This window comes from Amphiprion ocellaris, chromosome 17 (assembly GCF_022539595.1).
Source record: "Amphiprion ocellaris isolate individual 3 ecotype Okinawa chromosome 17, ASM2253959v1, whole genome shotgun sequence".
Taxonomy (NCBI): Eukaryota; Metazoa; Chordata; class Actinopteri; family Pomacentridae; genus Amphiprion; species Amphiprion ocellaris.
Genome location: NC_072782.1, coordinates 18,731,779 through 18,875,957, shown reverse-complemented (window position 1 = coordinate 18,875,957; position 144,179 = coordinate 18,731,779). Strand labels below are relative to the sequence as shown.

Here is a 144,179-nt window from a genome sequence, read left to right as displayed (position 1 = left end):
TTTCTGAACTTAGCCGAGCAAGTTAACTGAACCGAATGTTTGACGGCATGAACAAGGTTGCACTGCAAAACAAAATAAACCCACGATTCTGTTCCTGTGAATAGATACACACAGGATCCAGTAGTAGACCTAAGAAGCTGAGTGAAAAAAACAGTGAAAAGCTGTTCACTCACAGTGATGAAGTCTCCGCCTCTGCAGTCGATGTCAACGCTGTCATAATCCACACTGATCACTTCACTGGGCTCCGCCATGAAGAAGGCAGCACAGCTGAGCTGAGGACGATCTGCTGTGAAGGTGAACTGACCCTCCACCGCAACCATGTCCAGGCAGCCTGACAGGCAGCAGAGGGCATTTCTACAGTTACATGTTATACTGTATATGTGCACATCACAAATAAAACCAACTGGAAGTAAATGCACAAGATCAATTTCAATTTAGTTTTATCAATATTTAAAAAATAATAATATTATTGTACACTGTAAAAAAAAACAATCTGTAACAATTTTATTCAAGATTATTTTTAGATACTCAAATATATCAATAATAAACAGATTTTTTTATGCCTGATACAAAATAACCTCAAGAGAAAACTGATAAATGGTGTAATTTTGTTGATTTTTAAATTGCAATATGCCTTTAAAACCTGGTACACAACTGTGTCATTCTATTTCTGTTACAAGTGCATATAATCTGTACTTATCGTATAGCTTTTGCAATTATCCAAAGACACAGACGAAGAGAGACTTTCAAAAATGTAACTAAACATTTTTCATACATTGAGCATACATGTTGCAATTGGAAATTAAAAAATGAATGATTAAAAAAATATATTTTAAAAACTGAATTCTGTCTGTTGTGACAGTTTTTGAGTCTGATCAGACTACGATCGATGCTCCGGCGGCATTTCTACACTTACACATTATACTGTATAGCTACATCACAAATAAAATCACTTGGAAGTAAATGCACAAAATCAATTTCAACTTATTTCATCAGTACTTTAAAAATTAAATATTATTGTACACTGTAAAAAACTATCAGGAATTTTACAGATTTTTTAAAAACTTTTTTAAATACTCAAAAATATCAATAATATACTGTGCAATTTTATGTCTAACACAAAATAACATCAACAGATGAAAAGGTTAATTTCAAGTTTAATATCATAAATGTATTTTTTTTTAAATTACATACAATTACTGACAATTAATGTGAAAGAAGTATTGGTTCTGTAACTTCACATAGATTTGTTTATTAAATGAGCAATTATTTTACAATTGCAGACATTTTCACAATTAAAATGTTGAATAAGTATTTTTTCATCAGCGTATAATATATATAAGCACTTGATAATCAGTCAAAACATTTTTAAGAAAATCATCCTATTCATTGTAGGCAATTCAGTTGTTTTTACACATGAAAATATTTTTGTTCAAATAATAAAAAGCCAAGAAAGCACATAGTGTCGTGTAAAATTATGGCTGGAAAATATGTTTATTTGTAGAAATTATTGTGTACTTTAAAAAGATGGTTATTTTAGATGATTTCGCAGCATTTTTTTAGTTTTTATTTTATTTTTTTAAACAATGTAGTGTAATTTTTTCCTTCTATTTTCCATATTTTCTCTCCATTAGTCTTTAGAATTATTGAAGTTTTATACCAATAAACTAATATTAAACCTAAACAACAGTCTAATAAATGGCTTACAAAACAAAAATAAATGCAAATTAGTCTCTGTATTATATTATATTTGACATGACTCACGTAAAGGTCGACGGTACATCAGCTCCTCAGGTGTTTCTCTCTTGAGCTCCGAGTTGAAAAATGAGTATAATTCATCTTTTGAGATTTCGTTGTTCTGCAGGAGAGAATAGAAGAAGTGCGCAAACTTCAGCAAGCATGTGTGAATCTGTAACGAAGCGAACGTGACTAAAGTTTCCATTTACTCACCTCAATATATCTGGAGTCTCCTTTGAGGACAGACAGACACAACACCAGGAAGAAGAGCTGCTCTCGGAAAGTGCGCTCCATTACGCGCATCTCTGTCTGCAAGGCGCACCTGAGCGGAGAAAGTGTGAGCTGCTCTGCGGCCGGAGCTGCTTTTTATAGGAGCCCAGTCTGAGAGTGACATGGTCGCTGTCACCCACCGTGGACACCCTCCCTCCCTCCTACACAATTGCGTGGTTGTGACGAGAGCAAGGATGGGTGAGAAAGAGAGGGAAAGAGAGGGAGAGAGGGAGGAGATGGGCAGCTGATACTGATAGAGGAGCTCAAACCATTATGAGTCTCAGTGTGTCAGGTAGCTGCTGCAGGAATTCTGTCCAACAGTGACGCTGAAGCTGCAGTGGAGCCTCCAGAAATCTTTCAAAAACGAGGTTAGATGAAAAAATCTTGAGGTGGCACAAGAAAACCAGGAGTCAAAACTGAATGGAAAACTGTCGAAATATGAGGTTAGTTAATATTATGTGTGAGCATAAAACAATACAGGAACAGTTTATTTATTTTATTGTATACTATTACAATATAGAATAATTGGTCCCATCTGGGCTGCACAGTGGTGTAGTGGTTAGCACTTTCGCCTTGCAGCGAGAAGATCCCTGGTTCGCGTCCCGGCTTTCCCGGGATCTTTCTGCATGGAGTTTGCATGTTCTCCCTGTGCATGCGTGGGTTTTCTCCGGGTACTCCGGCTTCCTCCCACAGTCCAAAAATATGCTGAGGTTAATTGATTACTCTAAATTGCCCGTAGGTGTGAATGTGAGAGTGATTGTTTGTCTATATATGTAGCCCTGTGACAGACTGGTGACCTGTCTAGGGTGTCCCCTGCCTTCACCTGAGTCAGCTGGGATAGACTCCAGCCCCCCCCATGATCCTAGTGAGGATTAAGCGGTGTATAGATAATGGATGGATGGATGGTCCCATCTGTGTGTGTGTGTGTGCGTGTGCGCGCGTGTGTGTGCGTGCGTGTGTTGTGCGTGTGTGCGCGCGTGTGTGTGTGTGCGTGTGTGTGTGTGTGTGTGTGTGTGTGTGTGTGTGTGTGTGTGCGTGCGTGTGTGTGTGCGTGTGTTGTGTGTGCGTGTGTGTGTGAGTGTGTGAGTGTGTGTGCATGTGTTGTGTGTGTGTGTGTGTGTGCGTGTGTGTGTGTGCGTCTGTGAACAGTCTCTGGTGCCAGTGCTAAGGTCTAACATAACATTGATACTTTACAGGTGAGCTAGGAATGGCCTCTCCATCAATCAGTGCAAAAACAGCTCCACTAGAGGTCAGAGGTCACTTTTTCAAAAATGCTGTATATCTTCAAAAGGGTGGCAGGTAGATTTAGAATATTTGGTGCATATAAGCAACCATATTGGGGCTTTCCATTGGAGATGTTACATTTTACCTTTGGTGATATATCAAGGTCAAAGTCAAGGTCAAAAATTTGGATGATGCCATTGTATTTTAAATAACATGTATTGTATACATGGACAATATATATTTCACCTTGTACAACCAGCCAACCATGAGTAGTGAAAGAAAACACCTATTTTGTGGATGGAATGGATGGAGTTGGATGGAAAAATGATTTACTGGGGCTCAGCGCAATCGTGGCCGGCAGGGGGCAACTATATCTCTCTACTGGGGGCCCTCTATCCTTTCATCATCTCTACACCGTTTAATCCTCATTAGGGTCATGGGGGTGGATCCCAGCTGACTTAGGGTGAAGGCAGGGGACACCCTGGACAGATCAGTTTGTCACAGAGCTACATAGAGAAACAAACAATCACACTCACATTCACACTTACAGGCAGTTTAGAATTACCAGTTAACCTCAGCATATTTTTGAACTGTGGGAGGAAGCTGGAGTACCTGGAGGAAACCCACACATGCACAGGGAGAACATGCAAACTCCATGCAGAAAGATCCCGGGAAGACTGGACATCTGAACTGGGCATCTTCTAGCTGCAAGGCAAAAGTGCTAACCACCAAGCCACTGTGCAGCCCGGTGGCCCTCTAGTTTTGTCATGTTTTTTAGAGCAACTACTGATCAAGATATGGAGGGAAGGAGGCGGAGCCTCACAGAGTTACGTGACGATCAACATACATTTGTTTGTTTGATTGATTGTTAGCAACATTGCTCAAAACTGGATCAATGGATTTTGATGAAATTTTCAGGGAAGGTCAGAAATGACACAAGGACCAAGTGATTAGATTTTCGCAGTGATGCGGCTTATTGTCTGGATCCACGGATTTGTTAAAGATTTCTGTATCATTGCGAGATAGCAACACAGCGTCACAGTAACTATGACAACAAATGAACTCTACGTCAGCTGCCAGCTGACGATCACATGATTGTGATCCCACTACAAATCTAACGCTGCCGACTTATCGGGACTTATCTGTTGGAAATGATACAAGGAACAGTTGATTAAATTGTGGGGGTGTTTCTGAGTCCCATCAATTCCCACTGCTACATATTTACGTCACGCAATTCGGTATCCGTACATAATGTACACATGTGTAACACACGCCTGTGCTCAGCGCAAGGTCATTTTGTTTGTGGGTACATCATGGCCACATTCTAAAGTGCCGTGATTTCTTTTGATGATTTTCTTTACAACATTTCATCCATCGGAAATCATACAACGACTCAGCAGCCTTGCCGGAGTACTCTCTGAGTGCTTTTCTTGTTCTATTTCTGTTACAAGTGCATATAATCTGTACTTATCATGTAGTTTGTGTAATTATCAAAAGACAGAGGCAAAGGGAGACCTACAGTTTAAAAACATCTAATGCAGAATTTGCTGACACTGGAGTATCAGGGGACTGTACATACAAAACAGGGGAGAAAAGGTGTAGATAGATGGAGGATGGAGGTGGAGAGGGATTGCTTGATATGGGTTTAAGTCTAGTAGATAGTAAAACAGCATGATGGAAAGTTGACATTCACACAACAGTCTAATTCATGTAACAGCCTGCTAGGATTGGTACAGCCTTTACTTCACACCCAGAGTACATTCACTGAGCTGCTTTCACGCCTGCCTTGTGTGATGCAGTCATAACAAACCCTGAGGCCCTCAGCACTCAAGTCTGGCTCGTTTTCAGAAGGTGACAAAACTCCTGTCACTCCTAAATGAACACCAGACAAACACTACTGAACTATCATAGCTTTATTATAACTATTATTACCATGCTGTTGTATCCAGCAGGAGGTAATGCAGTGTACACAAAAGTGAGGACATTCTCTGTGCAATATCACGCAAATGTCAAGAGATTCTAAATTGCGTTACTTATCAATAATTTAATTTATTCTGAGCTGAACAGCAGAAAATTTGCTTTTCTGTAAAATTTTCACTAACTATTTACATATCCATCCAACCAAAGGCTGAGGTCTGGACTCAGTGGAGGTCAATCCATGTGTGGAAATGATGTCTCACGTTCCCTGAACCACTCATTCACAATGTGAGCCCCATGAATCCTGGCATCATCATCTTGGAATCAGGGAAGAAAAACCCCATTGGTGGAAGGATCTGGTATTTTTTAGTATACTTAGGTTGTCAGCTGACCTCATTCTGTGGGAACATAATGTTGCTGAACCTGACCAACTGCAGCAACCCCAGATCATAACACTGCCTCCACAGGCTTGTAGGCACTAGCCATGATGAGTGCATCACTTCATCTTCCCCTCTTCTTATTGTGATACCCCCATCACTTCGGAACAGGGTAAATCTGGACTCATCAGACCACATGACCAACCACATTTGTTCCTTGAAGACGATGGCTCACCACTATCCTTCCAGGTTTTAATAATGCGTTGGATGTTTCTTAACCTGATTTTAGTAGTTTCATCTCCTAAGTTGTTTTCTTTGATGCAGGCCAATAATTTCACCCTTGTGTAACAGATTAACATCCTTTGTACGACCACAGGATATGTCTTCCAACATGGTTGTTTAAGAAATGAGAAGCTCCTCACTGCATCAGCCAGGGTTAAATAAGTTGTTGCAGCTGAAACATATTCATCACTGCAGTAATTATCCAACGGAAGGCTCTTACCTATTTGCTTACATAAATCCAGATGGCGACTTTTTTTTGAACACGTGGTGTAGCTATATGTATTTCTTATGTCACATTCAATTTTCCAAAGTTTTGCACCAACTTCTTTAAAGATGTTCTGTTGTTATGCAGAGATGATTTGTCTCCAGCTGCTCTTTACTGAAGGAGTTGTGTTGCTTTACCTTTCTCTTGTCAACATACTTGTTCATGTCATAATTTTCTCTTTTCATTCTGTAGAAACTCTTTTGTGATTTTGTGCTTTGGATCATTATTGTGCTGGAATATTCCTCATCTGCCAAACTTTTGCAGACTGGGAGTCATCTTGTCATCCAGTATTTTGGTGTATCCACAAACATTCATAGTGTCATCCCACCTATCTGCTTCACTGTCAGGACTATGCATTCACTGTGGTATACCTGACCAGGTTCATCTCCAACATGCCAAACCTCATCTGAGCTGAAAAAAAATGTATTTTGATCTCATTACCAAAAACTGTGCTCCAAGACTCATCAGGCTTCTTTTTGTGTCCTTTATCAAAATTTTATCTTGCAGTTTTGTGCCACACAGCAAGCAAGCGTGTTTTTCTTGGATGTCGCGTGTAAAGGTTGACATTATGCACCATCCGACACACTGTTTGAGCTGTTACCAAAAATCTGATTTCCACTTATGACCCTGTGCCAAGTCTGACTCAGCTTTCTGTATATTTTTCAGAGCTAGATTGTGCACGTAGCACACTGTCTGTGGCATCATTTTAGGAGGACGACCACTGCAGCTTTGATTAGTGGTACTATGACTTACTGTATACCTCCTGATTACTCCTGCATCTGTGTTTCAGTTCATTTTTAGTTGATTACTTATCTTTCTCTAGCGTTTTATGTTTTTGTGCAGTCTCACAATCAGATTTGTCAGTGGAGCTATAATGAACACATGCAGATAGACACAGCGCATAGGTCCCAAGCTAGGGATGATCTGCTGTTCACAGATCATTTTATAACCATGTTCATGCTCAATTTAGTTTCAGCGATCCCACATTTTCTAATTTGTGTGTCAGTGATCAGAGGTGTATTGACTTTTGGTCCATTGCATTTCTACTTTGTGACCTGTATTTTCAATATAGTCTCAGTAAAGAATTTCTAAAATTTGTTCATGAGAGAAAATACACTACTACTCAATGTAGAAATAATGCATTTACAGAAAGATGATGTCATTCTGAATCATTTGACATAAGTGATATTACACTATTGTATGTTGTGTAAAACATGCATTATGAGCTGTGAACAAAATCCAAACAAAACCACAATACTGAACATGTTGCATGCCAAATTGTGCACATAATTTGTTGCTAAATACGAAGTAGACAGCATGAGGAATATTTTTTGCCATCATGCTGAGAAGATTTTATGAAAGTGTTCCTGTCACACATCTGGTTCTTCTTCCAAAACTGCACTACAACATCTGATAATTTGCTTGTTTTCCGGGCAGAGGAAACTTATCAACAAACTAAATGAGTAAAATGCATGACTGTTGAAAAGTTTCAAGTTGCATTCACAGACTTTATTGAAAGTCAAGGTCACTGAGTGCTTGTCTTCCACCTGTCTGAGCTCAGTCCCCGAGGTTTCCTGGAGCCTCAGGCTGTCGAAAATGTCACTTCATTCAAATGCTTTAAAAATCGTGCCTAGGTGTAATCCACACTCTAAACAACATGTTTCCCCAAGATAAGCAATGTTGTCGGAGAGTATATTTAAACTTGACATATCAGAAATAGGAAAGTCCATTCAAATAATTTAATATGCTTAGACGGCAAATAGAATTTTATGTTTTATATTTTTTAGACTTATGAAAGTAATACAATAAGTTTTCTCTCAAAAAGCAGATCCAAAATTATATTGATATAAACATATCTTTCATGTCAATGAGAGAGTGCACAGAAAACTAATAGATTGGCGCTAAATATTTCAAATTAAAGTCGTACAGGTTGTGCTCCACTGATATGCACTGGCTTTGGTTCTTGTATTGTCACATATCATCGTGTTTCATCAGTCTTTCTAAAAACCTGACACATATTACTGGGGTTTTCTGTCCAATAACATAGGTATCTACTTCTGTACTGGACAGAATGGCAGCAAATAAGCAAGTATGTACATACAACTGCATGTGTCTTCAGGGAAACATAATTCTGTGTTCATCATTTATAGCATACAGACTGTTTTAGCCACAAGCACACAATTAAGAACTAATCCAACCAAGCCTACATCCACACTAATATGTATTAATTTCAGTAACTTTGGCTCATTTATGCCTAGCATCTACACTAGTCCAGTGTTCTTGGATGCCTAAATGAAAACATTTGAGCTACAGATAGGTTCTCTGTCAGAAGGGTCTTGCAATTATTGCCACCACATGAAGCAACACAACCAGTTTGTCTGAACACAGACCTACGTCATGTAACAAGAGCAAAGCCAGATCTGAATGACTGTGCTACACCATATGACAAGATTCCAACCTCTTTATTTTCAGCTTTTATTTAAAATATTTTTTTTATTTTTGATGTCGATCCACTCCTTTACAAAATCATTACAATCACTGTAGAATTATTAATACTTTCTAAATAGAATTATTTAAGTCATTTTGATGAAAGCTGCGGTATTTCTTCATATGGCAATGTATTTCATTGAATAACAAAATATTGCAATTTTCCAGTATCATGCAGCCTCAGCAAACATCTGTGTTCACCCTCTGATTGTCACTACTGTCGCTACGTGTCCTTCCCTGATTTGTCACACTTCTGTCACCTGCCTATTTAAGGGAAGAAAACAAAGACGTCAGCCTTAGTGGTTAATTTAACATGGATGATGCTTTACATGCATTGCTGACCTTCTTGCTGAGCTTGTGTAAGCCCACTGCTGAAAAAACCTGAGCTGAATCCCTCTCTCCCTCAGAAAGTGCAGCCTTTGACATAGTGGATCACAGCATCCTGCTGGGCAGATTGAGACATTGGATAGATATCTGGGACAGCTTTAGATTAATTTTTATCTTATCTGATAAATAGGAGGTTCTGTGTATACACCAGCAAACATGTATCATTATGTTGGTCTGTCAAGTATGGTATGCCACAGGGGTCGGGTTTGAGACCTATTTTATTTTCATTACACATGCTTCCACTTAAGCACTTCAGTCTGGCAGCTAGAAGGTTGTGTTCGCGTCCCAACCTTCCCAGGATCTTTCTGCATGGAGTCTGCATGTTCTCCCTGTGCATGTGTGGGTTTTCTCCAGGTACTCCGGCTTCCTCCCACAGTCCAAAGACATGCTGAGGTTAATAAGTGCTTCTAAATTGTCCCTAGGTGTGAATGTGAGTGTGATTGTTTGTCTCTATGTGTAGCCCTGTGATAGACTAATGACCTCTCCAAGGTGTTCCCTGCCTTCACCCTAAGTCAGCTGTGATAGACTCAAGCCCCCGTGACCCAAATGAGAATTAAGTGGTGTATAGATAATGGATGAATGGATGGATGGATGCGTCAACTTAGGCATATTAATAAGTAATATATTTTCATTTTTATGCTGACAATGCATAGTTGTACCTACCTGTTAGATCCTTTGCGTCTGGTATGCTGAGTTCTCTCTCACTGCATTACTAGTGTCACAAACCAGATGGTAAATAACTTAATAGCTCTTTTGCATCATGTTCCATGAGTGGTAAAAAAAAATAAATCAAATTTAAAAAATCTTGTCTGGTTTGACAGCAACCTCGAGTTTGAGCTGCACACCACCAAGTTTGTGTAATTATACTTTTACCATCTCAGAAATATTTCAAAAACACCCATCCATCCATTATCTATATACTGCTTAATCCTCATTAGGGTCACCAGTCTATCACAGGGCTACATATAGAAACAAACAATCACGCTCACATTCCCACCTATGGACAACTTAGAATTACTAATTAACCTGAAAATGTTTTTGGACTGTGGGAGGAAGCCGGAGAACCTGAAGAAAGCCCACACATGCACAGGGAGAACATGCAAACTCCATGCAGAAAGATCCTGGGAAAGCCAGGACATGAACCAGGGATCTTCTAGCTGCAAGGTGAAAGTGCTAACCACAAAGCCACTGTGCAGCCCATTTCAAAAACATGGAATTTTTTACATTTTAAAGATGCTTAGACATTTAGACAATTTAGTTTCTTATTCTCGAATGAATTATCATCTGTAGATAGATTTTTTTCATATGGAGTTTGTAAAATTAGGTCAAGTTTTACTGTCATTCTGGCATATATCGCGTATACATTGGAACAAAACACAACAGTATAACAGACTACTTAAAGTGCAAACACACAACCATGTAAAGTACAGAGATAATTAAACATATACTACATACTATGCAGGCTGTAATCTGTAAACTCTTTAGTAGACTCGCAGTATGTGAGTATTCTGCTGCAGCAAATACGGTACAGTGTTTCATAAGATACAAACACACAAAGTAGAGTTCAAGGTGGATGGGAGCAGATGAGATTCAGGAGCTGGACTGTTTGAGATCAGACCGTCTGAATTGAACGGTTAAATAGCTGAATAATGGTGTAATCTCAGATTCTGTTTAGCAATTCAGATTTCCTCAATTAAGTACAATTAGGATTCTGTTATTAGCATGTAGGTTAAGGTGAAGATAAGATAAGATAAGATAGATAAAGTTCTTTATTTCTCCCCACTCCAGGGGAAATTTACATTGTTACAGCAGCTTTATTTACAATATATACAACTATCAAAAGTTTAATTTTCTAATGCTAAAAAAAACTACTGACCAATACTGCCATTACCATTTAAGACTTACTTTATTTGAAATTTTGCAGCACGTCATTTGTACTTAAAGGTTATTTCTTTGCGTAATTTACTGCAGCGCTCTCAGAGAAGCAGAGTTACAGTCAAAGTGTTTGTTGTCTATAGTAATGTATTCTTCATTGCAGCTAAATTACAAGCATTCTTCCAGCCTGTGGTGCATATTGAATGTCCATCCGCTGCATTTATTTTCATCAGTACATGATGCAGAGACCACTCGCTGGGTTTGGAGTATAATTGACCCTGTGAAGGGAAAATAAGCCCAACAATTGCTCTGTGGAGGCTTTTATATTTTGTTTGTTTCTAATAATAGTGTGTCACCTGCTGACTTTGGCAGGGACCTGATTGCTCACAAGGACAAAGTGTTTTTCATCACAGGAAATAAACCGTAACTGTTGCATGCTATAGCAATTCGAACACATGCTTTAAATTATGAGCCCACTTTTCATTAGGCACACAAATTTGAGCTGATGTGACACTTGCATACAGACATTTCCATTTGCACAGTCATTAGCCCTATTTTCTGCCTCTTTGAAGCAGGGAGTTTTATTTGTTTTCTGAAAGAATCTGTAAGGATGCCAGCCACTTGGAGGATTCTGTAGCTTGTCATTTGGTCCTGAGAGCTCTGGATGAATAGTAGAAGGCATTAAGTGCTGATGATGAAGCTTTATTGGGCTCCATCAAATCAAACGCTCCCCATTGTGTCCTTTTTTGAAAGTTATGTATATTACTTTAGTGGGGCACACTCTGATGTAATTAATGTCCACTTTGATGAATAAGATTCCTCAAATATGCTAGAGGGAATGATTCACATCTGTTTGTGTATGAGTTGCAGCTCTTTGGGCAAAGATGTCTCTGTTTGACGTAAGTGCCACCACATGCTTGAATATATTCTGACTTAGACAGCATTTCTTTTTTATCTGAACAACTTTTGTTGTAACTCGCCTTGATAATAGTCCTTTGCACACACCAACAGCTGTGGACACCACAGATGCATAGTTACTGTTAATATATTATTTTCCAGTCCGCTCAGAGGTCTCTGTTCTTTTAAACACAGTAGACTGATACGTATGTAGTCCGACATGCATACGACTGTATGGAAAGCAGAAAGTGCCACAATTCACCTCTCCATGCCATAAATTGTGGCGTTTTCTTGTGGTTTGATGGAGTAAAATGTGGTGTTGCAGAAAGCGGTGCAAACAGGACAGCTTTTTTGGCTTTTGACTTCATAAAAAACAGCACTTTGCCAGCTTTTAACAGACAAAAAGCAGTTTCATTAGGCCTACACTAAATAAAGATGTTACACATTGATAGAGGTCTAAAGGTGAATGCCCATCCATCCATCCATCCATCCATCCATCCATCCATCCATCCATCCATCCATTCATTATCTAGACACCACTGAATCCTCATTTGGGTCGTTGGGGGCTGGAGTCTATCCCAGCTGACCTTAGGGTGAAGGCAGAGGGTATCCAGGACAGATCACCAGTCTATCTCAGGACTACACATGGAGAAAAAGAAGCACACTCACATTCACACCTACAGGCAATTTAGAATTATCAATTAACCTCAGCATGTTTATGGACTGTGGGAGAAAGATGGAGTACCCAGAGAAAACCTACACATGCACAGGGTGAACATGCAAACTCCATGCAGAAAGATCCTGGGAAGGTTGGGACGCGAACCCAACCTTCTAGCTGCCAGACTGAAGTGCTTAAATGGAAGCATGTGTAATGAAAATAAAAGGAGGATGCTGGAGTACCCAGAGAAAACCCACACATGCACAGAGGGAACATGCAAACTCCTTGTAGAAAGATCACCAGGCCCACGCCTGGACGTAAACTGGGGATCTTCTAGCTGCAAAGTGACGATACTAACCACCACACCACTGTGCAGCCCTAAAGGTGAATGTTTCTCTAAAAAAATTCTACCACTTCCAATCAAAGTCTTTGTTTTGAAATATATGTCTTGACCAGCTGCAGTACAGAAATCATTTTTACTTCCCTATATAAAGCTTGTTCAAAGGACCTACGTTTTTCTTATTTCGACCTTAGAACATGTTGGCCAGTTTGAAAGATATGTTATCCTTAGAACTTTAACCATTATTTAGAACCTGACACTGTAAAAACAAATAGAATCTCTGGATATATGTAGTAAGATAAGGTAAATGCAGTGGTTCAGCTTTTGACGATGTAAACAGCAGCATTGTGATTGGAGCGCCATAAAAAGCCTTTTAATTTGAATTGTGTGCAAAAATAACACTCCTGATGATGATTTAAAATTCCAGATTCCATGCAGACACACAAGAAGGGGGCCACACAGACTCTGTAGATGATAAAATTTACATCACATCTTTGTGAAAATATAAAATCTTGAATATACTCTTTAGCGAATGTGCACAGCTGCAGACATTGTAGATGTAATTCTTTCTAGTCCACATGGAGGACACATTCTAGAAATGCACCATCAGTGTCTACGTATTTTGTGCAAGCAAACTACTGCTAAGCATGTGCAGTACTGCAGTGGTGGAGTGGTTTGCTGCACGGACACAAACTGTGGGCTTCTACTGCAGATGACAGAACTGGTGTCACATGGATTCTTGCATACTCATGAACACAAAAAGTCTTGACACTCGTTTAACACTGGCATTGTATGCTACCAGGGAAAGGCTCTGCAGAAAAAAGGAGAGATGTTGTTCACTTTATATGATACTCTTATTGCTGAGTGTTTCTTTCAAAAGGTACAGCTCTATCAGTATACAGCCGTTGTCTATGAACTCAGCTGCACTGCCTGGGATGTGGTTATTTCTCAGATCAGTAGTGAAGGATTACAGTAGCTTTAGTAAAACATTCAGCATGCACAACCATATCAATTCACTGCACATACAAAATACTGCATATTAGTGTTACCCAATTATAAACTAATGTGTCACAGCCACAATCATAACAGCATCGTCCCATCACCTTAATTACAGTACAGTGTGTCTCAGTCAGCCTGGGCAGCAGCTGGTGGGAGAGCTAAATGAACCATCTCCCTAACTGTCTAGCTGTAATTATTGCTGCAGAACAGCCCCAGCTAACATCATAGATTACTGCAAAATGTAGGATGCAGTACTAACCCTAACCCTACTACAGTAGTAATGTAATACAGCTCAGTCTTTCTCTATCAATCAATAGAAATCTAAAAGACAATATAAAATAAAGCATAAGTTAACTTAGTTAACTAGCTCTACTAGTGGCTTTGTAAAGGCTTTACTGAGCTAAAATGTTAATGTCGTACCGACATACTAATATATGTTCACTTCAGCTTAGCCCTAGTCTCCACACTCATGGACTTTGAGATGAGTTCCTGCTACATCCATGAGGGCTCAGGGCGGTCCTGCTGTCAAATCATCAAGTGCTTGATTACTCTAATGGGGCTGGTTAATGCTAATTTACACCCTGTCTGTGAGTCTGCATATCTGCAGACCTTCCTGAGGAACTTGCCCATAGTTACCGTAATAGAGAAACTGGTGACATATAAATGTATGCAGAATGTACACAAACCAAGCATGGATGGTGCAAGGAAACATTTGCAAGAAAGTTTATCTGGCAGCGACAGCATGTGGCTATGTTATTGCTTGAGTTCTTTGCATTTTTAGTCAAACATAAGATTTATAGACATTTATAGCTTTCCTGTTTTTCAGTAGTTTGCTTAAATCCTCAGGGTTCTGTCTTAGGACCAATACTGTTCACATTATACATGCTTCCCTTAGGCAACATTATTAGGAAGCACTGTATTAATTTCCATTGTTATGCTGACGACACTCAATTGTATTTATCTGTGAAGCCAAATGAAACTAATCAGCTAGCTAGACTGCAAGATTGTCTTAAGGACATAAAGACCTGGATGACCTATAATTTCTTACTACTAAATTCAGACAAGACTGAAGTCATTGTATTTGGCCCCAAACATCTTAGAGAATTGCTTTCAAAGCATATAGTTACTCTGGATGGCATTACATTGGCCTCCAGTACTACTGTGAGGAACCTCGGTGTTATCTTTGACCAGGACATGTCCTTTAACTCGCACATAAAACAAATCTGTAGGACTTCCTTTTTCCACCTGAGAAATATTGTGAAAATCAGGAACATCCTGTCTCAGAGAGATGCAGAAAAACTAGTCCATGCATTTGTTACTTCTAGGCTTGACTACTGTAATTCCTTATTATCAGGTTGTCCCAATAGCTCTCTGAAACATCTACAGCTGATCCAAAATGCTGCAGCCAGAGTACTGACGGGAGTTAGCAAGAGAGATCATATTTCTCCTATATTGGTTTCTCTTCATTGGCTCCCTGTTAAATCTAGAATAGAATTCAAAATCCTTCTTCTGACATATAAAGCTCTTAACAACCAATCTCCATCATATCTTAAAGACCTGATAGTACCATATTACCCTAGCAGAACTCTTCACTCTCAGACTGCAGGCTTACTTGTTGTTCCTAGAATCTCTAAAAGTAGAATGGGAGGCAGAGCCTTCAGTTATCAGGCACCTCTCCTGTGGAACCAGCTCCCAGTTTGGGTTCGGGAGGCGGACACCCTCTCTATCTTTAAGACCAGGCTTAAAACCTTCCTTTTCGACAAAGCTTATAGTTAGGGCTGACTGGGTGACCCTGACGGGGTGAGCTGGTGTTTTCATTTGCACAACTGACTTCCCCTCTTGACGTCCCTTTAGTTTGCCCCTAGTTATGCTGCTATAGGCCTAGGCTGCTGGGGAACCTCTCTGGATGCACTGAGCCCTTCTCTAACTACCTATGTATTTACTATATATACCATTATTGCATTACATTCACTCTGTTTCTTTCTGTGTCCTTTCTCCGAGTGTCCCTGGTCCCAGAGCTGGATGCTGGATGCTTCAGATGTGTGGCTGTGTTTTATGGTCCTTGTGTCCCACCCCCCCACCTCTCTATCTCTACCCCTCTATCTGTATCCCTCTATCTCTACCTCTACCCCTCTATCTCTACCTTTCTACCTCTTCTGTCCCTCTCAACCCGCCCGGCCAGCAGGCAGATGGGTCCCCCCACATTAGAGCCGGGTTCTGCTCGAGGTTTTTTTCCCTGTTAAAAGGGTGTTTTCCTTGCCACTGTCGCCTTTTGGCTTGCTCTGGGGGTCAGGCATATGGGTTCTGTAAAGCGTCTCGAGACAATTTGACTGTAATTGGCGCTATATAAATAAAATTGAATTGAATTGAATTAAATGTATACATTTGTAGAGATCAACCAAGCAGCTGATCAAACTGCAAATGAAGTATGAATACAAATTTAGTATTTTTAGTGGCAGTGCATTGCTTCTAAGCAACATGTGTTGTCACGATCATGACATTCCTCATTTTTATGCCATGGCATGCACTCACACGCTCAGCACTACAGCTGTGACATCAGTTACAGATTTAGTGCTTAGACCTCAGTGTGGTGGCCAATGATAATGCTGGCTACTGGTGCACTGACATGCTAACATTTGTCAATTATTATTAAACTTAAAGTACAGCTCAGCCTACTGGAGATGTCATTTGTGCTGCACCAACCACAGTTTTAATGAGGACAAGTTAAGGGTTTGCAGCTCAATAGTTGTTGATACATTTTATTAAAAACCACAAACTAAACTTCATGGTGGTGAAAAGGGACATCATGGATCATGAATTACTAAATTTTGTGCCACAATATAGATATTCGTATGGCTAAAGTTGCTCTCAAATCATTAATTAAACTCAAAAAACTCATCTATGTGTATCAGAGTTGATGTAGATTTTTTCCATGAAAATAATCCCTTCCTGTCTTCAAATGATTTAGATGTAACACTGAACAGTGGCCTCCTTTAGTATCTGCAGATCCGTGAAGTGCCTCTGATGCAGAAACCCCAACTCTGCAAGAGTTGCCTGTATATTTTGCGAATAATGTGTGTTCCAGCACATATAAACACCACATGGACATGTTAAGAAGGTACAAAATTTATTGGAGGGGTTTGATCTTTCAGCAAAAACTGTGACCTGCTGGTGACCCCAGAGGAAACGTCACAACAATCCATCAAACAGTTGGTGAAATCTTTCAAAGTCAGCCATTAGTGACCAATCAATGGATCAACATTTACCCCCAAATCCTTGCTGGTAATGTGCCTTGAAGAAGAAGCCATTCAGGTAAATGTTGATTTGTCAGAATCTTGTATTTCTACTCTTCTACACTTCACCAGTCAACATCTAACATTTGCCTAATTTACCAAACAGAAAGCCTGAAGCTTTATTCCGCTGACATTTTGCTAGTGATTTCTGTGTGATGTCATGTGGCATTTTGAGACTAAAACGTAACAAATGCATCTCAAAAACAAAACTCTTCACATGAAAATTTGCTACTGTCAAAAGTTTATTCAAAAAATTGAAGTGGATGAGCTGAACAGATGACAGCAACATACATGCAGATACAAACTGTGAACATGTTGCCTCACAGGGTCCAGAGCCAAACGCTGTGACTGAGATGCTGTGACTTGACCGAGAGATTGGCTTCTATCTGATCCCCCCTGACACTGATAAACAGCCCTCACATTCAGTAGAAATTAGATGCTAATGAAACTTTAAACCAAGTATAAAATTTCAATTCTCCAGTGGTGCTAACATATTTTCATTAATAAGAATATTGCATTTCTTATCACATCATGAACTGTCACACATTGTGGACAGTCTCCTGTTGATGCATTTTCATGCTCAGACTAATATAAAGGGTGGAAGAGGTGAGAGCCGACGTCAAACAGGTGGAGGTCTGGTCATATCATTCTGAGCTTAGTGTTAAGCAACAGTGTCATCTCCTTCCATCAGGCACGTCTACCAATCTGTCTTGACATCCTAGTTATTAGTTCTTTGTTCAGAATGGGGCAAAAAACTTTTTCATGCATCACATATCATATAGGTGCTGCAAAACAAGAAAAATACCAATATTAAATGCCAAAGAGCATTTGAAAGCAAAACTGAACCTGGAATTACATCTCCTCACAGAGTCTAAAATATGTGATCTGTCTGACTGCAAGTTGCTACAAACAGACAAATCCAATCAATCTAATCAGTGGCAAATATTATTGAATTTCACTGACATTATTCAAATGCCAAACCATCACAGTCATCTTTTAAATGAAGCATGAGAAACATTCTGTTTGGAAAAGAAATGCATCTTCCTCTTAGTAGTACATTTTCTAGGTAGAAATTTGTCAATGCAGAAAACAATCATCTAAAAAAAAGGAATATAAGCATTAAAAGTAATTGACTAGAAAATAAGTGTGACCACAAAATGAAAGAATGTTAGTCTTTTTGTATTCACGTTTATGGTTTCATAGCTTATATCTTCTTAACAAAGAGATAAATGGAATATGGTTCAGTGGCAGTAATAGTAGGATACCCCCCTTAAGAATAATGTCTACTTTTTTTAAAGGATGTACTGTATATTACAAATATCAGTATTATTGTCGCAATCTGCTTTTGGTCCATTATTATTGTACATGTTAACATCAATAATAAATCTTTACTAAATTGTGCACACATCAGCCACAACTTCAAAACTCCTGACAAGTAAAGTGACTAGTATTATCTCAGAACAATGTCACCTGACAAGTGGTGGGGAACATTAGGCAGCAAGTAAACAATCCGTTTGGGAACCTGATGACTTGGAAGCAGAAAAAGGGGCAGCGTGCAGATCTAAGAGTCTCCGACAAACTGTGATGGCTATATGACTGGGTCAGATCATCTCCAAAACAAGCATGCAGTGGTTACCAACACTGATCCAAGGAGGGACAACCAGCGAACCAGTTAGAAAGGGCTGGGGATGCCCAAGACTCACTGATTTGTGTAAAGGGATTGAACACTGGCCTGTGTGGTCCAATCCTACAGAAGAGCTAATGGAAGATAATTTGCTCAAAACTTTAATGCTGCTATGATAGAAAGGTGTCAGAACACACTCAGCATAACTGCTTGCCAAGTGCCCATGGTGACCCCTGTCCACTAGTGAAAACTACTACAATTACCACATAAGCATCAGAACTGGACCATGGAGAAAAAGAAGAAGGTTGTCGTGTCTGATGTTCACAGGAATAAATAAAGTAATCAGGAGTCCAGTTGCTGAACAGAAATATTCATTTTCAGCTGTGAACTCACATGAGACTGGCTTTGTTTGCTGATGGACAGGAAGTGTAAAAACTTCCTGTCTTGTCAAAAGAGGCACTGAGGTGCCGAAGGAGAAACAAAAGCATCGAGCTGAGAGAGTAAAATACCTGGGATGTTACTCAGATGAACTGACAGCTGTAGTGATCTCTCTGCATCCCCAGTGCATTCACAAACCATAATGCCTAAATGGTTCTGTGGACAGTTATGCAAATGTTAAGTTATGTTTAAACATTGGTGGTAGTAAAGGACTGCCTTTGCAGAAACATGAGTACAGTTTCTGTATTTTTGGTGGCAGTGCATTGCTTCCAAGCAACATGTGTTGTCATGGGTCTTTTATAGCCACAGGTTAAAAGAGTATCTGCATCATTGTCACACTATCTGATCATTGTCCTTTAAAGCCACACCTTACTGGAGTTTGGAATTACTCAGTGGTCATGAATTTGTTTTCAGATGGAATTTTTTTTTGCACAATTGTCTAAATTTAACCCTCTGGGGCCAGATATTTTCACATTTTCCATCATCGATATAAAGAATATGATCAACATGCTGCTTTTATGTTTTTGTTTTGTATAATCATAAAAGATTTTTCTTTGGCCGGCATGTGTTGTTTTTTCATTTTCATTACTTAATTGGGAAAAAAATGCTTCTGAATCAGTTTTACAAAGCAGTAAATAAGGAAGACATGCATATTTGCTCAGCACAGTCCTTTTCGGCAGCTCACTGCATGGCATTCAGATGTTTTCTTTTCATCGTGTGGACGAACAGGTGTGTCTGTACATGTCATTTTCCTGGGAAGAGATGGCAGCAGGGTACACCGTGGCACCCAGGCAAGCTGGTGGAGGCAGTGTGATGCTCTCGACCTCCAAAGTCCTCAGATCTCATTCTGATGGAGCATCTTCAGAGGCCCCCAACTTGCAACTCGCTGGACTTAAAGGATCTGCTATTAACGTCTTGGTGTCTGATACCACAGGAGTCCATGCATCTACTGTCATACAGGAATCTACACAGTATTATCACAGGTAAAGTGTAAGTATTACCTTCACTACCATACTACTGTTCTTTTTTTTCTTTTATCCATACCTTCCCTGAGAGAACTGATAACGGATAGAATCATGACCTCATGTATGTCTGCACAGACAAACACACAAGTGTGAAAGCCTCCTTCATGCATCAAAGTGTAACATAAGCCTGTACCGTGTGTGTGTGTGTGTGTGTGTGTGTGTGTGTGTGTGTGTGTGTGTGTGTGTGTGTGTGTGTGTGTGTGTGTGTGTGTGTGTGTGTGTGTGTGTGTGTGTAGTACGGATTCAGTTCAGCCATGCCTAAGTCAGATTTAGACAAACAAAGGCCTGCTTATGTCATAATAGTGTAAGCTACACATTCTTGCAAGTTAAGCAGAAGAGACTGAAATCCAGCTTCCTGCTGAACAGAATGAGAGAACATTCAGCATCTTTAGCTTTTATGTTTCTTTTCCTCCAAGAAATGCTTGTTTTCTTTCTTTTACACATTTATATATTTGATATTTAAACAAAAGCAATCAATCAAAAGCATTCATTTTATTGCTTTATAGAAAAAATATTGTGCCATAACTGATTTTTGTTGATCTAATTTATTAGTTTCCTTTGAGAAACTGAGATGTGTCTACCACCCTGTGTTGATTACTGATTAGTATCACTTTTTAAAAGCTTTTTTTGACATCTTGTGTTTCTACTTAAGCTCTTCTATTAATGTAGCTTCAAGACAGTCTTAACTAGTCTTGTCATTACTTTCTCATGTTTTCTTCTTTTATTCGCTTGGGAGAGCACCATTTCATATGATTAACAACACTTTGTCACAATATTACAAAAGAGGGAAAAAATACTGTCAAGTTGCAAAAAAGGTGCCCAGTGCTCAGGCTGAACTGAAGCAATGAAATCTCACCTGCTGTGCTTCTAACGCCCTCTACTGGCCTGCTGGTGAACCTACATAGAAATCACGTCCTGTATTTAAACTGAGCACCAAGGTTTTTACATAACTTGCTGATTCTTTAGACCTATTGCATACCTAGAGAGTGGTAAAACTTCTGATTAGACAAATCAAACAAATAAAATTCAGGCATGAAAAATATCTACCCTTTGGTTAAAAGAAAAAAGAAAGGTTTCCTAGTCAATTTGTCAACTCAAATCTAAAGTATAATAATCAGTCAATCAATCAATGTGAATATAAAGCCGGTCTTTTACAACTCTTGCATGTTTTTATTTATTTATTTGAAATAAAAATATTTGTAAAATAAGTAATCAAAGAAATTCATTAGCTTTCTTCTTTTCTTGAGGATTTATGACACTCTAACTATGCTACACTGCACAGAAGACATTTCTGAGTTCTCTCTACATATAGCCATGCTTGCCCTGTTTCTATAGAAGTGCAGGACTTTATGCTGAGGTGAAAAATGACCTCACAGTGAATAAAAATGTAACAAGAACAAAACATACAAAACTCTCAGACACCCTCAGACGCTTGTAGTTCAGAGAGTTAAAAACCAGTTTGATTAGACAGGCAGACGACCATTTGTCCTGCTTTGTTGACAGTGATGATAAAGCATGTTTTCAGACTTGCTCCTCATCTCTTAAGGGATGAATGACTGAGCCAGCATCCACATTTCTTTGAAACCTTCTTCCAAAGAATTCATAGACGGAGTCAGACCCGCACGTATTGTAGTCAAAGCTTTTTATTTTAAATGAGAAACACCATACAAATGTTGTGCTCCTGAATCAAAGGTAACACTTGATGCTGAAAAGCTCTTTGTTAAGACCTTGTTCTCATCTTTGTCATGAAAAGCTTCAAAAGCAGTTTCTCAGTGGAACCAGCCTTTGACTCTCTCATCCCTACATTCTCAGAACAGGTTCTCTTGTTGGTTACCCTTAAGAATGACCTTCTATGGAGCTCAGAGTCAAATCGATGCACTCAGTGACCCATCAGGTCCCTGAACTGGTTGTTCTCTGCTGGAACAAATGGATCAGGAACCTTGACTATTAACTGTAAAACCATACATTGTGTATGCCTCTGCAGACTTGGTTTGAGGCATTTTGTGTACAGACTGTCTGTCTATCCATCTGATTCTCGTTAATGCAATATCTCATGAGGAACTTTATGATATATTGCACTACTTTTTACATCTGTAGCTGTTTGTTATCTGTAAATGTCTATCTACTAGCCAGGCAGTATTTTACAACAACATTGCACTATCCATTTCATTGCATTGCTTGTTTCTTAGTGTCATTTTTGTTTTTCTGCTGCGCCTTGCATGTTTGCACCGGTGTCTGAGAGAATTTCAATTCCATCTATGTCCTGTACATATGGCAGAATGGACAATAAAGTTGACGTTGACTTTGACTTGACTTCTTCAAATTCGGCTCAAACTTCCACCTGAACTTAAGGATGAACTGATTAAACACTGGTGGTCAAAGTGAGCTCACAAAACACATCTCTGTCTATAACTCAAGAATTTGTATGCTTATATGTTTGCGACAACATTTCACACAAATATTTAGGAGGATAAAATGAAGACATTTTATGCAAAGGGTCAAAGGCCAACTTCACTGTAACATCATAATGTTCTGCGGAAATGTTACTTAACACTATACCTCAAAAACAGAAGGACAGATTGTGGCTTTATTTCACATTTGGTCAGACACTGAATTGATAGCATTAATCTTGAGTGTTGGCCATATGTAGAGATGGATGAACTGTCTCAGGTTTCCTGAAGAGCTGTTTTGATGCTCACTGTAGTGGTCACAAACAGTGCAGTCCCTGCAGTACCTGTCTCCACAAAATTGCTTTCCTTAATAACTAAACTACGCTACCAGTCAAAAGTTTGGACACACTTTCTCATTTAATGGTTTTTCTTTATTTTCGTGACTTTTTATATTGTAGATTCTCACTGAAGGCATCAAAATTATGAATGAACACAAATGGAATCATGTAGTAAACAAAAAAGTGTGAAATAAGTCACAACATGTTTTATATTTTAGATTCTTCAAAATAGCCACCCTTCGCTTTGATTCCTGCTTTGCACACTCTTGGCATTCTCTCCATGAGCTTCATGAGGAAGTCACCTGAAATGGTTTTCATTTCACAGGTGTGCCTGTCAAGGTTAATCTGTAGAATTTCTGGCCTTCTTAATGGTGCTGGAACCATCAGTTGTGTTGTGCAGAAGTCAGACTGGTACACAGTTGACAGCCCTATTTGACAACTGTTAAATCCATGTTATGGCAAGAACCAATCAGTTAAGTAAAGAGAAACAACAGTCCATCATTACTTTAAGAACTGAAGGTCAGTCAGTCCGGAAAATTGCAAAAACTTTGAATGTATTATCAAGTGCAGTCGCAAAAACTATCAAGCACTTTGATGAAACTGACTCCCATGAGGACCGCCCCAGGAAAGGAAGACCAAGAGTCACCTCTGAGTTAAGAGTTATCCGAGTCACCAGCCTCAGAAATGGCAAGTTAACAGCACCTCAGATTAGAGCCCAGATATATGCCATATAGAGTTCCAGTAGCAGACACATCTGTACATCAACTGTTCAGAGGAGACTTCACCAATCAGGCCTTTATGGTCAAATAGCTGCTAAGAAAACACTACTAAGGAAAAGCAACAAACAGAAGAGAATTGTTTAGGCCAAGAAATACAAGGAATGGACATTAGACCAGTGGAAATCTGTGCTTTGGTCTGATGAGTCCAAATTTAAGATCTTTGGTTCCACCCGCTGTGTCTTTGTGCAATGCAGAAAAGGTGAACAGATGGTCTCTACATGCATGGTTCCCACCGTGAAGCATGGAGGAGGAGGTGTGATGGTGTGGGAGTGCTTTGCTGGTGACACTGTTGGGGATTTGTTCAAAACTGAAGACACACTGAACCAGCATTGACTACCACAGCATCCTGCAGCAACATGCCATCCCATCTGGTTTATGTTTAATTGGACCATCGTTTATTTTTCAACAGGACAATGACCCCAAACACACCTCCAGGCTGTGTAAGGGCTATCTGACCAAGAAGGAGAGTGATGGAGTGCTGCATCAGATGACTTGGTCTCCACAGTCTCCTGACCTAAACCCAATCCAGGTGGTTTGGGATGAAATGGACCACAGAGTGAAGGCAAAAGGACCAACAAGTGCTCAGCATCTCTGTGAACTTCAAGACTGTTGGAAAACCATTTCAGGTAACTACCTCATGAAGCTCATGGAGAAAATGCCAAGAGTGTTCAAAGCAGTAATCAAAGCAAAAGGCTGCTATTTTGAAGAATCTAAAATATAAAACATGTTGTGACTTATTTCACATTGTACTGTTTCCTACATAATTCCATATGTGTTCATTCAGAGCTATGATGCCTTCAGTGAGAATCTACAATATAAATATTCATGAAAATAAAAAAAAAAAAAACATTAAATGAGAAAGTGTGTCCAAATTTTGACTGGTAGTGTACATTCACAGCTACATTTAAGTAGGATTGGTGTCTAAACTTAAGCAAACTTCTAACATGTAGTAGTCACTCTGAAAGAGTCAACAACAGGGTGATTTTTTCCTAAAGTGAACCAGGTAGTTTCAATGTATAAACCAAACCAAACAATGAGTGCAAACTGCAATAAAAAACAACCAAAAATTAAATTTAAGTCTGAAGGTACGTGTCCACAGGGAAATTTTTAGAAATGAGGGATTGCCTTGCTTTCCAGCAGTGGACTGATGGGTGTACCATTCAGCTGTGTCTTGACAGATGATGGAAACGTTCTCTTCAATATCCCTACATTCCTTGGCCTGCTCCTGGATTTCACATCGGACCAACATGGTGGCTCGTATTTAAAAACCGCTTGACCAAAATGTATTTCTGAAAACATTTGAGGCAACACATATGCCATACAGTTGCTGAGTCGGTCTTTATTTTAGATAAATAATTGTTAGTTTAAAAGTATTTTGTACATTTTCAGAAGCAGTGGATCATACTATATCATTCTTATATGCATAAAGTAGCGTAGACAGTGGGCAAAGTGATGCCCCGTTTCCTTGTCCTTGTCCTTAAAACAATTTATATGGATGAGTTCTATAATTAAAAAAAAAATAATCCACCCCTGTACAATTACCATAAATGGGAAAATTACCTATAGAGACCAAAGCTGTTTTGGGTGAACATGTTTATTCCTGCTGTTAAGCTGAACACTTTAACATGGAAGTCTCAAGCAGACTTTGAAGGAACTGCATCTTTTAGTATTTGCATGTTGGCTTAATTGTTGGCCCTTGGAGCTTCTTTGCAGCAACATCGATGTTTGAAGCCCTGTCTGCTACCCTGGCTACAACTTTGTGTTCAATCAGAACCACTTTTACAGACCAAACATGTGAACACATACAAAGAATTAGACTCCGTTTCTAAATTCTCTGAATATACTTAGACATCTCAGAGTCTTCATGACATATTAGAATGCACATTTATCTGGTGGCTGTTTTGTGTTTTCCTTTTTCCAGCATAAAATGATGCAGTAAAGAAAGCAAAACTGATGCAGAAAAATTCACCAAAACGCAGAAAAAGAAGAGACTGCTGTTTCCAATTTAGCTAGCAAGATAACATAGTAAGACTCTACAATATTATATTCAACACTAATTACATACTAATGTTAAGACCCTTCAGTATTACAAAAAATGCTAATATATATTAAATTTAAGAGCCCACCAATAGTAAAAAAAAAAAAACACACACACACAGAAATTAAATGTTTCATTTAAAACTCTATAAAATTACATAAAACACAAATAAACTGTTAAATTTAAGATCATCCAATATTATGTAAAATATATATTTCCTTGACTAATTAAAATATTCAATTTAAGTCCTAACAAAATTGTATTAAATACAAATTAAATGGCATTTTTATGGCCCTACAATAATTTTAATTTAAATCTACCTGAGTAACTGAAATACTAAGATTAAGACCCTACAAAATAAAACAGAAATTAAATGTTAAGTTTAAAATCCTAAAATATTATATTAACTATGAATTAGATATTGTGTTTAAGACCCAACAACAATATATACAACACAAATTATATATTAAGTTTATGACCCCACTCAGTTATATTAATTACAAATTAAATATTATTTTCAAGACTGTACAATAATATATAAAACAAATAAATATTAAGTTTTAGAACTGCAATATTATATATAATAAAAATTCAATATTAAGTTTCTACAATATCATATAAAACACAAAAATCAATAATATGTGTAAGAATGTACAATATTATATTATATTATATTATATTATATTATATTATATTATATTATATTATATTATATTATATTATATTATATTATATTATATTATATTATATTATATCACCACAGACAAAGTACTATTTTAATACCATACAATTTTATTTAATCAAATTAACCTAACTGAATTAAATACTTAAGTTAAGACTTTACAATATTGTATAAAATACAAATTAAATTTAAGAACAACAATATTATATATGGCAAACATTCAATATTAAGTTTAAGACCTACAATATCATATGAAACACAAAATTAATAAAATGCTTAAGAATGTACAATATTCTAATAATATTGTTATATTACATCATATTATATTACATTACATTATGTCAACACAAATGAAGTACTATTTTAATAACCTACAGTTGTATTTATAATTAAATTAACCTGACTTAATTAAATGCTAAGGTTAAGACCGTACAATATTATATAAAATATGAATTAAATATTAAATTTAAGACCCCACTTAGTTAAATTAAATACAAATTAAATATGAAAGTTAATGTTACCTAACCCACCTAATGTGTCCCCGAAGCACAACGTACTCCTCTGCATTTAAATGTGTATTTTAGTCATTTTCTGTCCAGTAGTGTGAAAAACTAAATCATATTATGGAAACAAAATAGCGCAAAAGTCCAAAAATGACGATTCTATGAAAAACGACGTTGCAGTGCGTCGCCTTTTCCACCGATTCTAAAAGCCGATGTTTTCCTCGGTGCCACAGTGATTTAGCTCCTAGAGGACACTAGGGCCGCCCGGACACCAGCCACCATCTGAAGCCGGGTTATGAAGTTCACAGGCCGACAGCGAACCTCTGAGGAACCTCCTAAAAGTCGCTACCTGAGCAGCTCATCACACACACGCACACACACACGCACACGCACACGCACACGCACACTTCTGCATGTGTTCATCCGCTGCCAACCTCCACTGCGTTCTCCATTACTCTGCTTCCACACTGAAGGGCAGAAACTCCGTGGATTAGAGTCATGAGTGGACTGTCAACAGAGGCGTCTTCCCCCAATGGACCTCGGAAGGTAGGAGCTGAAACTGCAGAAAGTAAAGTCATGATTAGTGCTGGGAGTTAGGAACTTCAAACAGATATTAATTGCACTTTGATGCCTATAAAAGTCTATATAACTCTTGTTTGGAATCATTAGGTGAAAATATTAATATAAATTGCCAATGAACTCACAATATCCTGATAATTATTACAAATAAAATTAAAGCACGTCTGTTGCTGTCTGGACTTCAGAGTGTGCAGTGAAGACATGAAATATTGCTGTGAACTTAACAGATTATGTTAGAGTCAAACTGAAATCAAAGTTATTTTGTTAGGCTATATTCTCCAAAAATGTGACTTATTTGACCTTTTCAGCTCTTTAGACTGACTTTGATTTGAAGAAAACTAACTGCAGAAAACATTTCTAGTTGGTATAAATAACTAAAGAAGCAGATCTACTTGCTCTTAAATGTGTGCACAAAATGAATGAATATACCTTGTAGATGTCTGCAGTTGTGGTCGATAAGCTAAAAAGCTAAAGTCGATAAGTGAGCAGCTGTGATTATGAACATTACCATGTATGCTGAACAGTTTACACCCACTTGGCTTTGTGTGAAGCAGCAGCTGAACATGTGTGAGGCCCACCACCAGAGGGCTGCCTCAACAGCACATCACTCAGTCATACTGCTGGGAAAGTAAAATAAGTTCCCTCACATACTAATAACTAGACTATTTGTACTTCAGGCGGATGCTGGAGTAAACATTTAGATTCAGTATTTAGGTTAATAATGCAGATTTGCACTTACAATGTCATTGGTTATATTTATTTTTAATGTTTAATGTTTAATTAACCAGGAAGTCTCGTTGAGATTAGCAATCTATTTTACAAGGGAGACATGGCCAAGGGAACAACCATACAATATTTAAAAAGTTATAGAAAGCAGATACATGATAAACGAATAAACAATAAAGAGTAAAACAATTAAACAGATGGACAGCTATTCAAGGACAGTGACCTTTTAAGGAAAAAACTTTGACCACTCCTCCTTCACTTTATTCTTTCTGATATTCTTAAACTCATTAATGGATATGAATGTTTCTCGATAAAGAGTTTTGAACGTGTGTAAATCTGTGAATGCTTCAGCTGATGGATCTCATTTAAACAGCTCAGGAAATGAACAATGATTTACACTAGCATTCAAAAGTTTATAATCACTTAGAAGTGTCCTTATTTTTTAAAGAAAGGCAGATTTTTTTCAATGAAGACAACATTAAATCAATCAGAAAGACAGTGTAGACATTGTCAATGTGGTAAATAACTATTCTAGCTGATTTTTAATGGAATATCTCCATAGAGGTACAGAGAAGCATTTCCAGCAACCATCACTCCTGTGTTCTAATGCTACATTGTGTTAGCTGATGGTGTTGAAAGGATAATTGATGATTAGAAAACCCTTGTGCAATTATGTCAGCACATGAATAAAAGTGTGAGTTCTCATGGAAAACATGAAACTGTCTGGGTGACCCCAAACTTTTGAACGGTAAATTTACAATTTATTTAATATATATTCTGTATATTTCTACAAAAATACACAGAATATATCCCCTTCGCGCCCCACAAGTTGTGTCCTTTTCCACATCAGCTAATTTGTCAATATTGCAGTTTTCTAAGAGGGGCTGAACAATTCATCATTATATTATTGAAACTGCACCATCCAAATCACAAGAGCTGTGTTATTTATTTTTGAACAAGGTGAATGTGTCTCAATGTGTCATAGTAAATGAAGATTGGCAGAAATGCAAGTCAGTATTTCTTGATGTAAGAAATGGTGCTACTTTGGTTCATGCTGCAGCAAAAATGGCATCATCCTTTTTATAATTTTTTATTGGGAAGAAAATGAATCTAGGAATCTCACTGAAGTCATTATGCATAATGAATTGTCTGTCAAAATAATCACACATCTGACACTTTTTTTTTTTTTTAACATATCATCCATCCATTGTTCCTAACTGTACAATTTATACTGACATGCGATCAAGGGGATTACTGACACTGAGAGAAACAGATTAGATCATGATAATGTAGGAGTAATCCAGGTAAGGAATAATTCTTCCCTGCTTATTTTTTACATTTTTAATCACTGTGGGTTAATTTTTCACTTCAATATAAAATCCTGCCCTTCTATGGAAACAGCATAGTCAAGACTAGAAGTAGACAGAACTTAGAAATGTGTTTAGTGCAGGATAACAAAGTTACAATGCTATAAATTAGAAAAAGGAAAAAAATGTTTATTATTTCAATTATTTTCCAAAAAACAAAACAAAACCAAAAAATGTGGAATCAACATGTACAACATTTTTCCAAGTGGCCACAAGTTTTTTTTCCAGTTCTAGAAAAAACAATGGTGGCTCCGCAAACTGTATATGTTTTACTACTTACATTTTAAATTGTTTCCATACTTGTCTCCTCTCCCCTCTATGTAAACACAGCCTGCAGTTCATCCAAATATTATGATTTTTCTTGAGTGACTGTTTGCTACAGCGAAGTCACTAATGACTTTCCAGTTATTCTGAGGAGCATTAGTTTTTTCTTTTAGTTTTTTTTTTTTACAGAATTTGGTTGTGCACGGTTTATTTTTTGTGAATTTTTCAATGAGACCTGTAGAATAAAGCGATTTATGAAATAACATGAATAAGGTTAGATTTGAATAATTTTGCCAATGGGCAGGTCGGTCAGGCAGGGGTACTTCAAGTACAGTCAAAAAGTTGAAAATCTGATGATTTTTCTGTTTTTACAGTTTCTGGCTGTGATTAAGGGTGTCATTTTTATCAGTTGTTTTAAAGTCAGCATGCCTTTCAAAACTTCTGGCAGGTTTTGGGGTTTAGAGGGCCTAAATATTTTTGATTGACTGATTAATGCTTTAATTAATGAAATGTGAAATACTTTGATCTTTAGTTAAAAATGTTCTGAAATAATACGTCAATTATGTGCTATTCTGTCGATCAATTAATCAGTCAATTAGCTAATTGTTTCAGCTTATCATTAATTTGTGCCAATTATAATATACACCTGACCAAACGTGTTAAAATAATTAGGGCTAGTAATATTTCAGTATTGAATATTGACTAGAACAAGTTTTTTCCCTCTTATTTTTACATTTGCGTATTTACTCACTTAGCATTTTTTTCGTCAATATGTTGCATTTGCCCACAACTGAGGGGTCATATTTATAGTTTGGAATTATGTCAATGTACCACTATCAAGTGTCTTCATGGTGAGAGAAAAGTCAAAACATAAATACAGTTAAACCCCCAATTTTTCATAGCCATGCAGATTTTGATTTATAATGAACATATTTTGACCAATAGGTTTCTTAAGCATGAATTATATGGGACCAGGACCATTTGAAATATATTATTTCAAATTGTGCAGCAGTTTTGTAGTCAATTACTAGTCAATGGCAAATCACAGCTGAAACCAAAGAGCTCAGTGAACTTTTAGAGTCCATCACTTGGAGAGAGCTGCTCATTTTGGCTGCTCACATGACAGTAAAAGGTTCTAAAACTACATGGCCATTCAAAAGTTTGGGGTTTAGAAATGTCCTTATTTTTGAAAGAAAAATATTTTTTTCAATGAAGACAGCATTTAATTGATCAAAAAGTACACTTCAGACATTTTTAATGTGGTAAATGAATATTCTAGCTGGAAACGGCTGATTTTTAATGGAATAGCTACATAGAGGTACAGAGGAACATTTCCATCAAAACTCACTCCTGTGCTCTAATGGCACATTGTGTTAGCTAATGGTGTTGAAATCTAATTGATAATTAGAAAACCCTTGTGCAATTATGTTAGCATGTGAATTTTCATGGAAAACATGAAATTTTGTGGGTGACCCCAAACTTTTGAACAGTAGTGTATATCAAAGTGTTTTCAAATGCCAGTGGCCACAAAGTAAACGGACGTTTATACTGTGAAGAATCTCAAAAGACGTGGTAGGAAGACAATAGTGACTCCTGCACTGTAAAGAATGGTAGAGTCCAAGAAGAATTCAAAGATTACCATCAAGATCATCCTGATGAATCTAAGCAACATTTGAATCAGACACTGAACAAGGCTGATCTCCATGGATGAAGACCAAGCCAGGCGTCACTTCTTTGAGACAGACAGAAAAACTGGACAAAAGTTGAAGCCTTTGGTCATCAGTTCTGTGGCCAGATGAGATGCAGAAAATGCAGTTGTTTGGACATAGAGAGAAAAGAAAGGTGACGCATTAAACCCCAAGAACACCATCCTCTGATGCTTTGGGATTGTTTTCAAGTCAGTAGACCAGTCAACCTTGTCAAAGTAAACATCACCATGAAAGAAGAGGACAACATTAAGATTCTGAAGGAAAACATCAGACAGATGCAGAATAACTTGTCCTGCGGCAGCACTGGAACAAGACAATGATGTGAAGCACACAAAGTGGTGAACAAATAGTAAACAGAAAACAATATGAAGATGTCGGCGCGACTCAGTCACCATCCATCCAGAATCTGTGGAGGAACTGAAGACCAGAGTCAGGAGGAAACCTTTAACTTCAAGAACCTGGAGATCATAAGAAACAAGAGTGGAACAAAAAGACAGTTGAAATAATTTTATGATTGAAGTGGAGGCAAATAATATGGAGGCTTTGCTATTGCTAACTGAGAATGAAAAAGAAAAAAGTTCAAATTTATCATTAACATTTCCAACTCTATGTCTTACCATCTTTTGTTTATGTTGTTTCCAAGCAGATGAAACCTTTTAGTCAAATAAAAATTCATTATAAAACAAGATTTGTCACAGGTATGAACAATTTTGGGCTTACCTGTAAATAATTCATTAAAAAGTAACATTGATGCATTTTATAAATGCTGCATTATAAGTACCTGGTACCACAATGCACTAATAATTGATAGATTATCGCTATTACAGTTACTAATTACCAATTAATCATGTGCCTCATTTTTCAAGCAAAATTTTCTGTAGTTTCAGCTTCTCGTGTGTAAGAATTTCTGCTTTTTCTTCATCTTTTAGGCTGGTATTGATATTTGTAGGCCAAGGAATGTGTTGATTAACCATCCATCCATCCATCTATCCATCCATCATCTATACACCGCTCATTAGGGTCGCAGGGGGGCTGGAGTCTATCCCAGCTGACTTAGGGTGAAGGCAGGAGACACCCTGGACAGATCACCAGTCTATCACAGGGCTACGTATAGAGACACACAGTCACACTTGCATCTTCTGAAGTGCTAACCACCACGCCACTGTGCAGCCCCTGAGCAAACCAAATCATAATAAAAAATAATTATCAGCTGTGATCTTTATCAGCTCAAATCATCAGTTTGAATCACCTGTTTTTAACCTACCAGGACTGTAGAAGACCAAACGTCAAAACTCGCCCTAAACCCTTCTGTGACCCACAATAACACACACACACACACGCACACACACGCACACACACGCACACACACGCACACACACGCACACACACATACTCTTGTCATGAAACCATGAAGTTGGAGGGTAAGAACAGGCTGAGGCTGTAAGTGACTTTTTCATTAAGCCTCAGTCCCTTTTATAGTGTAGTTTTCTGTCTAATTCAGCAGAGCCAATCTTTAACTGAGCCCTGGAGTCAGAGCAGGGCCTCAGGTGAGATCAGAGGGTCACACTGGAGAGCTGGAGCAGATATAATGTTGGTATGATGGAGAGAGAGAGAGAGAGAGAGAGAGAGAGAGGGAGGAGAGACACTGACATGGACACTGGCCAATGATCTGCGAGCTGAATAACTGAAGTAGAGACAGAGCAGATTTCATAGAGCCAGTTACTCTCCACAGGCCGAAAAATGCGAGCGAGCAGGAGGTGATGAGGAGTAGCCAGGTGGTTCAGTCCGGTTACTCATCAGTCACTTCATAGATGCTGGTGGTGCAGGCCAGCAGCGGGGTGTAGATCCGAGCCTGGAAACACGTTCCGTCCTCAGCATGAAATCCAAGATCCGACAATAGCGGAGGCTGAGGAGGAGAAGCGGACTGACGGGACGCATGAATTAAATAATCATCCGCACCTCCCGTTTCCCTCCCTTAATGTTCTCAACCGGAGGTGTGCGGAGGAGAGCGCGATTCGCCCGGAGAGCCCAGAGCGGCTGGCAGCTGTGGACGGCTGGAAGGTGGTACCCAAGTGTCGCTGTTTATTATCTGGGATCTGACTCCGGAGGCGCGTCGCTGAGGTTATGGGCTGCGCTCCCAGTATCCACGTCTCTCAGAGCGGCGTGATCTACTGCCGAGACTCAGACGAATCCAACTCCCCCCACCAGACCACCACCATCTCTCAGGGCACCGCGGCCACGCTGCACGGGCTCTTCATCAAGACCGATGCGGCCGAGACCATCCCCTCCGTCATCACCTACCAGAGCCGACACTCGCGCAACAACTCGTACCGGGATCGCAAGGAGAACAGCGGGGGACACATCCGCATCGAGGCCGAGACGCAGACCAGCCACACCAGCGTCAAGGTACGGTGCAGTGAGCCGGACGCGCTGTTCCTGGCGCACGTCCACCGTCCTCACCGGGTCCTGGGTTGAAATGGGGTTTTACCCACCGGCCGGCCTCCTCAAGTGCACGTGAAGGGGCCTTTGTTTTTGTTTGTTTGTTTGTTTGTGACCAGAGGAGGCCAAAGCCTGCAGGTCTGCTCAGTGGGCAGCCATCAGTGGTGATCATTTAATGCATCACACATGATGAGACGGTGGTTGTGTTACTGACAACATGCAGGCTGGAAGATGCATGGAGTTATATAGCAAGAGGCTGATCAGAATCCGTGCTGCACACTAGAAAAATAGAATTGTTGGACCTAATTAAATGCTTCAACTGGTAACACACATATGGAACAGGTTCATCCAAATGAAGTTAACAAGTCATATTAATGTCACAGGTTTAGGTTAGATGTGCTCGATTCATTTGATTGCTTTCAAAGGAGCTAGTGCAACTTGAAGTTTATAGTTTTCCAACTTCAATGCTGCTTTATCCAAAATGAAAAACCTGATTTACTTCTTCCTTTTCTTTACACTTTAATCATAGTGGGGGTAAAAAAAAAAAAGCTGGACATGGACATCAAATCCAGAATGCTAAAAGAGTAGTAAACCTAATTTTTGCACTTTGGCTGAAATTCAAATATTAGTTTTAAAGGAAAGAATGTAATTTCAAATTGAAAGCATCCACAAAAGGAAAAACGAGCAGGTCAGATACATCTTTTATGGTGTATTAATAAAGATGTCCAAAGCATAGAGCATATGTATTGGACTGTACATAGTGTACATACCTACTTTTTAAGAGGCTTTTGTAACAGTTAATAAAACACTATTATGTATTTATATGCAGATAAAGAGAATTTAAAGTGATAAAGACATATTGCATATAATTCATTTAATTCATTATTTGTTTATACCATCTGTTTACACAGCCCCCTCCTTCAGTGTGTCCACAGGAGGAGTTATAATTGTCAACAAATACATTAATAAACGCATTAGCCTGCTTGTGAGTGTGCTTTATAGCGTGTTGTAAACCATAGATGCATGTATTTAAAAGACAGGGCATTCATCAGTCAGTGCCTCATTAATAACATGGAGCTGACATAAGATCTAAAATAAGACTTACGGTGGTTTATAACACACTATTCTGTGTTTGAAAGCAATTAAAGGACATTCTCAGTGTTTATTCTTTTTGGTTGCTGAGATTTTATCTATTTGCAGCGCCCTGTACTTCAGTTTGTCCACAGGAAGAGTTGTAATTGTGGACAAATACAGTAATAAACTCTTATATTTGCTTGCAAATGTACATTGCAGTGGTTCATAAACCATTATGAATGTTAAATAACTCTTCAGGCTAACTTCCTGTACTCCTCCCAGAGCTCCTGACTTCCGTGACTATCAGCTCTCTGCTGTGGGAGTATGTATAGTTTGAACATGTGCTACAAGTAAAACTTATTTACAAACTGTTGTTTATTTTTTAAAGAATGAGCAAAAATGTAGATCCATCTGGTTATTTCTTAAGCAGCAAGTGCCAAGAGTCAAAGAATCGTCAGTCAACTTGGGTTCAAACATTAAACTAAGTTAAATCCTGGATAGTTTCAGCCAACAACTGCTCTGCCCTGGAATTTAAAGAAGAAATATTCTCCTGCTGGCTTCCTGAAGTTTACTTCAAAGCAAAAAGCAAATTGCTGTGTTATGGACTATTCATCTAATAAATAAATCATTAGGTCATAAAGTAAAACACAAGTTAGTCATTGAAGTTAATCGCTCATTTTGATCTTAGTGGGAGATGTTGCAAGTCCAGTATTTGACCTTTGACTTAAATGTATAATCCACTGTGCAAAAATCAGATTGTCTAATGAAAAGTGTCACCATCTCATCCTCAAAAACTATTTTTAAAAATCGTTTTCAGGAACACGTTCTCCTCCTTCCTTGACAGATAAAGTCTGTGCACCTTAGGCAGATTTTTTTTTGTCTAACTTCTGCTTCCAAAGAACGTCATGAAAGAACTTTAGTAGGAGCTCCTCATGCCAAATAAATAGATGTTAATAACTGAAGTTAATGCATCAGATCCATGAGAACATCTCGTCTTTGCTTCGCAGCTTTCACATCCTGTCATGTAGTTCGTGTGCTCTTTACTCGCTGATGGATCCCTCTCATGAGGAAGCATGTGAACAGATACTTCTTCATATTTATGATCGAACCCTAGAGGATATAGCTGTGTTTTCTTAACAAGTGGTGTAGCAGATGATCCTGTCATCAGACTCTCAGAGTACATTAACCCATTCAGGCCCAGATCAAACTAAGTGAGATAAAATTCTGCCTCTTTTTAGCCAAACCTGTTGTGAAACGCAAACTGGCATTCTCTCACATTTGTGGATCTGTTTTCTTAAAGTAATTCCTAATTCTTTGTTGAACTTTTAGTTTTCTGTGTGCTCTTCTCACTTTTTGTTATTTTTTACCATGAACTTGTGCTGTCTGGTCCAAACAGGGAAGAAAGCAGGCACGCTATGACTCATTTTACTGAATAAGATTTAATTTAATATCATCATGAGCTGAATTTGTCGAAACATACACTACCATTCAAAGGTTTGGGGTCACCCAGACAATTTCATGTTTTCCATGAAAAATCTCACTTTTATTCATGTGCTAACATAACTGCACAAGGGATTTCTAATCATCAATTAGCCTTTCAACACCATTATCTAACACAATGTAGCATTAGAATACAGAAGTGATGGTTGCTGGAAATGTTCCTCTGTACCCCTGTGTAAATAATCCATTAAAAATCAGTCGTTTCCATCTAGAATAATCATTTACCACATTAACAGTGTTTGGACACTATTTCTGATTCATTTAATTTTATCTTCATTGAAAAAAAATGCTTTTCTTTCAAAAATAAAAACATTCTAAGTGACCCCAAACTTTTGAGCAGTAGTGTATTACAGTATATGTTGAATTATCACCAGGTACCAGAACTCATAAACAAAGGTATTTACATTATAAACTGAAGCAGAAAAGGAACAAATTGGTGCACTGGAACTCACCAGAAGGACCCCCACACCCCACACTTAGTGTCCACCCCAACCTTCAATTGAAGCCTACGCCCATATACGCATATACACCTAAATCTGTGCATGTTAGGAGATTTAAAGTAGAACAATGACTCAATGACTCATATTTCTGGAAAATGACAGTTACTCTGACTTTACATACAGTATTTTTACTGTATGTAAAGTCTTAATTTGTAAATGGCTAGCAACTGTAGCAGTGATGTAAATGAAGTAGAATAAAAAGAAAACTTTGCCACCCTGAACTGAAGTTAAAATAGAAAGTAGCATGAAATTGAACTACTTAAGCAAAGTACAAATAGCTGAAAATCTGCCGTTTCCAGCTAGAATAGTCATTTACCACATTAAAAATGTCTCGACTGTATTTCTGATTAATGTTATCTTCATTGACAAAAACGGACTTTTCTGTCAAAAATAAATACATTTCCAAGTGACCCCAAACTTTTGAAAGGTAGTATATTTAGGACCAGCAGTTTAACATGTTTTATGGACTTGTGTGGGTTTGGTATTGATAGCATGTGTGTGGAGTGTGTCAGTTTGTCAGCTGTTCCTCTGCCTCCCTCAGTTCCCCTCCATCACCAAAGACTGAGGGAGGATCAATGATACCATTTATTATTAAAACCATCTGCCTTACCCTGCAGGATCTTGATAATTTGCCATGATGTTGATCATGCTCCCATGTGGTTTTGTGTGTGTATGTGTGTGCATGTTTATATACACAAGTCATTTGTTTACCCCTCTGGTCAGTCACATGTAAGGGAGCTGATTCTGGTGTCCTGTACAGACTTCCCCACAGGGCTCCCTGACTAGTAAGAACATACGTACAAGAGCATGAATTAGCTGTTTCTCACCATCATCGCAGCCACCTTTCATTTAGACACACAAAAGTTCAACAATGCAGGTTCTGTGTTCAGAAAAAGAAATGATCACACAAGCAAACCAAAGCCAGTTAACAGAGAACCTGACAGTAGCTTCATAGAAAGTGTCTGTAACCCTCTGAACTACAAACAGTTTCTGGGCATTGCTCAGTTATAAAGCTATAAATACCCTACCCCCCTCCCAAAAAAGAGAAAAAGTAAAAGCAAAATTTCATATTTGTTGTTATTTATTTTAGAAACAGTAAAAAAAATCAGCATTTTTTTAAAAGTTTCCACAGGTGTTAACTAGAAAAGCACTGACAGAGTACATTACTCCCCCATATGGCATTTCCAGAAAGGCAGCATTATTTTTTAGAAATGCAGCATTTGTTTATTAGTCATTGATGATCAGAAATCACAGCAACATAGGATGTAGCCATTTAATATAGATGTAGATATAGATTATATAGACTCACAAACAAAATGACCTTACGCTGAACACAGGCGTGTGTTATGCATGTGTACATTGTGTATGGAATTGCGTGACCTAAATATGTAGCGGCTGGTGGGAATTCTTGGGACTCGGAAACACCCCCACAATTTACTCAATTGTTCCTTGTATCATTTCCAACAGATCAGTCCCCATAAGTCCACAGCGGTGGATTTGTAGTAGAATCACAATCATGTGATCATCAGCAGGCAGCTGATGTAGTGTTCATTTGTTGTCATAGTTACAGTGATACTGTGACACTATCTCACAATGAGACAGAAATCTTGAACAAATCCGTGGATCCAGACTATAAGCCGCATAATGGTAAAATCCAATCACTTGGTCCTTGTGTCATTTCTGACCTTCCCTGAAAATTTCATCCAAATCCATTAGTCTGTTTTTGAGTAATGCTGCCAACAGATAGACAGACAGACACACACACACGCAGACAGACAGAGACAGACAAACAGATCATCACATAACTCCTGCCACTTCCTTGGCAGTGTAATAATACTAGGAAAAAGGTGGTGATGACTACATAATATAAATGTTTTGCTTCTTACATTTTTACTTTGTTATCATGCTTGTCTTCTACCTGCTCCAGTTAAACACATCCTGCAGTTCATCTGAACACTCACCTAATTTCTGTTGCGCCACTTTTGGTCACAGCTGAGCCACTAATGGCTTCAAGGTGGTGCCGAGGAGTGCAGAATTTTTTAATTTCAACAAAATCTGGTCGGTGTCAATGATTATTTTTTTTTTGGCAGTTTTTTAAATGAATAAATGATTTGGATGAAATATCATGATTTTAAGCTTAGATTTGGTTGCACAGCACCATCAGAGATTAGCAGTTCAAGAAAAGCTTTCTGTCTTTCCAGTGTCTGGCTCTGATAACTGATGTAATTTTGACATTTTTTTGAAGGAAACATGCCTTTCACACTGGCAGATTTTGGAAATCGGGGGGTTAAAATCTTTTCCTCTTTTGTTTTTTCGTGCAAACAGAATTACAAAAATCTTTTGAGATTAGAAAAAGGATGATAACATTAACAGTGTGCAGGAAAAGTGATAAAATATGAGGCTTCCTGTAGAGATGAAAACAAACTTGCAGGTTAGCAACAAGAAGCAACAAAAGGACAGCATTATGGTGAGAAGACATGAAAATGTGGTTGGAGATGCAGAGCAGATGAATAGATTTGCAGATCTAATAGACACTAAGAAGTAACAGTGGGGGTCAGGCTTCCTGAAAAGAAGGTTGTGTGTTTTTGGGCACGTCTCTGTTCCGGGGCTGCTTTATTATGAATAACCGTACACTCCCTAAAAAAAACTGTGTCATACAAAGACTAAAGAATTTCACTGTGCTGCAAAAAAATCCAAAAGAAAATGTGTAGCCACAATAAGTTCTGTGGCACTCTGACCTTAGATCCATTAACCTTTGTTGCATATGCTCTCAGGTTGTAATTTTGGTTTACACATCACAATTATGTAACCGTATATGCTAAAGCTCAGTGTACGTAAAGCCCCTATTCTTTATGATGTCTCAAAAACAAGGCTAGAGTGCTACAGGCTACAGTCCCTCATATGTTTACATAATCCTTCTCTCCACATACACTAACTCACATTATTGATCTTATTCACAGGCATCAGTGATGCACAACAACAGGCAGTACTATTCAGAGTAAACTGGTTAAATCTGGAAAATATAGTTAATGTTTTTCATGGTAAAGAAGCAATCTTTACAGATTGAGCACATTTGAATTGTTTTTTTTTGTATGGACAGTGGAAAAACGCCTGTAGAACACTTTGCTTATGTCTTCTTATGTTTATGTTTGAAGCATTGATTTTCAGTGTTACCAGGGTGACGAGTCCTGCTTCATCTATTATATAACTGGTTGGCTGAAAAGGAGCGACAGTGAAACAACATAATAAATGGCAAGGGTATGCTGATTGGGGCTGCATAGTGATTTGGTGGTTAGCACTTTTGCCTTGCAGCTAGAAGATCCCCGGTTTGTGTCCCGGGTTTCCTGGGATCTTTCTGCATGGAGTTTGCATGTTCTCCCTGTACATGCGTGGGTTTTCTCTGGGTACTCCGGCTTCCTCCAACAGTCCAAAAACAGGCGTTTAATTGGTGTTTCTAAATTGTCTGTAGGTGTGAATCCAAGTGTGATTGTCTCTATGTGTAGCCCTGTGACAGACTGGTGACCTGTCCAGGGTGTCCCCTGTCTTCACCCTAAGTCAGCTGGGATAGACTCCAGCCCCCCGCAACCCTAATGAAGATTAAGCAGTGTATAGATAATGGATGGATGGTATGCTGATTTGAAATGTTTCTGCGATACAAACAAACATAAACAAGCAGAAAATAAGTTCCCATGAAAATGTAATTGAGAATAAAATTACTCTACTAAAGTTAAAGTAACTTTAATAACATAGCTTTTTGGGATGTACAGCCGACAGCTGTGTATAAGCTCAGTGCACACAAAGCCCATATCTTTTATGATTTCCATAACCCTTTGATGTGCAGTGTGGGTCAGGAGATTCCCATTTTCCATTGGATCTGGGACAGTTGACCAATGTTGCACATCAAAGGGTTAAAAACAAGGCCAGAGTGCTACTATATAGAGCCCGACCAATATATCAGTTCTCTGATATTATCAACCAATATTCGTCTGGCACACATATCAGACATCAGATTCAGCGTGTATATTTTTTGTTTGTTTGTTTATATGTTTGGGTTTTGTTAGTTTGTTTGTATATCACAATGTAGAAAAAGATCCATCCATCCATCCATCATCTATAGACCGCTTAATCCTCATTAGGGTCGCGGGGGGCTGGAACCTATCCCAGCTGACTCAGGTGAAGGCAGGGGACACCCTGGACAGGTTGCCAGTTTGTCGCAGGGCCACATATATATATATATATATATATATATATATATATATATATATATATATAGTATCTCACAAAAGTGAGTCCACCCCTTGCATTTCTCCAAATATTTAATGATATCTATTCATGGGACAACACTGACGAAATGAAACTTTCATACAATGTAAAGTAGTCACCGTACAGCTTGGATAACAGTGTACATTTTATCTTCCCATCAAAATAACTAAAACACAGCCATTAATGTCTAAACTGCTGGCAACAAAAGTGAGTACACCCTGAACTGAAAATGTCCAAATTGGGCCCAAGTGCACATTTTCCATCCCCAGTTTCATGTGACTTGTTAGCGTTAAAAGGTCTCAGGTGTGAAAGGTGAGCAGGTGTGTTTAATTTGGTAATATCACTCTCACACATCTCACATTGGTCACTGGAAGTTCAACATGGCACCTCATGGCAAAGAACTCTCTGAGGATCTGAGAAAAAGGATTGTTGCTCTACATAACGATGGCTTAGGCTATAAGAAGATTGCCATCACCCTGAAATTGAGCTGCAGCACGGTGGCCAAGAGCATCCAGCGGTTTAAGAGGACCGGTTCCACTCAGAACAGGCCTCGCCATGGTCGACCAAAGAAGTTGAGTGCACGTGCTCGGCGTCGAATCCACAGGCTGTCTTTGGGAAATAGGCGTAGGAGTGCTGCCAGCATTGCTGCAGAGGTTGGAGGGGTGGGGGGTCAGCCTGTCAGTGCTCAGACCATACGCCACACACTGCATCAAATTGGCCTCTATGGCTGTCGTCCCAGAAGAAAGCCTCTTCTAAAGATGATGCACAAGGAAGCCCGCAAACAGTTTGCTGAAGACAAGCAGACTAAGGATATGGATTACTGGAACCATGTCCTGTGGTCTGATGAGACCAAGATAAACTTATTTGGTTCAGATGGTGTCAAGCGTGTGTGGCGGCAGCCAGGTGAGGAGTACAAAGACAAGTGTGTCTTGCCTACAGTCAAGCATGGTGGTGGGAGTGTCATGGTCTGGGGCTGTATGAGTGCTGCCGGCACTGGAAAATTACAGTTTATTGAGGGAAGCATGAATGCCAAAATGTACTGTGACATACTGAAGCAGAGCATGATCCCCTCCCTTAAGAAGCTGGGCCGCAGGGCATTATTCCAACATGATAATGACCCCAAACACACCTCCAAGATGACCACTGCCTTGCTAGAGAAGCTGAGAGTAAAGGTGATGGACTGGCCAAGCATGTCTCCAGACCTAAACCCAATTGAGCATCTGTGGGGCATCCTTAAATGGAAGGTGGAGGAGCGTAAGGTCTCTAACATCCACCAGCTCCGTGATGTCATCATGGAGGAGTGGGAGATGATTCCAGTGGCAACCTGTGAAGCTCTGGTGAACTCCATGCCCAGAAGGGTGAAGGCAGTGCTGGAAAATAATGGTGGCCACACAAAATATTGACACTTGGGCCCAATTTGGACATTTTCAGTTAGGGGTGTACTCACTTTTGTTGCCAGCAGTTTAGACATTAATGGCTGTCTTTTAGTTATTTTGATGGGAAGATAAAATGTACACTGTTATCCAAGCTGTGCGGTGACTACTTTACATTGTATGAAAGTTTCATTTCGTCAGTGTTGTCCCATGAATAGATATCATTAAATATTTGGAGAAATGCAAGGGGTGGACTCACTTTTGTGAGATACTGTACATATATATATATATATATATATATATATATATATATATATATATATATATATATATATATATATATATATATATATATATATATATATATATATAAAATATAGGAGCAAACAATTGTAGAAAAAGATGTTTGGGGTAATTTAGAAATTGTGTCATCTCATAGTTTGTCCAGCAGAGCAGCTCTAACTCTGTTCTTTAAGATACGCTCCACACTGCAGCACATGTAGCAGGGAATGTATCACAGCTGAACAGATGGTGGTGCAGGGTCATGTGGTGTCTTCACAGAAAGCTGCTTCCTACTGTGTGAAATACGATGCCGGAAAGTTAATAAACAATGATCCCACCATTACCCAAACATACGTACCATTAGAACACAGGAGTGATGGTTGCTAGAAATGTTCCTCTGTACACCTATGTAGATATTCCATTAAAAATCAGCTATTTCCAGCTAGAATAATCATTTACCACATAAACAATGTCTACATTGGATTTCTAATTAATTTAATGTTATCCTCATTTTAAAAAAATGCCTTTCTTTCAAAAATACATTTCTAAGTGATCCCAGACTTTTCAGTGGTAGTGTATACACGCATATATTTAAACAATATCAGCTGATTTGTCAGTTTGGAATCTTTATAGAGTGTAAAAATCAGGATCAACATCGGCCTGAAGAATCCAATATCAGTCAGGCCTTCTTATGTTGATGTAACCTCCTTCACCATATAATGTGACTCAGATTGCTGAAATTTCTCGCACACATCAGTAGTGCAGTGCATAACATTGGATGGTATGTGATGTAAGTATTCTTTGTGAAATCATGAACTGGGGCTACATCCATAGTAAGCTGAGTATATCTGGAAAATTTTCTTTTTCTACTTTTTCTACTATACTTTTCATCATTAACAAAACACAGCACACCTGGTTGAGGTCATTACGACGCTTTGTCTGCTGTACCATGCATAGACTGTCCTCCTGTGGACTATAAATAGCAGCATTTTGTGTGGAAGTTATCATCATTAGTCATTATCGATGTTATGTCTTATTGCCATTTCATGTTTCTGTACTGACAATGTCACTGTCAACAGTAAACATTTACAGCAACACAGAGTTTTTGCTGCTTTTCCTAACATTTAACCACAGTGTGTGGATTGTGGTCTTTAAGTGACAACCTCAAAGTATGATTGTAAATACGTGTTCTTTTATAGCTTATTCTCTGATTTACCCTCTGTGTGGTCATACTCTGAGTGTGGATGTAAGGGGCGGAATGGCATCATGGAAAATAGTTTCAGTGTTGGACTGGGATAACTGTTTACACACAACGAAGTTCCTGTAGGTGTGTGTTTACATGTTATCTCATTGAAGCATAGTCGGAATTTTTATTAAGCATAGTCATGTTTCCATGTTCCTTTTTGGTCTAGTACAGAAGAATGAGTTGTAACAGGGTTTTGACAAGTGACTCACATCTTAGACTGTAGATTTGAATTTATAAATGTAATAGAGTTTGGATCTCAGCCTGCTTCACTTTTGCTTTTTTTGTACAAATTGCAAATAAAGCATACACTGGGATAAACACATTCTTTTTCCTTTCAGTGCATATTGCAGCTGATCTTTAAAGTACATTCTATTACATGAAGTATGTCTACAGTTGGGACAAACTACTTTTTCATAAGTTTTGACTGTCTTGCTCATACACTGCCTGTCCAAAAAAAAAAAAAAGTCGCCACCTGGATTTAACCCTTTTGATGCCCAACATGGGTCAAAAGTGACCAAATTGAATGGAAAATGGGTATCTCTTGACCCACGTTGTGCATCAAAGGGTTTACTAAGCAAATAGGTAAGAGCCTTCCACTGGATAATTACTGCACTGATGAATATGTTTCAGCTGCAACAACTTATTTAACCCTACTGATGCAGTGAGGAGCTTCTCATTTCTGAAACAACCGTGTCGGAAGACATATCCTGTGGTCATGGAAAGGTTGTTAATCTGTTTCAGAATCAGTGGCGGATCTAGAGAAAAATTAATAGGGTGGCAAAGGGGTGGCAGATACATTTTAGGGGGTGGCATATATATATATATATATATATATATATATATATATATATATATACACATATATATATATATATATATATATGTATATATATATATATATATACATATATATATATATATATATATATATATATATATATATATATATATATATATATATATATATATATATATATATATATATATATACATACACTCTGCCAAGGAGGCAGAGCCTTGGCAGAGTTATGTGATGATTGGCATTGGTTTGTCTGTCTGTCTGTTAGCAACATCACTCAAAAATGGAATGATGGATTTGGATGAAACCAACCAGCAGGCGTTATCAAATTGACACAAATACTGCTGAAATAAGTATGTTAAATAAGTAAATATCATTTGTATTTGTCAGCCAATCCTAAACATGAATTGTTCTTATTAGCTGTCAATCACATTATGTGATTTGATATGTCTAGCAGAAAGGGGGAAAGATTTAAACTGAAATAAAGTCAACCTTATACACTTTGAAGAAACCAAATGCTAGATATGTTAAAAATGTTTCTTAAATTTAGCAGCAAATTACATTAAGACTAGACAATGTCTCTCTTATGCACTGTTTTGGGAAATCTACATTTGTGTGACCTATGCTTATGTTCAGCCTGCCACAATGATTACATTATTATTTCATCTAGAACAGAGTCAGAGTCCAGATAATTTTATTTGTTGTCTTAGATTTGTGGTTTTATTTTTTGATGCTCTTTATTTGAGACATTTCTTACAATAATTCTATAATTCCAATATTTGGATATTCTTAAGAATTAAGGATCTACTTATCATCTTAAAATTAAAAGACTAACTACATCAGATAATAATTTGTCCAAAAAGGTAATTATTGCGACAGGTGTACCTCTTACTCAGATATATTATACTAAAGCAATATTCATAACATGTGGACCAGCTGGACCAGAGATAGTCTGATTTACCTTTCGCTGTCTGAGCTCTGCATGCCTTCATTTCTTTCTCTTAACTCTTCCTCCTCCATCTCCTCTCCGGGATGCTCTTCCTCCTCTCTTCTTTTAGGCTGGGAAAAGCTGCTGGTGGTTCCCTTCCTCTTCATTCTTTACTGTCTCCTACAAGAATCACACTGACTGAACTATGTTTTTTCCTTTGATAAATTTCATTATTAACTATGATACAATCTGATGTGTACAATTTAAACCTTTAAAGAGATACTTAACATGTAAAGGTTTTTTCAGCTGTAAACTAAATGATATGACTGTACTGTGATGAAACACATCAATGTTGGTGTTATTATGACCTTGACACCAAAATTATAAAAAAAACGAAAAAAACCAGCATTAAACAAGCAGGATGTAGTTTTCAAACAGTGCATGAAAACCTGGTGTGACTGGGGGTTTGGTTACACTTTAATGTCATGTAAAGTCTTAGTGAATGTGTGATCTCTATTGACTTACAGCCTGTTGATAGAACCACAGGTTGTAATTATCAAAAAAAAGAAGAGAAAAACTTCCACAGACGATCCCCCACCACCCTTCTGTGGCTGTTCTCTAACATTAGCTAGCTACAGAAGTAAAAATTAGCAAGGCCCAGGCTCACTGGAAACTGTGGCTCATCTCGCAAGCAAACACTTTATGTGAATTTAGACACTATTAGCATTTAATACATAGTGAACAGTTATATTAGCATGTAGTCTAACCCAGTCTAACTAGTGTCTTACTGTCACACCGAAGTCCAGCTGTCATCCATGAGTGAGGTCTAAGAGCAGCCCCCTCAGGAGGGTCGTGTCGCCTCGTATCTGTAGCAGCATAGACTGTACAGGACGTGACGTCACATGGTGCATTCGAAAGACATCTTTTACGATGTTGATGTTTCTCCCTGCTGACGTCTGACGTTACGGTGAGCGTATTGCGTCACTTCCTGTTGTAGCGCTGTGTTGTGTTCTGTGACTGTTGTAGCTTATCCACTCCATCTAATTTGATATTCATTAAATCTGTGTGTAGCGGTAATATTTGAATCGTAACATACACTCGTTTTCTTCACGCACCCTCTCAGTACTTAATTCTAAGTTAATCTGTTATCTCTGTCCGCTAGCCTAGCACTTAGCAGTTAGCATGGCTTCTCCCTCTTCCTCTCCTTCTCTTTCCTGCTCAGTGTGTCACATGTTTAGTTACTCCTCTGCCTCCTTTAGTGATAATGATACCTGTAATAAATGCAGTCTGTTTGTAGCTTTGGAGGCGAGGCTCTCTGAATTGGAAGCGCGGCTCCACACCATGGAAAACACCCCGCTAGCTGTTAGCCAGGCTCCCTTAGCCGGTGCGGACCGCAATAATATAGCTGCTAGTGTAGCTTCTGCTAGCCGTACCCTAGCAGCTCCCGAGCAGCCAGGAAGTCAGGGTAGCTGGGTGACAGTTCGTAGGAAACGTAGTCCTAAGCTCAAGCCCGCTGTCCCGGCACACCACAAACCGCTTCACGTTTCTAATCGTTTTTCCCCACTCAATGACACACCCGCTGAGAAACCAACTCTGATCATTGGCAGCTCCGTAGTCAGAAACGTGAAGCTAGCGACACCAGCGACCATAGTAAAATGCCTCCCAGGAGCCAGAGCGGGCGACATAGAAGCAAATTTGAAACTGCTGGCTAAAGATAATCGTAAATACAGTAAGATTGTTATTCATGTCGGCGGTAATGACACCCGGTTACGCCAATCGGAGGTCACCAAAGTTAGTGTGGCATCGGTGTGTAACTTTGCCAAAACCATGTCGGACGCCGTAGTTTTCTCTGGACCCCTGCCTGATCTGACAAGCGATGATATGTTTAGCCGTATGGCATCGTTTCGCCGCTGGTCGTCTACGTGGTGTACTGCAAACGACGTTGGCTTTATAGACAATTGGAGCTCTTTCTGGGGAAAACCTGGTCTGATTAGGAGAGACGGCATCCATCCCACTTTGGCTGGTGCAGCTCTCATTTCTAGAAATATGGCTGATTTTATTAGAACTCCTAAAGCATGACAACCCAGAGTTCAGACCAGGATGCAGAGTTGTAGTCTTCCACACCTCTCTGCAGTTTCCTCTCAGCTGTCACCCTCCAGTAAATCACTTAGCTTTATTGAGACTGTGTCTGTCCCCCGACCACCAAAATTCAATAAATTAAGCAAATCAAAACTAAACAAAAGACATAGTAACCATAAAAATCTAATTAAAATTAATACCACTATTTCAACTGAGCGAAGAAACAGGACAATTAAATGTGGTCTGTTAAATATTAGATCTCTCTCGTCTAAATCTCTGTTAGTAAATGATTTGATAACTGATAACCAGATTGATTTGTTCTGCTTGACTGAAACCTGGTTGCAGCAGGAAGAATATGTTAGTCTAAATGAATCAACTCCTACTAGTCATACTAACTGTCATGTTCCTCGAATCACGGGCCGAGGAGGAGGAGTGGCAGCAATTTACCTCTCTAGCTTAAAAATGAACCAGAGACCTAAACCTAGTTACAGTTCATTTGAAAATCTTACTCTCAGTCTCTCTCATCCAGATTTAAAAGCTCAGAAACCAGTTTTATTTGTTGTTGTATATCGTCCTCCTGCTCCTTACTCTGAGTTTTTATCTCAATTCTCAGACTTTTTATCTGATTTAGTGCTCAGCTCAGATAAAGTCATTATTGTGGGTGACTTCAACATTCATGTTGACGTGGACAGTGACAGCCTTACGACTGCTTTTAATTCAATATTAGACTCAATTGGGTTTTCTCAACATGTAAATAAACCAACTCATAGTTTTAATCATACCCTTGACCTCGTTCTGACTTATGGCATAGAAATCAAACAGTTAACAGTATTTCCCCGGAACCCTCTTCTTTCTGACCATTTTATGATAACATTTCAATTTACAACAATAGATTGTATAGGAGTTAAGAATAAATATCATTACAGTAGATGTCTGTCTCACAATTCGGTGACTAAATTTAAGGAAATAATACCCTCTCTATTTAGTCCAGCACCACTTACTGATATAATGGAAGGGAAATATTATAATTTTACCCCCACAGAAGTGGATTATATTGTTAATAATGCTGCAGCCTCACTGCGTACAACACTTGATAGTGTTGCACCTGTAAAAAAGAAAGTTCTATCTCAGAGAGGACCTGCTCCTTGGTATAATTCCCAGCTGCGGACTTTAAAGCAGGCGTCCCGAAAGCTGGAAAGGAAGTGGTACTCCACTAATTTAGAGGAAGTTTATGTAGCTTGGAAAAAAAGTCTAGTAATTTATAAAAAAGCTCTTCGTAATGCCAGGACAACATATTATTCATCTTTAATAGAGGAAAACAAGAACAACCCCAGGTTTCTCTTCAGCACTGTAGCCAGGCTGACAAAGAGTCAGAGCTCTGTTGAAACTTGTATTCCTTTAGCTTTGAGCAGTAACAACTTCATGAGCTTCTTTACAAATAAAATTATTACGATTAGAGAAAAAATTAATCTGGCCCTTCCTGCAAATGTCACAGATGTATCATCGAGTACAGATACTTTAGAATTGGCTGTAAGACCAGATGGATATTTAGAATTTTTCACCCCCATACATCTCTCTGAACTCATTTCAATAGTTTCTACATCCAAACCATCAACATGTCTTTTAGATCCTATCCCAACTAGACTGTTCAAGGAGGCTTTACCTTTAATTAATTCCTCAATGTTAGATCTGATTAATCTCTCTCTAGTAACAGGTTATGTACCACAGGCTTTTAAGGTTGCTGTAATCAAACCTTTACTTAAAAAGCCCACTCTAGATCCAGATGTTTTAGCCAACTATAGACCAATTTCCAACCTCCCATTTCTCTGTAAAATTCTGGAAAGAACAGTTGCAAATCAATTATATGAACATTTACAAAGGAATAGCCTGTTTGAAGAGTTTCAGTCAGGCTTCAGAGTGCATCATAGCACAGAAACAGCTCTGGTGAAAGTTACTAATGACCTTCTCATAGCGTCAGATAATGGACTGGTCTCTATACTTATTTTATTGGACCTTAGTGCAGCATTCGATACAATCGACCACAAACTTTTATTACAGCGACTAGAACATTCTATTGGCATTAAAGGGACAGCACTGGACTGGTTTAAATCCTACTTATCAGACAGGTTCCAGTTTGTGCATGTCAACAATGACTCTTCTGAGCATACTAGGGTTAATCATGGAGTTCCTCAGGGTTCTGTCTTAGGACCAATACTGTTCACATTATACATGCTTCCCTTAGGCAACATTATTAGGAAGCACTGTATTAATTTCCATTGTTATGCTGACGACACTCAATTGTATTTATCTATGAAGCCAAATGAAACTAATCAGCTAGCTAGACTGCAAGATTGTCTTAAGGACATAAAGACCTGGATGACCTATAATTTCTTACTACTAAATTCAGACAAGACTGAAGTCATTGTATTTGGCCCCAAACATCTTAGAGAATTGCTTTCAAAGCATATAGTTACTCTGGATGGCATTACATTGGCCTCCAGTACTACTGTGAGGAACCTCGGTGTTATCTTTGACCAGGACATGTCCTTTAACTCGCACATAAAACAAATCTGTAGGACTTCCTTTTTCCACCTGAGAAATATTGTGAAAATCAGGAACATCCTGTCTCAGAGTGATGCAGAAAAATTAGTCCATGCATTTGTTACTTCTAGGCTTGACTACTGTAATTCCTTATTATCAGGTTGTCCCAATAGCTCTCTGAAACATCTACAGCTGATCCAAAATGCTGCAGCCAGAGTACTGACGGAAGTTAGCAAGAGAGATCATATTTCTCCTATATTGGTTTCTCTTCATTGGCTCCCTGTTAAATCTAGAATAGAATTCAAAATCCTTCTTCTGACATATAAAGCTCTTAACAACCAATCTCCATCATATCTTAAAGACCTGATAGTACCATATTACCCTAGCAGAACTCTTCACTCTCAGACTGCAGACTTACTTGTTGTTCCTAGAATCTCTAAAAGTAGAATGGGAGGCAGAGCCTTCAGTTATCAGGCACCTCTCCTGTGGAACCAGCTCCCAGTTTGGGTTCGGGAGGCGGACACCCTCTCTATTTTTAAGACCAGGCTTAAAACCTTCCTTTTCGACAAAGCTTATAGTTAGGGCTGACTGGGTGACCCTGACGGGGTGAGCTGGTGTTTTCATTTGCACAACTGACTTCCCCTCTTGACGTCCCTTTAGTTTGCCCCTAGTTATGCTGCTATAGGCCTAGGCTGCTGGGGAACCTCTCTGGATGCACTGAGCCCTTCTCTAACTACCTATGTATTTACTATATATACCATTATTGCATTACATTCACTCTGTTTCTTTCTGTGTCCTTTCTCCGAGTGTCCCTGGTCCCAGAGCTGGATGCTGGATGCTTCAGATGTGTGGCTGTGTTATGGTCCTTGTGTCCCACCCCCCCACCTCTCTATCTCTACCCCTCTATCTGTATCCCTCTATCTCTACCTCTACCCCTCTATCTCTACCTCTCTACTTCTTCTGTCCCTCTCAACCCGCCCGGCCAGCAGGCAGATGGGTCCCCCCACATTAGAGCCGGGTTCTGCTCAAGGTTTTTTTCCCTGTTAAAAGGGTGTTTTCCTTGCCACTGTCGCCTTTTGGCTTGCTCTGGGGGTCAGGCATATGGGTTCTGTAAAGCGTCTCGAGACAATTTGACTGTAATTGGCGCTATATAAATAAAATTGAATTGAATTGAATTGAAAGCACTCGGACATCGGCGTTTCACTCGTTATTCGTCTTTCCTGGACTTTCGCTCTTTATGGCCGGCCACAACCTTTCATATACATATTTTTGAATTAGATCATTCAGAACTGGGGTGGCAGCCGGGGTGGCAAGGCATCTTCTAGGGGTGGCAGTTGCCACCCAATGCCACCCCAGTAGATCCACCCCTGTTCAGAATGGTAAAATTATTGGCCTGCTTCAAGCAAAGAAAACACCTAAGGAGATTGGTGAAACTACTAAAATCATGTTATGAACCATCCAATGCATCATTAAAACCTGGAAGGATAGTGGTGAGCCATTGTCTTCAAGGAAGAAATGTGGTCGGTCATGTGGTCTGATAAGTCCAGAATTGCGATTTTCCAAAGTGATGGATGCATCAGGGTAAGAAGACAGGCAGATGAAGTGATGCACTCATCATGCCTAATGCCTACAAGCCTGTGGAGGTTAGCGTTATGATCTGGGGTTGCTGCATTTAGTCCGGATCCCACTAACGTTCAGATTCATTGGACTCACATTGTGAATGAGTGGATCAGGGAGCATGAGACATCATTTTCACACATGGATTGGCCTTCACAGAGTCCAGACCTCAGCCCCACAGTGAATCTTTGGGATGTGCTGGAGAACACTTTGCGCAGCCGTCCGACTCTTCCATCATCAATGCAAGATCTTGGCAGAAAATCAATGCAACTCTGGACAGAAATAAATGCTGTGGCAGTGTGCCTTTCTCAAACCTAGAGGTGGTCCAACAAAATATTAGTGTGTGACTTTTTTTTTTTTTGGACGGGTAGTGTATATCCGTCCAAGTTTGCAGTGTGAAATCACCTGTCTGTGAGCTGTCAGTGGCTCCAGTTTGTTACTCAAACGAGGAATTATTACGAATGTGCTCAAAGAATTGTGGGTCAGAATGAAAAGAAAAAGCATTATGGCTTGCATACTGCAAAATGAGACCGGATGTATTTTTGACATATGTATTGGGGCATTGTAAGCCTTTTTCTGGTGCGCAATGTAGTATAGTAGTATTAGTACACTCTCCTTTACAGGTCACCACTCTTCAGTCAACGTGGTTTGTTTGTCTTTTCACCAATACTGGATATTTGACTCAAATGCTTACATCATTATTTGAGAGTTTACACAACGAAACACTTCTAATAGGTACACTGTAAATCAAATTTGTTTTGCAGCTTTTTGCAGCTGTTTGCAGCACAGTGGTGCATCGAGCTAAATACCAACATATAATGACATGCTAGGGTTTAGGACACATAATGCTTTCCCTGTTAAACTCTCTAGTTCATCATTTTAAATACTGTGCAAATTTTTGAATTTTTCAAAGTAAATGTTAAAACCAATTATAAATGACATGGGGTTTTATCTGTATAAACTTTTTTGTGGTTATAAAAAAAACTGGAAAGTGCTTTTATTTCTGTCAAAAACAGAGACTCATTGCCTTTACTGTACGTGGACCAAGTATGCTTACTGTTCTGCGTAGTCGTCACCCCAAAGACTCATTCTGAGTCAGCAACAGCCTTGCCTTGTCTCGCATCATAGTTAAATGAATGTTCTGAGGTTTTTAACAGTTGGTCTGATGAAATAAGACACTTCTTTCATCATTTTGTGCTTAAGGAAATTGTGGTGTGCGGTTTTTGGTAAATGGTGGAAATAATTGGCCAATTAGTTATTGATGAAAATTATTATTAGCTGCAAGCCCATTTGATATTGCAGAAAATGTGTAAATTAAAACTTACTGACATGGAAGAAAATAGAACCAAGCTTTGTTTTTACCTTTTTCACGTAACTATGTGGTGTTTTATATATGCTAAAAGACACATCATGAGCGTTAATAAGCATTCAGCGTCATGACTGTGCATTTCCACCTTGAAACTGCATTGTACTGATGACAGTCTCCAAAACACAGATTCAGATTTCTGGGTTTTCATACGTAACAAACCTAAAGGACCAATCCTGTCAACTTGCAGGGTCGCACCTTCTGTAACATTCTTCTTCTTCTTCATCATAACTGGTTTCCAGCTCATACATTTATGGCAGAATCACTCCAAGGTTACAATTGGCCATTGGGTGGTGTGGAATAATTTTACAGTGTTTGAACGGAGTTGTAGGTGAGCTGGTGTGCTTGAGCTGCAGTCAATAGAGAGGTATGGGTGGACAGAGAGGCAATGACTTTGTATATTTGTACATTTTAGAAGAAGCATCTAGGCCTTTTCAGGACATGAAGGGATTATTTCTTCAGAGAAATCTTATATGTAACATTAGTACAAATATAAGTTATTATGGGTTGAATCAACAAAAAGAGACAGACTATAATCAACTACTTTCCTCTATAGTTTAGTATTGCTGGTAATGTGAGCATAAAATTTGAAGGTTTGCTCACATGACAGCTGAGCTATATCAAAATATCATTTGATCAGTGTGAGTATCATTGACTTCATGCTGTGGACAGAAGTCTAACAGATAAGACAGATAACTGCAGCAGTGTGCAGACTGAGGCCAACCTCAAACCCATCTAGGCACTCCAGAAGGCCATCTGCACCGCAGATAAGATGAGGCCTTGTCGCAAGGACCGTCATTCATATGAACTCCAGGGCCTGCTGTTAACAATGATGAGGAACATAATGCGATGAAAGCCGACCGCTGGGTATTTATCTGGCAACATTCATAATAAATAAAACCACATTTTATTTGGTTCAGATAAAAGTGACATAATGCACGGGATCAGAAGAGATTTAGCCTCGTTTTGAAGGACACAATAACGTCATTCGGTACTGCTTCTGATTTCTAAACTGTCAGACTGAGGTAAGAGCCACTCACAAGGTCAAGTCTGGATGAGATATACTTTGTCACTTGCTGAAAACTATTAGACATTGCCATGTGAGTGAAAACACATCTTTCTGTTCTGTAGCCATAATGTAAACTGACTGGTCATCTTTATGATCTAACATCATTTTAAATAGTGAAGACACCTTCAAAGGGTTACATTACAGTTTTTCTCAATTGATAAGACACTAAATTCCATTCACTGCACACAGCCACCAACTGACTGCACACATTTCTCAAAAACAGGACTCTGCTGTCAAAATTTTGGACACTATTCATGGTTTGCACACAGTTTCCAAAACTCTTGCACTCTTTTTGCAAAAGACTGAATATGTTTTTTGCTCATTTGAACACACTTTTTCACTCATAGCACACATTTTTCAAAAAGTGAACACTAGGAAGCAGAATTGGGACACTGTTCCAACACTGCTGTCACAATTAATACACAACAGGTCAAAACTGAAAACACTTTTGCCAATGAAGTGCACACTATAAAACCTGCTGGGAAATAGCATTAGCTGTTCAGAATGGATGTCAGAGGAGCAAGAGGTCATGTTGGAAGAAGAGGACGTGGACGACCCAGATCATGGCCAGAACCAGAACCTGGACCTGGACCTGCCCATGCACCTGGTCCTGGACCACTTTACATGGTATGTAAATGTTGTTTGTCACTTCAGTGACATGTCTATACTGGAACAATACAAGCAGTCAGAAATGTTCTGAGAATACTGTAAAAAATCTAATGCATAATTCTGGTTCACAAGTGCTGGTAAAATTACAGAAAGTGTACATGACTGACTTTTTCTCTGTTTCATGTACATTTGTTACAGAGAGTTTTTCAGTTGGATTCTGATGATACACATGAAGACATCTATGTGGATGAGGCTGGTTTCAACCTGGCCAAGAGGTGGAGAAGAGGGAGAAACATCATTGAACAACGGGCTAAAATCAACGTCCCAGGACAGCGTCAGGGCAACGTAACCCTCTGTGCTGCAATAAGCAATCTTGGAGTAACTGACCGTCATGCAGTTCTGGGCCCATAGAACCCCAGCATTTGTTGACTTTCCTAGATGGACTTGGTGAGGGTCTACTGACACGGTGCAGCAGGGTGTTTGGCAAGAAGACACAATTTTTGTTACTCCACCAAGGAACGGGCGGAGTTATGTGACGATCAGTGTATGTTTGTCTGTGAATCTGTGAATCTGTGAATCTGTCTGTCTGTCTGTTTGTGTGAAACATTACTGAAAAACGGAGCAACAGATTTGGATGAAATTTTCAGAGAAGATCAGAAATGACACAAGGACCAAGTGATTAGATTTTGGCAGTGATGCAGCTTATAGTCTGGATCTACAGCTTTGTTAAAGATTTCCCATTGGGAGATATAGCAGCCGGCACAGCGTCCTTGTAACCACGATGTGAACACTGTGCCGGTTACCCACTGATGATCACATGATTGCGATCGTACTACAAATTGACTGTGATTTATCAGTTGGAAATCATACAAGGAACAAATGATTAAACTGTGGGCTGTTTCTGAGTCCCATCAGTTCCTGCCGCCCGCTACATATTTAGGTCACGCAATGTAGCAAACCCCAGCCAGACACGTTGAGTTGAGCCGCCAGCCTCATTTTGAACACAAATTCACCTTTCTGTCCTTCACTCATTTCTTCACAGTAAGAGCTTGTCCCCACTAGGTGCTTCTAAGTTTAGACACATCCTTTGTCAGACAGCAGCAGCGTGTAATCGTTGTCTTTCATCTTTATGTGAATTTTCTGACTTTTCGGCAGCGTCTTCGTCATGTCAAGAAACCGCTTCTTAGAGAATCACTTCCTGTGCTGCTGGAATGGTGACAAAATAAAAGCCCGCAACATTAAAACTACGTCTTCAAAATAAAAGCATGGAAGGAACGGTTATTTTAACAGCAAACAAAAGCAAAACAAAGGTTTGCCAAAAGTGATGAACTGATCAACAGCCTTTTATAAGAGTAATTTACATGCAATTTGGTATTCATACATAACATGCACATGCATAACACATGCTTGTGCTCAGCGCAAGGCCATTTTTTATTAGAGATTTCATCCGTCGGAAATGATACGTCAACTGAGCAGCCTTGGCGGAGTACTGCGCTCTCTGAGTGCTTTTCTAGTTGTCTGGGACAATGTTAGTTTTATAGAGGACTATTGATTCGGTAATGGTTCAATGGTTTTTCTGCCGCCATATTCTCCCTTCATCAATCCTATTGAAGAATTCCTCTCTACATGGAGGTGGAAGGTATATGAGCAGCAGCCATACTTTGGGAAAATCTCTTGCAATCAGTGGTCTTGGCATGTGGTGATGTTTCTGTTGATGCATGTCAGGGCTGGATCAGACACACTAGGTCTTTCTTTCAGAGAAAACATAGCTAGTGATGTTGATGAGGTCCTGTGGTCTGACCAGGCTGAAAGAATTGATGCAGACGTGGTGTAAATATTTGCATACTGTACTGTGTACAATACAGTGCTCTATTTTTTGTCTAGCATTATTTTTATTTTATAATGTACAGTCAGGCACTGCAACGGCCTCCTCTGATTCATTTATAGGATGCATTTGTGTTTAAGTTGTCATTTTTTTAAGGACTATCATTTTTTTATACTTCTTGTGAAAACACAGTGAGAGAGGAGTGTTTTGTATTTAGCAGTGCAGTGTCTTACTTTTGCTTCGTGTGTCTTAATTTTGAAAACAAAGTTAAAATTTTGACAATAAAGTGCGCTTTTGACACAAGCGTGCAGTGCTTTGTGAATTGTGTTCAAATACAAAAAAATAGTGTGCAGTGTGTTGGGAAATGTGTGCTATTTCTCAGGAACAGTATCTTATCAATTGAGAAAAACTGTAAACACACTGTAACTTTGTTAGGTTTATTGTATTTTGAAGAATAAACTGTTCTGCTAAATGTGCATTTAAACTGAGGAGGAGGCTTTCACAATGAGCGCAGAGTTTTATCTGTATCATTACAGCGTGTATACACTACATGCAATGACATGATATACCTGAACCTCAGTAAGCAAATAAGAGTTTATTTGTACAGCACCTTTCAAAGCTAACATTGTAATGTGCTTTACAAAAACAAATGCAATAGGATTAGCTGAAATGACTCCAAGATGTGAGCAGCTGCAAAGCAAGAAAAGCAGTTAGCAAGTAGTTGAAGATGTAAATGAGGTATACAGACTGAAAGGCAGGTTTTTGTAGAGATAAAGGGCATGGAGGGAGAGATGTGGAGCAAATAAACTGTGAGGTAAAAGAACATATTAAGAAGTGTTTGTTGTTTTGTGCACTGAAAAGCATAAATATAAACACAAACATGATTATTCGGCTTGAAATCAAAAATTTTAAATAATACAATTATCAAGTTCTAAAGGCTGCAATTTACTTTTAACAGTTGTAAACAAAGTTTACATGCACTTGTAAATACCATTTTTATCAAGCAGACTTGAGTTTCCAATGACTCCTATAACTCTTTTGTCAGTTTTATTACAAATCCTCTGGAAATATGATAAAATCTGCTGGGTAAAAAATATAGGTAGAGCAATTCTAAGATTTTTTTAACTGCCCTTTGGCCATTTTCACCTCAATTAGAGAGAACCGGTGCAGTCCAAATAAATTTGTTTACTTCCTGACTTGTTTCTTCAGCGCAGTTCATAGGATCTCGATGGGGATTAACTCCAAACTCTTGGAAGGTTGATCTAAAACTTTCAATGTAGCCTGATTTAGCTATTTCTCTACCACTTTTGATGTGTGTTTGTAGTCCTCTGGCTGATGATTTTAGGCTATCCTGAAGAATGTGGAAGTAATCCTCCTTCTTCATTATACAGTTTACTTTGTGTAAAGTACCAGTTCCTCTGGCACCAAAACAGCCCACAGCATATTACTACCACCACCATGCTTAATGGTAGGTTTGATGTTCTTGGGGTTAAAGGTTAAAGGCTAAAGGCCTTACCTTCTATTCTCCAAACATATCTCTGGTCATTGTGGCCCAATAGCTCAATTCTTGTTTCATCTGATCACAGAACTTTCCTCCAGAAGGTATTTTCTTTGTCCATGACCTCCTTCTTTCATCACAGCCTGTCAGCCCTGGTGATGGAAAACACTGTGGACACTGACACCTCTGTCCCGGCAGTTTCTAATTCATTGCAGAACTGCCGGAACAGAGGTGTTGGTGATTCTTGGCTGACCTTTGACCATCCGGACCAGTTGTCTCTCAGCAGCAGGTGATAGTTTGTGTTTTCTTCTTGATCTTGGCAGTGACACAACTGTACCATGCACTTTATATTTACAGTACAAACAATTGTTGGTACGCATGATTTCATGATCTGTAGCTGCTTTGAAATGGCTCCAAGCAACTTTCCTGGCTTGTTTAAATCAGTGATTTACTTTTTCAGAGTTACTCAGAGCTTCCCACTGTAATGTTTGTGGTTGAGTTTAATGAGTGTAGCATAATGGCCCAATTTAAATTGCCTCAGAGAAGTCAGTAGCTGTAGTTATTTGTAATGAATCTTGAGAAGTGAAGAGGCCATCCCACTAAGCAAATTTGATTAACACGACTTTCTACATCACCAAAGTTGTTTTATGTGTATTTCTGACCTAGCAGATTTTGTCTTATTTCCAGAAGTCCTTTAATAAATTTCTGAAAGAACCCAAAATGCATTAGTGTTTTTGGTGATCAAATTTCAGTGATTCCATCATAGAAAATTAGGATGGATAGGAGTCATTGGAACCTCAAGACTACCATGATATACACGGCGTCTACACTAGTGTATGTAAACTTTTGTTTACACATGTACATATTTTTTTATTATTATTACTTTATTTAGCCTGATTGCAGAATATGCGATACTTACACGCAGCTACTGAGAGATGAATGACCTACTTGTTTCAGTCTTTTTCTTATTGGAGTTATTTTAACCTTCATCATTATTACTTACTTATTTGGTGTTTCATGTGGTCATTAAGCGTTAGGTATTTATCAACCTAAATCGATAAATCAGTGTCCGTGAATGCTCTTACAAATTATACAAAGTTATACAATCTTCAGGCAGCTCGCTACAGTGCCAGACTTTGAAAACCCTGGTTTACCAGGTAGAAGAGAATAGAATGATATTTGCTGCATTATGGTAAATATGGACTACAGTGTTTATGAGTCTGATCTTTACTACAGATTGAACAGTAGGATTTTTAGATGTGCTGGGGAATGTAGAATTTTTTTTTTTTGTACAGAATCTGGTGCAACCAGATTTTTAAATCAGACATGTAGAATTAAGTGATTTTGATGACATATTTTGATTTTAAACTTAGATTTGGCTCATCTTCCTGATGGTACCACACACTACAGATTTTTAGTTGAAGGACTGCCAGAAATCTATAATCTGCTTTTTTTTCTTCTGTTTTAAAAATATAAGTGGCATCATTTTTACTTATTTTTTATAAGGAAAACATGATTGTAAAACTTGCTTTTGGGTTTCAGAAGGTCAATGCAATAATCATTGTCGTTACAGTTTCTACAGTTTATTTTTGTCATCAGTAGGTCATGCTATAAAGATAAACCTCATGCCACCAATGCACTGCATGTTACCTGGCACTAGTATTATGTACACTACCGTTCAGAAGTTTTGGGTCACTTAGAAATGTCCTTATTTTTGAAACAAAAGCATTTTTTTCAATGGAGATAATTTTAAATGAATCAGAAATACAGTCTACACATTGTTAATGTGGTAAATGACTCTTTTTTTTTCAATGGAATATCTCCATAGGGGTACAGAGGAACATTTCCAGCAACCATCACTCCTGTGTTCTAATGCTACATTGTGTTAGCTAATGGTGCTGAAAAGCTACCTGATGATTAGAAAACTCTTGTGCAGTTATGTTAGCACATGGATGAAAGTGTGAGTTTTCATGGAAAACATGAAACTGTCTGGGTGACTCCAATACCTCTACCTTTATTGTCTTCATAATATACTTTGAAACTGAAGTGACTTGTTCCCAGCTGCATGAATAAAGTACAATTTCATAAATTTGATATTCTCACCAAATAAAAATTACCAGTGTCTGTCACTGTGGCTTGATATCCTTTGTCCAACTTTCTACAGGCTCGAGCGTTTAACATCTATCCACCCTTTCTATCTTACTTCTCTCTTTCTGTTTTTCATCACGTCTCTTGGCTGTCTGCATCTCCATCTCCATCTCCATTGATCTTGTTTCTACCACTCCATTAACCTCTCAGAGGCTTTTGCTGTGTAATCCACTCAAAAATCCTCCTTCAGTCACTGCCCCTCCTGTCATTCCATGAGGATTTTGTCACCCACTTTAAGAAGAGAAGGTGTCCAATGTCAGCTTTTCGCAGCACTCCCTCCATATCTCCTAAGCTCACTGACTGATCTCCCTCCAAACTGTTCTCTTCGCAGTGATTACTGTACTGTCCCCTTTTCTGCTGCTTTCCTTCCTGCTCTGTTTTGCATCTGGTTGTGTCATCTTCAAGTAAAACAAAATTACTCATTTTCAAACCAACCCTCAATCCCACCGATATATTTGGAGTCTGTGCTTCATGTTGCCACCAACACACTCAACTGTGATTCAGTCTACTCAGTCCTTTGCCTTTGGCACTAAACCACCAGATGCTCTTGGTCTTTGTTACAAACTATCACGAGTCATCTTTGACTTGGTTGATATCATTTCTTTGTCATGTTGGACCACACCATGATTGCTCACAGTGATTCCTGCTCAGCTTTCCAACAATGGTTTGTTGCTCAGACACAAATAATGGTGATGTGAGGACCACATGTTGGTGAAAACACAATCTTGCAAATTTGCAGTCATCAACAAACTGTTTTCGGTAAACTTATTATACTGTTTGGCTTCTTGAGCACTTTTCAGAGTCATACAGCCTCTCCTGTTTAAATATATCCTCCACATGTATGTCACAGAAGCACAGGGTTGCTGGCTTGATGAGTCCAGCTTGTCTTGAACAGGAGCTCTGGCTGGAAGTCATCAAGCATCACAAAAGTCTTTGTCATGGTGGCCCGGTGCTAACCCAAGTCCCCTGGCTGAAAGTCTGCTGATTTTAGGCCAATTCATGGTTTCTGCATTTTGACAGCAGAAATACATGCAGTTTTAGTCATACTACAGTAGGTACACATGCATGCAGACAATTTCATTGCCCTTAATATTAAAAACAGAAAAGCGCATCTGGCTCTGTGATGCTAGTTTTATTGTAGTGGTCACAACTGACAACTAATGGCTTTTCAGTTGCACCAAGAGTGCAGAATTTTAGTTTTTGTCAGAATCTAGTTTGTGCAAATTCTTTATTTTTGGCAAATTTTGAAGTGAGACATGTAGAGCAAAGTGATTTTGACAGAATGTCATGTTTTGGTTAAGTTCTTCAAACACATGATAAGTGCAAAGACAATGAGGAAGTTGAAAATGTGACCATTGTTTCATTATTTCTCACGGTTTCTAGCTCCTACAAATAGTTTAGTTTTGGCGATTATTTTATTACTTTTTTTTTCTTTAAAGATACCATGCATTTAAGGTGGGCAGCAGGTTTGGGGTTTCAGAGGATTAAGTCACGTTGTCACTTATGGTTTGGTTCAGTTTAGGCCCCAAAACTACTTGGTTAAGTTTAGGAAAAGATCATGGTTGGGTTAGAAATGCACTCTTACATGTCATTTAGCACATGTTACAAGATATAGAAAAAAGGAGCAACTGTAGCTGAGTAGATTTGACTACAGACTTATGGCATCTATTTCTGACATTCATAGATTTTTATAGGTCTGTCAGACCACCATGCACGTTGCAAAGTGACACTAAATTGTGTTCAACTATGACACTAAGGGGTCCTGACTGTGTATTGTGACATATTGTGGCTACTTGAGACCAGATGTGGGCAGAAACATGTCCACCTTTAAGCCTAATTACCGCTGACAAATGAAACTGTAATGATGGGGAGTTAGGTCATCACTCCTGCCTGTCTCACTGCTTTAGTCATGCAGTTTGTATGACTGTGAGTATATTTTCTGTGCAGTGTGCATTATTCTGGAGCTTCTGGTGGAATTTACTGAAATCCTTCCCTCCCCCTCTAACTTTATCTTGTCTCTGTTTTTCCACAGAGAGTAGATGTTTCTCTTCAGCAGGAGAAAGACCTTATAGTGGAGCGTTTCCTCTGTAGGTTGTGAATCTGAGTTTATGAACATGTTAACGCAACAAATACTTGCATACTGCAAGAAAGACGTTTTCCATGAGAAAACTGACGCAGCAGTGCAGAGTTTGCTCAAAAATAGCAGGATAAGTCAGGGGTAATACCCAGACATGGCACACAGAGCTGTGATACAGTGTGTTATCGCACACTGCTGATTCACTGTGTGTTTTGAAGAGTGGTGTAAGCATGTGTGTGCACGCATATGCTGAAGTGGACGCACATGTAGCTGAGTTGCTTATTCACCCCAGGATGACGCATGTGATTAAGACGACTGCTGAAGCCGCCCAGACAGGCTGCAAAAACACACACACATATATATACGTGATGCTTCGCAGTAGGATTATGCAGTTAAACCTGTGAGTTCAATCTGCGGCTGGTGGCTAATACCTTCTAAGGAGGTTTGCAGTGGACGGCGGCGTTCTGGACTGCTAATACTGTGTGGACATGTCCCTGTCTGCAGTGTAGGAGAGGTCACCAGACAATCTGTAGTCAGTCTGTGCACAGATTTGTTTTAGAAAGTATTTCTGTGCTGTTTTACTCCACACATCTGCCTTGTACTGCACAAAGGAATACAGTTTTTGGTTGCTACTGGATTTGAAACTTAAAGTAGGTTGTAAGAAAGAAGATTAAAGGGGTTGAAGTGCAGCAGGGTCAGACAGGTCTAAGGAAACCAATATGCCAATATGCTTCTGGACATTAACGGAAAAATGGTAAGAAGTGTCTCCACCTTTTCTTTGCTTTGTATGTCTTTTCTGTGTCCAGTTTTGACTGATTCTGTTGTCACTGTGTCTTGTGCAGGTTTCAGCTACAGAAGAATGTGTAGGACCAATGAGACTGACCCAAGAGCCAATTCAGGTAAGAGTAAACACAGACTCACTTCAACGCTTGGAATCATGTTACAAAGTTAACGTGATTTGGAGCTTGTTTGAGGGACTCGAATTTTCTTGATCAATTAATTAGCTGTTTGGTGAAAATGGTAAAAGATTTCCATATGACTGTCACAGAGAAGGAAAGAAAACAGATGATATTCACATATAGGAAGCTGCAATCAGCATATCTGGACTTTTTGTCATACGGATGACCCAAACTAATTAATAGATTATCAGAATAGTTGCAGATTTATTTAATGGTTGACAGCTAATTGGTTATTGGATAAATTGTTGCAGCTGTAACAAAAATGCAAGAAGCTGATTAGACAAATGGGAGAATGTTGGTCTACAATTCTACAATTCTACAATTTCATTTCGTAGACGCTTTTATCCAAAGCGACGTACATCTGACAGTAGATAAAGTAAGGTCCATTTTTGTCACCATACAGTAACCAATCAGTGCAGTTTATGAGCTCAACACCATATAGCAAATAATAAATTCAATTATTTCAATTCAGTTCATTTTTACCAAATAATGTATTTTTCTTTTGAAAAATTATTGTATGTCTGTACACTGCCATTCAAAAATTTGGGATCACTTAAAAATGTCCTTATTTGTGAAAGAAACACAGTTTTTTCAATGAAGATAACATTAAATGAATCAGAAACACAGTCTAGACATATTTAATGTGGTAAGTGACTATTCTGGAAACGACTGATTTTTGATGGAATATCTACATAGAGGTACAGAGGAACATTTCCATCACTCCTGTGTTCTAATGCTACATTGTTAGCTAATGGTGTTTAAAGGCTAATTGATGATTAGAAGACCCTTGTGCAATTATGTTAACACGAATAAAAGTATGAGTTTTCATAGAAAATCCACACTTTTGGAATCACTTGGAAAATTGCCTGGGTGACCCCAAACTTTTGAATGGTACTGTATGTTACATATAATGTGTGGTCCTCAGTTCATGTGCTCAATACTCATTTACAGGAGGCAAGATGGACACATAAAAAGTTACGAATCCTGTTGATAAAAAAGATTTGCAAAGTTCTCAATTAAAGCTCCACTTTCATCTCTAGATGTTTATACAGTGGTTATTTATATTCCATTTTGGTTGAAGTGGGATCACTGACACACTGCTTGAACTCTTGTGCACATTGGGATTTTCTGCAAGTATAATCTTTCCACTGGGAAAATCAATTACATCAACTTTCCAACAGAAAGGTGCAAAAGGCTTCAGGCGCAAAAAGCTGTGCTTCTACCAACATTTTTTTTCTCGATTACTTCAGTTGTTTTGTGTATAAAATGTCGAATAAAATAATGAAAAATGTCAACCAGTGCTTCCCATCGCCCTACAAGACACATGTCTAGTTTTGCCAACAATCCAAAGATATTTAGTTTACTGTCATAATGGAGGAAATAAAACTAAAATATTCATATTTAAGATTCAGAGAATAATTCAGAGAATTTTGACTTTTTTTCTGTAAAAGAAAAAAACACTCAAACTGATTAATTGATTATCATAATAGTTGGCTATTAATTGAAATATTTAAGCCATTAATAGTTGCAGCTCTACTAAAAGAAAGTGAGAACACATTGAAAAACAATGTTGTGAATAGTTTTCATTTATAAAGCAATTTCATGGAAAGTGCAGGAAAAAAAACAGAGTCATATTAAGTGTCCTCATGTCATTTCAGCGCAGTTTGGGATAAAATCCAGTCTTTGTTTTTTGCAAGAATACTTTATAAAGTTTATCTAAAGCCACATTTAGTCAAGTCAAGAGAATATTCTCTAAATTTAGTATTTATAGTGTAACATGTTCTATTAAATTAGTGAACTTGGATGTTAAAGAGTCTAATAATATAATATCTGATAATATTGGTCCTCTACGGCCTTTTACTGAAATGTTTTCTTAGCCAAGTGTAATTTCATTAATGTGCGTTTAGAGGCTGTTGTATTTGTTTGAGGGACACATTTTGATCTGAAACTGCATGCAACTGCCTTGTCTTCTGTGGTGTCAGTCCAGCTTGGATTTCATTCTGTCTGTTCAGAACTTGGGAATATTGCAAGGTTAGGTGGGATTGAGTAAGGGATTGTCTGTGCTCATAGTCGGGTTAGGGATTAGGACATGTGCTAGTAAGATTTATCCTTATGTAATGAAGAAAGTAAGCACTCCAAGAGGTTACCAGCTGGTTGGGATGCAGGTAACACAAGGCATTGCTCCGCTTTGCCAGTTCCTACCTTGAGAATCGGCTACTTTATTAGGTGCCCGTTTATTGCTTTGATTTGATTTGCTTTGGTTCGAGCTGTGTCGGTTTGATGGATCTCCAGGGGTTTCTGAGTTCAGCACAGCTCCCTCTCCAGCGTAGTGATGTGAGAGGCCTGGCATGCTCCTCGTGTTCATGCTGAGCTACAGTATCCTGCTGTATCCCTTCACCCTCCTCCTCCTCCTCCTTGTTCACCAAGCCAAAAAGCATTGTACCAGGAATCTCTGGCAGCAGGCAGGCAGGTGGAGGGACCAGGGCTTTTCATTAAAAGCCTTGTAAGACCTCGTCTCATGCCCCATAAAACCCCCAAAAGTGCTCTCACAAAACCCCAGCACGCTTTTAGTCATACCGCCAACCCTCTGCTGGATCCATGACCGGACCCGCCCCTCTTCTGCTTCACTCCTTGCAAAGATGAAAAGAAAGATAAAATGCTCTGCAGGAGAGCGTTATATATTGTGAGTTTTCCCTGACATTTACTGTTGCTGCCTCACAGCCCTGGAGAGTTTCTCCAGATGCCTCCTCCTCCAGCTTATCTAATGATTCATGTGCTTCACTTGTTGCACAGATAAGTGAATGTAAAGCAACTCATATGTTATTATATTGCCCCTGCGTGTGCCTGCAATGTATTTATATCTTGTTGAAAAAGAAGCAGAAGTTATGTCATTCTGCTACTTTAAGCTTTTAATACCTGCTGTTTTTCCCTGCAGGATGTTAGTACCATGTACATCTTCTACTGACTGGAACAGGAATATGAACATGCATTTACAGCCGAAGCTCCTTGTTATGAGCAAAATGTTGGGGTCGTAGGTCATAGAATCTTATTGTGTCACCAATGAAGTCATTTTTAAAGCAAAACTCACTGGCACCAGTTTCTCAAATGCAGATACACTACTGTTCAAAAGTTTGGGGTCACCCAGACAATTTCATGTTTTCCATGAAAACTCACACTTTTTTCATGTGCTAACATAATTGCACAAGGGTTTTCTAATCATCAATTATGCATAATTATGTTTCATAGTCTAACAGCTGTAAAGTCCTCAGCCTCACAGATTTACATCTAGGTGTTAACCCTTCAATATGACTTTTAGGAGTTGACCTGAAAGAAAACAAGTGCACTTTTTTAGATTCTCACAATGAGCTTGGATATAAAGTTGTCGAGGATTTGTTACACTGTTGGACAGACATATTGCTTTGAAGTATCTATATATGTAGAACCACATCTTTACTGAATAATCATTTAGGCCATAAGAAAGTATGCATCAGAATTCCAGCTTGAGATTTTCAGCTTCAGTAGTCCAAAACAAAGGGCATCCTCTTTAACATAGAAGACAAGAAAAACCAACATATACACTTCCTTTCAAAAGGCTAGGGTCACTTAGAAATGTCCTTATTTTTGAAACAAAAGCATTTTTTTCAATGAAGCCAACATTAAATGTATCAGAAATACAGTCTAGACATTGTTAATGTGGTAAATGACTATTCTAGCTGGAAACGGCTGATTTTTAATGGAATATCTACATAGGGGTACAGAGGAACATTTCCAGCAACCATCACTCCTGTGTTCTAATGCTACATTGTGTTAGCTAATGGTGTTGAAAGACTAATTGATGATTAGAAAACCCTTGTGCAATTATGTTAACACATGAATAAAAGTGTGAGTTTTCATGGAAACTTTTGAACGGTAGTGTATGTCACCTCAAAGATGAACAATATATTTAACTGTTCAATAATGTCAATAATCTTTAATATAATATTTTAATGATTTTTAATGGAATATCTACATAGGGGTACAGAGAAACATTTCCAGCAACCATCACTCTGTATTCTAATGCTACATGATTATGATTATGTATTTGCAAAACACAGCTTTTTCCTCAGCTTTTAATGAGCACTGCAGCTACCGTATATTTTCATTATCAATTTATCCCAAAGTAGCTTTGCAGAAAGTATCTTTACTCCTTTGATCCTCAAGCAGTTTTTAGACATTACTTTGCTCCTGTCACATTTTTACTCACGTGAGCTCATTTTTCATTGCAATATAAAGTTCTGGACCTTTATGGAAACAGCACAGTTTCCATTTTTAATTCTGTTTACATCTCTAGAAGTAGGGCTGCACAGTGTCTCAGTGGTTAGCACTTTCGCCTTGCAGTTAGAAGATCCCCAGTTTGTGTCCCGGCCTTCTTGGGATCTTTCTGCATGGAGTTTGCATGTTCTCCCTGTGCATGTATGGGTTTTCTCCAAGTGATCCAGCTTCCTCCCACAGTCCAAAAATATGCTGAGGTTAATTGGTGATTCTAAATTGTCCGTAGGTGTGAATGTGAGTGTGCTTGTCTATGTGTAAGTGTAGTTCTGAGACAGAATGGTGACCTTTTACAGGGTGTCCCCTGCCTTCATCCCAAGTCAGCTGGGATAGACTCCAGCCCCCTGTGACCCTAATGAGGATTAAGCGGTGTAAAGATAAAGGATGAATGGATAGATGTCTAGAAGTAGAGACAACAAAAAAAATGCACTTTGTGCAGCTGAACAAAGTTATAATGTCATAAATCATAAAAATGTTAAATGTTTTTGATTATTTCCCCCCCAAAAAATGGAATCAAGATGGAATCAACATGTGAGATGTTTTCAAAGTGCCCACGGTGCTTATAAAAGTAACATAAAGGCCTCCGGACACAAAGCTACGCAAGACACAAATGAAAAAAAAAGATACATAACATGTGACAAAAATGAGACACAAAACAACAGAGACAAAACACTTACAAAGAGACATGGACAAATTGTCATAAATGAAACAAGACACAATATGAGGCAAATAGGAAACAAAGTGAGACACAAAACTACACAAACAGAACTAAAAGAACATGTAACAAAACAACAAAAACAAGAGACAGACTAGACATTAGTGAAAAATACCATGACAGAAATGAGACACAGAACTACAGTTACAGTTAATGCTGATTACAGTGGCAACACAATATAAATACAGTATATTATTGTGAAGTCTAGTTACAGTATTAAACAGTGAACTTCAGTTTCCACTGCAGAGCTGCATGCGTCTTACTGTAATTTTACAAAAACTAACTAACTATAAAGAAAGCGATAGAAAAGCAGAAAAACATGCTCTTTTAACGGCCACCATTTCACTGTCTACACAGAGTCGTCTCTCATGTGCTGGGTCTCCTCTTCGGATAAAGTGCTCAGAGCTAGTTAGCCCAGTGACACCTCTTTGTGTCTGGGAGTCTCCCAACGTTAGATGGTATCTGGCTTGCGTGTGCAAACACAGCAGATTAACCTCTGAACTCTGAAAATGTGAGTGAACTCGCAGCAGCCGTCCAGAATAAGCCTTGTATCAACTGGAAAAGCGCTTTATAAATAAAATTTATTATTATTATTATTATTATTATTATTATTATTATTATTATTATTAACTGACGACTAACTGCACAGTGCTTTCATACAATCCATGAAGTGACCATGTAGTCTGATTGGTTCAGAATGAAAAATGTGCTGTAACCTGGTAATTATGTAAACTTCCATTCATTTGTGTGCCATTAACAGCGAGGTACATATTTAGAAGTGTGACAGATGTGATGTGTGTGTGATGGAGTGCGGCCATGTGTTTAAATATATTCGGCTGTGTGTACATTAGATGGGATATTAAGACCGACGGCGCCTCCTACCAGGCTCGTCATTGGTGACATATTTGGGTGGCAGGTCAGAGATGTGTGCGGTCTGTGTCGTCCCAGGGTCCACTGGGTGCTCTGTGTGTGGAATTTCACATGCTAGCACCATGGTTACACAAAGCAGTGCCATGGTTACACAAGCCAGCACGGGATCAAAGACTGTGGACCTTTCACAGGCACTCACCAATACAAGCCCATCTTCTCCCTCCGTCCTCTTTTACATCTCCTGCTGCCGTTCTCACCTGCTCTCGCACATTTTCGGATTTTCTCAGAGGCGTTGTTGGGACCTTGATACATTGGGGTCTTAGCCCAGCCCACAAATCTGTAGATTTTAGCCTAATAACTGCATGACTTTCAAGTTATTTCAGAGTGAAATGAAAATCAAATGTGAGGCACTGTGCTCTCAGCACTGTAAAGTCATTCCACATTCTTTCTAAGGTCAGTGTACGATCCACATTAATATCAGACGGTGCAAAGTGAAATTAACATCGCTTTATATGTAAAGATGTGCTTTGGAAATGCTCTGTTTGCATCAATTTTATTTAATCCTCTAAATTTCAAGCAGTTTCTGGGTGGGGTTTTTTTTGTATTTTTTTTGCTTTTGTTGTTGTTGCCTTTTCTTTCTTTCTTTTTTTTCACATTTCACATTTTGGTCTAATTTTTTACTAGTCCTGTCCTTCTAAGGCTAAAAGTTGAAAGAACTTAAAATATCTTCTGTGCAGTAGAACACAGTTGTACTGACATAAATCAAAAAGAAAGAGAAAAATGAAGTATAATTTTATAAGCTATTTTACAAAAACTAAAAACAAACATACAATCCAATTCGAATTCTGCAAAAAAATATTTATATGCAGTCAGTATTTTACTACTTCCATTATTAGTTTCCATACTTGTGTGCAACCTACAGTTCAACAGAGTTTAGTCCCAAAGTTGTCATCCTGTGACAAACACTGAGAGACTTTTCGACTGAATTGCCGGCTGTGTTTAGAGAGGACACAAGTATGGGGAAAAAAACTGTAAGTAGTAATATATATATATATATATATATATATATATATATATATATATATACATATATATATATATGTATGTATATTTGTTGTTTATTTTAAATTTGCAAAATAAATGTTGACCAAAATTCTACTCTTTTCTTTTTTTAATATCATTTATGGTGTTTTAACTGTGTCATACTGCACAGAAGACATTTCTGACTTCTTCAGCTATTGTTGTGCTGTTTCCACAGAGGTGCAGGACTTCTTATTGCAGTGGAGAAATGATCCCACAGTGAGTAAAAATGTGACAGGACCAGAAAATGTCCTTACACTGCTCGCAGTTCAGAGGGTTAACGCATGATCACAATGCCAGATGAATAGATCTTGAACTTTTTATTTTATGCTTACTTTTACAAAAAAAAACAAACCAACAAAATAATTTATACTCGAAGATATTCATACAACATTTGGGGCTGTAGCCTCAGACGTTCAAGCCTGTCGACAACATTTATCTTCCTATGTGCTGGTGTGAAGGACAGCTTAGACAGATACATCCCACCATGAGCACCTCCCATTCTGGTTTTAAAACAGGGCAGTAAGTTTAGCTGTTCATGACGTTAATTCTCCTCTACTTATTTCACCCACTCATTATGTGCTCCCTCTCCCTCTCTGCTGTACCTCCATGCACTCGCTCTGTCACTCTATCCTTTGTTGTCCTTAGAGCGAGTCAGGAGGTGATGCTGCTGCGAGGAGAGCTGAGGACTGTTGGTTCTGGCTGCACACCAGCTGCCTGTGTTCGTGTGTGTGTGTGTGTGTGTGTGTGTGTGTGTGCGTGCGTGCGTGTGTGCGTGTGTGTGTCTTACAGTGTTGTATTTCCTCACCTCTGTACCAAAGGTGGCTGGTGTGTTCGTGGTCAAAACACAGTGTGGGATCAAAAACATGAGTCCGCGCTCTGCAGGCTGTACGTCTGTTGGTGTGAAATACAGAATTCATTTGTGATTCAGTGCTGCTCAGTTTCAGCTGAAAGAAAATTTCAGCAGGAAAAAGCATTACTTTGACATTTACATGGTGGTGGTTGTTTACACTGTAAAAGAAAAAAAGAAATCTTTTTTTTTTTAACCACTAACCACATTTAGTCGAAGAATGTAAAAGTCAGTTCCTTCATTTTGATGCAGGAGGTGGTATCTTAAACATTTTTTTTCATTGAATGTCCTTTTATTTTGCTAGATGAAGTTCACGCTAGGTCGCAGTGCCATACCTTTCCCTATTAAGCATTTGATTTGAATGGTACAGTGATACAAAATAGTGCAAAAAAATTAATTTGGGGAAGAAAAAAAAATAAATTAATCTCTGTGAGGGAAAATATATCCATATACATAAGTCAGAAAATCTATATATGTTTTTAGAGATTTTAATTTGTGTTGTGGTACAGACCCTACTGTTTGTTTTTTTTGTTTTGCTTTTTAAAATACGGTTAATAACTACTAAAATTAACAATAAAAAGCATTCATATACATGTTTCTATTAGGGAAATAAACCAAACAAAATTATCAATATTGTCCAAATCAAAAATCTGTATTTTTATAAATGGTGATTTTTTTTTTTACAATGTTTGACCATAAAATGTCACATTTTTCTTTTACAGTTTTTAAATCAGCAACAATATAATTCATTCACAGATATTTGCTGTTTTTAGAAACAAATATTATGTATGTCAAGGATCGATGGCAAATGTTTTTTAAACTATTATTTTACACATTTTTCTTGGTTTCATAAATTATACATAATAACTAGCAAAATCACTGAAAAAAGGAAAAAAAGGGAAAAAACAGACCACAACTGTTCATAATCTACATCAAAAATCTGCATTTTTACAAATATTAATTAATTCGTTCAAGAATGTACAAAAGCTTTATTGGAGATATTTGCTGTTATTTCCACAGTTTTTACAGTTTTAAAATGTTACTCTTTTGCACCGCTTTTTTTTTTGTTTGTTTGTTTGTTTGTTCGTTTGTTTTTTCTGGCACCCTAGCTGCCAAATGTTTTTACAGATTTTTTTTCTTATAGTGTAGCTGCTCCCTCCATCAATTCTGACTTTCCCTACTCAGAATAAATGAAGGGATCTGGACTCTTTCCCAGCATGCTCTGAGGAAAAGCCAGAGAGGCAACCAGCACAGGTTGCCAGCTTGTCAAAGAGGAAAACAAGCAGACAGATGAACTCACTCACAATTATGGGCAGCTCATAGTTTTCAATTCTCCTGAGCTGTGTGTGTCTTGGGACTGTGGGAGGAAATCCACATATAGCCTGAGGGAACATTAAAACTTGACACAGATGAAGCTGCAGGGCCCAGATTGAAAACTTGGGACAACAAAGCTGACTGTTTCGCCACCTTCTGTTTTTGATTTTTCCTCGCATGAGCAGTCTTCCTAACTAAAATAAATGAGGTGGTAATCATAGCTTTTACTTTACTCAGACAACTTTTACAAATGAATTTGTGAATTTTTATCCCTCAATCCATCTTGTCCAGTTAAACTTCTCCCAGTTGCTGTTTACCCATCATACAGGAACAGTAATGGAATTTACAATCTGCTAGAGCTCAGAAATATGTAGGACACTGTATTTATTGACAACTGTTTGTCTTGTTGTGGTTTAGTGTTATAAAAATTAGTGTCTTAAAGGTATAAAATTAAGTGATTCCATTCACTATAGTGGATATAAGGCACGTTTTAAAATGGTAAAAATAGAGTTGAACATGTCTCTCTGCAGTCATAGAGAGCTCAGCAGGTCAACAGTAAATCATTAAAATATTATATTAAAGACTATTGACATTATTGAACAGTTAAATATATTGTTCATCTTTGAGGTGACGTACACTACCGTTCAAAAGTTTGGGGTCACCCAGGCAATTTCATGTTTTCCATGAAAACTCACACTTTTATTCATGTGCTAACATAATTGTACAAGGGTTTTCTAATCATCAATTAGCCTTTCAACACCATTAGTTAACACAATGTAGCATTAGAATGCAGGAGTTTTGACATTTTTTTTCTCCATTTTTCTTGTCTCTCCATCTATCTAATGAAGACCAAGGAGGGCTTAGCACTTTCACAATAAGCTCAATTTAATTGAGTTGAAGTTAAACTGCACTGTTTTATCCACTAGAGCATTAATCCTCTTAACCGCCAGAATATTGTAATGGCAGGTTATTGCCAGAATTACACCATTTAGTAAGAATGTAGAACGTATGATGTAGAAACTGTAAAAACAGAAAGAGTCGTCAGATTTTCAACTTTCGGACAGGTTGTCTGCTCAGTCTAAGCTTAAATCAAAGCCTAAAATCATTCTATTTTACCAAAAAAATATGTCTCAATAATAATGCATTGCCCCGCCTAGAATCTGTAAAAAGCAACAAATTCTGCACTGCTTGGCACAACAGCAAGGCAGCTAGTGACTGAGCAGTGATCAACAGTCACATGACAATAATTCAGGGACTTTTCGGATGATCTGCAGGCTGTGTTTACACAAAGCAGAAAAGAGACGAGTACACTACCAGTCACAAGTTTGGACACACCTGCTCATTCAGTGGTTTTTATTTAATTATTTTATACATCGTAGATTGATACTGAAGACATCAAAACTATAAATGATTTATGATTTGTGCCATTATAATGTTGCTGAGCTGCACAAAAGCCAGTTTTGAATTCTCTATACTTCTAGCTATGGTTGTGCTGTTTCCATAGAGGTGCAGGACTTTATATTGTAGCGAACATGGTAGTAAAAATGTGAGCGGAGGGGAGCAAATAAACACCCAGAAGCTACTTGGGGTTGAAACGGTTAATTGTTACCTGTTATTTGCATCAATTGTCTTTTTTGGTCTTGAGAAAGAAAATCTGAAACCATAATTGAGAAATTCATATCTCATGTTCTTTGGTTCTATGCCTAGTTGCTGCCTCGTTTTGCATAAATTTGGCTATCATTTAATTAGTGGTGGTAGACAGAGAATTTGTTGTGGTATCCGTGTTTAAAATGCACTACCACTAGTTTAGACTTTAAAAAGGGACCACTACATATATAGATAGTTACAGATAGAGCAATGTATATGTAGTCTCCTTCTTGGTACCAAACCTGATGTCTGCTGTTGTTTAGAATGTTCTGTTTGAGTAGTAAATGTACTGTAGACCAGTAATAGAAGCACTGTGTCACCCAGGCCTCCATTTCTTCATGTCTCCTCAGGTCCTGCTGGTGTTTGCCAAGGAGGACAGCCAAAGCGATGCCTTCTGGTGGGCATGTGACCGCGCTGGCTTCAGGTGTAACATCGCACGGACACCCGAGTCGGCCGTTGAGTGTTTCCTGGACAAACACCATGAGATAATCGTTATCGATGGACGTCACTCGCGCTACTTTGAGCCTGAAGCAGTCTGCCGGTGAGCCTCGACGTCTGACTGCAGTTGCTACTTCTGTATGTTTGCCGCCCATTGTCACTTTGATAGAGTGGCAATACCCCTTCATGAGATCCATTTAGGAAGAGCAGCTGCGTCACAGTCCACCAGGCTTGTTTACTTTCTAGAGCTGCTTCTGCTGACTCTAAAATGTCTCAGCGACCAGCAAAGCTCACCAAGTGTTGAGCTGGTGGCTGCAAGAGTGAACACCAGTCTTCATGCACTCCCAGCATTTGAGGAGCTGAACACCCAGTGAACTACTTTTATTTTTGATGGCAACATTCCCACAACAATAGGCAAAGTGTTGTACCACTATTGTTACCATTAGCTTTGATCATATAGCCTCAGGTCAGAAAACTCTGAACCTGACGGACATTCAGAAACTGTGCATTCATGTCACCTGCTGTGCTTCTGCCAGTGTTTACTCTGTTTGCTTCTCTCCTGCTCTCTGTGCTCACATATAGTGCATTTTAATACAATGGAATTCCCAGAAACACTGTTCTGAATTGCATATATTTCTGTTTCTGTTGCCAAACAATGGAACAGAGTGGAACACAGCCCACTAATTCTACATGTTAACTAGAAGTTACTTCAGAGCCATTTCCAAGCTGCGGCTCTGCACTGTCAAACTACTGATTTTGGATTTCTGTCAAACTTGACAAACACATACATTTAAAACAATGGCTGTGCAAGAGCAATATTTGGATGTGAAGTGATCATTCAGAAAGACAGAAGTGATAGACAGCCCTGGTCATACACACTTCTTCCACAGTCACAGATGCAGAGAGAGTCTTCTTCCTGAAGGGGGCAAGGACAGCAGTCGCTTGACTGTATTTAAAGCTACTAAAACATTTAGAAAATATTTAGTTCTCCATATAGAACAGCTGTACAGTTGTGGTAAAAAAAAAAATTGTGTTATTTTAAACTGGCACTTTTTTTACTTTGCTGAAAAGGGACAACAAAATGGGTCCTTTAAATAGAGTTTGATCAGGTTTGATCAGCCTAAAACAAGACAAAGATCATCTAATTGTTCATTTAAAATCTAACGGTCTGAGGCCTGTGTGTCTAAAAGGAGGTGTTCTGTAAATGATTGTGGGACCTTCTAGTTGGAGTGCTTGATGGTGCCATCTGGTGTTCACCGGAAGCACCACAGACAACAACGTGAAGCTCCACATTAGCTGGACGTTCACAGGTTGCTCAATTCGGCATTACTCCAAAAGGCAACAGTGCCTACTGGATGTCCCAAGTCAAAGGTTAAAGGAGAGTGGTGCTTCAGTGAGCCTTAACTATACACTGTGAGTTTGTTTGAAAGCTGGACAGTAGCTCAGGGAAACCAAGCACACAGACAAGGGCTTGAAAAAGGTTGTTTTGTTTTTGTCGATTTTTCCACAGCAAATGCCCCTGGCCACTTTTCAAAAGCTTGCTTGATTGTAGAATAACCTCATTCATTCCCTGTATTTTGCCAGCTGGTAAGTTCATACTGGTTATACTGGTCTGTCCCCCGTTACTTTATGGCCTGCAGGAGCATCTCAAGATTTATTTGGGAAGTATTTTTAGTCATGCACAAATTTGCACATCCTAAGCTGTTTCCTCCGGTTCCTGCCAAGTTTCTCAACATTATTTTGAACATGTCGGTTTCCTCATTTGATTTAATGCTGTCAAGTTAAATGTGGATGTAGAAGGCAGCCATTAATGTAAATAACTAATTTCTCTGGCTTTTTTGACATCTATTTAAAAGACAGCTTATTTTTAGCTAAGACAAATGAGGGCTGGTTCTGGGTTTGATTTTCTGCAGACCTTTGGGGCTACACTTATTGTTAGATACAGTGCTGACCAAAAGCCACCAGCATATATTTTGTAGAGTGATTTACTGTAAGTGCTTTATTATTTCCTCAAGTATAGGAACAGATCCATTCGTCTCTCCTGTCTCCTGATCACCACAGTCTGGCAGCTCCTCCATGTTTGTCCGTTGCTCCTTTGCTCCTTTCCCCAACACCGTTTTTTCTTTTCTTTTCCCTCCTCCCGTTCTGATCCTCCGTGAGGATCTCTGCCATCATCTGCTCCCTCCGTTCATCCGTTCATCCGTCCATCCTCCGTCACCCTCTGCTCACTTCTCCTCCACCTCCCGGCCACTTTCCCGTACGTCCTGCCAGCGGTGTGGCTTTGTGGCCGAACCTCTGAAGCACATGCTGTGTTTGGTGTTTCTGTGTAAAGAACAGAAATGTTCTGCCCTCCTTCTGCGGCAGTGACATCACCTCCAATCTGCCCACATGTTTATCCTGTACCTGAGTCCAAGCCGCTTCGCCTGAGCTCAAAGTGTGGATGAAATGAACTCCTGTTGACTTTTAATCTGCATTTGTTTTATTTCCAGGATGGTCCGTGCCACAAAGCCCTCTGAAAACACAGTTATTCTCGCTGTTGTGCCACAAAAGTAAGTTTGATTTTGTGAATTGTAATGCACTATGTTCTGTGGGTGATTTGTGAGAGAAGGACTTAAAGACCCTGAATGCTTGGCTTTAAATCAGCCTTTGAAAAGGTATTTGTCTGAAGTGTTATCATCATTCAAAGCTTAGAAAATATTGCTTAGGAGGTCAAAATCGAAGGGGGGATTATTTTTCCAAATCAAAGGATTTTACAACCCTGTCTCCTAAAAATGATGTATCCATGCAAATAAACAGCATTCACATTTATGTTTCAAAAGAAACATTATTCTCCTCTAAAGGTAAGACTGTGATGTCGTAGGAAAGACTTCCACTTCGAAGGAGTCACAAAGTCTGTTTCAGGAGGTACGATGGAGGCATAATTCAGCAGCAGTAGACTGAGGTTTATTTTTAGACTCAAGTTTAATTTTCACTCTCGGTTTGGTTCAGTTTAGGCCCCTAAACGACATTGTTAGGTTCTGGAAAATACCATGCTTTGGTTGACATTTTTACATTAGAAGCTTGGTTCAGTTTTGTCACCAAAACTACTTGGTTGGGTTTTGGAAAATATCACGGATTGAAATACAACCCTTTAACAACATATCTGAAGTTTCTCCACCATTTTCTGAGTTACACGGGTGATGAGCCCCGTCCCATCTAATATATGATGGGCTGGCTGAAAAACAGAGACAGTAAAGTGATAAATTAAATGATGAAGACGTGTTGAAATTAAATGTATTCATGCTACACCACAAACAACCATAATCCAGCAGAATACATGTTTCCTTCAAAATGTAACTGACAATGCAGTTTAGTTGTGTAGGAATATAATTTATGGCTGACAGAGCAGCCTTTCAAAGACATTTTTTTTAAAGACAGGCCTTTATATCAAGTTTCCCATGTTAGGTTCATGTCATGCAATTTTAAGCCACCATGAATGAAAGCATCTCCTGCAAAATGTTCACATTGCAAGTCTTGCAGCGTTCCTTTTCACAATAAAAAAAGGGTTTGGGCTCAACAAAACAAATCATTTTTTTTGGAGTTGTAACAAAGGAAGCAGTAGATTTTTGTGTCCTGTGACTTGACATCAGTCAGTACATTAAGTTAACAAGGAAAGTAGGCTACATATAATTTAGATCAATTTTCTTCAGTGTTTTTTCCTTAATTAGCAACTGACCTTTATTTGTTCATGCTTTTATTTTGATACTGACTTTTAGGGGCAGATTTACAACTATGTGCTTCATCAAGACTGTCCCATCACTTTCCTATACAACTGAACTGTTAAGTTTTCAATGAAATGTATTTTTTATTGGATTATATTTGTTTGTGAAGTATCATGGATACATTTTAAATCAACATATCGACATACTTAATTTATTGCTTTACTGTTTTCAGCCAACCAGTCAAATATTAGAAGGGGCTGGACTCATCCCCCTGGAAACTCACAAAATGAAGGAGAAGCTTCAAAATGTTGTAAAAGGGGCAAAATTATTCCTAACCCGTAGTATTTTCCTAAAGCTAGCCATTTAGTTTGGGTACCTAAATTGAACCAAGCTTCTAAAAAGCTTGTTGTTCAAGTGTCAACCAAAAGGCGATATTTTCTGCAGCCAACTTGACAAAGCAAATGAATACCAAAAAATAAACAAGTGAAAACTAAGTCTAAGAATAATGGTCCCACACAGGACATGAATCCCAGTGAGTATAAGTCCTATTGCCTCCATCCTGCCCTCCTACCTCCTTATGCGGTTGTTGTGGCTCCTTCAAAATGGAAGCCAGTCTCACCGTTTGGGAAGAAAATCCATTTAATTAAAACATGAATGGGAATGCAGTTTAATCGCATAAGAATATATATAGTTTTTAGGAGACAGAGTTGAATAATATCAGCAATAAAAGCTTAAATTGGATATGTTTAGCCCAGCGGCACTAACAGCAAGGCCATTTGAAGTATTATTCCAAATAAAGGTGTTTATACTGCAATATATGTGCCACCATGAATAAAGCACTTCCTAACAACCTTCTTTTTCATAGATATGAAGCATAATAAAGAATTGAGGTATATTCTTGTCAAAAAACAGAAGGAGAAAGTCAGACCTCTGTTGTTATACTGATGAAATCCGACTGTGTAAATAGGCATGTTTTGCTTTGATAGTGAGGTACATAGAGTCTACTTCCACCTCCTTTCGTGTTTCTTTTTCTGTGTTAGTAACAGACCTTTATTTGCTTGTGCTACTATTTGATACCCTGACAGTATTTGAAAAGTGGCTTTTATGTGACAGATTGACAGTAATGTGCTTCATCAGGACTGTATGAGGGTGAAAATGAAAAACAGAAATCTCTCATGTGAAATAAGTTTGGCAGAAAATACCGTGTTAACGTTGGATCCTATCACTCACACTGACAAGCTGACTGAGAAAAACAGGGCATTTAGGCAGCATAGTTTTCCATACACTGTAGGTATGGACCACATGTTTATGAAAAATGATTGTGGTTGCAGATGGTAATCATTCTTTTCTGTCATTGTACAGACCGCCTGACCAGGAGGAGCCATCTGTTCTTCCTCTGCTCTGCGCTGGATTTAGCAGAGTACGTCCAACAACTTGCCTGCACTTGTGACTGTGTTTATAGCAGATGTAGGCCTCAGCATGATCTGCTTGGTTCTCCTTTATGCTTTTTTTATTGGGTATCTAAAGAGATTTCAAACACTAAAATAGCAGCATGGTGCTAGTTTTGAAAGGGGCTCTTATTGTCAGCGGGATTTAATGGTGTGAAAATGACGTAGGAGGTTTCAAAACAAGTCGCTACTGACTGAATCCTGACTCATTCAGTTTTCCACTACTCTCTCTCTCTGTCTCCCTTTTCTTCAAACACTACTTAACCTTGTTTGGCCTCCAGAGGTTTGTGGAGAACAGCAGTGTATCAGCCTGCTATAATGAGCTCATACAGATCGAACATGGAGAGGTGCGCTGCCAGTTCAAACTCAGGTACAGCAGAGCAAAATCACACTAACCATATTATGCAGTCCTACATACATGCACAGACATACTGTAATATGACATGCTGCTGGATTACAGTGGTGTTATTCATCCACAGGGCTTGTAACTCTATCTTCACTGCTTTGGAGCACTGTCAGGAGGCTGTGGAGATCACCAGTGAGGACCACATTATACAGGTAGGGATATTACACACATACATACAGTTCAGCTCCAAATTATTCCTATCCTTGCTAAATTTTGATTTGTCGTGAATTTTCATTTGAGCAAAAGGTATCTGCTGGCTGGAAACAACATAAACAAGTGACAAAAGGCAGTAAGACTTTGTGTTAGAGATGTTAAAGTTAAATGAACTCTTTCTATGTTGTTGTTTTTAATGTTTTATTAAAAATGCCATGTCCAAAATGTTTCATTCTCAGTTTTTGGTGAAAAAGCTTTTATTTGCCATTAACAGTCTATCTTCATGTTCCTCTTTGTGATGATGTCCAGCTCTTTAAGGTTGAAGGTTTCATCACCGTCACCTCTGGTCTTCAGTTCCTCCTCAGATTCTCGATGAATTCGGTTCTGGATTTTTTCTGTGCTGCTCCCACATCTTCATTCATGTTTCTTCACCACTTTGTTTTAGATCAGTTCTCATCAGAAGGTTCCAATGCTTTCCAAGGACGAGTTTTTTTTTCTATTGACTCACTCTTCCACAATCTTAACATCGTTCTCCTAACTCTTGATGCTGTAAGGCTGACTGGACCATAAAAACACAGCATCACATTCTTACCACCGTGTTTCACGGTGGGGATGGTGTTCTTGGGTTTGAATGATTCACCTTTCTTTTATCTCTGTGTCCAAACAACTCTATTTTCATCTCATCTGACCATAACTTATGACCAGAAACTTTGTCCTTTGTCAGTTGAGGTTTTATGTGTATAAGTTGGGTCCTGCTTTGTCTTCGTTCATGGAGATCAGCATTGTTCAGTGTCGGATGTTTCTACCAGAACTGCTCCAATTCCTTAAGATGATCTTGGTGCTGATCCTTGGATTCTTCGTACTGGTGCAGGAGTCACTTTTGTCTCCCTACCACATCCTTTTAGATTCTTCTCCATAGTGTGGAACTCCTCTTCCTTGGTGACTCTGCTTTGCACTATGGCCAGTAGCACCTGGCAGCACTTTGATATGGTTTTATAGCCTTTCACTGTCTTGTGATCAACCAAAATGAGCAGCTCTCTCTTAATAATTACAAGCTCTTTAGTTATAGCTATGACGTGCAGTTGACTAGTTGCTCTCTAGGCAGCTAATTTGTCAGGTGCTCTCAGTTTATAGTGTATTAGAAGGCTCTACAGCATTGTAGAAGTTATGAAGACTATCAGGAGAGACACAGAAGCATTTTCTCAAAAACTGACAACAGAGCCAAGGGGTATGAATAGTTTTGGACAGGACTTTCTTTGTGTAAAGAAACAACATAGAAACACTTGTTAATGTCATTTTCAGCCGGAAGAAACCATTTATTCATACAAAAATTCACAAAAAAAAAAAATTTACCAATGCTTTGAATTATTAAAGACTTAACAACATATGTACGCGTACACATATATATACTGTACAGACTCAGCAAAACGTCAAACTTTTCTTTTTTGAAGCTTGAACAAATCTCACTGAAAAATCCAAAACCAACATCATGCCCATCTGCTAATACTGCCAGACTTCCCCACAATGCTGTTGCACTCCGAATCAGCCTCACTGGCTCAGTTGATCACAAATATATATTTTTACAGTACTTTTTAAGAAATGTTACAACTGTACATCACACGTGATACAGTCAAGGACCATTGGGAAGTTGAAAACTTTTCATGGTAATTATGGACATTAAGACTAACCCGATGTCCCAGACCTATCAGTTAACACCTTCCTGGTTTGTCGCAGTATGTGAATCCAGCATTTGAACGGATGATGGGCTACCACAAGGGGGAGTTGATCGGGAAGGAACTGACTGAACTTCCCAAGAGCGACAAGAACAGAGCTGACTTGCTGGACACCATCAACACCTGCATCAAAAAAGGAAAGGTCAGTCACACATCCACTCATCCATCTGCATCTCAGTAAAATAAGACGCTACTGTTTCATAGTCTGACTGCTGTGTTGTCTCTCAAGGAATGGCAGGGCATTTACTTTGCCAGAAAGAAGTCCGGCGACAGCATACAGCAGCATGTGAAGATAACACCAGTTATCGGTCAAGGAGGGTGAGCTACATTTCAAACTACCTAAAGTGTTAACTGTACATTTCAAAGAATTTCCTAACAGATTCTTCTCTTGCTCCTTATAGGAAAATTCGACATTTTGTAGCCATCAAGAAACCTCATATTGACAACAATAATCAGGTGAGTCACATGATTAATAATCTTTCACACAGATAAGTTTGTTTTCAGACATTTTTTTTGTTTGTTTTCTTTTGAAATACTGTATTGCATTTCAGTTGGGGCTATCTGTTTAGCTACAAACCTCAGAGGTTCTTGAATAAGTTTAATAAAAAATCTTTATTCTGATCAAGCATGAACTCGTTTAGGTAAATTCATACGTAGAGCAGTATAGTCCTGTGCATTAGCAGCATTTTTTCATCTGAACTCTCTGAACCCCAAGCAGTTTTTTTTTTATTCGCTTCTGTAACTTTTTTACTCACTGTGGGCTCATTTTCAGCCCTGAATATTTGTCATACGACTGTTGGTAACCACTGAATCACTTGTGGCTTCTCAGTTGTGCCTTGGCGTGCAGCAGTTTTTGTTTTTGCCAGAAACTGTTGCAAATGGTTTCTTTTTGGCAACACTTAAATGAGACATGTAAAATTAAATGATTTTACTTAGGTGTGATGAAGTTTTTGACAGAACAGCACATCATAGATGAGCAGTTCTAGAACTATTGGAAAGTTGATGATTCTTTCTATTTTGACAGTTTCTGGCTCAGTTAAACGATGAAATTCAGGTGATTTTCTTAAAATAACATGCCCGTCAAACCAGAGGGTAAAACTACTGAATGTACTTTTAGTTTTACTACTATCAGAGGGTAAAACTAAATGTGCCCAAACTGCTAATTTTTCAGGCTCAGATCAAAAATCCTTAGCTTACATGCCTCCTAGCAGCTGTTTGAAGTTAAAAAAAAATGCTTCAAATGTCATTTGCAAAAGACTTTAACAGTGAGTTGGTTTTTCTGTTGTGGACCTTAAACAAACGTCAGTCTCTCAGCGGTCCTAATGCTACAGCACAGCTTGGCTCAATCAGGGCCGCTGAACAAATGAGCAGCTGGGTCCAAGCAGGACTTAAGCGTGGATTGCAAACGCTGCTGGCAGTCAGTTTTACAAAATACTTCAAATGAACTGTAGGCTTAAGTGTCAGCTTTAAGTACTTCAGCGGGGCTTGCAGCCGTGCAGGCCTCCAACATTGTTGAGCACCATGCACAGTTACTCTGAAGCAGGTGTGTCGCTGCTCTCAGCTGGGTTCCAGGCCAATAACGTCATACTATGCTAAGCTACGGCTAAGCACCAGGATCCCCCACTAAGGCCTGGGAAGGCTAGCAGCCAGGTGCCAGGGCTATTTATACCCAGGGCAAAGCTGCATAGGGACTAGCTTTAGCGCACTGCTCCCTTTCATCGTGTGCACACGAGGTGAGTCAGCCGCTGGCATCTGCCTGCCAAAGCCAAATGGCATTCATTCCTGGTTGGGATCGGGAATCCTTAGACATGGCAGGGACTGATCCCATTCTCCAAACCATGGAAGTGATCCCCCACAACCTGAATAGTGCAGTGTCAAACTGAGCAGTGTTATCAATGTGTCCCTTTTGCTTCCTGTTCGCCACAAATTAGAGAAGAGAACAGCAAATGCAATGTAGGAACACAAGTTTAGTATTAGATGATATTTTAAACTAAATCATGTCATTAGGGATGTGCTGCATCTTCACTGAGATGCTGTTATCTATCTGATAACCAAAGAAGGCCACAGAGGTCCTTTCAGGATACCACTGCTCCGATACTGTATCCTTGCTGAGGACATTTTCCTCTGAGCATTTAAAACCACACATTGCTCCCCGTCTTTTCCCACCCAGACGTTTGGCTGCAGACAACGGTTTCCATTACATTGTGTTGTTTAGTATAGCAGTATTTGTCTAAGCACTCCAGACTTACAGCAGGTTTAGGGTCAGTTTTGTTTGTCTTTTCATCTCAATTAAGGGCCATCATCATCTCAACTATTTCCCAGCTTTAGTCTAGTTAATTTGAAAGATGTTTTTTTAGATGTCTGTTTGTGCTCTGCAGCCCAACAAGCCCATTACGATGCAGCCAGCTAAATCTGGTGACCGTGTATGTCATTAGACGTGTTTATACTGTCTTAATCCTATTTACTCAGTATGGGACCCACCGGAGACCTGAGAGTAAGAGACTTATTTCGAGAGGAGGGCTTTAGAAAAAAAAACAACAAAATGAGCAATTGTGTTGGAGTGGCATGGATTTTTAAAACAACATGAAATTGATATTTAAGCAACCCCTTTCACTGGTCCCTATCAAAATTATATTTTCCTAATTTTGTGCATAAAAAAGTGAATAAATACGACGAATTATGCTTGGATGAATTAGTTCATTATTACATACATGTAATACATGTTGCGCTGTCAGCAAGATGTAAAGGTGCAGTGAATCACTGGGTGAGGAAAATCTTCTGTAACCAGATTAGAGGCTCTGCACATTCATATCTACATAACCTTGTGTGACTAACAGGATGTACTGTACAGAGTGTCACCTGTATGAAGGTGTGTTATTATGAACCTGACAAAATGTGCTAGAATGCAACTTATCATAGTCAACCAGAATCAGCATATTAAATTCAGCTGTTTTTTGAAATAGTGATGTTCTGGATTTAATTAGAGACATAATTGATGCCTGATCTAAACAACCCGTTGGTCAAATGTTAATTAATTACATTTTCTTTATGGCTGAGAGCAATAATGACAGAAACTGAGGTATTGAGCAAGAAAAACAAAAAAAAAAAAAATGGATTCAACTTTTTAATTAGGACGCCAAACTGTGTAATAGATTTACTGCATGGCACCTAAGTTTTATTTATTTATTTATTTATTTGATAGGGACAGTGCACATTAATGAACGTCTATTTAGACAGCGATAGATACAAATATTCCTGCCTAGTCCCTAGGCAGGTAAAAAAAAAGAAAAAAAGACATGACAGTGAAACAAAGGATAATAGATCACAATAAAAGCACATTACAAAAAGTTCACAAAGAAGTTAATGGTCAGTGGTCACAAGACTGGTTCAATTTCAGCCACTATGCAAATACTGCACAGTTTTCACATATAGACTGTACAAAAGTGACTCCTGCAGCCTTTTTGCTCATTTAACCTGTTTTTATGCAAAATAATTATTAATGATTAATGATCATCTGATTATGCAGGCATGTGTAAGTACATGAGAACTCACACACAGTGTAATAAGCTTTTTATGTAATGGTTATGGAACAGTTACTAAAGTCATTATTTATTATTATTGGTAAAACTATAAGAAAATTACACAAAATGAGCACATGTAAGACTCTTATGACATTGCATTGCATCATTCGGCAGTGTTTTTCACTGAGTTGTGAAAAGTTGGTTTCATCCTTTCAGCCTTTAAGAGTCTCTACAAGTCCTTTCCATAAAGCCACAATTAAACCTGGATTATACACATTTAAACAAGTGAAAATGTAAGATGGATGTATTTTTATACTGTCTATACAGTTTTAGTTCATCTAAATTGGACCAACAAGAGAAATCGTTCAGCAAAGAGTTCTGTCAGAAATGTAGTAGTTGCTGGAGCTGTTGACCAGGCTTCACTATTGGTTATGTGAAGTAGTCATTGTTGGGTCTGTGGTTCCAGATAACACTGTTGTTTTTGGGCTTCATGGTACAGCACCGCCCTTAGTGTTTCATCCCTTTGGTTTTTCTGTAATAGCTGATTTTTACAGTCACATGTGGTCTTCAGAGAATCTTGGAAAGCTCAAAGAAATGGTACATAACTGCAGTCACATGCAGGTTATGCAGAAAAGAAAATGGAGCATGGCAGATGTTTGAACACTCTAATTGTAACACAAAGCCTTTGTATCAGGCTGCTTGCAGTTGAAATGAAGCACATTAAACTGCTGTACTGTAACAATACAACAGACTGCAGAGGTGAGACACGATAAACCTCAAAGTATAAAGAACATCGAATCGCTCGCTCGCATTAAGTCTTTAATCAACAGCAGTTATCCTGCCAGCATGTTACTTTCAAGGAGCAGGAAGTTAGACTGAGCTTAGTCCTCACAGTGGAGGCAAACCAACAGTCACACCTCCAAGTTAATCATCTGCTGCTCTGTGTTTCAGGTCCACAAGTTCAATAAGGAGGAGAGATGCAGCGGGGAGCATTTTCAGTCAGGTACCACAACATTGTGTTGATTTACTGTTGACATGTCTCATATTGCAAAGATACGTTTTTATGTAAAGATGGTCTTCAAAAACATTAATGATAATAATGGAACAGCATGATTTACATTAGGCCCAGTTTGTGACTCTTGTGTGTATACAGTATAATATATACTAGTACAAGATTCAAAAAGTTACATATACAGCCTACATTAGATAACACTTCTGGGGGTAGGGCTGTTAGAAAACTGGATTGTGAATAATATAATACAAAAAATGTCTTATACTACTCAGTTGATTTAAAAGTCTCTTTTGTCTCGGCACATATGTTCTCCAATGTTTGTGATTCATATACCAGCAGTCAAGTCAATTTTTTTTTCATAAAATATCACAAATTACAGCCTTATAAGGCTTTAAAATCTGCACAACATAAAAATGAATACAAGTAAATTGGGAAAACAGTGATTGGATGTTAAAATATAAAATTGTATATTTCTTTTTACTGTCCATTTTAATTATGTAACAAAACCATGTAGGTTTTGCTTCAACATCCTTCTCGCCTTTAACACTTTTTAATCTATTTCCGTAACCCTACTTTTTAATCCAAGCAAAAGTGTAGCCATGAATGAAATGTCTGCTTGCTCCATTAGTGAACTACAAGCAAAACAGTTGTGACGTGTAGAAAGAGCAAGAGAACGGTTTGTAACAAAACGTGAAAAGCTTAGAAAATCTTATACACGATATCCATCCATCCATCCATTATCTATGTACCACTTAATCCTCATTAGGGTCGTGGGGGGGGCTGGAGTCTATCCCAGCTGACACCGTTGACAGGTCACCAGTCTATCATAGGACTGAAATAGAGACACACAATCACACTCACATTCACACCTGTGGATAATTTAGAATTTCCAGTTAACCTCAGCATGTCTTTGGACTGTGGGAGGAAGCCATAGTACCCGGAGAAAACCCACACATGCACAGGGAGAACATGCAAACTCCATGCAGAAAGATCTCAGCCCAAGATGCGAACCTGGAATCTCCTAGCAGAGAGGCGACAGTGCTAACCACTGATCCAAATAATAATAATTTAAAATAGATACTTACAAACTTTGTAATACTACATAAGAGACGCAAATTGGGTCAATTTAAATGTCATATATCGTCACTATCCCCATGTCAGTATAAATCAGTCCCTCCATCTAAACACACTGTGCTTTTAACGTCCATTACTTCCCTCCACAGAGTGTCATTCTCTACGTCACAGAGACAGGAGGAAAGATTCAGTTGACGCCAGATCGCTCAGCTCCCGTGGCAGTGACGGTACGACCATTCAAAAGCCTGTTTCTGAGTCTGTGAATGAATGGAGGTCCAGTTTATGCCATTTTATAGAGAAGATAAGCAGAAAACAATAGAGAGAGAGAGACAATAGGATGGATACAGTGGGGATAAAGTAAAGGCAGGAGCACAAAGGAGGAATGGGGCAGGGAGATGAAGACTGGGAGGATGAATGGAGATGGCAAATCAGAGAGTGAGTCAGACTGTGTTATAGTAGGTACTTGAACTAAAGAGATCCTAAAGAGAGATGTTGTGGGCTGATGACATACGTACCTCCTCCCTCCTTCACTTACTGATGCAGCTGCTGCTAATTTCAGGTATCTCAGCTGAGTGCTGCCTCTCCTCTGCTTCGCCTGCTTCTGTCTCCTTCAGTCAAACCATCTTCCGTCCATCAGACATCATCATCACTCTCACATCTTCTTAGTTCTCTCTCCTATCATCCTACATCCATATATTCTTCCTTCCTTCCCTTTCGTTTGTATGCCTTTTGACGGCTAACAATTGTGATCTGTTTTCTTTAGTTTGCAAAATTTATTATTATTAGTGTGAATTAATAGCCATACCACGATTATTATCACAACACACAAAATGCTTATTTTTTAAATTGCAGCTCCCAGTTTACAGAATCGAAGATATTCCTCTGTGGCCAGGATTCACTCCATGACTATCGAGGCTCCCATCACCAAGGTACGCTGCTTGGAGCCTTCAGGCTTGTTGCAAACCTCACAATCCTACCCTGTGTTAAGATGTTTCTTGGGGAAAATCAGGGTTATTTCTAGCTGACTACAGTGGTTTTCTTCCATCATGAGCCTCTATACTAAACTATAGAGTTTTTCATTTGCAGCAAAAGTACACTAAATATCTGCAAGCAACTTTTTGCTGCATGGGTCTGCTTAAAGGGTCAATGTATAATTGAGGGACTTTTGAAGTCCATGGGCTATATCTTGGATACATTTTTATTAAAAGTAAAAAAAATAATGTTTTTTGTGTTCATTATGATCATGTCTTTACAAATTCCAGAATTATTTATTATGGAAACAATCATTTATTAATGAAAAATGACTGGATGTCACTAAAATGTCAACTCAATAACCTTCCAAATTTAATATCAACCACCTTCTAATTAGCTAAACAATAATAAAATGAGTTTATTCAAAAATTGCTTTGATTGTGTTCTTTTTATTACGTAGAGATAATCATGACAGATATTTGTTTTTTTGGCAATATATCAAATTTTATATGGAAAATAGAAAATAGTATCTGTGCCCTAGAAATCACTTTCAACTAAGTTCTCCATTACAAAATCACCTCTCAAGGAAATGTGTTAATTCCAGATCACATGACCTGTTCCATATGATGTCATTTCCTCTTGAAGAAAAGACTGGCAAGACTCCAAGGCTTTCTGAGTTATTTAATATAAAGTAGTGTGTGAGTCAAGTGTGGATTTATCGCATGTCAACAGGTTTACTACAATATCTTTATAAATAACTTTCAATTTCAATTTTACTCAATTGTATATATAATATTGTACAACAATCTTTCTGTAAAAATGCCATGTGGTGTTTGGTTGTAGGCAGCCATGTTGATATTAGGCCTGAAATCAGCAAAAGTGTCAACTATGATACCTGTCAACTATGTTACAAAAACTCCCGTAATTATATATTGACCCTAACCATTTTCTACGTAACGTCCCCAGCTGTCATATAAAAACAATAAAAAGTAACGGAGTAAAAGTGAATTTTTTGACGGTACACTCCCGTCTGTGAAATTCACCGTGCATCGTGGGAATATGTTGTGTTTTCAGTACAGTTCTCCAAGTGCTGGATGTGTGGGTCGGTGAGGTCGAATACAAGCAGTTTTCAACATTTGAGACGACTGTTAACTGATTAAATCACAACTGTCTCTCAATGAACAGTTTCATGCTGAATCGCTGATGACCCAATTCTGCCTTAAGCTCTTTAAAACACAAGTTTGTTCCAGCATATGAAACACTCAGCAGAACATTCCTGCAGGCTACATGTGTTGGAGTTTCATCAAGGAAAAATATTTTATGGCCATTTACCAGTTGGTTTCACATCAGGCCATGCACATGAGTACTGAAAATGGAATGAAGTGCTACCACATTTAAGCTTAATATAGTATATTATTGTAAGAGCGTAGAATCAGTCAGCGGCCATTAGAGCTGCTTTTACTGCCTCTTTGTGACTTGACTGATCCTGTTATGGAGTGTCGACTGACTGCTAATAGGGGAAATTACCAGCTCAAAAACTATTCCACTTTGTGGCGTCCACATATGTGGGTACAATTTTTTTTCTCCAAAAAGAGCATACTGTTCATAATAATAATAATAATAATAATAATAATAATAATAATAATAATAATAATAATAATAATAATAATAATAATAATAATAATAATAATAATAATAATTTAATAATAATTTAATAATAATAATAGTTATTATCCGATTATTATATTTATTGGTTACTCTTTCTCCCAAATAACTAGAAGAAATCTAAAATGCAAGCCCAAGCAAAGCTCGGGTCTTATCTGTTTCTGGAAATAGATTCATATTTCAATAGCATTTAAAATATCTTGTTGAGAGATACACTTGACAGATTAACATGAAAACATCCAGAATTTAAATCAGTATCACAGCATTACTAACTCACATACAACGTATGAATGTACTCAGGTGACTTCGTTAAATTAGAGCTACTCTTTTGATGATTAGTGTTAGTACATTTTACACTTGTGTGGTAAACAGAAGTTATTAATTCAGATTTACTACTATTTCTTATATTGTTTTTTTGCATTAATATATAAGAGGATTTTATTAGGTGTTAAGAGCAACACAAGGTAGCTATACTCAAAATCACATTTTTTTTAAAAAGGAAATTATGTCCCATAATATTAAGCTGTAAAAAACGGCAATTTTTGTCAGGTAAATTTGAGTTTTATATAATATTGTCAGGTTTTAATTTTAATATTAAACTTGTTAGGTAAATTCATAGTGCGATATTAGAAAGCACCTTCAATTGCAGTTGCTCTAGATGAGTTATATACACTACCATTCAAAAGTTTGGGATCATCCAGACAATTTCATGTTTTCCATGAAAACTCACACTTTTATTCATATGCTAACATAACTGCACAAGGGTTTTCTAATCATCAATTAGCCTTTCAACACCATTAGCTAACACAATGTAGCATTAGAACACAGGAGTGATGGTTGCTGGAAATGTTCCTCTGTACCCCTATGGAGATATTCCATTAAAAATCAGCAGTTTCCAGCTAGAATAGTCATTTACCACATTAACAATATCTAGACATTTCTGATTAATGTCTTCTTCGGAAAAAAAATGCTTTTCTTTCAAAACTAATGACATTTCTAAGTGACCCCAAACTTTTGAACGGTGGTGTAAATAAAGGTAGCCTGATTAATATTGACATATTGCTTTTTAGCCTCTGTTGCGTCGTCTGTTAAGACACTTTATAACCCCTTGATTCTGAAAGTGCAATATGAATAAAGTCAGTGTTAAAATATTATGAGGTAAATTTTATTATGATATTACCGTGAAAGTGTCTTTGGATTCATTGTTTCACACCTCACAGCTGACGTCAGCAACATCAGGGGGATTTTTACAGCATGTGTTCGTGAACATGACTTTTAAATGAAAGTGTTCAGAGCTGATTGGGGATTTCTGAATTCTCCGTGACCATGCCGTCATGACAGGAAGGTGTACCAGGGCAGACGCAGCAGCTGTTGGGCAGGTCAGGCTGTAGGCTGGTTAGTATACAGTGTACAGTATGTGACATTGTCTCACTTTGCCTCCTGCTGCAGGTCCTGTGATGCTCTTGTGTGTTTGAGATGTGACTTTATTTGGTTGTTTTGCCCCAGACGGGTTTTCCACAGCATCACATGCACATCTTCTTGACTCATCCACCAACAAAGGAGCACACTGTTACAGAGTGCGCTGCAGAAGGCTCTTTGTGGAGTCGTTTTTTAGATATCATGCCTGCAGCAGAATTGGGACTTTTGTTCTTCCTCATCCCCAGGTAATAAACATCATCAATGCAGCCCAGGAGAGCAGTCCGGTGACAGTGGCCGAGGCTCTGGATCGAGTGTTGGAGATCCTGAGGACCACCGAGCTCTACTCTCCTCAGCTCGCCTCCAAAGAGGACGACCCCCACACCAATGACCTGGTCGGGGGGCTCATGAGTGTAAGAGACAGTTAGTGCACCTACTGTGGGCTTTTGGGTTCATTCATAAGTACAGATGCCTGAAACACTTTATAAGGAGCGGTAACGAACGGCCTTACCTCATGTGTACCAAACTGAACATGCATTCTTGTTGAACCAAGAAATTGTTGGCTTCCAAAATCAAATCAAATCTGTATTTGTGGAGTGCCAACAATCTCTGTTTATTTAATTTACTATGAGGTGAGTCACTGCACGCTGATTCTGAAAGCAGGTTTTCAGTTCTATAAGCTGAGATCTTTGTATACCATAATATTCTAAAGGCTGGTGATGTTATGTTTTTTCTCGCATCCATATCTTTTGAAAATGAAATGCACCAACACATAAGTATTGTTTTTGTGTCTATAGCCTGAAATACACTCAGCAGCTACTTTAGAATGTACATCTGTGAAATCTAATGCAGTCCAATACAACATTCGATTTTGTGTCCATGACATTTTATCCACTCCACTAATATATTAGGAACATGTTTGAATGTTCCACAGTCCAGTGCATCACCACCATCTATTATGACCTCAATAATAACCACTAAGTAGAATCATCGCCTTATAGACTATGTCAACATTAACTGAAAATATTCATAAAAGTAGAATTTATTGCAGAGATATTCTACTGAAGTGCATCAGATTTCACAGGTGCGTCTAATAAAGTGGATGGTGAGTATCTGGGGTTTTTTTTGTGTGCCATACATCTACAATGTAGATCTTCTTTGACTCTGATAAAAGGTGTAATTTTGGTGATGATTTTGAAAGATAACATGCCTTTCAAACCTGCCTGTTTTGGGGTTCAGAGGGTTCAAACGTCAAATGTGTGTTGATCCAGAGTTAAAAATTGTCCCCAAGAAATACACCATTTACTCCAGCTTGACTAATGTTTGTTGAAAACTAGTAAGCAGCCAAAATACTGACAGTTAAATTGACATATTGTAGGTTTTGGTGGGTTCATGGATATTATGATGCTAAGAAAAATATAGAACCACACAATCTCTATTCTTTGTCTTGTAAGTCTATTGTTTAAATCTTTGCAAAAAAAAAGTTTTCTTCTGTTTTTCTGCAGGATGGGCTGAGGAGACTCTCTGGGAACGAATATGTTTTCTGCAAGAGTAAGTTTTTAAGCATCACTGTGTTGATGCCAAAGAGAAATAGGAAGTAAAACAATAAGGGTGATTGTTACTGTCACAGTTTCAGGAGTGAATACCCAAAACGGAGTCATTTAATGGACAAGTCACCATACTAAGTCAAGTTTAAAGATTGAATAAGTAAATAGAATGAGTATAAAACAGGGGAAAGGGTGGGGGAAAGGAAACAACAGGCCAGATATTATCAGAACTGTGACAATAATATATCTTTTTTCACACTTCCCACACAAAATGACTAAGACAAGCAAAAACAGTAGTTAATGGTAATGAATCATTGTGTTAACAATGTGTGGGATCACAGCTATTGCAGCTTAAGGCCCTCAACACAGAGATTATAGAACTTGAGCTCTGCTGTCTTGATTGAATCTCATGAATAATTATTAAGTTTAAGGTAGCTGTGATGAAACCAACACAGCGTTTTTTTTTTAGTGTTCTGGATTGTGAATTCTTCCGTCTCAGTTCATTACCTAAGCCAATGATGAGTATTAAAGTCACAAGAGCACTTTACTGAGAAAAGGGTTACGTCTAGAGTCGGTTTTCTGAGAAATTGTCTCTTCTTTCATCAAGTGAAACTGCATCCTTACTTCAGCGCTGCAGCTCCAGCAGCACTCTTTAAACAGTCATCTTTCCACAGCGTTCATAAGCACCAGAGAGACTATGTTTGCTCTGCTCCTGTGTGTAGATGTTGCAGAGCCAAGAACAGTTCAGTCATTCATTACTTATCTGTAGAACGCTCTAGGTTTGCCCCTTTTATGGTCAAATAACCTTGAACGGTGTATGTATATGTGTGTCTGTCTGCAGATATGAGCCAGAGCCAGCTGGCCATCCCAGTCACTTTGAATGACGTCCCTCCATCCATCGCCGAGATGCTGAATGATGAGGAATGCTGGGAGTTCAACATCCTGGACCTGGAGGCAGCTACACACAAAAGGTGCAAAGACAATAGAATCAAGGAAGGCAACAATAATCATGATAATCTTTATTTACTGATCATTTTTTAAACCCAAGTCACATAATGCTTTACAAGGCATTAACAAAGCAGGAAAGTCATAAAATCATTCGATTTTAAAAGAGGACATATTATAAACACAATTTTGTGCCTAAAAACCTATGCAGTGTTGGAAAATGCAGATGCTAAAGGACTTAAACATAGATGGAAAGGATTTACAAATCATAAAAAACTGTATTACCAACAAAGTGCAGCAGTGAAATTAAACAACAAAATTGGTGAAGAATAACCAATAAAACAAGGACTCAGGCAGGGATGTGTGCTGTGACCTGACACTTGTACAGTGAAAACATCATGAGGAAAATACAAGGCTTACCAGGAATATCCATCAGAGATTATAACACAAAAAACATACGTTATGCAGATGACACAGTGCTGATAGCGAACAGTGAAGAAAACTTGCAAACCGTAGTATTCATAATTAATACAGAGTCAAAACTTGGTCTGTCTTTAAACAAAAAGAAAACAGAAATAATGGCAATTTCAAAGAAAAATGTCATCCCAATTTGTAACATAGAATTAGACCGAGAAATACCGAAGCAGATTCATCATTTCAAATATCTCAGTTCATGGATGACATCAGATGGGAGGTGTGAATCATATCAGACATGGAGTAGCAATGGCAAGAACAGAATATATGAAAATGAAAAATATACTGACAAATAAGCAAATAGCAATTACCATCCATATGAGGACTCTCAGCGCTACATTCTACCAGTTCTGATGTACAGATGTGAAGCTTGGAACATAAGTAATAAAATGTTAAACAAAATCACTGCAGCAGAGACATGGTTTTACAGACACATGCTACATATATCTTATAGGACAGAATGAGCAATGAAGATGTTTTGAACTTACTAAACACTAATTATAGGCTATTGAACAAAATTAGGCAATGGCAAGCAAATTTTTTTGGACACATCATAAAGAAAGAGACCCTGGAATATATTGTCACAACTAGAATAATGAATGCGAAGAGAGCCCGAGGCAGACAGAGAATGAAAATGATAGACGGACTGGCATCATGGCTACACACGGAACGGGCAACAGTCACAATTCAGAGAGGAAAAGATCAGATTAGATGGAGAGAAATGATCGCCTATGCTGAATGGCATGGCACTTGATTCAGTGTTGGAAAAAGCAAAAAGACTAGAAACAGAAATTCAAATTCAAGTATATTCAGGAAAGGCTCTCAGATAACAGATTAGATTTAACCTAACAGTTTTTGAAAGGCTTGTTATCTTTTTTAATGCCCAAATTACACAATTTATCAGAGCTAGAAACTGTAAAAACTGAGAGAATTGACAGATTTTTCACTCTCAGACAGACCTACTCAATTGTGATTTGCCATTCTGTCATAAAACCTAACCAAATTTTGTTAAAAAAAAATCATCTGAACTGCAGGCTGTGTTTACACAGTGCAGATAGAAGCAAATTAAAAATATAGGTAAAATGTCTATGTATACAGAACCAGTTTTCCAGTAATGGTAACATTTGTAGGCATCTAATAAGATGTTGTACACATTAATTACAGGTTTTTCCATTTTTGTATAACAATCTCAGAAATTCAAGTTTAATTTTTTCTTTTTTATATATAGAATTTATAGCACGATAACTTTGTTGTGCTACACAAAAGACATTTTTGAGTTCTCTTTACTTCTAGCCATGGTTGTTGTGTTCCCATAGAGCTGCAGGACTTCATGTTTATTCTCTATTTTTATGCTCCTGCTCAGTCAAATTATCATGTGTCACAATGTTTCTTTTCACTGCTACACGGACGACACACAGATATATCTCCCACTGAGACCTGCTGAAAGCCTAGCATCTGTTCTTAACTGTTATAATGATGCTGGATGGTACAAAACTTCTTACAATTTCAACAACTCCAAATCTGAAATAATACTGTTCAACCCTCCAAATCCCCTCAACAGCCTCACCGCCAATATCCTCAGTCCACTATCCACAAATGTAAAGCCTGTTGCCAGAAATCTAGGCATCCTATTTGATTCTGACCTCAGTTTCACATCCCACATCAACAAAGTCATCCAATCCTGCTTCCTCCAGATAAGAACCATTGCCAAAATCAAATCGATCCTCCCTCGGTCAGACCTTGAAAAAATCATCCATACCCTAATTTTTTCTCGTCTTGATTACTGCAATTCCCTTTTATCAGGTATTCCACAGACATCCCTCTCCTGCCTAGAACTGATCCAGAACAGCTGCTGGGCTTCTTACTGGTTTTAACAGACGACATCACATCTCCCCTGTTCTGGCTTCCCTCCACTGGCTCCCTGTCCATTTTAGAATTGATTTTAAGATTTTACTGATCACTTTTAAAGCTTGCCAGGGCCTTGCCCCTGGCTATATTTTAGACATGTTAACCCCGTATGTCCTCTCGCTCAGCCTTAGATCCTCGGGTGGGTCCCTCCTTGTTGTTCCAAAGTCAAGGCTTAAATGCAGGAGTGACCTCTCGGCCCCTCGGCTTTGGAACAACCTGCCTGAGGAGATAAGGCTCGCCAAATCAGTAAATTCTTTTAAATCACTTCTTAAAACCCATGTTTATAGACTTGCCTTCCAGTAAAGTTCTCCTTGATCACTAAGTTCTACCTGTCAAAGCACTTTGTTAATGTTTTTCTGAAAGGTGCTATACAAATAAAATTATTATAATTATTATTGTTATATTACAAAGAAATGCTAGAAAAGCACTCAGAGAGTGCAGTACACCGCCAAGGCTGTTCATTCTCCCATATGGCGTTCTCAGAAATGCAGCATTTTTTAAAATTATTTTTTACATGTTTTTTTTTTAGAAATGCAGCGTTTGTTTATTAGTTATTGATGATCAGAAATCACGGCAACATAAAATGTGACCATTTAATATAGATGTACCCATAAACAAAATGACCTTGCACTGAGTACAGGCGTGTGTTATGCATGTGTACGTTATGTATGGATACCAAATCGCGTGACCTAAATATGTAGTAGGCGGTGGGAATTGATCTGACTCGGAAACATCCCTACAATTTAATCAATTGTTCCTTGTATCATTTCCGACGGATAAATCCGATAAGACTGCAACGGTGGACTTGTAGTAGGATCGCAATCACGTGATGGCCAACAGGCAGCTGATGTAGTGTTCACTTGTAGTCATAGTTTCAGTGATGCCATGCCGCTATCTCGCAATGATACTGAAATCTTTAAAAAAAATTTGTAGATCCAGACTATAAGCCACATCACTCCCAAAATCTAATCAGTTGGTCCTTTTGTCATTTCTGACCTTCCCTGAAAATTCCATCCATATCCGTTTGTCCGTTTTTGAGTACTGTTGCGAACAGACAGACAGACAAAGAGATGCTGATCGTCACATAACTCTGCCAAGAAACGCGGTGGAGTTATGGGACGCTCAGTAATGGTGGAAGAAATAATAATAGTGGAATAATGGAAATAGTGGGGGAAAAAATGTGACAGGAATTAAAAAAAAAAAAAAAAAAAAGAAAGACCAGAAACTGCTTGGGGTTCAGAGGGGTTAAAAGAGGTCACTGACTCAGAAGACCTGATTTCCTCAGGACCATGCGTTCCAAGCCTCTGGGCATCGACTGCAAACACTCTGTTTCCTTCAGCTTTTAGTCAGGCTTCTAAAACACAAAAGTCCTCTGTCCTATCTCAGGATATGTACAAGTGCATGTGGAGCTAAACGGTTGTTGATCACTAGATTTTTGGTTCAGGCGGGGAAAAAGACTAATGCAATAATCCATCTGTGATGAGTGTATAAAATGGTCTTAGTGTTCAAATTTGTAGAGAAATATTTTTAAGATAATAAGAACTCGATTGTGTTTGTGTAGTTTTGCGGTGTGCAGCTCAGAACCTAGATTACTGTGAAACCAGATGCCAAGATTATCTGCAGCAGGCTTGATATGATCCAAAAGAGAATCAGCTGATGAAGTGGTTTCACAAAAGGCTTCTTATTACTAGTTGTATGGTCATAGTTTTTAACAGTTGCTTGATTTATTTCTGTATTACGCTTACTTTGCACCCTCAGTAGAAAGTGGGTTAATGATCTGTTTTTTTTCCATTTTTATAAAATTCACATAGAAGCATTAAGGAACACTTTTGTTTCTAAAAAAAAAACAAGATTATTTGCTTTCTTGTGGAGAATTAGGAAAGAAGATCAATGTCACATTTTGATGTTGTCCATTAAATAACCAGCAGACAGTTAGCTTAGCATAGAGTTTGCCAGGCAACAGCGGTGACAAGACTCCAGTAATTCCTGAATGCCCAACACCAGTGAGAACCCAACCTGTTGTTTTTGTATGTGTTTATGTAGATTAAAGATCAGCACTGTTCAGATGACTACTGCTAAACATTTCTAGAGACAGAAAATCCTTTTTGTAAAACTGCTCTTCAGTATGATGCTTAAAAATTGTGTAAATGAGTAAAGGAACAAAGTTATTCAACTAAGATTCAAACCATTTATCAAAGATGAAGATGCAGGAGGGAAGAAATTTAATGGAGCAAATCCAGTAAATTGACAAAGCTATGAGAAAATTAATTTCAATGTTTTTGCAGTCAGTTTCACAGAAATGTATAAAGCCTTGTACAAGTGTAAAAGAAGAATTCCACTGAAAAGCATTTTCATTCTTAGACGACATTCTGGGAAGTCTGGGAAACTGAACACTGATGTCTGAACTTGTTCCCATCCTCTGTGTGATCCCTTTGCAGACCTCTGACTTATCTCGGCCTCAAGATTTTCACCAGTTTCGGAGTGTGTGAGTTCCTGAACTGCTCGGAGGCGACGCTGCGCTCGTGGCTGCAGCTCATCGAGGCCAGCTACCACTCGTCCAACTCCTACCACAACTCCACACATGCTGCAGACGTGCTGCATGCTACTGCCTACTTTCTACGCAAAGAGAGAGTCAAGGTTAGGAGAAAAACACGCATTGGGTGTCTTTGACCTGTCGTATTTGGGTCATTCCAGAATTGGAGGACATTTGGGCTACAAAATTTTTGAAAAATAAACCTTCTCTTTTACAAATTTTTGCTACATATACATCAATAATAGGGATTAAACTATCAAAGGCTTGATTGGCTCAGCTTACACATCAATAGTAGCATTTTTATTTCATGTTTTATTTGTTGTTTGCTAACCCTATTCTAATCACAGTAACAAGGGTTGCTAACCCATGCTAATGTTAGCTTTTTCACAGGAGTAGAAGCTACATATGTAGCTAGCTGTTACTGCTGGCCAAGAGGACAAACTTACTGATGGAAAACAGTAAAAAAGAATGTCTTTTCCTGAAAATATGCATAACAAGGTTGTATGAAGTAGAGTGAGACATTCGCTCAAGGCTAACAATGTTATGAAAATATGAAAAATAGAACAGAGGACATAACTTTCTCTACTCATTCTTTTGGAAAACTGTTTGATGATGTTAATCCCAGCGGATCATGTGATTCACTGTTTTCTTCTTCTTCTACCAGCTAAAAAGGTTATGCTAACAGGGTTGTTGTGGGACACACGTTCCATGCATAATAACTAGTTTTTAAAATATTATGTTGATTAAAAAAATTTTCCCATAATTACTAGAGACATCAATGAAATGAATAACACCAAAAAAGGGCATTTAAATTTCATTTTAACTGTTTAATTAAGATTCAGTTTGGTCATCAGGGTGGTGGGACAACAGAAAAAATGGCGTTTTAGAGGGAACCCCAAACTTAGTTGGTATTTTAAAAAATATTTTCAAGCATTCTTTTCTCCTAATTTTTTTTAGATTTGCTCTCAGGACAAGTAAATTTACATAACAACTGCATGTTTTAGTGTTTAGTACATGGATTATTTGAAATTTAATGTGTGGGACATAAAATGTCCTCCAATTCTGAAATGACCCATATACAAAAAAAACATGATAAAACCAAATTAAAAGGCACTGAATGCTATACACATCAAATTTACAATAACTACAAAGTGAGAGAAAGATAGTTGCAGAAACATAAATCATTTAAATTTGTTAATAACAAGAAAATGTAACATCAGATTCCAGTTTCCCAGTTTTCCTTAACTGAATGGTGTGCCTAAGAACACGAACTGTGATTCACTGTGCATTGTAAGTAAAAACTTACAATGTAATTTGCAATTTTACACCATGAATGAAATTTGCCTGGAGCAGCTTTTGTTCAATAAAACACAAGCAAAATATAGCTTATAGTACTTTGCAAAGTAGCATAAATTCTAATTCTAATATTAGATATTATAATAATAAGATGAATAGATGGAAAGAAAATATCATGCAGACTATGATAAAACTCTATTTTGACATATTCTCTGTGTTTATAGCTATTATTCACTACGGAAAATGATCCATTTAACATTTTTGTAGTGAAAACTTTAGTTAGGTTCAGTCTTTTTATCTCAAAAACTGAGATGGTTAACCACTGTTAGATGATTTAAATGTTATTTTCCTTTTTTTAACTTTTATTTTTTTGCTTTAGACATGTATAGTCAGTCAATAGTCAATAGTCATGTCGTCCTGGTATTAACATTTTTTTATTTCAAAAATATGGAATAAATTAGTAAAATTATATGACAAGATGTCCTAAAATACAAAAGACCTATCTCCATTTTGTCACTCAAAACCATATGTCCGTAAGAACAACTGATTAAAACACAAACAGTCTGTGTGATTCCGACCAAGAAGACAAAGTAAGTATATGCTGCTCTTTATCTGAATGAACTGAAATGTAAAAGATGCCACCCGAACCTATGTTATTAAAATTGTCACCCATAAGAAACCAAACAGTCATGAAAACCTGTAGGTCTCTAGCTGTTGATAACACTGGTCTACAAAATTTTGGGAAGTCTCTGCTTCAGAGATAAAACTTGCTAAATCTTATGTAATTTGATACAATTAAGTGAAAAACAAACATTAAAAGTCTTAGTTGGCTACTCTTTTCAAGATACTTAATGTTAAAGTTTTATTGCACAAATGCTGGGGATCAACAAGGGGTGAGTGTTGGACATTTTTCTTTCCTGGCTCCAAGGACTGTCGTAGCGGCCAGTCTTTCCTAACATAGTGAGATTCCCTGGCTCGGCTGTCACGTTCACATAGAAAACAGCAGTACTTTGTATATCCACCCTGTAGCCCAAGTACGAGTGCAACCACTTTCAAATCACCGCAAATCTGCCACTGATGTTGCTCATACTTTATACACCTTAAGAGCTGTTTCATATTTTCATATGTTTCCTTCATATGAACGGCATGACCAACTGGAATGGATGGCAAAACATTTCCATTGTGGAGTAAAACTGCTTTAAGCCTTGTTTTGGATGAATCGATAAACAGTCTCCATCCATCTGGATCATGAGTGATGCTAAGCGCTGTCATCAAGCCATTGATATCGCTGCAGTAAACCAGATCACCTTCCATCAGAAAAAACTCAACCAGACCTTTTTGGCGATCACGAAAGCTAGAGATCCTGACATCACTCTCCAGGAGATTCCATTGTTGCAGCCTGGAGCCCAAGAGCTCTGCTTCACTCTTAGGCAGTTCCAAATCCCTGACTAGGTCATTCAGTTCACTCTGAGATATAAGGTGTGGTTCAGGAGAGGAATGTGACAGCCTGAAGTCTGGATCAGCTGATGTTGATGGCTCAGGACTAGCTGCATCCTGATCATCATCTTGGTCATCATCAGAGTCCAAGGAGTAAGATTCTGGTGCATCAGGAACTGGTAGGTCTTCTCCATGAGGCACAGGGCGAAGAGCTGATGGAATATTTGGATATTGCACTGTCCACTTTTTCTTTCTGGAAATACCGCTTGCAACTGGGGGTACCATACAAAAATAACAATCAGTAGTGTGATCTGTTGGTTCACGCCAAATCATTGGAACTGCAAAAGGCATAGATTTTCTTTTCTTGTTGAGCCACTGGCGTAGATTTGATGCACATGTGTTACAGCAATAATGTGGGGCTCAGCTTTTGTCCTGGTCACCTATTTTGCATCCAAAATAAAGATGGTATGCTTTTCTCACCATTGCTGTTAGAGTCCGCTTTTGTGATGCAAAGGTTACCTCACCACAAATATAACAGAAATTATCTGCATTGTTTACACAGTTTCGAGGCATATCTGCTTCCAGAGTTAAAAAAACACAAGAGTTCCGTAGAAATATCAGGTCCTGGCAACTTTTCAGTTATGAAAACGGCTGCATGGGAATTATAATCCACAGGTCAACTCGTGCTACTGATCCAAGAAATATCTCTACATTAATACATTACCTTAACTTTCAAGACACAGGTTTTCTGCAAGTAATGTGTCAAATACATGATGCTCAATCAAATTTCTATTCAACATGATAGTATTCTTGTTTGGAATCACTGTTTTAAATCGATTATGTCTCAGACAAATATATTCCCATTTGAAATGGGACTCGATTTCTCATTAATTTTCAAGAAATTTCACAATTTGACCTAATACTGTATCTTGAAAACTATAGCTAATTGGCACTTCTGACTTATTTTTTCTTTAAAAGTGACCAAAAGTTAGTAAAATTTCACTACTCTTATCCAGGAAGCATTTTGCTTGTAGACCAGTGTAACTGCTCGTATTTGTTTATAATGATACATGATACAAATGGATTGACTAATATTACAATTACTGAGAACAAAACAAGCTCTGGCCAGTATCTGTACATATGTGCAGTTCAGTCTGGTACTGACATCACCTTTTGTCTCTGCTGTTTCCTTCAGAGCAGTCTGGACCAGCTGGATGAGGTGGCAGCGTTGATAGCAGCTACAGTCCATGACGTGGATCACCCCGGCAGGACCAACTCCTTCCTGTGCAACGCAGGCAGTGAACTGGCCATCCTCTACAACGACACGGCAGTGCTGGAGAGCCACCACGCTGCGCTCGCTTTCCAGCTCACTGTGCGCGACAGCAAGAGCAACATCTTCAAGAACATCGACAGGTCAGCAGCAGGAGTCTATGATTAGTTTAGAGCATGGGTGTCAAACATGCGGCTCCCGGGCCAAAACCGGCCCACCAGTGGGTCCAATCTGGCCCGTGGGACGACTGTGTATAGTGTAAAAATTACAGAGAGCACATCAACTACAATTTGTAAAACTATAAATTGAAAATAATTCCTAGACCATGACAAGTTGTTTTGAATGATCATAAAATAAAATATTCTACTACAGGGGGTCCTTGACTTCGGACTTCCGTTCTTATGGTGACATAAGTCGATTTTCGCCTTAACTTGGAACTCCGGCAAAGATGTAAACAAGGCTGTTATCAAGGGCAAAAAGTTAGCGAATGTAGCACAATCGAAGGTCGGCCTACAGCCGGTGAATGTAAACAAAGCCATCTCATTGTCACGGGGCAGGCTGGTTAGAACCCAAAGCGCAGGCAAAATTAAAGACAGATTAAATTAAAAAGGAGATTTATTTATAAAGCAAACATACCAACACAAAGTGAAACCAAACCAAACGTAATTCATAGAAGCAAAGATTTAACTGCAGACTAAAAATCAGACTAATCAAACCACAGAATCAGGCTGAAACTGAAGGTGGTCAGCACTTCAGCTAACAAAACGGCTGACGTATTAATACCGAAATCCTAACGGTGGCGGCCGGCAGGCTCATATACCGGCGATCTAGAAGACACGCGCCGGCGCCACAATTCGTGCAGCAGGGAGCCGAGGCGGGGAACCGGAGTCCAGATCACCCGGCAGATCGGTCGGGCGGAACAGAGCCGACGAACGGGGTCCGAGGCCTCTTCCACAGGCGGGGCAGGAGACGCATTCCAGCTAATGGCTGGAACGACAGGACTGAGGGGAAAACCGGCGGTGCGGCCAGCAGAAACTGCAAGCAGAACAGACACGTATTAGACACAACTCAACCCGACAATGTGCGGTGAAGTGCACCTATGTCCAGACCAACTTGTCTCGTAGCAGACGCTAGAATCTGGTGGAGACTGGAGGGACGAGCAGGCTCTTATCAGTGCGCTGATGACTGAACAGATACAGCTGCGCTCCTTCCGCAGCTGGAGTCACTGAGCCCCGATCACCAGCGCAGCACAGAGAGGGTGGGAATGAGAGACAGGGCAGGAGACGGGAGAGAGCAAGGGAGAGATGAGAGGAAGCGAGAGAAGAGAAGATGAGGAAGAGAGAAGTGAGGAGAAAAGGAGGGAGAGAGAGGAGAAGAGGGGAGAGAAAAAGGCAGACAGGGAGCCAGGGCGAGACTGTGACACTTATAGCTACATGATGACGTATTCGCCCACTCCGCTCGCAACTAGTTCGAAGTAACCAGTTCCGACGTAAGGACGAAACGCCGTAGGTCGAGGAGGTCGTAAACCGAGGACCCCCTGTGTTGCTGATTGTTCATTTGTGATTTTGTTTCTCATTTTTATGACATTTTGTCTTGTTTCTGTTGTTTTTGTCTGACTTATATTGTTTGTCTCACGTTTTTGTCGTTTTGCGTTTCCTTTTTGTCTCGCTTGTGTTTTTTGTCTCATTTTTGTTATTTTGTGTTTTGCTTTCTTCATTGTTTTGTATATTGTTTTTGTTTCACGCTTTTGTCATTTTTTGTCTCATTTTTGGTTTGTCATTTTTTTTGTCGATTTGTAACTTTTTTGACTTTTTGTTTTTTTGTCGTTTATTAAATTTTTGGTCATTTTGTTTCTTGCTGTTTGCATTTTGTGTCTCATTTTTGTAATATTTTGTCTTGTTTTTGTTGGTTTTGTCTTTTTTAAAGTAAAATACGATTTCAATCAGTTCCACATATCTGTAACCGAATGTTTTGTGCCTTTGTAGACACTCTGTGATCTGTAAGTTGTAATGTGTAAATGATAAGCTGAGGCATACTGTTGCTGAAATTGAATTTATTTTTCGTAACAAATTTCAGTTTGTTCATAATGTTTTGCAAAAAGATAGTTTCTTAAATGTGAATATTTTCAGAATGTACTTTTTTGCACTAAAACAAAGGAAAAATTTGGAGTTGTCGTTATTTATAGGTTATTACGCTCTGATTTCACTGGTCCGGACCATTTGAGATCAAACTGGCCTGTATGTGGCCCCTGAACTAAAATGAATTTGACACCCCTACTTTAGAGACTTACAAAGTTCCCTCCACCAACAACAACCTGGGCCTGATGTGAATTCATGCAGTAATTCTCTGGTGTTTGTTGTCATTGCTGACAGGAATCAGTTCCGAACTCTGCGTCAGGCCATCATTGACATGGTTCTGGCCACAGAGATGACCAGACACTTTGAACACGTCAGCAAGTTTGTCAACAGCATCAACAAGCCGATGGCTGCCATCGAAGAGACCAGCACAAGTGTAAGTGAGAGTGTATCAGCAAAGAGGATAACACGTGCCATTATTCCCTTTATTAGAGAGTAGCAATAGGCAGACAGAATAGAAATGTGTGACAGCAGAGCAGGTAAACGCCATGCAGTAAAGGTTTGGGCTGGCCAGGAATTAAACCAAGGGTTTTCTGCTTGAAGGCATTTCTCTGACGTGGTACATGTCCTAACCACTTGGCTACCGAGACACACCAGGGCTACACTGTTTTCCTAATAATTTCCCAATGGCTTTTTGGAATGAACTGCAAATTGTACAATTGCACCTAGGGAAAATGGAGAAAAAGCTCTGAGACTGTTGTGGTTTTGGCAGTTATGTTGATTTCCATCAGAATCTTCCTTGAATCGTGTTTAAAGTCATGTAGATTTTAATTCTTTATCAATTCTCTGTATACATGAAAGTCTAAACTGACCTGTGTTCATGTTTCTGCATGTTCAGCTGACCTGTTATACACCTAGTTCAATAAGGAAGATCATATCAAGCAGAGAGCATATGTTTATTCCAGAAACATGGCTGAAGGATCATTGATGTGACGCTGAGACTGAGCATGAAGGGATTTTGAGAGAGTAGGAAGTGGAAGTGACGAAGAGACTAGAGTAGCAGTAATAGCTCATATTCACCAAGAGAAATACAGACAGAATGGAAGTGATCAGATTTGCCTTATTGAACTCAGACATAAGCTTGTTAAAGGACTGTAGGTCACACTAGCACAGCTGCTAATAAGACCTAATGAAACCACTGAACCCCCCCAAAACAACCAATTGGTTTAAAAGGCCATTTTTACTGCTAGAAAGAATCAACAGATTTTCAAGTTTCCGTTCCGATGGTTCTTGAACAATTTATCAAACTCCAGCAACTATTCACCACTTTCTTCTTCACAACTTTTGCAGAAAACATATGAATTCCCAGAGAAGTGGTGTGTTTGGTGGATGAAGTGGTACGTTTGTTGGGGACAGTTTAGGTCTGTTTATTTTTACGCACGCTTTAACCCTCTGAATGCCAAAACCTGCTGGAAAGTTTGAAAGGCGCGTTATCTTTTTTTTTTTTTTTTTAAATACCAGAATAACACCATTTATTACTGCCAGAAACTGAAAGTCAAAAGACAAACGGAATTGTCTATTGACTTTCTGATGGGACTTGGGGTAAATTCAACCAAATCTAAGCTTACATCTGTGACATTTTTAATCAAAAGCACTTCATTCCACATGTCTTTTTTTCATGATTACCAGAAACAAATCATCGAGCCATATAGTAGCCATGGTTTTGCTGCTTCCATAGAGGTGCAGTACTTGTGGTTAATATGAGCAGCTCACAGTGAGCAAAAAATGCCCAGAAATTGTTGGGGGTTCAGACGGTTATAATTGGAGACGTTTTAGCAGTTAGTTCATTTCAAAATTTTCAAGGAATTTATTTCAATTCCACAGACACACAGTGTGTTTCCAGACTGACAACGTGCCACAGTAAATGCATATCTAAGCCCACATGCGATCAGCATGTATAGAGCTGTTTTTAGTGCTGTTTTTGTCTGTGCGTGCAGATGTTTACCATGCCTGCCATGTCTTTCCTGCAGAGCGTGAACAGCGACTGCGAGGGTCAGGCCAACATCCGCAACTCTCCAGAGAACCGTCTGCTGATAAAGAGGATGCTGATCAAGTGTGCAGATGTGGCGAACCCCTGCAGACCGCTGGAGCTGTGCATCGAGTGGGCCGGACGGATCTCTGAGGAGTACTTTGCACAGGTGTGGGGGCAGCACTAATAATGCTCAGTTTAATAGAGCAAAGCCAACAACAGCACCGGAACTGTGAAGGGAGGCAGACATTCGTTACCATCCGCTTTCATTGTCTCATTTTGCATAATTTATTTCGTTCATGACCTTTCACCTTCCACGCTGGATGTTTATCTTGACTAATCATCTCCCTTATTATCACTTCATTGTTCTCTCTGTGTGTTTCCCTGCAGACAGATGAGGAGAAGAGGCAGGGGCTGCCAGTGGTGATGCCAGTGTTTGACAGGAACACCTGCAGCGTGCCCAAATCTCAGATCTCCTTTATAGACTACTTCATCACTGATATGTTTGACGCCTGGGATGGTAAGAGCAACATTTTCTGCTGCAATGCGTCTGAATGTCTTTATTTTAGTGTAAGGTGTAGTGACCAGTAAATTGTATTTTCATTGCCATACGAACAATAAGCGCATCGCCAAAGACTGCTTGAAACACAACAAATATGATAAATAAATGTATTTACACGTGCTATGAATTCACAATCAGCATGCAAACATTTGACCTACCCAGTGACCATGCAGGCCATGCATTCATACCATCGTGACTTCGCAACATACCACTTTCATTCAGACTGCAGCTGAGGTAGCAGCTGCAGTCTGAATGACTGGCCGGTTTGTGTATATTCAATGCGTACCTCAGAACCTTTTGCAAGCACTGGTTTCTTGTAGGACCGGTCGGAGTGGGACCTAATTATTATACATCTGTTATTATTAATATATGTCTGTTCAATGTGTAATAGATATATTAACAATCTCCGCTTATTTTAGCATCAGTTGGAAAGCAAAAACACATAAAAGAATGTTTTTTATTTAATTCTGAATAAATTCCGGTGTCAAGGGGTTACTCAAAATGGACAAACGAATTTGGATGATATCTTCAAGGAAGGTCAGAAATGACACAAGGACCAACTGATTAGATTTTTATAGTCTGGTTCCACCGATTTGTTAAAGATTTTTGTATCATTGTGAGATAGCAGCACGGCGTCACTGTAACTATGACTACAAGTGAACACTACGTCAGCTGCCTGCTGATGATCACATTATTGCGATCCTATTACAAATTGACCGCTGCGGACTTATGCGTCAGAAGTGATACAGGGAACAATTGATTAAATTGTAGGGGTGTTTCCGAGTCCCATCAATTCCTGCCTGCTGCATATTTAGGTCACACTATTCGGTATCTGTACGTAACGTAAACATGCATAACACACACCTGTGTTCAGCACAGGGTCATTTTGTTTGTGGGTACATCTATATTAAATGGCCACATTCTATAGTGCCGTGATTTCTGCTCATCAATAACTAATAAACAAATGTTGCATTTCTAAAACAAATGCTGCATTTCTGACAATGGCATATGGAGGAATGAACAACTTTGGCAGAGTACTGCACACTCTGAGTGCTTTTCTTTTTCTAACTCTTGTTTAAAAATTTGTATAAAATAAATTGCTTGTATTACCCAGATTCTGTAAAAACAAAGAATTCTGTATTGCTTGGCACAACCCAGCTGTGTTTAGGGTTAACAGAGCACAGACAAGGAAAGTATGGAAAACAAATAGTAAGATAGCTATGGTATTGGTAACATCTGTGGACACATCGACACATGAAACATGAAATTGTCTGGGTGACCCAAAACTTCTGAACGGTAGTGTACATTCTTGACAATGGAATAGCTGCACAATTTATTCAGAAAAAAAGTGCATTTCTGCATCCAAGCTGTTCAGTCTACTGTGGCTTCACAAGCTACAAAAGACAGAGAAAACTTGTATTCTCTTCATGCACGTCAGAAAATGTTTCATGGATTAGCTGCAGTATGTGGCTGTTTCAGCAGGTGGAGCCTTGGCAAGCAGAGAACGTAGTGGGGGTTTAGCTAGCAAAGGGCACCATGACAAAGACTTCTGCGAAGTTTAATAGGCTCCAGCCAGAGATGATGTGTTCAAAAAAAGCTGGGGCCAACAAAGACAGTATTTCAGCATGCAAAGGTTATGTAGCAGAGCTGTGTTTGTTTTTTTTATCATGTGTCTGTTGACTAAAACAGAAGTATTAGCACTTGACAAGTGTCCATTGTGATCAATTTTTGTTAAGAGTCTTTTGATTATTGATTTGTAGTGCTGCAAATTATTGAGTTGTTTTCAATATTTCTATTTTAAACATCCTACCACGAATGGTGCTCTCCCTTTGTTTCTCCTGTGTGGCAGGAGACTTGTAATAGGTTTTATTAAACAGATTAGTAAAAATTGGTCTTGTCATTCCCAACAGAAACAGGAACAGCACAGGTCCAGAGCTTTGAATCGCTGCCCATAATTTCCAGTTTCTTCAACAATTCAAATAGAATGAATGAACCAAGAGGCAGTTCCGTCCAAACATTAGTCTACATCAAAACCTCGTAGTCACATCTTCACTCCTGCCCTTCATTACTGCCTTCTGTGTTATTCTTGGCAGATCTCAGGATAGGAAATTACAGCAAAGGGATGAAGAGGAGGAGTCGTGAAAACTGGGAAGGGATAGTGTGGTGCTTATACTAGCCACCCATTCCCACTGAATTCCCCTCTTAGTATAGTCTCCCCGAGAGGGAAGTTGTTTACTGTCAACATGGCTCTGATGTCACGGAAAGATTCCAAATGCCAGTGGGACAAGGAGAAATTGCGAGAGGCGTCGGGGGAGGGGAAGTTGGGAAAATAGTAGCGGGGATGGGGGATTTACGATCACTCAATTTGGGGGAAGGATGAACGGTCAAGCAGAACTCCACTTGAACACAAAAACACACATGCAGCCGCTTTCAATTCACCAGGGTCACAGCCGGATCATGGCGGGGGTCATTGTTAGTTCCAGAGAATGTAGCACGAGTCGAACCGGAAATGAGGACGTAAACAAGAAAGCAGGTCGTACACTGGGAACGCACACTGCACACCCAGAGCTGTGTGTGTGAGAAAGAAAGGCAGAGAGACGCCAGCAGGCCCTTTAATGTGGGAGCAACATTGCAGAGTGTACATAACATTCGCCACTGAACAGGAACTAAACACACCCTCATACACACATCGTCCGGCCAAGTAGCTCGTGTGGAATGATAACAGGATAGCAGGTGTCTAGTCAGTTTACATTTCAACTGAGGTGTTTGTGTTTAATTCTGAGGAATCAGTTCAATTTTCTAGCAGTTCTTGAATTACTCATTTGTGACGTGCTGTGCTTTCAGGAGGGAAAAAAACAAATCCAGGCATGAAATCCATCTAAATCAGTCTACATGTCTTACTACTCCACCAAGGAACGGCTGAGTTATGTGACATTCGGCGTACGTTTGCCTGTCTGTTCGCAACATTACCCAAAAACGGATTAACGGATTTGGATGAAATTTTCAGGGAAGGTCAGAAACGACACAAGGACCAACTGATTAGATTTTGGCAGTGATGCGCCTCATAGTCTGGATCCATGGATTTGTTAAAGGTTTCTGTATCATTGCGAGATAGCGGCACTGCTACACTGTAACTGACTACATGTCAACATTACATCTATATTAAATGGCCACAATGCCGTGATTTCTGCCACAAATTTTTTTCAAGGTTTCAGCCATAGGAAATGATATGACTGCGCAGCTTTGGCGGCGTACTGCGCTCCCAGAGTGCTTTTCTTGTTAAAAATGCCCCCTAAGCCATTTTCTCAACACTGATTCTGTAAGAAAGAAAATATTCTGCATTCCTCATTGTAACCAACAAACCATTCATGACTCATCTGCAACAAACAGTCACATGGCAAAAGTTCAGGGACTTTTCAGCTGAACTGCAGGCTGTGTTTACACAAAGCAGAGAGGAGACAAGTATGGAAACAAATTCCAAACATAAGAGGTAAAATATCCACAGTATGTGGAGCCACTATGTCTTCCAGTGTTTGTAATTCCTGTGGACACTTTGGAAAATGTTGTACCTGCTGATTTACTTTTTTTTCACTTTTTCTTCAGTTTTGTCAAGTTACAGTCTTCTGAGAATAAACTAAAGAGTTAAAAATAGCTGATCTAAAGAAGAGAGAAAATTTAGAAGCAACTATTTTGATGTTTGTCAGGTAACTTTTCCTCCAGGCTGAGAATTGTTTAATATCACTGTAAACTGGACTGTGTTTTGGAAATTATTTATAGTAACAGCACCATATTTTGAAAGCCATGTTTTGTTTGCCCAGACTATTTTTTTTAACCACAGAATGGGGAACAGTAACACAAGAAGGGGAGTTGATATTAGCTAAACACTGGAAGATGTCCACTTGATTTGACTCAGACTTCTGAAGCTTGTTTTTTTTCTTTATTTTTTTTTACCCATTTAATTCTTTAGTGGGAAAAGGCTGACATTAAATAATAACTGAAAAGAAAAACAAGAAATGTACCCACACCTTTTCCAACTTTTGCTGATGATGGATCTATTTGTAGCACTGCTCTGATGTCACCAATTTGAGTCGTCCATAATGCCGATATTTCTTCCAGTTAAAATCTTCCTGCAGCCTCAAGATGTCAGTTTGCTTCCCATAATAATGTCTTCAGAGAGGTTAGAGAGAAGAACCATCACCTCACTAGAACCTTATATCCTTGAATTTATTGGTATATTTTTCATGTTTTAAATCTTAATTTTAACCTCTTTCAGATTGGGAACTCTCCCTATTACAGTCCCTTATTGAGGTATTTACCTGGTAAATATATTACCCCTGATCCTAGGTAGGTTATAATTAGGTAAATATGGCTGCAGATTTGAAAGGCCAACTTGGTGCAGGCAGTGGTGGAGTTGGCAGAAAAAACGCTCTAGCCACTTCATGAAATATTCATTTTCGTGTAGCTGCACAACAGTTTTGGAGTTTGAGAGTGAGACACCAGTCTATCACAGGTCTTCACAGAGAGACAAACAAGCACAATCACACCTACGAAAAATTTAGAATCATCAATTAACCTCAGCATGTTTTTGGACTGTGGGAGGAAGCCGGAGAACCCAGAAAAAACCCACACATGCACAGGGAGAACATACAAACTCCATGCAGAAAAATCGCAGGTCTAGGCGGGACGCAAACCAGGGATCTTCTAGCTGCAAGATGACAGTGCTAACCACTGAACCACTGTGCAGCCCTGAAAGGAATATTATCTGTTTTTAAAAAGTGGCCAAAATAAAAGCATTTCTTCGAGTAACACACTGTTAAACAAAAATAACCATCACATGTTCAATTCGTCAGTGAAAAAGAACAATCACAGCTTAAAATCACTTTATTCTACATGTCTCATTTAAAACAAGAAAAGCACTCAGAGAGCATAGTACTCCGCAAAGGCTGCTCAGTCTTTGTGTGATTTCTGACGGATAAGTCCCCATAAGTCCGCAGTGGTCTATTTGTAGTAGGATTTCAATCATGTGATCATCAGCAGGCAGCTGACATACCGTTCACTGGTTGTCATAGTTAGAGTGATGCCATGCCGCTACCTCGCAATGATACAGAAATCTTTAACAAATCCGTGGATCCAGACTGTAAGCCGCATCACTGCCAAAATCTAATCAACTGGTCCTTGTGTCATTTCCGACCTTCCCTAGAAATTTCATCCAAATCCGTTGGTCCATTTTTGAGTAATGTTGCGCAGAAAGACAAATGTACGCCGATCGTCACATAACTCTGCCGTGTTCCTTGGCAGCGTAATAATGCAAAAATGAAGAAAAAACATTCTGTACTTCTCAGCACAATCATGAAGCCATTAGTGACTCAGCTGTGACCAGCAGTCAGAAATCCTGAAATGGTTCAGCTGAACTGCAGGCTGTGTTTACACCGAGCAAATGGGTGTCAAGTATCGAAACAAGTTATATTTAATATGCAACTAGTAAATTATCTGTTGTATGTTAACTTACCATTCCTTTCCAGCATTGGCAACATCTGTAGGCTTTTACACTACCGTTCAAAAGTTTGGGGTCACTTGGAAACATCCTTATTTTTGAAAGAAAAGCTTTTTTTTTTCAAAGAAGATGACATTAATCAGAAATACAGTCTAGACATTGTTAATGTGGTAAATGACTATTCTAGCTAGAAACAGCTGATTTTTAATGGAATATCTACATAGAGGTACAGAGGAACATTTCCAGCAACCATCACTCCTGTGTTCTAGTGCTACATTGTGTTAGCTAATGGTGTTGAAAGGCTAATTGATGATTAGAAAACCCTTGTGCAATTATGTTAGCACATGAATAAAAGTGTGAGTTCTCATGGAAAACATGAAATTGCCTGGGTGACCCCAAACTTTTGAATGCTAGTGTACATATTGATTATCTCTTTCTGGGAAAAAAAAGACAAAAGCAACTTTTTTTGGTTGATGACTGATGGCAGTATAACTGTGTCATACTGCACAAAAGAAATATTCGAGGTTCTATCTACCTCTAGCCATGGTTGTGCTGTTTCCATGGATGTGCAGGATTTTGTGAAGAATTTTTCCACAGTGAGTTAAAAGGTGACAGGAGCAAAAACTTTGGTGGATTTTGCCTCCCTCACTTATAATTCGCAATAAATTAATGTAAATATGCCCATGGTTGTATTAGGTGGTATTGTTTCAACAGAGATGAAAAAAATGTGCTTCTGTCCTTTAAATCCACAAAATGATCTATATCTGTGTTCTAGCGTCTGTGGTTTCTTCTACTCACCTCAGCTTGTGTGTGTCTCCTCGCAGCCTTTGCCAGCCTTCCTGGTCTGATGGAGCACCTGTCAGAGAACTACAAGTACTGGAAGAACTTGGATGAGATGAAGTGTAAGAGCCTGCGTCCTCCCCCTCCTTCTTGACCAAATCCCCTTCTCCTCCTCTCACCCATCGCTCGAAGCAGGGTAGGACAGTGAACGCGCCCCTGCTGGTGGAACTATTAGTGCTTTCAGCTGTGATCTGACAGCACTCTGGCGTCCCAGGACAAGAAAATCGGCCAATAGGGGACTCTGAGAGCTGACATCGCTGACTAACGAACACTGAGGCGCTGTTTCCATCTCAAATCACAGCTTCATTTCTTGTATGGTTGTAGCTGGAGGTGGTGTTCTGCCAGTGGAGGGCAGGTTGTCATTTGAGGGCCCTGTCGACTCTGTCGCCACTTCATGGCCCCGTGAAGTATTCCTTATAGCACCTCTATGAGACTGTGCAGACTTCATGACTCACCTGACAATCTGTACTTAACAGTGTACCACACCAGAAACCTGCACTTTAGCCAATCAGACATTTTAATTTTGAGCTCCTTTTTGCTTAGTTTGCTTTTCACAGTTAATAATTTCTTCATTTTATTTTAAGAAATGGTTTCATCCAATATCTGTATATTGCTGTAAAAGAATATGGACAATGACAAGTGACAATAGCTAGAGACACTGACAGAAATAAGTATCTAGAGTCATCTACTCGTCCTTTTCACTGAATGTGAGTGCACATGTTCAAACTGTTTTCAAATTGCCAACTTGTGAAGGTGCTCAGCAGGAATTATTCATTCTTATTAGCTGTGAAACGACTAGGAGACATCTTGACTTGTCTCTGGGACCAAATTCTTGGCAGTCTCTGTCAGCTCTACAAAGAAAATACTTGTTGGAAACATTTAAGATAGTCAGCTAAGAATGAAGGAGCAGTGCCAGCCAGCACACAGAAACTCTATGTCCAGCCCCTTATATATACAGAGGTGACATCAAAGAAGGGCTGTTTTTGTGGTGATAACTGGATTTTAAGGTCATGTAGCTGCAGAATAGGTTGTGAAATATCTCACCCAATAACCTACTATTTACATTTTTCGTATCACCATCCTCTGTGCACTGTGAAAGCAGCCAGTGTGGACAATGGAGATCTTCGTCAGAACAAATGGAGGAGCAGAATTGCACTGTATCGGAGCTGTTAAGTTACATTCATAGCTTTGTGACACTAACTGTAGACGTTTGGACCCAAAAATGGAGTAGAAACAAATCCTACATGAGAGCATCTGAGCAGCATGGGCGTTGTATGTGAAGCAAAACTGTCGACCTTTGTGGCTGATAGATGTATAACAGCGCAGCAGATCCAGGTTTAGATCCACCTTGTAAAAGCTGCAGAGCCAGCATCTGCTCCTTAAACTAATCAGCACCACCACTTATGCGGTTTTAGTTAAAGCAATTTTACTGCATCTCAAATCCTGCAACCACAACTTTCTACATGTACATGATTTTCAATTTTTTTTTGGATTCACTGACGTAGACAGTAAAGTCCATGAGATGGCGGGATTTGTATGAGTTGCCTGCCCTCTGGTGGCGATCTAGAAGGGGTGCATAGTAGTTTTTGTTATGATACATTGTAAGTCAAATAACATCCATGAGAAATTATTGATTTAACAGCTGTTATGGGAATGAAATGTCAGCTATTTAACCCTCTGAACCCCAATTTTTTACATTTTTGTTCACTGTGAGCTAATTTTTCACTGCAATATAAAATCTTGCACCTCTATGAAAACGGCACCATGGATACAAGCAGACCAAACTTTAAAATGTCTTTTGTTCAGTTAAACAAAGTTATAATGCCATAAATCATAAAAAGAAAAAAATGAAGTTGAATGTCTTAAATGATTTTGCAAAAAAGAGAGAAAAAATGGAATTTAAAAACAATTTCCTAAGTGCCCAATAGAAGAAAAAATATTACAAATATGTTATATAGCACATCGTTGTGTCAACACGGCCTGCAGTTCAGCCGAATAGTCTCTAAATTATTGTCACCTGACGGTTGGGTGCAGTTTCTCAAATGTGCCAATGACCTGAAAATGTTTGTTTTTTTAGAGAATTTGCTAAGGGTGAATGGTGTATCTGTAAATGAGAGACGTATGTTACCGTTCAAAAGGTTGAAGTCACTTAGAAATGTCCTTATTTTTGAAAGAAAAGCAGTTTTTTTTTCAATGATTACAACGATAAATTAATCAGAAATACAGTCTAGACATTGTTAATGTGGTAAATGACTCTTCTAGCTGGAAACGGCCGACTACGCTGCCAAGGAAGGCAGTAGAGTTATGTGACAATCAGCGTACGTTTGTCCTTCTGTCTGTGCATAAAATTATTCAAAAACGGATTAACGCATTTGGATAAAATTTTCAGGGAAGGTCAAAAATGACACAAGGACCAAGTGATTAGATTTTGGCAGTGATTTGGCTTATAGTCTGGAACCACGGATTTGTTATGGATTTCTGTATCATGTGAGATAGCGAGACAGCGTCACTAATTATGACAAGTGAACGCTACCTCCACTGCCTGCTGACGATCACGATTGCAACTCTACTGAAAATCGACCACTTATCGGCACTTATCTGTCGGAAATTATACGATGACAGAGCAGCCTTGGTGAAGTACTGCACTCGTTTTATGTTTTTAGTGGAATATCTACATAGGAGTACAGAGGCCCATTTCCAGCAACCATCACTCCTGTATGCTAATGCTACATCGTGTTAGCTAATGGTGTTGAAAGGCTAATTGATAATTAGAAAAGCCTTGTGCAATTATGTTAGCACATGAATGAAAGTGTGAATTTGCATGGAAATCATGAGATTTGCCTGGGTGACTCCAGACTTTTAAAGAGTAGTTTACATTAAGTGATTTTGATAAAATACCACAAAGGTATTCTGAAGAAACAGAATGAGAAGTTCAACTATCGGAAAGTTTGAAATTCACCGATCCTTCTGTTTTCAAGCTTCTGGCTCTGGTGTAATTTTGTTTAGTTTAGTTTTTTTCTTTTTAAAGAACAAGCCTTTCAAACCTTTCAGCGGGTTTTAGGGTTCAGGGGGTTAGACAAAAGCTGATGACTTTAAAAGTATAACTGCACTGGAGACCACTATTGCCAGCAGCAGAAAATTTGATATTTTTTGGCAAATTAAGAAAACTTAAAACAGTGGTTAGTGGCTAAGTCTATCAATATCCATAACTATTTTTATGGTGAAATTTTGTATTTTCATCATATTTACCTCAGTGGAGGTCATGTAGAAGGATGTGTAGCTCTCTGTGTACAGTAAGTGTGTATTTATCCAGAGGATACACATTACAGTATTAACCAAAGGCATAGAGAGCTCTTTAAAAGGTGCCTTATTCTTTTGTCATCTTTACACCTGCTAACTAAAGTATTTTTGTTCAAACAGTTCCTCCTCTATAGAATTATAAGAAAAGCCATACGCGTTTTAGATATTTATTTTAAGCTGTGCTACAGTTTTGAGTTGGTGAGTCAGTGCTGATGGTTCGGTCACGATGGTCCTGACATTTTATCCTGTGTTTTGTACAACTTTGAGGTTTTTAAAGACAGAAACTGAATCAGTGCAATTGGATCAAATACCATAAATGCTTCAGTTGACTTTAAAACTGTTCACATCCATGTTCAGTGTATTCACAAATACGTAGTCACTCTGTTGATGATCAAGGTCTTAATCGACGCCTTAATCTTGTCACGTCTCACTGATAAGGTCTGCTATTGTTGCAATACACTGTAAACTACCTAATGTACCTGTTGTTCCTGTAAATACTCAGCCAACATCATTTCTGCTTTGCATTTTACATATTTTGCTTATGTAACTTTTGTTTGTTTTGGATGTTACATGTTGCTGTTGATTTCCAAAATTTCTAATTTTTTACAGTGACTTGAAATGCAGCTCCACATCTGAATGTTTCATAGCTGCTATCACTGATCATGAGAAGATATTTTTGCAAGTCTATAAAGAAGATTTCTATTGACAAAGACAATTTAAATATTTCAGATTTACATGTCAACCATGCCTTTTCTATGAGTAGCAATGACTGGAATATGATGATTTTAATTGCAATAGATGACAGTCAGTCAGTTAATGCCTCTCATTGAGACTATTGAGGCAGAACCAGATTGTCTAACTGCTTGTTATGAAATGATAAGCCTTCATCACTTAGTCATTTCTATTTCCTCTCCCTCATCTGTGACACTGATGGCCGTGACTGCGAGAACGTGCCAATTCTGTGTTTTGTATAATTTATAAATGGAACAACAATTAGAAAGTGATATTATATGCAGTACAAAAATTATTTTTCAAACAAATGATCAATATCGGCTATGAGAAGCAAAGCGTGTGTTTTGAAAGATTTTACTGCCTCAAGCTTAGTAGTTACAAAGCTTTATGTTAGAGTCACCTAAAAACTGTCCATGTTTGTTTGAAAAGTTTAATGTATTTTTGATCTGTCTGGATTATGTCTTACTTTGATGTTTTCTGTCAAACACGAAAATGTATTGTAAGAGATGATTAAAGCATTCTTTAAATATGAAATTGTTCCATCAATGGCAGCAACACATTTAGAGAAATACTGTAGTAAGAAATTTCCTTATTTGTCTTCGTTACAAAAGCTGGATAAGAAGATCAATACCGCTCTGCCCATAAAAAACATTCATTCATTTATAGGTGAGATTCTGGAGCAGGGGTAGCAGTTTTTTCTTTACTTTTGTTCACCAGAGTAGTGGGTTTCTCGTTTCTATATTTTGTGCTAAGCTAACAATTTTTTGAGTTTCTGTGAACAGACAGATATAAGAGTGGCATTTTTCTCATCCAAGAATGCAAAAAAGTGCAAAAATAACTAAATACGTCAGTGCAAATTAATACATGCATAAGTGGCAGCAATCATCCCTTCACAGTAAAAGACAAGAACCAGAACAGGTGTTTTTGGCACATGGAGATAAAACTCTACAATAACGCACATGGACTAGGCTTATATGAAGTGCGACTAAATAGTTCTGCAACTCTTTGTATTGCACATGCATGCAGCATATGCGAGACATAACTGTCAGGATTCCACATCACATTGTGCAATCAAAATCAGAAAATTCTGCTACAGACATTTTTGTGACAACTCACGGGTGGATCACGAACTGGAGCAGAGAAGTAAACATTATATTCTATGTCAACTGGAAGATGGGATGATCCAACCTTAAAGTCAAGGATCATGACTGGCTTTAAGAGTTGGATTGCTACGGACCAGCAATTTTCTTCAACATCCATATGGTTGTGCACCGTGAATTGCCCCTCAGGTTTAACAGAAAGTTACTGAGCCATCCTGAGGCATCTGAGGGAGAACATTCCGCATAAAAGGTTTAAACTGTGGTGCAATGACATTTGAGTGCTCCAGCTGTGCTCTAGGCCTGTCCAGTGTGTTAATTATGCACTGGGTTTAAGGCCACACCACGCGCTCCCTCCACCCCACTCACCAGACTGACTTCCCCAAACAGAAATTTAAACTGAATGGTCAGCTTTTTGACTGTGGAGGAGATTCGTGCTGGCAGAACGTGACTTCCAGGAAGCATTACAGTCCCGGTAGGAGTACTGGCAGCAGCATACCGCTGTACAAGAAGACTATTTAAATGAGGATGGGGGCAAATAGCAATGAGGTGCTGTTTTTGCTTTTTACATATAGACACTCTCTGAACATTTTGATCAAACCTCATACACTAAACATGTAGATACACAGTTCCCAGGACTCTTGTAATGCACATACATGCCATTGTGCCACAGTTCATGTTGTTTGCTCTGAATGTTTTTCCTCAAACACCTTAGAATGTTACAGTAGAACTCTGTGTTGGCCGTCTGACCCTGAAAGACAAATTCACGGTGTACAACCACATGAAGAAAACAATTATGTCCAGTTTTGTCCAGTCTTGGAGACTGCAGCTCTTCTACTGTGAAAACTGCTGTCTGGATTCAGGGTTGTAGCCACAGACCCACCATATGTCACCAGTGATAATGCTCCACTTAACGGTTGGATCGTCCCGGCTGCTGACCAACACAAGTTTGCTCTCTGCTCTGGTTGAAGTCTATGGAAAAATCAGAAATACACACCTACCAGTAATCGTAAAATCCCATGGAACACAGGTGTTGCTGGTAATAGCACAGCATCATATGGTCTCATGACTTTGAGAGTTACTGCTTGTTCAACATAAACAGTCTCTAATTTTTTCATCACACCTCATACTAGCATGTAACCCATAATAGGCAACATTTGGTACAAAATGACTGACTTTACTGTAACGTCACAGCACTCCAACACTCCAGGTTGGAAGCAAAAGCATTTGTCCATTTCAGAGATGAGGTATTTACTCACTTCTTAAATGTTTTGTTAAATATTTGCTTTCAGTCAAAAGGAAAACAATAAAATGTAAACAACAATCATTACACTAACATTCACATGATTTAAGAGCAACATCAAGCAACAACCTCCCACCTCTCCTTCTGTAAGGCAGTGATTTTAGGGTTACAGGTCAAAGTCCTCCCTTCTTCTCCAGTTTCTGGAAAAGTGCCAGACTGCGGAGATGGGACTGTCGTTCTCCGTTCTTCCACAGAATCAGCAGGTGGTCCGTCGAGCATGTGACCAAACCGTTCTCCTTGAAGCTCACAAACATCTGAAAGAAGTCCAAAAGGGATTATTGATAACGACATAATTGAGAAGACCAACATAAGCTGGAACATCGTGGAGCCCTACCTGGACTGCTCCAGAGTGTCCAATCAGGTCTCCTGTCAACTCCAGCATCCTGATGTTGGGAATGTCCATGACCTTCTTTGATGGAGGACCAGACTGTTTGTTTGAACGGCTAAAATTCCACATCCCAAAGAACCCTGGTTATAAGGATAGTAAGTTAGTGTTGAAGCATACTTGAGGACATACATTTAAGAAGACAAAGTAAACTCCATCGAATGCGTACCGTATTTGTTGCATATGTTATTACTATCGAAAAGATTATTTTCTAGAGTCAAACTACAAAGGAAAGTCACCACTTGGATTTAAGTAAGTAGATAAGAGCCTTCCATTGGATAATTCCTGCATTGATGAATATGTTTCAGCAGCAACAACTTATTTAACCCTAGCTGAAGCAGTGAAGAGCTTCTCATTTCTTAAACAACCATGTCGGAAGACATATCCTGTAGTTGTGGAAAGGATGTTAATCTGTTACAGAAGGATCAAATTATTGGCCCACATCAAGCAAAGAAAACAACTAAGGAGATTGGTGAAACTACTAAAATCGGGTTAAGAACTGTCCAACACATTATTAAAACCTGAAGGATAGTAGTGAACCATCATCTTTGAGTAACAAATGTGGTCAGAACAAACTCTTAGATGATGGTAGGAAATCAACAGTAGAATTCACGGCTATGTTTAATAGTGAAAGTAAGAGCATTTCTACATGCACAATGCAAAGGGAACTCAAGGGATTGGGACTAAACAGCTGTATAGCCCTAAGACAACCACTGATCAGAGAGGCTAATCAGAAAAAAAGGCTTCAATTTGCTATGGAGCATAAAGATTGGACTCTGAAGCAATGAGAGAAGGTCATGTGGTCTGATGAGTCCAGATTTACCCTGTTCCAGAGTGATGGGCATATCAGGGTAAGAAGAGAGACAGATGAAGTGATGCACTCATCATGTCTAGTGTCTACCAGCCTGTGGGGGTTTAGGGTTATGATCTGGGGTTGGTCAGGTTCAGAAACATTGTGTTCCCAAAGAATAAGGTCAGCTGACTACCTGAATATATTGAATGACCAGATCTTTCCATCAATGGAGTTTTTCTTCACTGATGGCATGGACATGTTCCAAGATGACGATGCCAGGATTCATGGGGCTCACATTGTGAATGAGTGATTCAGGGAGCATGAGACATCATTTTCACACATGGGTTGACCTCCACAGAGTCCAGACCTCAGCCCCATTGAGAATCTTTCAGATGTGCTGGAGAAGACTTTGTGCAGCGGTCCAACTCTCCCATCATCAATCTTGGTAGAAAATTAACTCAACTCTGGACAGAAATAAATACTGTGACATTGCAGAAGCTCATTGAAATGATGCCACAGCGAATGAGTGTCGCTTTCAGAGCCAAAGGTGGTCCAATGAAATATTAGAGTGCACAACTTTTTTTTTTTTTGGATGGGCAGAGTACTGTGACAGTTGACTGATTCACCCTCTGAATTTCTATCTGTTCTACTCCATACTTCAAATCAACGATAAATCTGATGATAACATGTACTGTGATAGCAATGTTGCCCCAGAAGTACATTCCTATGCTGCCAGGGACATTGGCTACACTGGGAGGGCCATTTTCTGTCTTTACTTGTTATCAAATTCGGAAGTAACTGAAAGAAATGGAAGTCTGTCTTGTCGATGAGTCTCTGTTTTCCCAAAAAAGCCCAACCCATAGAATAGCAATGGCTACAGTCATTGGAAATGTGCCACTCTGAAATTTAAGATAGGCTGCGGTATTTCTGTCTGTCTGTTCATCATCATCATGTGGATGTTTTAGTGGGATATATTTGAAAACACAATTCATCTGTTTAAAATTTCCATGAAGTAAATTTCTATAAAATGGTGGAAAATGTTGATCAGCATGTCTTGTTTTTGTCCACAACCCAAAACTGTTCCCGTTATTGTCACAGAGGAGGAAAGAAACTAGAGAACGTTCAAATTTCTGATGCCACAATAACAGATTTTTGACTTTTTTTTCTTAAAAAATTACTCAGATTAAGTTATTATCAAAATAGTTGGCATTTAATTTAATACAACTGCTGACAATTCATTTACTAATTGACAACTTCTCAAGTAATTGTTACAGCTCCTATTTACCTTATGTTAAAAGAATTTAATTGATAGTTCTGTACATTTTTTTTGGTATGCTGTGAAAGTTTATACCTTTATCAAAAAATAGCAAAACCTATGATTTTGTACTTTGCCAGATGGTGATTTCAGTAATATTTTTTAAAAATATTCAGCCCTAGCATACATAAATGTTGGCATGAATTGGCTAGTGTAAATGTAATGTAGATTTCTTTATATCCCAAAATATGTGATCATCCACAGGGCCCTTCTGCAGACATCCGTGTGAAACTCTTGTGTTCACAACAAATGCTTTTTATGAGGAGACTGTACAAGCAGATTCTCTGTCACCCACACCTTTATAATTCAATACTGAAAAGACTATAACTGAAGCAGTAATTGGCAGATTTTAAAGGAGCTTTGGTTTGTAGCTACATGCTTTCCATCAACAGAGTCCAAACACAGTAAGAAAGTCTAAATTCACCAAAAATCCTGTGCTGTATCTGCACATTATGCTCAACACACCTTGAGAATAATCACCTCGACACAGTGCTCCAGTCCAACTTGTAACCGTATTCTATGAAAAGTACAAAATCACAGCCTTCTGGACTCATCCACAAGGGCCCCACGTGTTTTTTCTGTTTGATGTGACTGGCAATGCAACATGCTATATCTACATAGCAGAAGAGTGAATGAAGAGTATGAAGAGAGCTGCTGTCCACAATCATAGTCTGCATCAGTCAGTGCACAGGAACATGGAAACCATGAATGTTCATTTGGACGTGTGTTTCTGACTACTTGATTAACATGAATCCATTAATAATTCTTGTTTAAGCTCAGGTCTGGTTTCTACCAAATGCTTTGGGAAATATCTGGCTATCAAAGCTACTAAATGTTTCACTAGTTAGTTGCTAATTTTACCTTTCTGTTTGACGTTGAGTAGACAGCACACAGTTGATTTAGAAAGCTTTTTCAATGAAAACAGCCACGTACCACTGCTTATGTTCTCTGTAGGTTCTTCACTGTTAGTAGCTCTATTCATACTACACTGTCCTGAAATCTCTACTCCAGAGCTGCCGAGGGTTAAGCTAGCACGGCCACATTCATGGGAAACATTCCAGGATGAAATGAACTGGAATTTTCCTTGAAAGCCCACAGGAGTTGCAAGTGACTGACTTCTAGTTTCCGACACAAAACAAATGACTGACAAATAATTGGCCACTGCATTCTCCAGCCAAAACTCACCATAGCTCGACACTAAGTACAGACATCTACAGCATCAAAGACAGCGTGACCACACAGACGCACACTCAACTTTAGACCACCCCACTTAAGTAGAAAACACAGCCAGTCTGAGTGCTGGTACAGTTCACTGTCCTTTGATGTACACAACACCACATCTGGCCAACATTACTGTACCTAACCTCCTCCCTCACATCAAGACACTGTACTACACACATACACAAGCTCAGGGAAGGCAATTTTCCTCAGTCTTTGATCTTTCTAATTCATACTTAAGTATGTGATCTATCATGAGGAATGTAATCTAGTTTTCATAAAATGGCAAATCCACTAGAAGGCATGGGATGATGGCCTGTTACAAAGTATGTGAACTGTTCACCATCCTGTCTGTAGTGTAACATTTGAGTGTGGTTTTTTTTTGTACATGTGTCACCTGGAGAGGCTGGCTCAGCAGGCAAAGGCAAGTCTTGGATCTCCCATATTCTCACACTGCCGTCTTCAGAGCAGGACATCAGCTCACTGAAAGAGAGCAAAATAATAATCACAAGCTCTTCTTCTGTTTGTAAGATGAATGTATTGAGCACACACAGCTTGCAACAGGTCTGACCAGGACATACGTAGGGATAAGCCAAAGACTGGAGTTACATTCAAAACAAACAAGTTTTCACACAAAGCAATTCATTCCATATGGTTTAACCCTTAGATGCGTAAGTGGGTCAAAAATGACCCGGTGTGGTCGTTGTCTTGTGATATCTTTGTAATGAAAAGTTTTTATCGTTTCATATTCCAGCTATTCCTCAAAAAACATGTTTTAGATATTCCATTAAAATTTTTAAGTTATTTTCAATACATTTAAAGAAACTGTAATATTTGTGTTACTACCTCAACCTCTTTATCACTGATAACATCATACAAGAGAATGATGAAGTACACAAACTTGGAGGAACAGAGAGCAGCAACAGCTGGAGGAAAAGAGTGGAGAAATGTCAAGAAAATGGATGTTGACATTCTTCTATTGCTGTTCTGTGTAAAATTCTTCTTTTTCAATTATCAAAATGTTCAAAATCAGTTATAAAGTGAAAAAAATAAACATATTTCAAACATAAAAACATTCTTTTGTGGACTAAAATATAATACAAACAATATTACAAATTATTATTCTTTACCAAAATGACAAAAATGGCATAAAAACACATTCATTCTTATACGGGTCATTTTTGGCCCACTTAAAGAAGAGCATAGGGTCCAATCACTCGTGCATCTAAGGGTAAAGACAGAGGTTCCCATCCATCCAATCAACCAATTTAAAAGGCACATTATCTTTGAAAAGTTTGTCAAAATTACACCATTTATCACAGCCAGAAACAGTGAAAACAGAAAGAATCATTGGAAATTTCTGACTCTCCACCTCTTGGGTTAAAATCGCACCCAACAATCACACAAAATCTAGGATTATTCAGTTTAACTGAACACTGTGTTCACACAGAACAGAAACAAGACAAGTGTGGAAACAAATTAAAACTTAAAGTAGCATTTATGATTTATGATTTATGATTTAATTAAATCAAACATACTTGAGCAATAAAATAAATGCAGCATGGCTCAAAAACAGCATACAGTGAAGCAAGTTGTTGAAAAATACATTCAGCATGGTGAAAAATCTTGTTGACGTGCACAGGATGGGAAAAAACATGGTAGTTTGTATAGGTTGTGAGGATGTAAGCAGTAAAATATCTACAGTATCTAGAGTCACCATTTTTTCACTCAAAATTATTGCAAATGTTACCTTGTTGGTGTTTTTTTTAACAATTTATGGCAGTCTAACTATGTTATACTGCTCAGAGAACATTAATGAGTTCTCTCTACTTCTAGTCATGGTTTTGCTGTTTCTATAGAGCAGCAGCACTTCATATTGCAGTGGAAATTGAGCCCAAAGAGACAGAAAATGCAACAGGAGCAAAAACTGCCCGTACACTGCCTGGGGATCAGAGAGTTAAGTGCTGACACCATTAATAGAGGAGGCAGGCAGATACAGTATCATGGCGTTCCTCAAGAGCAGCTTTAATGTGTTCTGTGTGATCTTGCTGACATTGGGGAATAATTTAATTTTGTGCCTTGGTATTCTCCACATTAATGCAAAGAGTCTGATACTTTGGAAAATTCACTTAAAGGCCCTAATTTGTTCTAATGGTCTGAATGTTAACAGTAGACACTAAATATAGCAAACAAGCTGTGGCTACAATTGAGAAGACTGCATCTTCTATAGTAGCACACTCTGGTAAGTCGACTACTTATGACTATCTACTTGTGAAATGTTCTCTTTCAATTCATGGAAACATACAGTATGACTTTCATGTGATCATGTTGTTTTTTGCTGATGCCCTAAGTCTCTCTGTGTCGTTTATTGCAAGATACTAACATAAACCAAATAATGCATACATATTAGTTTACTTTTGCTAATAAAATATATGATCAAAAACAAGTTGAGGACACAAACTGACACCTGGTTGATATTTTGGAGGACATTTTCTATTTTCTGCTTGTTTTTTCAGATCACCTTCTTACAGTGAACAGCATAAAGAAGCTTTTAGAACCATTATTAGAAGATTTGCATTTCATTAAAAGGAAGGAAAAATGCTGATATGGTATAGTCTTCTGCAGTTTCACGGTTTTTAGTGTCTTGCACAGGAAGAGGACAATGGCGCACTCAAGTGGATGGAAAAGGGAGCGCAGGCTCGTGCACTGATAACCGAAGATCTTAGACTTTCCTCCACTTTATGGTCTTGTAAATTCTGAAATATTTTTGAATAAAATTGAAAAAGAAATCTGTCTCTCTTACTATCTGAACTCCAAAATTCACCAGGAAGAATACTATCTTTTAAAAATTGCCAAAATTAGACAATTAATCAGAGCCAGAAATGTAAAAACAGAAGATATTGTCAGATTCCTTGAGCAAGTCCTTTAACAAACTATGAAATTTAATCAAATCTATGATTGGAATCCCAATATTTCATCAAAATTACGTTATTTTCTATATCTCATCTAAAAATTCTCCAAGAATAAAATCTTTGCACCTGATTCTGCCACTTCTAGAAAGAACTGAGAAGCCATAAGAGACTGAGCTGCTGTCAACAGTCATGTGACAAAGATTCAGGAACTTTTTGGTTGAACTGCAGGCAGTGTTTATATAGTGCAGGCAGGAGACAAGATTGGAAACAAACCAATCCAAATTTTCTGCCCCGCTTTGCAGAGGCAAGAAAAACGAATTGTAAGAAAGTGCCCAAGATCCTACCTGTCGGATAGCAGCATAGTGTGTAGCACATTTGAGTCATGAGCAACCTTCCTGTAGGCCACCACTGCTTTGGTCTGAACATTGTACACATAGAGCCCACTGCCCACAGCCGCAAGGATGAGCTGCAAAACACACAAAGATAAAGTTTTGCTTATGTATCACAATATGAAACGACAATGAAACAACACCCATCTGTGTTATTCTGTCCTCACCTTTCCATTGGTGGTCAGATGCTGAATGGACATCTCGCTGGGTTTTGGGGCACCTAATCGTATTTCAGTCTGGGTGTTGGCTTGTGACTCCTCCCACAGGATGTGCTCGTAGGCCAGGATGTTCCAATCAATCGCATCCCATAAAACCAACTCGCCGGCATGGGAACCGCTGGCAAAAAGCCCATCTGAGGAATAAGAAAGCAAAACATGTGAAGCAAAGGATATAACATTTAGTCTCTTGGTACCTCAGAAATGGAATGCAGTCACTTTTAATGCTTCAGGGTTTTTTTCAAACAGACCATTGATGTTAATGAGAGCTCGAATCTGGTCCTGGTGGTCGGACAGACGGCGGATCTCAGCCACTGACACAGAAGAATCAGAGACGGTCAGCCTGTAGATCACTGTAAAGAGGAGGAAATAAGGTTGAATTTTTCACCCTTTGAACTCCAAGCAGTTTCTGGATTTACACAATTATTTACACATGCCTCTTGGATGTTTCTCCCTGCTGACGTCTGACGTTACGGTGAGCGTATTGCGTCACTTCCTGTTGTAGCGCTGTGTTGTCTTCTGTGACTGTTGTAGCTTATCCACTCCATCTAATTTGATATTCATTAAATCTGTGTGTAGCGGTAATATTTGAATCGTAACATACACTCGTTTTCTTCACGCATCCTCTCAGTACTTAATTCTAAGTTAATCTGTTATCTCTGTCCGCTAGCCTAGCAGTTAGCATGGCTTCTCCCTCTTCCTCTCCTTCTCTTTCCTGCTCAGTGTGTCACATGTTTAGTTACTCCTCTGCCTCCTTTAGTGATAACGATACCTGTAATAAATGCAGTCTGTTTGTAGCTTTGGAGGCGAGGCTCTCTGAATTGGAAGCGCGGCTCCGCACCATGGAAAACACCCCGCTAGCTGTTAGCCAGGCTCCCTTAGCCGGTGCGGACCGCAATAATATAGCTGCTAGTGTATGTAAATATTAGATCTCTCTCGTCTAAATCTCTGTTAGTAAATGATTTGATAACTGATAACCAGATTGATTTGTTCTGCTTGACTGAAACCTGGTTGCAGCAGGAAGAATATGTTAGTCTAAATGAATCAACTCCTACTAGTCATACTAACTGTCATGTTCCTCGAATCACGGGCCGAGGAGGAGGAGTGGCAGCAATTTACCGCTCTAGCTTAAAAATGAACCAGAGACCTAAACCTAGTTACAGTTCATTTGAAAATCTTACTCTCAGTCTCTCTCATCCAGATTTAAAAGCTCAGAAACCAGTTTTATTTGTTGTTGTATATCGTCCTCCTGCTCCTTACTCTGAGTTTTTATCTCAATTCTCAGACTTTTTATCTGATTTAGTGCTCAGCTCAGATAAAGTCATTATTGTGGGTGACTTCAACATTCATGTTGACGTGGACAGTGACAGCCTTACGACTGCTTTTAATTCAATATTAGACTCAATTGGGTTTTCTCAACATGTAAATAAACCAACTCATAGTTTTAATCATACCCTTGACCTCGTTCTGACTTATGGCATAGAAATCAAACAGTTAACAGTATTTCCCCGGAACCCTCTTCTTTCTGACCATTTTATGATAACATTTCAATTTACAACAATAGATTGTATAGGAGTTAAGAATAAATATCATTACAGTAGATGTCTGTCTCACAATTCGGTGACTAAATTTAAGGAAATAATACCCTCTCTATTTAGTCCAGCACCACTTACTGATATAATGGAAGGGAAATATTATAATTTTACCCCCACAGAAGTGGATTATATTGTTAATAATGCTGCAGCCTCACTGCGTACAACACTTGATAGTGTTGCACCTGTAAAAAAGAAAGTTCTATCTCAGAGAGGACCTGCTCCTTGGTATAATTCCCAGCTGCGGACTTTAAAGCAGGCGTCCCGAAAGCTGGAAAGGAAGTGGTACTCCACTAATTTAGAGGAAGTTTATGTAGCTTGGAAAAAAAGTCTAGTAATTTATAAAAAAGCTCTTCGTAATGCCAGGACAACATATTATTCATCTTTAATAGAGGAAAACAAGAACAACCCCAGGTTTCTCTTCAGCACTGTAGCCAGGCTGACAAAGAGTCAGAGCTCTGTTGAAACTTGTATTCCTTTAGCTTTGAGCAGTAACAACTTCATGAGCTTCTTTACAAATAAAATTATTACGATTAGAGAAAAAATTAATCTGGCCCTTCCTGCAAATGTCACAGATGTATCATCGAGTACAGATACTTTAGAATTGGCTGTAAGACCAGATGGATATTTAGAATTTTTCACCCCCATACATCTCTCTGAACTCATTTCAATAGTTTCTACATCCAAACCATCAACATGTCTTTTAGATCCTATCCCAACTAGACTGTTCAAGGAGGCTTCACCTTTAATTAATTCCTCAATGTTAGATCTGATTAATCTCTCTCTAGTAACAGGTTATGTACCACAGGCTTTTAAGGTTGCTGTAATCAAACCTTTACTTAAAAAGCCCACTCTAGATCCAGATGTTTTAGCCAACTATAGACCAATTTCCAACCTCCCATTTCTCTCTAAAATTCTGGAAAAAACAGTTGCAAATCAATTATATGAACATTTACAAATGAATAGCCTGTTTGAAGAGTTTCAGTCAGGCTTCAGAGTGCATCATAGCACAGAAACAGCTCTGGTGAAAGTTACTAATGACCTTCTTATAGCGTCAGATAATGGATTGGTCTCTATACTTATTTTATTGGACCTTAGTGCAGCATTCGATACAATCGACCACAAACTTTTATTACAGCGACTAGAACATTCTATTGGCATTAAAGGGACAGCACTGGACTGGTTTAAATCCTACTTATCAGACAGGTTCCAGTTTGTGCATGTCAACAATGACTCTTCTGAGCATACTAGGGTTAATCATGGAGTTCCTCAGGGTTCTGTCTTAGGACCAATACTGTTCACATTATACATGCTTCCCTTAGGCAACATTATTAGGAAGCACTGTATTAATTTCCATTGTTATGCTGACGACACTCAATTGTATTTATCTATGAAGCCAAATGAAACTAATCAGCTAGCTAGACTGCAAGATTGTCTTAAGGACATAAAGACCTGGATGACCTATAATTTCTTACTACTAAATTCAGACAAGACTGAAGTCACTGTATTTGGCCCCAAACATCTTAGAGAATTGCTTTCAAAGCATATAGTTACTCTGGATGGCATTACATTGGCCTCCAGTACTACTGTGAGGAACCTCGGTGTTATCTTTGACCAGGACATGTCCTTTAACTCGCACATAAAACAAATCTGTAGGACTTCCTTTTTCCACCTGAGAAATATTGTGAAAATCAGGAACATCCTGTCTCAGAGTGATGCAGAAAAACTAGTCCATGCATTTGTTACTTCTAGGCTTGACTACTGTAATTCCTTATTATCAGGTTGTCCCAATAGCTCTCTGAAACATCTACAGCTGATCCAAAACGCTGCAGCCAGAGTACTGACGGGAGTTAGCAAGAGAGATCATATTTCTCCTATATTGGTTTCTCTTCATTGGCTCCCTGTTAAATCTAGAATAGAATTCAAAATCCTTCTTCTGACATATAAAGCTCTTAACAACCAATCTCCATCATATCTTAAAGATCTGATAGTACCATATTACCCTAGCAGAACTCTTCGCTCTCAGACTGCAGGCTTACTTGTTGTTCCTAGAATCTCTAAAAGTAGAATGGGAGGCAGAGCCTTCAGTTATCAGGCACCTCTCCTGTGGAACCAGCTCCCAGTTTGGGTTCGGGAGGCGGACACCCTCTCTATTTTTAAGACCAGGCTTAAAACCTTCCTTTTCGACAAAGCTTATAGTTAGGGCTGACTGGGTGACCCTGACGGGGTGAGCTGGTGTTTTCATTTGCACAACTGACTTCCCCTCTTGACGTCCCTTTAGTTTGCCCCTAGTTATGCTGCTATAGGCCTAGGCTGCTGGGGAACCTCTCTGGATGCACTGAGCCCTTCTCTAACTACCTATGTATTTACTATATATACCATTATTGCATTACATTCACTCTGTTTCTTTCTGTGTCCTTTCTCCGAGTGTCCCTGGTCCCAGAGCTGGATGCTGGATGCTTCAGATGTGTGGCTGTGTTTTATGGTCCTTGTGTCCCACCCCCCCACCTCTCTATCTCTACCCCTCTATCTGTATCCCTCTATCTCTACCTCTACCCCTCTATCTCTACCTCTCTACTTCTTCTGTCCCTCTCAACCCGCCCGGCCAGCAGGCAGATGGGTCCCCCCACATTAGAGCCGGGTTCTGCTCGAGGTTTTTTTTCCCTGTTAAAAGGGTGTTTTCCTTGCCACTGTCGCCTTTTGGCTTGCTCTGGGGGTCAGGCATATGGGTTCTGTAAAGCGTCTCGAGACAATTTGACTGTAATTGGCGCTATATAAATAAAATTGAATTGAATTGAATTGGATGTTTTTTTTTTTGCTCTTGTCACATTTTGACTAAATGTGGGCTCTTATTTGATGAAAATATAAAGTCAGTACAACCATGGTTAGAACAAATGAGAACTCAAAAATGGCTCCTGTGTAATATATAACGCAGTTACAGTACTATAAATCTTAAATTTTTTTGATTATGTTACAAAACTGTAAAATACAAATTACAATCAACATTTAGAACTTTTTCAACACCATTAGCTGTAGCATGACCACACAGGAGTGATGGTTGCTGGAAATGGGCCTCTGTACCCCTATGTAGACATTCCATTAAAAATCAATCGTTTCCAGCTGGAATAGTCATTGGTCACAGCTGAGTCAGTAACCGCTTCTCAGTTGTACTGAGTAGTCAGTCTGGAGACAGAATTTGTAGTTTACTACTACTTCATCTGCTGCATGCAAATGGTTTGTTTTCGTAATTTTTAAATGAGACATGTAGAATAAAGTGATTGTAATATCAAGATTTTAAGATTAGATCTTAAATTCTTTTCAGATGGAACGGCACATGACACACAATTAGTTCCCAGTACACCGGAAAGTTGAAATTCAACTTGGGTGATTGTTTTTCAAGATAACATGCTTTTCAAACCTGCTGTTTTATTGAGGCATTCAGATGGTTAAGCAATGAAGTTTTTATCTGTTTTGCTCCAAATTTTGTTCTCTTATACAGCCAAAATCCTGCTCTTACCAATCTCTTTATCCATAGCAGCTGCTATGCAGTTCTTGGGCAGCTCTATTAAAGCAGTTATTCCTGCGAAATACAACACATAGTAACATTACTCAGTCTGTGTACAAACAACAGTATCAGGGGTAAGCACAGTTGATGCAGCAATTCAGAGTGTTTCTTGGTCATTTTTTCTCACCAGTATCGCTGTGGTTCTGTCTGTGACATTGCAGCTGAAAATCTTTGTTCCATAGGCACAATTCTTCCCCACCAGAGACCCACAAACACAGACGTTCCAGCACCAGCAAGCACTGAGAGACACGCAAGTAATTCAGCATATGAATCACATGCCATTTTTGATGAGGACATGCAAGCATGCACATACAAACACACAAAACAGCAAAGGCAAGAAATCAAAAATAATTAGCCTATAGATGTTGCAATTAACTATAATCTGTGACCAAGATGAGGCAATTACCATTTTTTATCTCAAATTATAACTGCCATAACAACCTTTAGTGTCAAGCATTTTAATTAGTATGTTTCATATCCTGCCAACACTAACTTAACTGCACAGAGTCAAATAACTGGAATACCCAAGAAAATCTAATGTGAAGCACCAACAACAATTACTCATTAATCAAGATTGAAATATTTGATTGTATAACATATTTCAGAATGGATGTTGTCAGGAAATACTGGTTAACGGAGAGTGTACAACATAAGTATAACAACCAGGAGCATAGAGTAGACCATACAGACAAATAACAGTGTTTTTAAGTTCCTGCTATAACAGAGATGATATTTAACAATTCGGGCTGTTCCTTCCTCCAATTTACACACGCATCCACCTACTTATGTGCAATAACTGATACCTCACCCTCTTGTATATAGTCTTCTTCATGGTATTTTTTAAAAAAATCATCTGTATATAATGTTGTCTGCAATTTTTGCACTGTGTTTATTTTCTTATTTATTCTTGCACTGCCTTTATACTTTTATACTTTTTCTTTGGAGCTGCTGTAACGGTGAACTTTCCCCACTGTGGGATCAATAAAGTTTATCCTTATCCTTAGTAGTAGCTTTGAATTCTATATACATATAGCCAAATTCACTGCGCAGGCATCATCTTAACTCGTGTCTGGTGAGTTTTTCAGATGTCATAAAATCAGGATTTTAACAGACCAAGCAGAAGCTTGGAATTAACTACTGGTTACACATAGTCTTAATGAACTGCGGTTTGGTTACTTTTTCATACTTATCTGACAACAAAAACAGAAAAATATACAATTGAGAACAGCTTCATTAGGAATTCAGCTGTATTAAAGTACAGTACATGTGAAGACAGAGAGAGGCAAACTTAGAAAGTGCCTCTGTACAGTGTGTTTTCTCTTCAGGTATTCATGTGTTGCACTTTTGGAGTTCTGGTCTGCCACTGACTCTCATTTAAAATACTCCCGTACTTCTAAAGCGTTGAGTCTTTAGAAACTTTTAGTCTTAACCGAACTGGACTCTTAAACTATAGCTGATCAATGACTGGAGCCAAAAACAACGAATGTTGCAGCTTTAAGTCTAACTACTAATAATGTTCTTGCTTTTGTCCACAGTTACACAGAGAACTAAATGACAGAGACTACAGCTTTTGTAATTTTACATATTTCAATTCATTTTGGTGTACCTTAAAGATGGTTTGGGAACTGTAACAAGCTTTATCTGATCTGGAGATGATAAGTAATGGTAAAAAAGGAGCAATACAAGTAAACATCCTGGTGAGGGCAGTGAGGTGTAATGCTGATTCTCTATCAGGTGAAAACCAAGCAACAGTAGGTACTGGAGAGGCTGTAGTAACCTCTAATTTCATATTCTCACAGCTTTTTAAGTGTTGAAACTACGGCTAAAACAATTCCTCAAGTTATTTGAGTAATTCGATGACTAAAATTCCTTGAGGAAAAATTCTCTGAATCAAGGCTTCATTTAATCCACTACATACTAGACCCCAGGTCACTAGCTGGTGGACCACAGTCCAGACTTCATCCTGTGCGGACCCAGACCTATAATCAATAAATTAGAGGGGATTTTAAACTTGACAGGATGCTTCGTTTAACCAGGGCAGCTTTTCTAGTGTTTACAGCATTTAGCAGATCAGAGGACTAAACTACGAAGGCAGTTCAACATAGTCAGACTTTCTTTGTCAGTCAGCTGAACAAAAACTAAAACCTCAGTCAGACGTAACAGGTATGAAGGTGGTTTTCAACTTTCTTTGTTAACTCAGACTTTCTGCTTCAAATTCATCGACACAAACAGGAGAGTTTAATGCATCATTTGACTCATTTTCCGCACAAAATGAACTGATCAGTAATAGGTTGTTTTGATGGAGTACGATGACGAAAACAAAAATTTATGATGGTAAAAATTGTACAGGTGTATTTTACATATATAGGATAGTACAAGGTAACTGCACATATACCCTACCAGTCAAAAGTTTGAACACACCTTCTCATTCAATGCCTTTTATTTATTTGTATTATTTTCTACATTGTAGATTAATACTGAAGACGAATACTTTTTTGTTTACAACATAATTTCATATGTATTCTTTTATAGTTTTGATGTCTTCGGTACTAATCTACAATGTAGAAAACAATCAAATAAAAACCACTGAATGAAAAGGTGTTTCAAAACTTTTGACTGGTAGTGTATGTGTACAATACTCCTGTACTATACTATATATGTACAATACTCCTGTACTATACTATATATATGTACAATACATCACAGATGCACCACCCGCGTTCCACCAGGGCAGTTATTTCTGTTGCACAGCGCGCTCACTTCCGCTATTGATGCTGCAACTCGCATGTCAAGAATCGACTCTGATTACTCGATTAATTGCCAGAATAATTGATAGAGTACTCGATTATGAAAATAATCGATAGCTGCAGCCCTAGTTGAAACCCTTAATAAAGCAAAAAAAGATGCATTTACTCTCAACCTGTGCTTATTTGTCCTTTCCGCTTTAACAGAAAAAGCCTATTCAGTCATGCCTGAAAGAGGCTTCAAAGAAGCTCATTTACCTTTACGGAAGACTGAAGATCTGAAATGATCTGAACCCTGTTGCCTGTATCAGGATCCCAAAGCTGACAAATAAAATCAAGGAGAATCAAACATTATTTAGAAACAAAACAGCTATAGTACATATAGATAGCTTGCTAATGTGTGTGTGTGTGTGTGTGTCTGTTGTGCGTTTGGCACTGCTCAAGGATACACTGAGGCTTCGGTCTGAGGAGGCGGTAATGAGTGAGGTGTGCGATGTGACTTCATTATTACAGGTGAAGGTGGTTATGGCTGTTATTTGCTGGGAATGGCCCCTCAGCTCCTGCAGCCTCTCACCCGTCTACCAGTCAGACACAAAAATAATGTGTTTAGTCAAACCATGTTGTGTGCAATTTCACAATTAGACACGAACTGTATTTCAACACACTACCTCAATGTTCCACACCAAAACGAGGCCGTCATCTCCTGCTGAGGCACATCTGGAAAACATAAAAAGAAAGTTAAGAGTTGTTTCCAGAACTTAAGTGCATAACTTGAACATTGATGGATAACAAATTTGTTACTTTTAAGGGTTCCAGTTGTACATCAGTAATACCGAATACGGATTCAAAACAAATCGGTGTCATATCTTGTTACCTGGGAGGGTAAAGCAGATGCTAGAAAGTGACCACCTACGTAACTTTAAGGAACAACTTGGATACAGAAATGCAATTTGTTCTTAATCCATTGCAGAGCTATTCAGCTGTCAAGCATATACATCAGATTGATTTCAATAAATGTAAAGTGTTAAAATACATTACAAAATATATTTCCTTGCATTATCTAGGTACATGGTATCAGATCGGGGTTTGGTATCACCATATACTAAATATTAAATGACTCAGATCGGATCTGCCGCACAAAAGAAAAATTATCAGGACATCCATTGTATAAGAAAATTGTTCAATAGTATGCAGGGCAATTTCATGTAGATGAATGAAAACATGCAAAAAAAAAAGGGTTGGTTGCATGACCAAACGTCAAGGTGCAGAGAGGCTGATGCGGCACCTTCAGCGATATCCAATTCAAGCCATCCACTCGAAACCTTAACCCCAATGTGGTGCAGCGGCCTTACTCTGGTGCTCTGGGTACCCGGTCTTTACAAAATACGTTTACATTGTGCGCATTGCGTAATATCAGTTTGCCTGTCTGTCTGTCCGTCTGTCTGTTACTCAAAAACAAACCAACGGATTTGGATGAAATTTTCAGGGAAGGTCAGAAATGATACAAGGATCAAGTAATTAGATTTTGACAGTGATGCAGCTTATAGTCTGGGTCCAACGAGTTGTTAAAGATTTCTGTATTGCGAGATAGCGGCACAGCGTCATTGTAACTATGACTGCATCAGCTGCCTGCTGATGATCACATGATTGTGATCCAACAACAAATCAACCGCTGCGGACTTATCGGGACTTATCCATCAGAAATGATTACAATGAGAACAATTGATTAAATTGTAGGGGTGTTTCTGAGTCCCATCAATTTCCACCACCCGCTACATATTTAGGTCATGCGATTTGGTGTCCGTATATAATGTACACATGCATAACACACACATGTGCTCACCGCAAGGTAATTTTTTATTAAAGATTTCATCCGTCGGAAACGATACAATGACTGGGCAGCCTTGGCGGAGTACTGTGCCCTCTGAGTGCTTTTCTTGTTTATATATGTGTGTAAAATTATTTGTGTTTATTTCGTGCATTCACATTAAAAATACTTCTGTGTACCTTAAAATGCATAATGCGAGTTACATGTAAATTAAGGAGGTTAAATTCAAAATTAACCCTTTTTCTGCCGGTTCAAAAAATAAGTGATTAAAAAGGACCAATAATTCTGAATATCGATGCTATTAAACATTATATCGTTTTCAGCTTTATCGCCCAGCCCTAGGATAACTGACACCTAAATTTGTGTCTATCTAAATATTTAATTACAGGATTTTGATCACTTCTGTCAGCATACACTTCACAATGGCTGCAGCTATAAGTTTCTAACATTACTTCTAACACACACACACACACACACACACACACACACACACTGAAGCACCTTGTTGTAGTATTATTTAATCATGAATTAATTAAAAATGTGGGCGTGCCACACTCAAATATATAAATGATGTTGAAATTAAGAATTGTTATTGTTGTAGATCTGAAATTCCATTTTTGTTATTATGGACAGAGGTAAAGTAGTGAAAAAGTTACTGCAGGGTAGCAATACTGAATTCCATGGTAACCAGCTCTACAGTGGAGAACTGCAGTTGGCAGGTGTCATCTTTAGCAGGTTGACTAGTCAAACACACCGAGACAATCTCTATTTATGTGAGGGCTCATTTCCCGTAGGCCCATCTCCACCTGAGAAATCTTAAAAAACATCTGTCCTGGAGTTTATCACCTTAACTTGCCCTCTGACCCTTAACCAACCACACTACCTGCTCCCAAAATCAACAGACAGGATGAGCGGATGAAACCGAGAGACAAAATGAGAAGAGAGGAACTGTTGAGGATACATTTTCGGACTTCAAAAGCAATCTGCAGAGAATTTTCTGGCCTTTGCCCCCGACTGTGGACCTGTGTGAGGGGATGACGAGGCCCAGAGGAGGGGGTTATTACTGGAGGAGACCAGGCGTAAAGCGACCCCCACCTCCTGACACGCACACACACGCTTATCTCAGTTATAAATCCCAATCTGACCACTTATGCAGACCCACTCTACCATGCCAGTGTGTTGCATGCTTCCACAATGCAGCACAGAGAGGAGAGCAGGTGCAAAACCTTATATATGTGTGTGTGCATGTGCGTATGGAGAGCATTAAAAGGCTTTGGTTATACTGTACTGTGCACACACAATCACATAGTGGTGATGATTGGGCTCTTGTCATGCTCTGTAAGTTTGCTGTAGGTGAGGATCTCCTGTCAATCACAGAGGGATAGAGGCCAGCCAAGGGTAGAGAGGAGAGAGGTTAGAGAGACAGAGAGAAGAGGGAGGAGGGGGGTCGTGGTCTGCTTACCTGAAGTCATCAATCTGCACCAGAAATCGAACAATGTCAAAATGTCCTTTCAGCACCTGCAGCTCAGTGAACCAGTTTTTGGGCTGTTCCTCTCCGATGCACAACACAGGGCTTTTCTGCAGACACAAGAGGGAAAGCAGTGAGACAAACAGGCTGTAGTGCAGCCGTAGACAGACTAAGAGAAGGCTGGAGCATCAAGAAGCAGGGATAGAAAGTAGTGGAAAGTAATTTGGTACATTCATTTAGGTAGAATTTTAAGGGATGTGTACTTGGTATTTCAATTTTCTGCTCTTTTATACATCTATTCCACTTGATTTCAGAGGAAAATGTTGTAGACTACACTGTTTTGTATTGATCCGAGAGCCATAATTGCTATTCAATTTCTGATTAAACATCAAAACAACATGCTATAAACTTAATATATAATGCAGTGGTCATGATTAAAACTAATTTATTGCTTCCTTCTAACAAAAGGGGTCAAGTATGGTCTCCTTTGCATGTTCCAGATGTCTGGTAGTCCATCAGTGAAAGACTTCCCCTTTAACCTTCACAAACGGTTCATTTAGATGAACTTAAAACAGTTCACACAAGAAATAAAACATTCCAACATTTCACCATAAAAAGCCCACAATTATACAAAAATAAACGTTAAAAATAAATACAGATGTGTATTCATTTCATTTTCTGCAGTGTTGTCATTATACTTCAGATATTTAAAGTGCATTTAGCTGGTGTGTTGTTAAGTTTGAATGCAGAACTGGGGATTTTTTACATTACTGTATTGAGTACATTTTTCACTTCCTTTTTAGTGAAAGCTAATGTGGTTATTAATGTGTAATCCTTACTGGTCTTACTGCTGATGGTAAACATTTACTTCATGTCACAGATTTTACAATGGTTATATAAAGGACAAGACAGGGACACTGAGTAAACTAGCCACAGCTAGACTGACAGTATACTTTGGCTGACTGTCCATTAAAATACAGCAAATACTTAACAAAAGAATTTCAATCATGCACATTAACAAAACACTAAAGAACCAAAATAAACACAACTCTGTTCTTCACTGGCATCTTAAAGGAAGGACGTTAAACTACTTATAATTGAATGTATTTTGGTTGTTTTATTACATTGCTGTATTAATTCTTTTATTCAAGACCCCTTAAATCAAGTTTTTTTCCTGGTAAAAATGTCCATATGGGGTTTTTTATATGCTAGAAAAGACATCACGAGTAAAATTAGTATTCAACACTGTGGTTGAGCATTTCCACTTTCAAAGCGCAGTGTACTGATGGCAGCCTCAAAAACACAGATTTGCTTTTCTGGGGTCAGTTCCACTATCCTGAGGAACCAATCCTGTCAGCTTGCAGTGTGTGGCTTTCTGTATCATTATAGTTCTTCAGAACTGGTTTCTGGTTCAAACATGCATGACTAAATTAGTTTCACAGGATGTGATCAGTCAAAGGTGTGCTCAGAGGTCCAACTGTGGCAAACGGGAAAAGGTGGGGACTTTATAGATCTGCACATTCTGGAGGGAGCAATGATGTAGTTACTCTCAGCCATTTTAAGGCAGCAGCAGATTATTTTCATGGAAAAAAAAAAGATTACCCAAAAGAATATCACAAAGGTGTGTTTTAGGGTTTGTGTTTTTATATCAGTTTCAAATACCAGTTATTAGTCTCCTTTCTTACTAATAAACGGTGTCAGCATTGAACAAAACATATCAGTGGAACCCTTTAAAACATCCACTATGTAACAGGATACTAGACTACTCAACTCAAAAGAAAAATTCACCACAGCAGCAGACAGTAATACTGTAAAAGATGCATACATAAAATGCATATATATTTTGGAATTTAAGAACATAAATAGCTAATTAAAAACACCATACATTAGATGTGGGGATGCAAAAATTACTTTCATTGTTGTTTCATGTGTCATATATTTTACTGATCACACAATTAACTGTCCAAAAAATGGTAATAGGTTTGTAATCATTGTTTGCTAAGATGACAAATATCTTGGTTTATCTACAACCAAAGAGCATTTTACTGTCATAGAGTAGGAAAGAAAGCAGAAACTCTTGAAATTTAAGATGACAAAAACAAAGGATTTGGATCATGTTTCTTTTTTAATTATTCAAACAAATAAATATATTTTCAAAATAGTTGACAATAGATCTAATAGTTGACAACTGATTAACTAATCTTTACCACACCAGAAGGATGTGATGACAAATTGCAGAAAGATGACAAGAGAGAAAGTGGCAAGAACATACGTTATATTTAAATCTCAATGCATGTTAGATATTTACTGTATTACATACACTGAAATGATTATAGTACAGGATAGAGTCTGGTTTGCAATACATGAAGATCATGAAGATTAGAGAGGGTGTACTGGTCAATGCAATATTTTGGGACGAATCCTGTAATATTCAAGAATCATTAAACAACACATTGATTAAGCTGCTACAAATATTAGCTAGATGTACAGAAGTAGCTTAGCTTACCTCCACTGAACTCTGAGCCTCCCGACCTCCGAGAATCCACCGAAGCATGACTTCGTGTTTTAGCCACTGACGTTAGCTGGATAGACAGAGTACAGACAGTTTATGTGAATATTTCTCCAAATATGAGAGAAAAAAAGGTTGACGTGGGGAACAAACCAGCTAGCTACCGTTACAGGTGCATTAAATCTTACCAGTCATTAGCATCACACTGAAAAAAAACCAAAACGCTTTCACTCGGTGGAAAGTCGCTCTGCTGCCTCGTTACAAGATTATGACACGTAACAATTCGGTATATTGACCGGATAATTTCACCAAAACCGATAAATGTTAGGCTAATAAAGTTATATTTAAGCTATATGTTGAACAAGATGAATTTCAGTCACAACAAACCGCTCATGTGACTGAAACTACGGAAGCTTTTCATGGACATGATTCACTGAGGTCGACTAATATATGGGTGAAAGTGAGAGTCAACACTGCTGCTGTGAAAACATGTCGTTGCTTTGTGGTCCTGTGCAGTGAGTACAAAACTTGACGAAATTAACTTATGCATTATTGTATTCATTTCTTTACACACTGTCAAAAAAGCATTCTACTTTAAGTGAAGGAGCTTGAAACACTGGCTCAGCCCAGCCCTCGTTTCTTTACATTTTGGTATTTTAATTGCATATTTAGGTTATTTCATACTCAAATTGATATGTGATTTGAGATACTGTGTTGTGGGTGCTTTGTCCATGCTCCACAGTAATATCACATTGGTTCTCCACCTGTGTGCCTCGGAATTACCCTTATTAGTGAAGATTTACAGCTATAATTATATGTAAAGATGTGCTGTGTGACTAAAACCTTTTGTGAACAACTGTGTTGCACTGAGCAGTGTTTTGGGTTCACTAATTGACTTTTATCATGCTTTATAAAGGATGATTTGAGTTCTTTCTTGAAAAGTAGGCTTTGGCAATGCAACAATTTTTTGCAGAAAGTCTCTTCTCAAAGCTTACCGTATGTTTCTGAAGTTTTTTTTTTTTTTTTACATCTTATGTACTTTTCGGTTGACCATTTAATATTTAATTCATATTGTCTTCCTCCTTTCATTTATTAAGAAATACGTCACATTTATTATCCTGGCTAATATTTGTATCTGAGTATCAGTGGATGAGATTTGACAGTTTTCTAGAGCAAAACATAAAGACAATAATGTTTTTTTTCTACATATAACAGTATCTTCTAGATAATTTTACATTAAACCCAGAGAGTACAGAGATTTAATAATAATAATAATAATAACAATAATAATACTAAACCTTAAATGTAGCACCTGTCACAACAATGTGACAATGCTTTGTCCATCAAATTACAAAATGGATACAAAATGCCCAAAGTAAAAGTAACAAGAATTGAAACTACAATAAAATACACACAGAAACACTCTATAAAGCACACACACAAATTTGAGGTGTCCTGACAAGTGTTGGTCTTGAGCAACCTGAAGAGCTGCATCAGAGGAGTGTTGTTACAAAGACAGAATAAAGTTTCAACCTAATAAACTGAAATTAAATTAGTTTTGATGGTCAAAACCAAATGTTAGTCACTGTGTGCTGAGCCAAACATATTAAACTTAGTGCACAGTTGATATTGTTTGAAAAAGGAGGCAGCTAGTGGGATATGACCAAAGATTCCATCAGAGACTGCTCCTCTTTGACAAAAAGTAACACTACAGAGTGTCCAAAAGGAATGTACCTGCAAGACAAAATGAAAAGTAGTTAGCTTGGGTAGAAACTTGGGTAGAAACTACTGTATGCAAAACTCTATTTATTTTAAGCAACAGTCAAGAAAAATGAGGCATGTATGTTCACTGCCGATCAAACATTTTAGAAGGCCTCAATTTTTCCAGGTTTTTATTGAAATTTTAGTAGTTAAAGTTAAATGAATAGCGTGAAATGGTAAAAAGGTAAGTGGTGAACTGACAGAAGTTTTTTAAAAAAAGGTAAGTTTACCCAAAACTGAAAAATAATGTAAATTTCGGAATTATACAAAAAGGCCTTTTTCAGGGAGCAAGAAATGGGTTAACAACTTAAAGCTGTTCTGCAGCAATGGAGGTTGATCAATCCTTCAAAGTTGGTGCCACCAAATCCTACAGGTGTTCAACTTTTCTTGATTATTTCCAACCTTCTCTGTCTGCATAAAAGTTGTGTTGAAACACACCATGGCACCAAACTCTCAAGAGCATTATTTGAACAGTACTGTACTGCAGAAAGTAGTGTGTTGCTATATAACTGGCGAGGAAACAGCAATCAATTATAGAAGAGAGACAGACCATCATAACACTTAAAAATGTAGGTCTTTCCTACAGAGAAATTGCAAAGAAAGTCAAGGTGTCAGTGAGTCCAGTTTTCTTCACCATCAAAAGGCAATCAGAAGCTGG

The 144,179-nt window shown here is 38.6% G+C and overlaps 3 protein-coding genes across 6 annotated transcripts in view; 1 reads left to right on the top strand and 2 right to left on the bottom strand.

Moving 5' to 3' along the window:
* The window catches only part of crhbp (corticotropin releasing hormone binding protein), an 8,642-nt gene extending 6,532 nt beyond the window's left edge, over positions 1-2,110 (bottom strand). Inside the window, exons 1-3 of the mRNA XM_023280083.3 lie at positions 1,951-2,110; positions 1,765-1,858; positions 174-331 (exon numbers count right to left, since the gene is read on the bottom strand). Coding sequence (XP_023135851.2) covers positions 174-331; positions 1,765-1,858; positions 1,951-2,040 — 342 coding nt within the window. The 5' untranslated portion in view covers positions 2,041-2,110. The remainder of the gene's footprint in view (positions 1-173; positions 332-1,764; positions 1,859-1,950) is intronic.
* A 25,164-nt stretch (positions 2,111-27,274) lies between these two features.
* pde8b (phosphodiesterase 8B) lies at positions 27,275-118,961 on the top strand. 3 transcript variants are annotated; one of them, XM_023276380.3, is made up of 22 exons: positions 27,275-27,371; positions 63,546-63,602; positions 74,797-74,987; positions 77,374-77,433; positions 79,948-80,005; positions 80,315-80,403; positions 80,513-80,591; positions 82,327-82,467; positions 82,555-82,643; positions 82,727-82,781; positions 86,798-86,849; positions 88,082-88,159; positions 88,785-88,861; positions 92,234-92,398; positions 93,491-93,536; positions 94,374-94,503; positions 99,298-99,496; positions 103,321-103,538; positions 105,768-105,906; positions 107,501-107,668; positions 107,890-108,019; positions 114,380-118,961. In XM_023276380.3, exons 1-22 carry the CDS (start codon positions 27,324-27,326, stop codon positions 114,487-114,489), a joined length of 2,379 nt encoding a protein of 792 aa, XP_023132148.1. In that variant the 5' UTR covers positions 27,275-27,323; the 3' UTR covers positions 114,490-118,961. The 3 variants fall into 3 exon arrangements, with proteins under 3 accessions (XP_023132148.1, XP_023132147.1, XP_035806936.1); XM_023276379.3 differs by lacking the exon at positions 27,275-27,371 and adding an exon at positions 33,169-33,876; XM_035951043.2 differs by lacking the exon at positions 27,275-27,371 and adding an exon at positions 62,661-63,457.
* Positions 112,925-142,158, bottom strand: wdr41 (WD repeat domain 41). Of its 2 annotated transcripts, XM_023276383.3 has the most exons (15): positions 141,949-142,158; positions 141,758-141,833; positions 139,246-139,361; positions 136,624-136,672; positions 136,405-136,533; positions 136,214-136,276; positions 133,339-133,450; positions 133,164-133,226; positions 128,306-128,407; positions 128,007-128,191; positions 127,795-127,916; positions 124,936-125,021; positions 121,162-121,295; positions 120,904-121,081; positions 112,925-120,496 (listed from the first exon to the last, which is right to left on the bottom strand). In XM_023276383.3, exons 2-14 carry the CDS (start codon positions 141,803-141,805, stop codon positions 120,941-120,943), a joined length of 1,350 nt encoding a protein of 449 aa, XP_023132151.1. In that variant the 5' UTR covers positions 141,806-141,833; positions 141,949-142,158; the 3' UTR covers positions 112,925-120,496; positions 120,904-120,940. The 2 variants fall into 2 exon arrangements, with proteins under 2 accessions (XP_023132151.1, XP_023132150.1); XM_023276382.3 differs by having other exon boundaries at positions 112,925-121,081.
* Positions 142,159-144,179: the final 2,021 nt, after the last annotated feature.

What these genes read in the sequence shown, in the direction of transcription:
- pde8b (XM_023276379.3), top strand. Translation starts at nt 33,595, where the DNA reads ATGGGCTGCGCTCCCAGTATCCACGTCTCTCAGAGCGGCGTGATCTAC. An exon ending in CGGGGAGCATTTTCAGTCAG is followed by an intron (nt 86,850 to 88,081) that starts GTACCACAACAT and finishes TTCCCTCCACAG; the next exon opens with AGTGTCATTCTCTACGTCAC. An exon ending in TACGCAAAGAGAGAGTCAAG is followed by an intron (nt 99,497 to 103,320) that starts GTTAGGAGAAAA and finishes TGTTTCCTTCAG; the next exon opens with AGCAGTCTGGACCAGCTGGA.
- wdr41 (XM_023276382.3), bottom strand. Translation starts at nt 141,805, where the DNA reads ATGCTTCGGTGGATTCTCGGAGGTCGGGAGGCTCAGAGTTCAGTGGAG. An exon ending in CCTCAGACCGAAGCCTCAGT is followed by an intron (nt 136,277 to 136,404) that starts GTATCCTTGAGC and finishes TTTATTTGTCAG; the next exon opens with CTTTGGGATCCTGATACAGG. An exon ending in AGCTCTCATTAACATCAATG is followed by an intron (nt 128,192 to 128,305) that starts GTCTGTTTGAAA and finishes CTTATTCCTCAG; the next exon opens with ATGGGCTTTTTGCCAGCGGT.